Below are 121,896 nucleotides of genomic sequence, written 5' to 3'. Positions count from 1 at the left end.
GAAGACCTTGCAGAGACTTTGCAGAAGACACCACGCAGCATCACACTTGTCCCATCCCAAGCCATTATTTCCAAGCAGTTCAGATCTTCCCTACAGAGCTGAAAAGCACTGAGAGCTCACGAGTAGAAAATTCCTCCTGTTTTGCAACCCTTTGCTCTCCAGCCCCAGATGCTTGCTTGCCCTTGGTGAAGCCCTGATAAATAGGGCTCTGGATGGGGCGCCACTACGGGACATTCCCTTTCCAAGTGGCTGTCACCTCCCATTGCTCTCAGTGGTCCCAGGCCAGTGGCCACCCTTCCCAAAGACAGTCACTGCTTCTTTTAATCTGTTTTTCACTATCCCTTTTTCCATCCCCTGGCAGGGCAAGGGATACACCCCCTTCAGAGGGCACCTTGGCTTCTGTCCCGCAGGGCACGAAGGATACGGTAACTTGTGGAAGATTAGCATCTTAACACAAGAAAGTCCACACAAGTGCCATGGAGGGAAATGCTTAATGAGGCTGCTCTGCAGGAAGGGAAAATAGCATACAACGTGTCTTTAATAAAAAGTGTGACTTAGTCAGGATTCACAACCTTAATCAAACTGTAAGGAGGAGCAGCCCTCTAATTGCTAGCATGCCTCAGGTGCACCTTCCTGTGTTACATTAGCCTTCCTTCTGCCTCCTCTGCATTTCTGATGCTTTGTTCATGATGCAACATCCCTGTAAGATATTTTCTCTCCCAATTACTGATGAGGGCTTTAAGCTTTCTCCCTGGGTTTTAGACAAAATTTCTACCAATTTTCTATACCTGTCAGTGTCTTTTTGGCTAGAAAACATTGCACCGATTTGGGCAGGGATAGGATTAATTTTCTTCATAGTAGCTGTTATGGGGCTATGTGTTGGATTTGTGCTGGAAACAGTGTTGATCACGCAGGGATGTTTCAGCTGAGCAGTGGTTACAGAGTCGAGGCCTTTTCTGCCCCTCACGCCCCACCACCAGCGAGCAGGCTGGGGGGGGCACAAGAAACTGACCAAAGGCATATCCCATACCATGTGATGTCATGCTCAGCATATGGAGCTGGGGGAAGAAGAAGGAAGGGGGGACGCTTGGTGTTATGGCGTTTGTTTTCCCAAGTAATCATGATGCGTGATGGAGCCTGGCTTTCCTGGGATGGCTGAGCACCTGCCTGCTGGTGGGAAGTGGTGAATGAAATCCTTCTTTTGCTTTGCTTGCATGTGTGGCTTTTGTTTTACTTATTAAATTGTCTTTATCTCAACCCCTGAGTTTTTTCACTTTTACTCTTCCGATTCCCTCCCCCATCCCAACCAGGGGCAGTGACGCAGCTACTGTGTGGCACTTAGTTGCTGGCTGGGGTTAACCCATGACAAACATTCAATGGTCTTATTAGAATAAAAGCAATCAAGCTTGATTTGCTCTACCCAATTCAGCAATATTAATACTGAAAGAGAAGTAAAAATACACATTGTGCTTTTATTTCCTGTTGCCCTTCTCCCCCAAGAACTGGAGAAAATAAAGGTTTTCTTTTTCAGTTGCTGCTATAGTACCCACTGACTAATCCAAGGAAGTGATAATAAATGCAAGTGAAAGTTTGCACACAACTTAAAACACAGAAGAGCTGATTTCACTGAAGACTGGATGTTTACCAGGAAATGAGATGGGCTCAAATTGTCTTTGTTACTGCTTGAAATGTATACTCATTAAAGATACCATTGAAGTTATACGGAGGAGGAAATAAATTGTTTGAAAGGACAGTGCCAAGACTGACAAATCTAAAATTTACTACACAGTCATACAGCAGTTATTTTGGGAGCCACAATCACCTCCTGGAAAAATAAACACATTTCCACAGAACAGCAATTCCGTATGTTGCATTTGGCCATCTTGACCAAAGCCAATGGGGTAATGTCTTTTACAAGTAGCAAAACCCAGTCCCTTGGCAAAAGTGATCCATAATCTCATGAAATACAGAACTAATTTGTTAAAAAAAAATGAAATTGAAATGTGTTTTACCTAAATCTATACCTAAGCATCTATATGTGTAGTTGTTCCTTATGAGAAAATTTCTACGGTACACAAACTTCAGCACAAACAATCATTGACATAAAAATGCTGCTTTTGTGCTGACAGGTGGTTTTCAAAAAGAAATCAAATCTATCTGCTTCACAAATAGTTAAGAGAGACAGATTTACAAGAAATTCTCAGTGTCATTCTGAACAAATTCTTTCCTTATTCATAGCAGCTATCTATTTTAAACAGTATTATTCATATATGAAGCAAAAGCACCATAAAGAAACCAACCACCTAAACACACAGAGTGTATCATAGCTGTGACTGGGATGTAACCAGAAAGCATCCAGAAAGCGTGTGTGTATGTGTATACACATATACACATGCACACAGTCTTTTGACAGGCTTTTCTCCTACATTTTGTTATGTTTTGCTTTGCTTTTCATTTGTTATGTGGCTGCTTTTAATTTATTTATATATATTTATTTATATAAAACCCAAGATTTCAATATTATATATGCATCTATAAACCTCAAAAGCTTTCCATTTTGCACAGGGAAGATGGCAAAAGACTGTACAAGAGTTATGGCTCTTCTCAGTAACCTAAGGTAAGGGCCATGGAAAATTCCTGCTGTGAAAATTAGCCCTCACATGGCCACATAGGCTCTTTAACTAAGTGGTGCCATCTTAAGGAGAGGGCTTGGTGGAACCTGGAGCCTGAGCACTGATGTGGAGAGCCCCCAGGATTTGCAATATTGCTGCCAGACATAGCAAATACTACGTGATTTCATAGTATATGACCAAAAAAACCCCAAAACCCCACCATGGCACATGAAAACCACAGGGGACTGAGCTTTTCTGTTACGAACAGTTGTTTTTCTGGGGATAAGGCTGCATACATGTAAGAGAACTGCATTATTGAACAGATGTGTCTATGTGCAACAAATCTGACATTGGACTCCTTGCAAACAGTGTGAACCTTCATCTTTGTGGTGAAGACAACCTGATCAGCTCATGGTGCCCGTGCCATGTAACTGTCCAGGGTCTTAGATGCCCCTGGACTGCAGTCAAGAATTTGTAGGTCCAAGGTCTCTGAAGTCCTTTGGGGGACACTGTTACTGGTCTTAAATATGAAATAAAATACAATTCTCATACCTTGAAGGCGGGGAAAAAAAATCTCCTTTGAACAGTAGGCAACAAAGGAAAAGTGGCTGACAGCATCTACCCAGTGAATGGCACAGCTAGAGCCTCTGTCCTAGCCAAATGTTTTGTGTGTTGCACAGTATTGTTTCCTAATACCTTCACAGTTGCTTCTAATGCTTTTCTGCTAATGAGCTCCAAATGCTTCACAAAGATTCAGACATTTCAAAAAAATCATTACTGTCTTTAAGTGTATTTTTCTGTGAACCCAAGCTGAAATCCTAAAAGGAGCATTTAAGGAATTGGCTTGGCAGTTAGTGCAACAGACAGGCATCTCAAAGGCAGCTGGCATGAAGAAGAGTGACAAAAATGAAGCCATGCAAAAGTCCTCAGCGAGTTTCATAAATCTGTGGCCTGTGAGTCTGTTTTCTGCTTCTTTAAGACATAACATGTCATCATCCTGCATCAGAGAGTGCCCAACTGCAATTGGGAGCAGCAGGCATCACTGACACCAACCACTGCTTTGCCAGGTGCGTGAACCTGGAGTTAAATAATTTTACCCTTAGGTCATTCTTTGAGTCAGTTGCAGTGCAGAGAAGTGCCTTCCCATCACCTTGCTAACACCTAGACCCTCTACAGATGCAAAGCAATCATGTTTCTCTCTACCAAAAGTGAAAACACCCCTTAACATAGAATTTCCTTGCTGTGACAAAATGGAACTTTGGGTTTTTTTGGTTTATCACAGTTTGAAAGGTCATGTCAGTCTACTTTCATGAATATTCTTACATAATCTGGACTATAAATTGATCAACACAAATTAAAAGGACTCTAAAATGAAAGAGAGATGGAGAAGAATGCTTAACCATTGTAACAATATTGTATTAACATCACCTCTTGAGAGAGGCTAATGCACTGCACAGGAATCTGGGCTGTTTTGCTATAAGTGGAAAGTTACCTAGAGCAGAGTGTCTCTGCAGAGATGAAAGATGCAGCAAAGAGGCGGAGATTTAAAAAGCCAGGTCGGGTTCTCAGAAAGAATACAGCAACTTAAGAACAGGTATAAGAATTTAGAGACTTTTTTAGCTTCATATGAAGTGCATTTAGCTGCTGAATTTTTTCTAGCTTTACTACCCTATATAGAATCAACTCTTCAGCATTTAGAGCACTAGAAGACCTGGGAAACCTTAAAGAACTGGAAAACTATTAAAAAAACCCTAAACCATCTGAAGCAGTATGGCTACACTGATTCACTTGAAATCCTAGGTAACATATCCCATCAAATCTAAGATCTTTTATAGGGACCCAACAGGGAAGTAAAGAAAGGTAAAAGGAAAAACAAGGGAAAGAAGGAAGTTTGATGTAGCAATAAAATATAAGTCTTTGTTAAATTCCCAAGATCTACTCTGGGCAAGTTGTATTTTGAGTTACTATAGGCTCCTCATGTATGGAAGAGGTGTAATCTTCAAGCCAATGGGGACATTACGAAGCTTAACGCTAGCTGTTTGTTCCATTGGTGTAGGTGTACAAAGTAAGATTATATACTTGGGAACATGGAAGATTGGAACACGAAGAAAACAGGCAAGCCTATCTAACATTCATACAATTTCTATAAGCTTTTCCTCACCTAGGACTAGAGCAGACAACTCTGTTCAGTGTGGTTTTGAAGAGTAACTGGAAATCAGCTAGGATAGCCACAAGATTAAAGCAGATAAATAATGAAGTGGACAAAGCATCCAGCTGACACTTGAACAGCATGTCTAAAATGAGTATATCCAGAAGTACATAGTAGTTTGGGGGGGAAAAAACCCACCCTGCTTTTGCATTACAAGTCCTATTTTTAGATCACTGCTATTGTCAAGAAGAGTGCTTTTTCAAAAAACACTCAGAATTTACAGAATGAGACCAAAATGTGAAGTGCTGGACGACTTTGGGTGAAGGGAAAGGCTTTGGCACAGACATCGCAGCAAGACAGCCCAGCCCTGACTCCTGGCCAGACAACAGCTTTGGAAGCTGTCCTCAGCCTCCTCCAAGATGACTATCGGCTCTTCTTCCTGCTTAAAGCTGTTGAGTAACAAACCTCTGAGTTGTCAAACTGATACTGCTCTTTCAAGCAGAAGTGGCTGTGATTCACTCATTGCTGAAACAACCTTCCTGATACTAAGATTCTCTGAGCCCTACTGGAATTAGAAGTGCAATTATAAAAACAAAGAATTTGTTTTGCTAAGCTTTTCAGTGAATATTCATTTGTTAGTACCTTTATGTTTGTGATGTCTCATTAGCAATGACTGACCACGGACAGCTGGAAATCTTTCCTACAGACAGACCTAAGGTTTTGCACTTCATGGCTCCATTTTATTAGCATGAGAAATATTTTGAAGTATGATTTTATTCCTTCATCAGGTCTTCTTACTGAAACAAGAGAAAAGAGGATGTCCGAGCACAACAGAAGCATTGAAAGTCATGGGACTGGCAAAGCTGAACTTGAAAGATCCCTCCTCCCCCCACGGAAGCACTGCTCTGATCATGCTACAATTTCTTCAGCATCCCTAAAGTGAACCGGGATTTCCTTTGTGTACTGAAACTAACTCCTGCTTGCCTGTCATGCATTGGGGTGGGGTTTTCTTTTAGGAGTGGGTGTTTTGGTTTTTTGTTGTTTTTTTTTTTTTCTTTTGTGTATATTTTGGGTTTTTTTCTTTTTAAAATTTGTTTGTTTTCTAGGGGGACCAAAGTGTTGCACCTATAATGTTTTATTTTCCAAACCAAATGCAAACTTCCTGTCACCAGCACCTGTACCTCAGCACCCATCTCTTCTGGCTGTCTTACTTGACTATTCCACTAGAAAGTGTTTCTCCTCCATAACATTTCCTAGATTGCTGAAACATTTCTAAACCAGCATTACTCCTTTCCACATTCTCCAAGTGATGCTGTCAGGAACTTCCTAGTGGTGTGTTTGGAATCAAAGCTAGTATTTCATAGAGAAAAATAAACAGTAAAGGTCTAGCTTGCCGCTATCTTTTTAGAAACTAGCATATTCATACAACAAACATGACTATTACAGGAGATATGCTCCTATCCTCTTTTTCTCCTTCTCACTACTGCCTTTGCTGTGAGAATGAAAGCCACACTATGATGCCATCAAAGTGACCGAGGACACAGCTCCCTTCCTCCAGTGGTGCTGGAGGTGATCTGTGCTTTCAAAAAAATCTCTGAGGCATACAAACTATCATAATAATTTAGTTTCCTACAAATGGATTGTAGAAAGTGAACAGCAACTGAACAAACCATGTATCTGTTACAGAAGTAAACACATATCTCTTAAGCAAACAAACTTCCATGAGAAACAAGACAAGGAAAAATAATCAATCAGCAAACCAGCTAGAAAGAGATCTAAAACCTAGCTTTTGTACAAGGGATTTTCTGACTAAGGCCAAGTTTCTCTACTATATGTAAAGAAAAACAGATCAAAAACTGCCCAGTGTTTCTGATCTAAAGCACATTTCTGGTTGTATTACAAAAAAAGCCTTCTTCGGGATACACCCACTGGGAAGTTCCAATGTTTTTGGTCACATTGGCTGGCAAATATGCCCATAGAGTTTTGCTCTTGGGAAGGACTATTTTCTGTTTCCAGGCTCAGACTCTTATTGTAGCTTAGGTCAAACCCTGTAATAAAACTCTAACAGCCGCCAATTCTATCATACACAAATACTTAAACTTCTACTGAATCCCCTAGCCTAAGTGACCATCTACAGCCTTACTTACCCCAAGGACATTGCCGAAGGTGCATTTGTTCCTCATCAGGTCATATTCTAGGCATGGTCAAAGTGTAAAATTCAGTTGTCATGTTCATCTTACAACAGGAAGAGAACTGCCTTAATATCACAAGCAACAAATTCAGATATATTGTTACTGTCTGAAAAATTGGGTTTTAAACTAACAGACCCTCATGGCAAAGGCTGCTGCCGCTGTGCTACTGCAAACACATAATTTCTCATTTTTGCCAGAGAAAGAACCCATGAACAGTGCCAAGGCTGCTATTAAGAGAGCAGTGTCTAAGTGTTACAGACCAGCTCTCTAGCATGCAATCAACAGGAAGATGCATAAAAACCCACCCCACCAAGTGAGAGCCATTTCTTGAAACCAAAATGCAAAATGGCATGTAAAGAAAAATGAAACACAAGAACAGCAGTGCCTTTCGTTCTTAACACCACCTTTAAACTTTTCTCAAGCCTGATTCAATTGGTAAATCAAGAAAGCACACAAACTTTGTTAAACCGTATCACTATCGGCTGCCAGATTCGCAGGATTTTTTTTATTAAGGGGCTAGATAAGTAGGCAGCAGGTGGTCATCTAACCCAGACCTGTATCCACGGTGTCAATACATATAGCAGCCATCTTGTCATACCTACAAGATCTGACAACTTTTAGGACCAGCTCGAGGCCACTTCTCGGTCTCAGGCTGCCCAGGCTTTACACCTCCTCCAGAGAGCCCCTTCCTTCCCTGCAGCAGCCAGGGATGCCAGCCCTCCCTGACAGCTTCTGGCCGCAGGACCTCGAGCTGAGCAGCAGCAGAGTTCTCCTTCCCATCCCACAGCAGTTCCCTGACCAGCTGCTGAACGTCCTTGATCCTCACTCCTCCTTTCCACACTGCTCTTGCTTTTTCTCTTTCAAGCTTTATATCTTCCCACAGCAACTAGCTGCTTTCCACCTGCTGCTCCCGTTTTGCTGTGTTTTGTGACTGCTGTGGCGTCACTGGATGTGTGTTCATTAGCCTGTAGCTGGCGGAGGCAACCAAACCCCCCCTTCTCAGCCCTTTCAGCTTCCCCTCTGCAGGTGTTTATATCACAGCTCAGGAATAACCTAATAAGGTGGCCAGTGTCCAGGACTTAACATTTTTAATAGATTAACTAGAATATTTTAGGGGTTAAAAAAAACCCCAACCCATCATGAAAAAAAAATATGCACCAGCAGCCTGCAGCAGCAAAACAGTCATTTGCTTTCTGAACTCATTTGCTGTTGAGTAAATTATTGGAAATATAATTTCCAATTGCTGCCTTCAAGGGAGCAGAAGGGAATTGGAGAGAAAAGCACAGCTCTGGAGAATCAGGAGATGTGGCTACAGTTTTCAGCTCTGCTAGAGAAATCCTCTGACATAAGAGATATCTTATCCAGGCTGTAGATTCAGCATTAATTAACCAGGGTACTGTGGATACACTCTGTTCAAAACCACTTTGCAGTTTTCAGGTCAAAGTTGATGTAGCTGGACATTTGTAATCAACTACGTTGCCCTTTATGTTTTTTGCTTAACATTCTTTTTATAAAGCACTTCGCCAAGAGACATAGAAAAACGAAGACAGAACAGTGATAAGAACGGAAAATAAAGACTTTTAACCTTGTGAATAAGTGCTGAGCCTTCCCGGTCACAGCGATGTTCCCACAGAAGATCAACATTGCGCCCTCTTGTGGCTAAAAGGGACTATTGCTGACTTACCGGTACGTGACTCCTGATGAACATTCATTGAAGAAAGGTTTATTCGCCTAAATTTGCATCTCAACGCGCAGCCACATACATGTTCTCACATGCAACACTGGGAGTACAATAAGGCACCATGCACAGAGTTCTTACTGGGTATAGAATTTCACCTAGGAGATCTGTGTTAAAAGGCAAAAAACCAAATCTCCCTGAAAAGGCTGATAAAACCAGAAAAGAAAACTTACCAGGGATCTAATATGCAAAAATCTACAAGTCCATACAAAAGAGGCTGTTAAGTGATTGATTTTTTGATATACAAACACTGACTGAACTGTTGCCCCCTAGGTAATGAAGAGTTAAACTCACAGACTAGCTTGGAAATTAAAGATGTGAAACTACTGGATTCCTTCACAGGATTAACACACACCCTTAAATCTCTTTTCAGGGTGTGCAGAATCCTATACAAGACTTTCTGTGAGCATTGCAAGACTTTGGTGGGTCCAGAGACCTCAACAATTAATTTTTTTAATTCACCTGAATGGCCATTACAAATCCAACATACAGTGTAATGACACAGACCCTTACCGTGTGTAAGTATGTATGAGATCTGTTATTAATGCTGTTTAACAGAGATGTACCAATGCACTCTAATGGCTTGAAGCCCCCTCCCTCACCCTGGTTTCCACCTTGGAAGCAAAGACAGAGGGTGCCTCTCATTTTGTCTCAATGCCATGGACCCTTCTTTACGCAGATTTAGATAATAAACTTGCATAAACAGCTCCCAAAGAGAAAAAAATAAAATAAACAGTACTACTTCCAGTCAAGCTGCAATTTAATCAACAGAACAATAAATTATTTTCTAGGCTATCATTGCTAACAAATCACAATTTATTTAAAAAGCCAAGTATATTAGAATTTTTATACAAAATATAATTGTATGGTAGATTCCTCCCCAAAAACACTGCAGCGTGAAGATGGGAATAGAAGACTATGGAATTAATGAAATCCGTGTTCTCTTTTAGCTTAACAGCAAGTTGTTTGAACAAGAAAGCATTGTTTCATTATATAGTATGAATAATACACTTATGCACAAGCATAACAGCTAACTCAGATATTTCCAGTTGATATCAGGAAATGTTCAAATTTATCTAAAATACATAGCTACTGTTATTTGTTACAAAGAACGGCTGGAGACAAAGAATTAAAATACCTTGAACATAGGACATACAATGTCATTTAATCCCAGACAAAAGAAAACCCAAACAAATGCGCACTCTGGGATTTTTCCACCCCACCTTCTATAAATCTCTTGCAAAACATTTGTTGCATTCAAGGTGCAAATGTCCTTGAAAGAGAAAAATAAAGAGAGCATAAAGGTGATATTTTGGGAGCAAACTGCAACTACATATGTCCATGCTTTCCAGGAACTTGCAGTTGGTTTTTTTTTTTTTTTCCTCAGTAGTGGCTGCAGCTCATCTTGTTCTTTTAAGAAAACTAGACCCATCCCAGCCGGAGTTTCCCCTCAAACAGCCTCCCCACCCTCCCCCATCATTAAGGAACCATAATTCAAGCTTAAATACTTCAGAAAGAAATTAATTTTCCTGCAGCAAAGGAAGACTGATGCACAAACATCGGGCAACCTAATTTTAGATCATTCAGACAATACGCTGGATCCTTACACACATTTGTTTAAGGCTATTTATAGCCCTCCAGACGGTGCTGGAAGTGTAGTCATCTGTTGTGGAGCTATTCCGTGGTACTCGGGTTTGGGAGGGAGGGAGGAGGCAATCAAGAGCCCGATTGTTCTGGGGAACGCAGGTATGGAGGTGTTAGATGAAATGTTCATTTGCAGTCTGAACGGAGATCAAAAGGTTCAGCCGCTTAGCAGCTCTGCTGCTGCCAAGAACCGTAGGGGCACTGTAGAACTTGGAGTCCCAAACCACAGCAAATTACAGGCCCAGATACAACTGCTGCTCATAGCTGCAGGCACAGAAAAGGGACCATGTGCCAGAGCGGGCTAAAAAACCCTGAAAAAGTTCTCAATCCTCTGGGGACAATCTGGAGCAGTATAAATGGCTATACTGTACCTCAGAGCCTGAGTGTTGAAGTCAGCAGCTCCCTCACAGGCATGTGACTTCCAGAACAAAGTTCTTCTTTTTGTTGTAGGCACTTACATTGGCTCTCCACAGGGCTGGGTTATCAGGAGGCCTCACAAATCCCAGGCCCTCTTCAGTTCCTTTTTTTAGTTAATTAAAAAAAAAAACCACATACCCCCCCCAAAAAAACCCCTCCAAAATTCCCAAATCAAATACAAATATCAACATATCTTCTGGTTTCAGATGAATTTTAACAATGCATCTAAGGCAAGATTTCCAAAGCACGCATCCAGTGGCTGGACTGTAATTCTGTCTCAGTTCCCCACAGTTTGCTTCGGACCCTCAGCTCCAGCTCTGCTGCTGTAAGACAAGAACATATTGCTTCTCCAGTTCTCCTCATCTGATCCATGGATAATCTTTTATCGCATTTAGATGCAAGTCCTGGGGGCGTTAGCTATTCTAGAGCAGACATGCTATTTTAACTGATAGTGTCATTCAGATAACCAGATCAAAGGACTCAGAGTTGAAAGTATGGAAAATCCAAAGCACTACAGCACAGCATCTTGTTTTCCTCACTGTGTGTCTTGAGCAGGAAAATCTGCTTTTGAAGTTACTGGTGATTTTTGTCAGCCTTCCCCATGAAGCTGAATCACCTGGCCACGCAGAACCCAACACGTTACCGTTTTTCTTTAAAGCACCAACTGCAAGGCACAGCAGATAAAACACATTTGTAGGTCACAGATCCTTAAGTCAGTGTCCTAGTATCTGTGTGAGCTAAATATGATCCACTATTTAAAGAGAAACAAGTAGAAAGTGTAAAATTACTAGTTCAAGGTTCACAAAAAGACAGATAGATTCAGAAACAGAACTTTTAACTTGTCAGGGTTTTCAAGTTAACATCTCAACCACACTATGCAGCAACTCAGTTTGATATCAGATCTAAATCAGTCTGTAGAATTATTAGCAGGCAGATGTTGAGGCGATCAAACCATACTGCTCTGAACTCCAAAAGATAGCTCCTCACTGGGAGAGAACAACTTTGCATTTTATGAAGTTATCATGGACGAAGATAATCAACTAATAAAATGGGGAAAGGACAAAACGGACAAGCATAACGTATAAGGTAACTCTATCTTGAAGATTTTTGTTTCTAAAAATTATGTCTTGCGATTAGTTATGACCCTTTAAGAACTAGCTGACCTCCAGTGAAAGAAATCCAAGCTATTCCCAGCAACGAGGGCAGGCCAGCAGTGCTCCTGCCAAAGGGGGTTAATTTGTTACGCTGCCTTTTTTCAAGACCTCATGATCCCAGACCTTTGAAACATTGCAAAACTAAGGTATTATGGCCAGTTTAGGCCATAGGCTCGCGTACAAATGCTACTGTTGAAAAGCATTTTCCTGAATCATTTGAAAAATGCTTTAGTAGCACCAGCAAGAACAGAGAACCACCACTGCGCAAGCACTGCGATACAGGCAAAACCAACAGGCTACGAGAGAGCGAGCACGGCCAAGGAAGACCAGGGTGCGTTCAAGATAAAGCCTTTGGCTTCCAGGTTGGCAAGCTACTGCTTGTTCTCCTTGTGAGGAACTATTGTGTCACTGATCAAGGTCCTAAAAGGAATATCTCAGTATCTCACCATTCTAGGAATATAGTTACACAACTCAACAAACACATGCAGCAAAACCAGCTAAGGTGAAGTGAAAAATGCTGTTCAGGATTAAAAAAATAATAATAAAAAAATCAGATCTAGAAGTAAATGAACTCTTGGGAACTACTTCCCAATAAACTTAACATATAAGCCCAAAGATGACACATTTAGGCGATCTAGAAAAGGTACCAAAAAAGATAGCACAGAATCAGATGTACAGAACAGTTTCTGCACAAGAAAACACTTAAATAAACTGGGAACCCTCAGGCTTGAAACAGACAGGTCTATAAAATCATGTGTAGTACAAGAGAGATGAAGAGAGAATGATTATTCACCATTTGAGACTCACACAAGGAAATCATCAGGCTTAAAACACAAGCCAAAGGAAATACTTTTTCCAAACAAGGCATAGTTAAATTGTGTAACTTATTGAGTGTTGTGGATGCCAAGTATTTCAATGGGTTCAAGGGATTATACAAATGCATGTAGAATACTTCCATTGGTGGCTATAAAAAAAAAATATATAAATTTTTCATGCAACCAGATGCTTCAGAAGTCCCTAAGCTGCTGACTGCCAGAAACTGGGTGGATGAAACAGGACAACACTTCTCTGTCTCACGTCCCTTCCCTAAAGGGCCCATGGAGGCAAGGGCCATGGAAGCACATAGTCTTCTGGGTTTGTCCAGGACAGCAACTCTTTGCAAAGGAGCCTTACAGCTGTGGAGACAAAAAGTCTGCCATGCTCTGCTGTAAGAGGAACCTTCAGGGTTAACCAGTTTATCTCAGCCTTCACTGCAGCTCATTCTCATGACTTCACTGACTTGTGGGGCAGAGAAGGGGAAGAGAGGAGAGTGAGAGAGCAGGGAGAGAGGGTCAAGAGAACCAGGACACCATTCATGTCACTTCTAGAAACTACACCAACATTTCCTTCACCTTCTAAAAAATATTCCTTTAGAAAGCTTTTGAGAGTTTTCTTGACAGCACAGTCAGTTTACAATGTCTGAGTTTTTTTTTTATGGCATGCTATGAACAAAATTTAAATACCATTGCCAAGAATTAGAATGATTTACGTCATTCTCTCCAGGGTGGGGCATACTCTATCCTCTATTCAAGTTAGAGGCTTCTAATACCCTCCATGCTGCTGAACTGTGTTCCATCTCTATAAATTAAAAGGTTTCCATTTGAAATCTAAGTTCCTGAAGCAAGGCAGGCTTGGTGGTGGGGAAATGGGGGTATGTACTGAAGTCCTGAGGGAGTCAACTGCTTCCAGCACAACCACAGCTCCTGGCTCCTGCTGCATTCCTGCAGGTCTCAGTGCAGGCGTTCCTCCCAAAAGCAACAGCCAGAGCAAGAGGATGGTGCTCGACATTGTGCCTCCTCAGTGTAAGCACTGCAAGTCTCACGACTTGTTTTCAAATGTGCTTCCGTAGACGTGGAGCCACACACATTGACTTTCTGCACACTGGCTGTCTCGGAGGTCAGCGTAGCAATGTTGAGCTGGTGATCAGGCCAGTCAGACACTGAACCTGTCACCAGCAATTTAATAAATTACAAATCAAAGTACATTCACAGCTCATAACGTGATTCAGCTAGTTTGCCATCTCTTACCAGGACTACCCAAATCCAGATGTTCAGGAAAATTTTGCCCAGACTCCACCAAAGTCCCAGGACATTCCTGAAGGAGAGCCATATTTCTTATTATTCTTCCAGAGCCAGATTACCCTGCACTGCAACGCTTTCTGGCAGCCAAGGCAATCCTACCGGGGCCCAGAACGGCTAAAGCCAGTGCACAATGGTTTTTGTGGGCAGACTAGGGTAAAACCCCAAAGACAACAACAAAAATTAGTGCACCACACACTGTTTTCCAGTGTCACCCCCAAACTCTTTCTTCTATATAAAAGGGGGTATAAGCTAAAGAAACAAGATGTTTCCTTATTATTGAAGACAAAATCTATAATCTGCAAATTTTGATTTGTATTTTTTGAGAAGCTGCTTTAATTGCTGCAGGCAAAAGTTTTCGCGTGGCTCCTGCAGCACCCAAAGGGAGATGTCCATAAGCAACACTCCCACAAAATATGGCTCTCCCATCGGCAGATAAAAGCTGAAATTTCTTTTCAGTGCAGTAAACAATTGTATAAGCTACTATAACAGTTACTTTGTTTTGAAAGCATCAAAAATTGGTGGAAATAGAGAGAGTAGGTTTTCTTTACATCCCCCAAGGATTAAGAAAAGAAATTGGCATCTGCCACAGCACTGTGTACTTGCCTACAAAGCTGAACGCAGCCAGCAGATGTAATCTGAGGCTTACTCTGCATTCTCAACCCTGTTTTTAATCTAAGTCGTTGCACTTTTGGGTTAAGATAAAGCTTTAATACTGGAGGTCTACATCCTGCTCCCTCAAACAGAAGTGAGGGAGTAGCTTCTGGCTGACTAAGGACATCTTCCGAGCCCTCCAGAACGTAACATCAGTTATATCACGTCACCACCAAGATCCAAAACTACAAGGAGCCATGCCCAATTTAAGTCAATGCTCGGTTTTCTGAGTTACAGCAGATATGCTACGTAAAAAGGAACAAGTAAATTTTGCTGAAAGTGCGGCAAACCCACGACCCTCTAGAGCTATTTTTGCTGGCTACCAGAGACCCGAATTCACACACAGCTGGCACAGGCTGCGGTGGCCTCTAGCGGCTGTTCTTCCCTCATCCCAAAGCTTGGTTTACCAGATTGCATCTGCTCCACCTCCCCTCAGTATTTGCGAGATCATTCTGAAAGTGGCAGTAGGGCGAGATTAAGATTTTGAGAGATGCACAAGGGAAAGGTAAGGCAGAACTTGTTACAATCAACCTAGATGCTATTTGTGTATCAGTATCTGCCTGTCCTCACCAGCTACGGTTTAGTCACCTGGCAGGTATACCCATGAGTAACATAGCTCTGGTTCTTAAAATTAAGAGTGTTCTCCATTGGCTTTCTAACACAATTTCTTTTTAAGATACAGTTTAAACTACATTGTCTAACAACAAAGCCAAGAACCAGATGCATCTTCATGGAAGACTAATATTCACGTAACATTTTCTTTCAATTAATTTGAGGATTTACAAGTTAAGAATGCAGGTTTTGAGAATGATTAAGTAGTTCAATCATTCTTCACAAGCAACAATCTGATGTTATCTTGAGGTGAACTGGATACAGAGATCCTGGGATCTGCAGTCAACCCCTCCACCAGGTAGCAAATCAAACCCACAGGAAGGCAAAATTAACGGCAAAAGTTTCCTACAGTCTTTCCCTAACTGGAGTAGCAGACCTCAGTTCCCTGCCGCCTTGCTAGATCACCAGTGGATCAATGTAGAGCTTCAGTTTCAGACTGGATGAAATTTTTCTCTTCCCCATCAGTGAAGCTGAAGTCTACAAAGGCTTTGAAAGTTGCTTGGCTGAAAAGAGTGGAAACACTTTAATTTCAATCATAAGCTCGCAGGCCACAACAGACATGGCCCAGTGCAGGTTTTGGTGTTCTCCAAGTTTGCGGTTACCCTCTCAAGCTTGGAAGCACTGCTTAAAGGATACAAAACACTGCACAAGCATTACAGCAAACAAGCCCCACCTTGTCGAGAGGAAGGACCAATACAGTTTTCTCAAGTTGACAAAAGGTGAGAAAATCAAGTCTTGAATTCCTGATAATTTCATGCAAGCTCCAGCTCCAGCCTGAATTAGCAGCCCAAGCAGATTTCCCAGCTCTGTGTTCACTGGTTCAAGCCAACATCCCCAGACAGAACACCGTATCTGTCTTTGACCAGTAACTCTCTGCTACTGATGCTGCTGGACTGTAAGCAAGGCCAGATGCAATTCATATGCCTCTATTTTGTAACAGATTATTCAAGCACAGTTTTAATTTGATACTCTTTATTACGATATCCAGGAAAACAATAACAAGGCAATTGCTTATTACAGCTTCCACAGATTGGGGATCCAGACCTTATTGTCCTGGGTGCACACACATGCGCACACACACACACACACACACAAAAGACAACCCTTGCCACAAAGAACTTACAATCTAAATAAACAAAACAAAGATAATGATTAATCAAGAAACAAAGAGAAGGATTCACCTTCGTGAGAACACAAGACAATTTTGGTTTGGCTTCTAGGCTGGAGTTCAAGAGTTGAAATTCCTACCCTGTTACAGTACTCTTATCACCTTGGGCTGAATTTTTATCTGTTAATTACAATACAAGATACATTCTTCAACATTTATAACCGATGTAAGGAGACACAAAGCTCAAGTTCTAGACTAATTTGTCAAGTGCTACACAGCAAAACTAGTCCAGAGATTCACAGATCTTAAGTGCCAAGTTTCCTAAATGAGAGAGGCAGCAAAAGTGAATTGCAATATCGAAACCAAAACCATCCAGGAATACCCATTTCTGCTAGACCAGTCATGACTTACCAATATATTTTTCTCCACTTCAGTATATCAAATTGCCTAACACTCTTGTGTGTAGAATGAAGTAGTAACTGTGTTGTGCTGCATGACAATGCCTGACCTTTAATGTTAACCACAATAAATAAGAAAAAATGAATACTGAAACGCTATCAAATTATAAAGCTACACTTTAGCTACTCTGTTTCTGCAAAAAGATTCAAATACAAAAAGAAGAAAAAGGAGTTCTCATTTCTGGCACTCGCATCACGTATTTGCCATCCTTGAGCTTGATAAAAATAAAGTATTTGCAGAAACCTAAAATAAAAGTGACAGGACACACAGAAAGAGATCAAGAGCTAGTGTATTGGATTCAAAACTAGGTAGTAAGTTTGGTTGTTTTTTTTTTAAAATAAACCTCAAATAAGAGTTGTTGCCTTTTGTCTTGTCAACATCAAAAAACTTCTCTAAAAGGCAGAAGGAAGCCTACAGCAGCTGCCGCCCAGCACTCCTCACCCATCGTTCCCAGAAGGGGAACTGACAGTTACAGATGCTAATAGCAGTTCTGTTTCACCTGCAAAGGCACTTGCTATCTGGATGCGAGCTATATCCCAACACTACACTGCAATACAAGCTGCATCATAATGTATTCGTCCTAAAGAGTTTCAGCTCCCGTTAAGTGGGTTCTGATGACACCCAATATACTGATGCGCTTATTTCTTTCATGTCTGATTCAGAAACACTCCGGCACTGCTTCTATTTTAGTTCTGAAGAGCATGCCAAACTCCTTAACGTGTACAGAACTAGGCTTATCAAATCCTTAACGGAGTAGTTCAGGAGCAATGAGAAAAGAGGATACCCACCACACATCCACAACAACCTACAGTATAAAACCACCCCCAAAAAACCAAAAAACCAAGCATGGGCTATACCAGTACTCCAAAGATAATCCACAGCTAACAATGTGAGAAATTAAAGATGAACAGACAATAACTAATGTCAGTTCTTTGAAGAGTCTCATTCTTTTTAAAGGATCTCCTTACTTTTCCCGAAGCCTTAATTCTGTAGGACTTTCCCACACCCTGTGCAAGAAGTAACCCAAGTATTTGTGTAACAAGGTGACTATTACTACAGGCTCCAGGCATTAAACCACAGCCCCCTGGCACACTGTAGCTCTGTATGGAAGCTCCCACCGGCCTGTAAACGTTACATGTATCACGACATTTTCTACTTAAGCATTAAAGTCCCTTCAATGCTGACATTTTCCACAGAGCACAATGAGGACAGCAGTGACCAACACTGCATAGGGAGCCTATTGAAGCTGCCAGTCCCCATCTTCTACAACGCCGGCCCAAAGGGCTGAGTCACAAATGGAACCAAACCCAAGTATGACCTAGGCATCAGCTGGCGAACTTCTTGAAAACAGGGAAACAAAGCAAAAGAAACCAAACAACGCTCCCCTCCATGTACCCAGACAGGCATACAGTGCAATTCTTGCAAAGCTCCAAGACCTGCTTCAACATAGAGGGTTCATGTGGAGGAAAAAATTCCCCACCAAAAAAGCTGTAGGTTCCTGGCTGTTCATGAAAGTAATCTTGTTTTTTTGATCCAAGAGAAACCAGAACTTCTATTTCTATGCCACCAGTATGATCTTGCAATGCTTGGAAACTCCAAAACTATGACAGATAAAAGATATCTCAGTACAGTAAAACACACCGAGTATCTCCCCCTCCTCCACAGTATCAGAGAAAAATCCATTAACGCTTTGGCATGTAGGAGCTACCAGAGACCAGCTCCCTTCTGGCACTGATGACCACAGCCCTTCAATGAGATCTCCCAAATCAATACTGAAATCTAGTGTAATTTTCAAATAAGCAGTTGAAAGAGGTAGCTGCCTCAGAGCTTGATTCACCTTTTCCCTGCATCTTTTCTTGCCTATACACCAATACTTGAGTACCTCCAGGATGACTATCAGGCAACCAATGCAGTGGAAAAACAACTAAGCAAGCAAGCAAGCTAGTTTTCAGCTGCTCCAGCTCCCTGATCTAACTCACCATGCAACCAGAAAGGCTTGTGCTAGCCAAGGCAAGGGACAGAACCCGAATTCTGGCAGCAACCTACATTACTTTCAGCTTAGCACGACATGACCATACTCCCTTACCTTATTACCAAGCTTTGCCCCCAGCAAAATCACCTCAGGTGCAGCTAGTCAGAAATCTGCAAAGAGCAAAAGGGCTGCAGATGTTTATTAACCCTTTTTATGGAAGTCCAACTACATGTACCAAGTACCACACTGCTTGTTACAATTCTGGGTAATGTAACCTCATAAACACAACTAAAACTTTAAAGAAAAAAGTATTTAGGAAAAATATCAAATGCTTACCAGTAACTACTGATTTTCTAAACACATTATCCCAACATACTTGATTTACTTTCAGCATATTCTAACATCAGCAAAAATAGCCTATGCATTTTCTCTGCATAGGAAGACCCTTCATCATTCCTAATTTTGGGCATGGGATCACTTGAAAAGCTGTAATTCCAAAAAGCCACATTCATGAATAATTCACACAGGAGAAATCAATCTTTGCAACTAGTCAAGAGGAGAAAGTGTCCAGATAAAAAAAACCTTCTGCATTCCTTCTTTGTACTGAAGTTACATATAAACCAAACATACATTTGGGGAGTGGGGCAGGGGGAAGGCTTGAAATCATGTTTTAAGTCTTGAAAAGTTCTGAAAAGATGGGGCAGGGAGGAGAGGGTTTATGAAAAAAAACAAACAACCCTATCTACAGTCTGTATGAAAGACTTGATTCAAATCCATCTACGTAGACAAAGCCTTCTTTTTGTGGGACCTGGTAATTGAGCAGGATAAATTACTACAGCCTAAGCAAAAATTGTTTTATTAGGCATAGGAATATAATAATGAGCTCATCAGTCATTTCCATTTCCACTTTTCCATATTGCATAATTAAGAAAAACACGATTAGACAACTAATCTTTTTCCAGCTTACTGAATCCCAGATTACAAACAGAAAGCCAAAATGCAGTAACATCTGAAAAGCAGTTTTAAGCAATTCAAAAAAGGTTTTCCAGGCAAACAATAATCTTATGCCAAAACAAGTAATATTAAACTGAAAAAAAGTCTCAAAATCTTCTGAATTCATTGGGGTTTCCACCCCCAAGGTAGAAAATTAAAAAAATACTGCTCTTGCCTCATCCAAAATGATAAATACATATTTTTAGTTGTGACACGAGATAAAAAGATACTGGCTTCCAATACTCTATCCAAATTCTAGAACAACAGAAATTATTATCTATTACTTGGCAGAAAGCAACAATTCCTGTAAGGCAAGGATAAAGATTAAGCCATTGTGGAAGCAAAAGTGCTTTTTTGAAAGTCCAAAGGCCAAGAACATCCAGAAGGCCTAAAGGAGACAAAAAGCAATGTCAGTTTTAACAAGCAAGAATCTACTTTTTTGAAGTTTTTGGAAGTGAACCTGAAGTTCACATTTCAAGACTACTACGCTAAAGAATGAGGTTTACAAGAAACTGTTTGCCTTAGGGAAACTACTATCACAACCCTCAGACTCCAACAAGTCTTAAAGACCTCTAGAAGTACCTTTAAAGCTCTCTTAATTTGTTCCTCCACCCTTCATAATTTTGACGCCCCCTAACAACCAAATACCACATGCAAATTGATTTCACGTCAAAGTACCAACTAGAAACTTCAAAAGTTTTCCCCTTTTGGCTTAAGGTACAATTTGAAAGCAAGGCACACAGAATCCATGAAGGTCTTATTAGAAACATCAGACATGAAACATGATTTTGCGTAGCAAGTATTTAATGTATGCAATTCCCTCAAAATTTCTGAGTTCCAATTTTCCAGTTTTATGGTCAGATGAGATAGATTCAGTTTCTCCACTTGTGTTTTATTGCTTACAATCAAGACACGCTATAGCTACTTCCACTGAGGCAGACTGGGCATATTACAGGGCACTCTGCCCCAGAATTCTCAAGCTATGCAAGTCCAAGTCTGTCAAGTCCACTTCAGGAGCTGTGAAACAAGTACTCAGGAATGGTGACTGCAATTAACCAAAACATATAATAAATTATACTGCAATAACTCTAAATAGTACTAAACAATTGTAGAATGGGAATGGATAGTTAATTGTCTTGAAGATTTTGTACTAGAAACATTTATTCTGTATAGTAAGCAACCAAACTGCAGAAGACACAGAATGCAGATTTATTATTTTGTTGGGTATAAACTCAACTATAATAACAGGTTTTAATTAAAAATATTTTATTTATCAGCTTGATTGCACATAATTACTCTTCTCAATCAATAAGCAGTCCAATATTTGGGTTAACTTGAAAGACTAATTTAGCAACTTCTTCTTAAGACTGAATTAAATCTCTAACTCATCCTCAAGTGAAATGGGTTGAATTACAGCCATTACAAAAGGGTACAGAGGAAACATTAACTGCTTATTAAACTGGATAATTAACTGGACAAAGCTTCACATTGAATACAATTATGAAAGACAGATAATGGAAAAAATCTTAAATTAAGATTTCTCCAGTTGTAGCAAAGGGCACAGTAAGTCAGTTTTAAGAAGTTGTAGCTTTTAAATATTTTTTCATAAAAATATATATAGGAGAAATCAAACTATTTCCTAACAGAGGTGAAACAAAGCAAAGCAGTTAGAATAAAGGAATGTTTCTCATAACTTGATCAATTTATCTAATAAATTCCCTCTTCACAGAGCATTAAATGACTCCTGAAACAAACACAACGACACATTGTAAGAACCTCCCACCCTCTAAAATCAGACAAGTTTTCAAAGAAAGTCCAATGCACACTAGTTCTCCAAGATACGTACACTTTAAAAGTACAGACAGGAGTTTAACAGCGCTACTCAAATCAACTCTTTCTATAACCATACACGCTCCCTCCTAGTTTTCAAGTGCTAAAGCTGTATCTCAAAAAGGTTTTTTGTTCCTTGTAAGAGATTTCTAACCAACAAACAATAAGACTCTGCAACGTTTCCAATTAGTTCAGTTTTGTTTTAATGATATGGGGCAATTCTTAAGAGCAGACATTGTGTAGCTAAAAACTACAACGAGAGGTTTATTGGCATGGTCTTGGAATCCCAATTTGAACTGTAAATTTGAACCAAGGCAATTAACTGAAAAGCCAGAGTATCTGAAAATGCATACTAGGTTTTTACTTCAATTTTGCAATATTTCTTCAAGGACTTGGAAAAAGTGTAGCTGGTAGAAGAGTATATATCACCAAGATTACAAAAAATGGAAGGAAATAATACATTGCAACAGTGATCCTCATTAAGTGAAGCTATTTCATCACAATAAATGTTTAAAAAAGTGTCAATGTTATTTAAAAAGTGTTGTAACCCCCCCCAAGTATTTGAAGACAGATAAACCTTTTTCCTTATTCAAAATGGCTTTTAAAAAGTTTCTCAAAACAACAGCAATAATCAAAAAACATGAATTGTATTTTCTTTAATCCGTAACATCTCTAGTGCTGAAGGGCCATCCATGTAAAAAGCAGATTCTTTGGGGACATTAGTCAATTAACTTAATAAAACCCAGTTTTACGAGGATTTATCCTTCCTGCTACGAGGCGAGTCTGCTCCATTTGAGGTCACTGTTCCATTTATTCCGTTTTCTAGAAAAAAAGAAGAAAACATTTTTCAAATACAATGAGACGCTTTATATTTCACCGCATTTTTGTAGGTCCTGTACAAACAAACTTTTAACTTCTTTTCTGATGCATCTTCTTTGTTAAACCCTGTCACTATCATTCATAATGCAACAGTATAATTAAGATTTTATGAAGTGCAAAATGTAAAGCTTACGACACTAAAGTCCTGTTTCCTGACATGGTCAGAAACTGAAATGTGTGCATTATGTACATCTAGACTGAAAATCAAGACCAGCTATAACATTTTAGGAGATATTCTCTCAAAAAGTAACACAATATGTAGACTGTCCTGTGAAATTCTGGAGACACACAGCATATACATAATTCCCTGGTATAGGTCTTAATTGTTTATCCCACCTATTTCATGTTTTAATTCTTGCTAAAATTGCACTCTTTCACTTACCTTTACAAGCTATCCGTATATATATGAAATCTTTAAATACACCTACATAATTTTTTAAATATATACTTCAGCAGATAGAATTCACTTACATTCTGATGAAGATATTTACATAGATAAGATGGACAGAAGTAAAACACTAGTTAGATTTGAGATGAGTACGAGAGTACACGGAAAGAGTTCAGGCACAAGACCAGGCACCTACCTAAGAATAAAAACAAGCAAGAACATGCTAACAGCTTCAACTCTCTACTTCTATCCCACTTCTGGAACTCAAAGGTCTCAAGAATTTTAATTTGTTCAAGCACCACAGTAACAATCTGATGGCAAACATTTGCCCTAGAACAGTAACCCACAATCTGTAGATTTATAATAAACACAACTTACAGCAAAATGAAGCAACACGGTACCATTGTGAATTAAAAGTATCCCTTTTAATCAGTGTCACCTCAACCCAAGGAAGGAGAGGTGTTGCCTGACAGTTACTATATTTGTAAAACAGATCTGAAGAGCGGAGTGCATAGCCAGCTGTAATGCTTGCTGCTTAACACCTCTGCTCCAACTTAGAGTATCATTCTGACTTCAAGCAACTGTTGCTGGTTTTTTTTTGTACAAGTAACTGGTTAAAAGAATGTTTTCCATATGCAGATGTGTTGCAGATCACCCATGTGGCCAATCTACAAGAACAGCTGTTGATGTCCCTCTCTCATATGCTCCCATTTATGCAAACAAGCAAAACCAATAACATACATGAGAAGGCGACCAGACACAGGCCCAATTAGTCACATAGTCACATTAGTCACATTAGTCAAAGTCTATCCAACATATCTGGTGGTAAATGACACCACCATTTTAAACCCACATAAGGTGGTCTTTGGATACTTTTATCCAAAAACATATACATATATATATTGTGTTATGCTTAAATCAAGCAGCTTACAAACAATGAGCTAGACCAACGCCAGCTAACTAAAATAAAATTTATTCTATGAGTAATTGAATAAATGAAATAAAGTTAAGTCAAAACAAGTGAAAGTAAAACAAGACTCAGCATGTGCCTGGGTGCCACACCTACATCTCACCAGTACGATTTTTCTACTGTCATTTCTTGCTTTTGGCACAGTCTAAAAGTAACATGTTTTATTGTGCCCTGGCTCCCAAAAATCCATCCAACCACACAAAAAAAAACCAAAACAAAAAACCACCAACAAAAAAAAGACTGTTTAAAACAGTTTAATTGCATATGTAACTCTTTCAAAAACATTGTCTTGCTGCATCCTGTGCAAGTGCTCCGAACAGACATCATCACAGGAACTTTCAAAACAGAAGAATTTGAAATACTAACCTTTCAGATTTAAAAGTTCTTTTTTTTCCATTTAAAATCAGCTGTAAAATTCTCCAGTCTTTAAGACTTATATAGCTCAGTTATTTTGCGAATTAAACCACAATTCCAATGAACTGACTGTTTCACTATTCATTTACCACTTGCAGGTCTCCACTGAAGTTGGGTGAAAACCAGCAAATTCACCAAATTACATGTATGACATAGTTTAACAGATATTAAAAAGCTACTACACTTTTGACTCACTGATTAAAATACCACTTATGTTTTAAAAATATTTGTCACAGAAGACTTTAATTCCACAAAAACCACAGTAAGACGCAACGAACATGAACCTCTGATTCAGTAGTATATCTACATGGGAAACTACCTTCACTCAATTAGAAGAGTCCAAGTGCATTTTCTGACGAAAACAAAACACCCTAACACCAGATAAAAGCCAAGCTGTGATAATTAAAGATGATCAAAAACACTACAGGAATAGTCTAAAGCATGTGATTTTAATAAAGAAATTTGGTGGAAGGAAAAAAAAATAAATCACTGAACTGATCTCTGACCATAAATCTCAGTTCTCAGTGCAAATGGTCTTCACACACATTACATTCAGTATATAAAAAAGTGAAACAGATTGGTGGCAATACATGATTGGTAGCAAGGGATCACATTGAACTAAGCTTTTGAAATTATTTCAGCAGTTTCAAAAAAAGCGCAGAAGTTATTCAAGATAGCAATTAAATACACAGAAGTTTAATTGTGGTACCAAACAGAAATACTGAAGTGTGGTTTTTTTTTTTTTTTTAATGGAGCATGTAAGTTTCCTTGTAGGAAAAAGCATTCAGTTCTCTTTCATACCCTTTCCATAACAAGAATGTGACAATCAAGAAGTCAAACTTGGGAGTCATCAGTTCATTTCCAAATGCTTCTACAGAGGTTTAGAGTAGCAAGTAGTTATTACCTCCCCGTTAAACGTAGTATAAAAATCCCATTTTTAGAAAAGAACAGTCCAATATAAGCCTATTTACTGGACGGAAAAAGCACCTCCTTGCCTTAAAACATCAGAATTTAGTGGCCATGAAAAACAAGCTTGAAATTCATTGCAAGAAAAATTTACTAGTAATTGATTATGTGAACAGATCTAAAAATGTGTGTTTCCTTTTTATAAGGGAACAAAACACAAGCATGACACATTTTGCTCAAGTAATAAAATCAGACATAATAACAGTCTTACGTGGCATTAGCTAAAGCAATGGTAACACCTTCCTCCATTCAATTAGAAGAGAAAACTCAATACATAGTTGATTTTTTGTCTAATTAACCCCCCTCATCAACGACATGTTTCTGTAACTGAGTCATCTCACTTGTAAGTTAAACATTTTTTTTTTTAAACATAATGCCAAAGAAACAAGGCTCTTTATTACCTAAAATACTTTTTGAGAAGTCAAGGCAACAGAAAAACTGAAAACACAAACCTCTTTCTTTTCTGGAGGTCTTTCCTTTAGCTGTTACGGATTTCTTTTTCACTGACTGAGGCTGAGAAGAAGAATGCTCTCTCCATCTCCGAAGCTGGAAATTAATGAACTTCCACATCATAAATGCTTGAGTCATGCAAATAGAGGCCAGCACACTGATTCTAGAAACAAAACACAAGTACAGGTTTATCAGTAGATTAATCTCATGTAAATAGAAAAGGGAAGTAGAACATCACCTCAGATCATTTTTGTTCTATGTCAGACTGCCTTTGTACTCAAGATTCTTTGAACACATAGTGACTCCTTCTAAATAACATGGATTTGTAGAAGTTGTTTTCTTCGGGCTGTTTTGGCTTGGGGGTTTTTGTTTGGTTGGTTGGGTTTTTTTGACTCCCTCACCCCCACGCAATATCCATTTCTAAGCCATGCAAGAGTTAGCTCACATAGGGTGACTGGGCCTAGCACAGCTTAACAAAACTACATGTACAGTAAGAGTGAGGTCTTTGACCCTCCATCAAAACTGGGAAGTACTAGATTTCTTTCCTGCTTTCTCCTTCCTCAGTATACTCTCCAGGTACCAGGTAGTAACAACTGAAAATGGTTTAAGAGAGTCTTGCAGTTCCAAGTATCAATTCTGCAGGGCAATGCTGACATTGTCAATGTTTTAACAACTTCCTTTCCTGGATTTAATTAATAAAAAGTCCAGGTGGTTGGCTGAACATTCTGCATCACATAGCAAAAATATGAACTGTAATGAAGGCAGAGAAAGAGGTAGGAATCTTCAACCAGGACCAAAGATGCTCTGGGCATAATGCCTTGATCTCTATAGATAAACTCAGAGCAATTATATTTAGAATTCAATTAACTAGCTCTAAAACATTTGAAAGTAATCTCTGCAATTGGATATTCCTTTTAATCCTGTTTTTCCTGACAAAAGAAAGTATCCAAGTAACCAGTTAGATTTTTCAGCTGTAAACTGTAAATTCTTCAATTAATTTCACCATGCCTTACAAGTCTGTTACATAAGCTATTCCTATTGATCCCATCAGTTGCATGAAAACATCTAACCATTCAGAACTATTAGCATTAATATATACTATTTATATTGTGTATTTAACACAGGTTTACGGCTCATACTCAAGAACTCTTTCAAGTTTACTATACCTAACAGCCAGGATATTAAAGTTTCCGGTACTGAAATTCAGCTGCTGATCTTCTGCTCTTGCCAGTCCAAAGCCAAAAGTGAGGACTGAGAGAATCAAGGTGAGAAGCCTTCCCAAAACAAAAAGAACTGCCCACAATGAAAATCTACAAAGAAAAACACCAAAAACACTAAATCAACACAACCCGAGTACTAGCAATGCCAATGTTTACTCTTCACCATGTGAATTCACTTGAAATTTAAGAACTTACCTAAATTCATTATTTTCACCTATCCTAAACTAGTCTTGTATTTTTAGCACTCACAGAAACTAAGAAGCAAAAAGGTCCTGCATTACAGTCTTTTTTTTTTTTTTTTACAAACCAAAAGTATGTTCTGAAAACTAATTTCAACTCAATGGAAAGTGCTTTCTATTATATTAGAGCATAAGCATGTTATTAATTCCTATAGAACTGGTTATATTAGCAACCTATGCTGTTGCTTTCTCTACAAGCCTTTTTATTTTTGTAAACATTAGTACATAGTGTAAGATTTTACTTCATTTTATACCACTACTTAAATAGGCAAATAAGGTAAAAAAAAAAAAAAGTTATGAGATATAAATATTAAAAATACTATGGAGAACTGTGGCCTCTAAGGAAACACTGTTTATTTCTTGTAATTTTTGTTTTCAAAATTCCTTGTAATTTTGGTTTCTGGTTAGTTAAATACACAAGTCTTTGAGACAAAAATTACATGAATTTAAAAGACAAAGACTACTTACCCTTTCTGGTATTTTTCATCACTGAAGTAGAAAAGACGAGATATGTGGAAAAGAAATTCAACGAAATAATGCAATACAAGAAGAACAAGTCCAAGGTGGGTCAGACTATCAAAACAAATAAAACAAACATTCAGACATTTTGTCAGATGTTTAAGACAGAGAATTTGGAATTCAGAATTCTCTGAAGTCAGCAAAAGTTTACAACTGACTTACTTCAGGAGATAGGCTCCAGCAATATGAAAGAGATAAAGTCCAATGTAAACAATCTGGCGAAAGATATCTTCCTATTAAGAAGAAAAAACTAGTTATGTGTTATACACAATGTTATACATTATTGTACAATGTTACATATTATTACAAACTCTAGTTCTCTAGTCTTGGATATTCTTGGTTTATCAGCTACCTTCTGGCACTGAATTACTCTAAATCATCTAATTCCAGACATAACTTATTGCTCACTTACCAATAGTATCCAGTATCTTACACATATGCTCTTGTGAGAAAATGAAAACATCAAAAAGATGCTTTTTAAAAGGGCCCATTTTTATTTGATATGACTACCGTGATTTTGTACTAGCTATTACAATATTTATTTGCTATGTATCATCAGATAACTTCCTACAGTTCCACATGTCTGCTGCCCATCAGATTCTGTCACATTGCTGCAGAAATAAAATAGCAGTCTATGAACCAAAATGAAAAGGTTTCCAAGTGTCGACATCTATTTTAAAAATTCAAGATCATCCAAGATTCTGGCACTATTGCGGGCAAATACAGAGAATAACGCTGTTAACCAGTCATGCTAAGCCACATGGTCACATTTCAAGTTAAATTGAACATTCCATAGAGATGAAACAATAAAGATGAAAAGACATAAATTCAAGTATAGACAGCACATTGAAAGCAGAAGGTGCCAGCTGTGAACAGAAGAATCACTAAAGTATGCTAGATCACAATAAAAATATGTATTGGAGTGGTATGCAGAGTACATTCAGTTGTGCTTAAGAAACTACTACTTTTTGGAAAGGCTCCCTAAAGTTCAAGCAAAGGGCTTCAGCTTTACCTTGTATACATGTAATTAAAAAAAAAGGCCTAAAAATTTAATCTTGTAAGATCTATGCAATACTTCGTCTCAATGCCATCAAAAGCATGAAATCAAACACCTGTGACAACAGCAAATACGACACACATACACAAAGCAAGAAAACAGAGAGAAGGATGTACTCTAAATGATCAGTAAGAAAACAAAAAAATTAGTTCTGACAAATTAGAGAATAGTCAGTACAAACGTTCAGTTTCTTCAAGTACAACCAGGATGAGCCTTTTGGACTTCATCTTCAGACCTGAGGTAGCATTTAAACAGCCCGTGCTGCCTACTTAGACAAACTGTCAGAGACTGCAGGCCTACTGGAATAACGCAGGTGGAGGCATAAAACTACTACACAGATAGGCGAGTTAAGAACTTTTCTTGTCTATGTCAGCAGTACAGACAACTAGACCTGAGTAAAAGAAGCCAGTTCCTTCAAGAGAAGCCAAGATGGCAGAGGCTGAACTTGCTAAATGAAATGAACTATCATTCTTAGTTCAAATGTCAGAGGCCAAAATTCCAAGCAGTGACTCAGTAAAACACTACCATTTCAATACACAGCACTTCTGCCACTTCCCACAGCTTTCTAGAAGTTATGCTAAAAAACATCTACACTTAGATATTAAGTCAAATTCAAGAGATATCACTAGCACAACATGGGAACATCAGCTCCAAAACATTAGTTTATACTGCATCTGATCAGCATGAAAACAAAGCATCTCATTACTATTTTCCCAGGCCTCTCCCAGGACATAGGGAACAAAGACCTATGGTTACATAGCATTTATGTTCCATTTTCTTGAACACAGCCGAACTCTGGCAGCAGAGACAGAGCAACAACTGTCACAGAATGGTTTTGGTTGGAAGGGACCTTAAAGATCATCTAGTTCCAACCCCCTGCCATGGGCAGGGACACCTTCCACCAGACCAGGTTGCTCAAAGCCCCATCCAGCCTGGCCTTGAACACCTCCAGGGATGGGGCATCCACAGCCTCTCTGGGCAACCTGTTCCAGTGTCTCACCACCCTCATCACAAATAATTTCTTCCCATCTAATCCAAACCCACCCTCTTTCAGATTAAAATCATTGCCCCTTGTCCTGACGCTACAGGCCCTGATAAAAAGTCTTTCTCCATCTTTCTTATATGCTGTCTTCAGATATTGAGAGGCCACAGGAAGGTGTCCCCAGAGCCTTCTCTTCTTCAGGCTGAACAACCCCAACTCTTTCAGCCTTTCCAGCCCTCTGATCATTTTTTTGGCTCTCCTCTGGACCCACTCAAACAGATCCATGTTTTTCTTGCGCTGGCAACCGCAGGGCTGGACACAGTACTCCACGTGGGATCTCACCAGCGTGGAGTAGAGGGGCAGAATCACCTCCTTCAACCTGCTGGCCATGTTTCTTTTTATCCAGCCCAGGATACAACTGGTTTTCTGGGCTGCGAGTGCACACTGCTGGCTCATGCCCAATTTTGCATCTCCCAGTAATCCTCAAGTCCTCCTCTGCAGGGCTGCACTCAATCCCTTCAATCCCCAGCCTGTACTGATGTTGGGGATTCTCATGATCCAGGTGCAGGAACTTGCACGTGGCCTTGCAGAACTTCATGAGGTTCACATGAACCCAAGCTTCAAGCCTGTCAAGATCCCTCTGGATCACATCCCTTTCCTCAAGCAAATCAACTGCACCACTCAGCTTGGTGTCATCTGCAAACTTGCTGAGGGTGCACTCAATCCCACTACGCCACTGATGAAGATATTAAATAGCATTGGTCCCAGTACAGACCCTCAAAGAACACCACTTGTTACTGGTTTTCACTTGGGATGCTGCACCACTGACTAACTCTTTCGAAGCAGTGATCCAGCCAGTTCCTTATCCATCAAATCCATCTCTTTCCTGTTTAGAGGCAAGAAAGCTGTGGTGGACCATATCAAAAAGCCTTAGCAGAAATTCAGGTAGATGCCATCAGTAGCTCTTCCCTCATCCACCGATGCAGTCACTTCACTGGTGAAGCCACATTGAAGAGTTTAAAACAGACAAGTTTAAAAAAGCAACTGCATATGCAAAATGAGCCCAAGCAAAAACATGTAAAGAGACTACTTAAATCAGTGCAGGAAGGCAGAAAGTGTGCTACAAAATGTCTATGGTAAATTTGGTGTTTTGAGAACCCCAAGAGAAAACCCATAGGGGAAAAAGATGCTGTTAAAAACTGAGCATTGAAAAACATCTTACTACACAACCAACAAGAATATCTGCTGAGGACAGTGGTACTTAAAATCCCAGAGTTTGATATTCCTTAGGTTTACGAAATTATTCGTAATTCATGCTTATATTCTACACCTGTATCATGATTCATGAAGCAATTGTGATCTCAATGAGACTATTCTGACTACTAACTACAAGAAACAAAAATAACAGTCTGAAAAGAAAACCTCACATTCATTTGCTCAAGGGAAAATTCTTTCAGTAGATGAGAAACACCAGTAATTTTTATTTACACAGCGGATACATAGCAGTAAAATTGCTATTAGAAATACAGGATTTAACTGAAAAGAAAAAACCATCTACCTTCTCACATGGACATTTGAGCACCCAAAATTCCATCAGGAAAAGTGGGTAACAAGTAAGAACAGGATGAGAAATCTAGGGTAACACATTACTTGAAGTCCAAAATAAATTCACTGTTTCACTGTTTGAGTCGCTTGCTTTGGAGTTCTTTTGATTTACATTTCAAACTTACCTTTTTAGTTTTCTGGAAGTACAATTCTGGAAAAGCATGAAACCAGTATGCCAACTGTAAGATGTAGAAAAACTTCATTTGAAACCTGTACAATACAGCAAGAATTGAAGAGTATTACTTTTTATTAATGAACTTAAAACATGTCAGAAGCTTTCCAGTGAACACATTTAATCACTGTCTCTAAAGAAAGAAAAATACAGATCCTTCCTGCCAGCCAACTCAAAAGTAAGATTTTTAAAGAAATCAAAACCAGTAAGATATATAAAGCTTGCAAAAACTTGACTCTTATTATAATACCCTACAAAAAGAGAACTCTGTATGCTACAAACTGACAGAGAATCAAGTTCCTCCATAAATATGAGCAAAAATACTTTCGTGACCAATACAGTTTAACAGGCTACTTATTCTACACAGATTGTACGTGACACACGGTAAGTTTAAAACACTCCCTCCTTTCCCCAACAATCCTCTAAGGAAGAGGCCTTACGGAATCAGAGTGTGCGGATAGTCCCTCCACAGAGAGGTTGGGTCTGATATATAGTTCTCCTAAAAAAAAAAAAACAAACCACAAACAAAAAAAAAAATAAAGCCTCAAAGATGATGCTTCCTCGGCATAAATAATGAACAATCATACATATGTGTATGTATTTATGTAAATACATATGTGTAGATACAAACATGCAACACATCTACACACACAAGTAAAAGCTGCAGATCAATGTATTTCCTTTTAAAAAAAAAAAATCAAACCCCAAACCAACAAAAAGCACTCCCCCACCCAACTTCAAAACAAAAACCAAAAGCCAAACCCCAAAACCAAAAGACAGCTGTATTGGCTTAGAAAAATCAAAAGCAACCAAACAAATCAAGCATTCACTCAAAATTAAGAGTGCCCTTATGAGATGCAGATTATTTCAGTATCACTACAGCCCTAAGTCTTTCGTTGCAAACTGCTGACAAGCTTTGAGCTTAACTAAGAGAAGGAAATTTTTTCAGGAGTCATTATGTTAAGGGAAAAAAACCAAACAAAACCCCTACACTTCCCCTTTTTTTGAAACTAAGCTCATATACGTACAGCCACTAGCAAAGAGCATGTCACCTGAAAGCACACAGTCGTCTGAGCCTCTGGCAATCTGCCCAGACACCTACTCCCTAGGCTGCCAAAATGCTATGTATTTTTTTAATATATAGTTTATGTTAATATGCCAACACAGAAAAACCTCAGAGAATGCAGTACCATAATAGAAGTTTTACCTTATTCAGTTGTCAGTAAATCAACCGAGCAACAGTAACACTATCGGACTTTATACTCAGTTACGACTATAACCTACAAAGAATCCCTAACCTTGTCCCCACTTTAAAAACCAGCTAAAACCAGAAAAATAAGCTGAAAACTTATTTATCATCATCGTAAGTGAAGTTTTTGAAATTTCATAATACAAACAGAAGAGAAAGCATACTTACAGAGACAAGAATACTTGTTCCCCAAACACAGGAGAAAAGGTAGAACGCACTAAGTTGCCCAGACTCGTTGAACTTGCTATGCTTTGTTTTTGAAAAGTGCATTTTCCTGTTTATTTTCTGAAATGAAAGTCCATTGTTATTTAGACGCTGTAGTACTTAACATTTACCTGTTAACTGCATTAGAACATCTAAAGTTTTCAACGTATGTTTTAACAATTCAAAGCTTTAATGCAAAAGTTTACTTTTAAGTTACTCTAATTAAAATCTGACAATTATTTTGATGAAAGGACTTAATATCTTGTACTTACATCCAGTACGTACTCCTGAATTATAGCATGTATGATTATTGCTACAAGCATGTAGAAGAAAATCGTAGCCAAGTCTTTGATGCCATAGTGATAGAGAGAGATCGTTTCTGCAGATTGTTCTTCTAAAAAACAGAATAAACTGTTAAGCACCAATACAGTTTAATGGCTACGTAAGTTTGTTTCTCAAAGTGCAACCTTTCAGACGGAAGTAGTTTGTAGTCAGCTAGACAAAGAGAAGTCAAATTAATCTGCCATCATGAGCTAGGTCACTGAATTGTTTACAGTCATCTCTATCACATCACAAACTAAATGTGATTCTGGAAAGATGTACTATAAAAATGAAAACGTAAGTGCACTTCTCCAAATGCACTGAAAGGGGACAATAAAATTATGTTAAACTGTCATCCCACTTTGACTAGTAAAGGTTGTCACTTGCAAAACCAGAGTAAGAATTAACGTGGACTTATCTACCAGTCAGATGGTAGTTTAGCCCTGATGATGAATCCAGTAGAATAGAAACATCGTTCCTAACCTAATTAATTAAAATGGAGTTTTACTAAAAATAAAGCAAAGTTCTTGAAAATTGCTGCAGAGCTATTCAAATTGACAAATTCACTTACTCTCAGTCTACAAAGTACTACACACTAATGTCTGAATACGCTGTCTCCTAACTAAACTCCTGTAAGATACATACCTGTGGCAGGAATGGTAACATTATACTGAAGTGTAACAAAAATGACAGCTGCTTTTGCTGTAATCTGAAAGAGAAAAAATAAAAGTGCTATAAATTCTCACGGAAATAAACTATATTAAACTGAATACATTTGCCCATACTTCCAGCACTTTTCCCAAGCACATTTGACCCCTCCCATAAAATTGATCAACTCGCACTATCACACTACTTCACCTCACTTTCCAAAGGCAGAACACATTGTGTGATGTCTATTGGTTTGTTTACAGAATACCTAATCTTCTGAATGAAATGCTCCTCAAAAATGCCACTTACAAATAGTCTTTTCTAAATTAAAACAAAACCACATGCTGCAATATTTTTCTCCAGTCCATACTGTACTAATACATTAACAGAATGTACAATATCGTATAATTCCTAGACCATAATGCACGCAGCAATGGCCGACGATAAACTTAAATTTAAAACTATTTTTTAACTTGACAAAATGTGAAGGTCAGTATCATGTTCATAAATCTCTGGGTGATTTTGAAAACAGGGACAGGAAAGGAGAAAAGGCATGAAGAACGAAGAACCATTTCAGGCCAGCAGCATACCAACTCAATGCAACTGGCATTCGTTTGCCCCTGGGGATCCTGTGGCAAGAAGTGTAAAACAAAAGAAATGAAATCTAGCAGTAGGGGTATTACCCCATTAAGATGGACAGTAAGAAAAAGAAGCAAGAATAAATGGGATCTGTGCATGTGTAAGTCTGTTTTAAAGGCTTTTTTTGGGGTGATGGTGATACTATAAAAACCCCAATAAATGAGCAGGAGTACAAGTTCTTATCTATGAATAAACATAGATTAATCTTTAACACCTTTGTTGAATCCCAACATGAATCAATACGTCTTAACAGACAAGGAAAAATAACCATGCTTTATAATATTTACAGTCTAATCGTTTCTCATTGCTATAAAAAACGTAGCAACCTTGTTGCATCTATAGGACCAACAAAACCAAAAAAACCCGCAGTCTTGGAAAGATACTTTGAGTATCTGAAGATAACAATTAGGTTACTACCAGCATTTATTACCATTCACAAGAAAAAAGGTTTATTTATTTTTATAACTAATACTTTGTAAACAAACTCTAGATTTTCCAGGAATCCCTGAATACACAGTGGACTGTTCACTTCATGTGACTTCAGGGAATCCAACTAGTTTTGCCTGAATTAGTGAAGTTGCCTAGGGCTCCCTATTCATCAGGGAGCCTTCAGGGGTCAATTCAAAAGGTTAGTCAGTTCTGAATTGCCCTTTGAAGGCTCTGTCAGCTACTCAGTCCTAATTCAGTTGCACAAGTCAGGCAGTATAAACACCTTACCATACCAACACAAACCACAGCAAATGATTTCCAAGACCCTATACCAAAGCATGTAAAAAACTGCAACAATCTTCTCAGCCATGCCACATCTGTACCGACAAAGGCATATGGCCCCTCCATGCTGGGACAGAAAACACCCTGGATTAAAAAAAATGGAAACAAAAGACTTCAGCACATCCAGTCCTCCTAAAACTTCCAACCCTACCAGTAATACTGTAAATACAGTAAGCCAGATGTAGACATTGAAGGTAATGGTTTAAGTCCCATCTCTTTAAATTCAGTCCCCAGAAAACCACCATATATGGCCTGTCTCTGTGATTTTTGATAGTAAACCCAAACATAACGGTTTCCTGGGTCTGCCCTGTTTCTGCTTTCCATATACATCTTTTTTTTTCTTAACTCCACTGCCTCCAGCGCTGAGCAGTATCAACAGCTGGACAAAATCGTTCTGAAAGCCATCCATTTAATAGAAAGGCCTTCAACTCTAAACAAATGGCTAAAATACCAAAAAAGTCTGGAACATTTAGCCAACAAAAACGGAAGCGTCTTGCTTTGACGGGACACCACTGAGAGCATTTTGGAAGTCACACAGGTAAGTTGGCTTTTCAGTTCCCTCGGAAGGCAGCCAAGAGCCCCAAATGGCCCGTGTTAGATCCCCGGCACCCAACGCGGGCCCAGGGCGAGGGCCCGGCCTGCCGGCGCGCCCCAGCAAGCGGGGCCGGAGCTCCCTTCGGTGCCGTCAAACCCGGCCGCAGCCGGCCCCATCGCCGGCGGGGCGGGGGGCGCAGCTCGGGTGCCAGCCGGGACACGGGGACCGGCCCCGCACACACTTGCAGCCCCGAGCGGCGGCCGTGCGCGCACGCACCGCCCGCTGCCCGCCCCCGCCGCGCGGGCCGACGGGAGCCGTAGTGCCGGCGGGCCCGGCCGGGCCGCGCACACAAAGAGCGGGGATCGCCCGCCGCAGCTGGGCCTCGCCCCCCCGCGGCGCCAGCGCGGCCGCACACTCCTCCCCCGGCCGCCGCGCTCCGACTGCCACGTAACCCGGCCGCCAGCAGGAACCGCCCGCCGCCGCCGGAGGAAGCGCGCCGCCCCGCTCCCCGTCCCCTCGGCTGCCGGGGGGTGCCGCGGGCACGGCCTCCCTTCGCGGGCGGCGAGCGCGGACGGCAGCCGCGCGGTACCGGCTGCCAGCGGGCTGCGCCTCGCCGGGCCGGCGCGGGGAACAGGGCGGGCTCCGAGGGGCCGGGCCCGGCCGGGCGAGGCTGAGCCGCGGGGAAGCCGCTCGCGTTGGCTCACTGCGGCCGTGCGCGGGGTCGGCGGGGCCGGGGGCCGTGCGGCCCGCGGAGGGCGTGGGCCGGCGGGCAGGTGCGCCGGGAGGGACCCACGCTGGCCCCGGGGCAGCCGCGGCGACCCGCCGCCGCCCACCCGCCCAGCCTCCCGCGGCGCATCGGGACCCACGCGCCCTCCCCGCCCAGCACCGACAGCCCCCGGCGACGGCGGGGGAGACGCGGAACGAAGCCCCCGGGGCGAGGGCGCTGGCGCCGCCTCACCTCGAACATAAGCCCCAGCAGGAAGATCATGGCCATGCAGGACACGATGTCCGCATGGTTCTGCACGACGAACTCGTGGCTCAGCACCGGCGGGTTCTTGTTGCTCTTCTTGCGGATCGCCATGGCGGGCCGGGAGCTGGGCGCCGCCGCCGCCTCCCCGCTGCCAGCACAGCTCCTCTCGCCGCGGCCAGGAAGAGGCGGAGGGGGCGGGGGCGGCCGCGCAGCCGAGGAATGGCAGCCGCCGCTTCGCTTCGCTCGGCCTCACCCCGCCCCGCCGCCGCCAGCAGCGCCCCTGCCGGCCGGCGGGGCCTCAACCGGCACCGGCCCCCGGGGCGGCGCGGGGCAGCGCCCGCCAGTTCAAACCCACCAACGGCGGCGCGCCCGGCGCCTCCCCGCCCCCAGAGGCCGCCCCGGGGGGCGGTGCGGGCCGCGGCCCGTCAGCGGGGCCGAGCCGAGCCCGGCCGAGGGGCGGTGCTGCGCGCCCGGTGCCGGAGGTAGCCCGGAGCGTGGCTCGGGCGCCCGCTCAGCTTCCCTCTCCCACCCGGGCAGCGGCGGCAGAAAATGGCGGCGCGTCCCGCCGGGGTAGCGAAGGAGGCCGCGCGTTTCGGCGCAAGCGGGGCCCGCGGCCGGCCGGAGCGGGCTGCCTGCGCTCCCCCCCGCAGCCAGGTTCACCTGCAGTTCCTCTCGCCTCCCCCTGGGGCTCTGGCTACCTGCTGCTGGCCTGGAGGCCGGAGGGCGCAGCGCGGCCGCGCTCGCCGGGTGCCTGAGGGCCAAGGCTGAGGCGCTGCCGCCACTGTGCCGGCAACGGCCGGGAGTAACACGCGTTATCCCAGTATCAGGAACGAGGAATCCAATGGCAAGAAAGCAGAAGGGAAGGAAAACTAACTGGGAAGTACAGAAAGAGCAGGCGTTAGAAGGGAGGCGACGTGCAGCCAAACCCCAACCCAGTCACAGTAGGCTGTTACCGGGTGTAAACGGACAGACGGGGAGCTCTGAGAAACAACGCCGACGGAGGAAACACCCGGACCGAACTGAGCTGTCCTTAAACCCCTCCAAATTCATGTAACTTTTATTAAAGCTTTGCCTGACAGCCATTCCCAGCGGTTATATGGAGAAGAAGGATCAAGAAAAGAAAATTTATGGCTGAAGTTGAGCATGGGCAGAAAGGCTTTTGCTGCCAGCAGCTAATGAATACAGGGTCAGAGATTAATATGCAACTATTTGGGATGGCTTTGCCTTGCCAGAATCGAGTGTGCACCAAATGCACCGTATGAGCTGTTTTTAATAGGCTGGTTTCTTCCTACCATATGGAGCAGCGAGTGGCTCGTGGAGAAGACTGATAGTGTACGGCCAGGTTTTCCAGCTATGAAACACCTTCATCAGCTGTGGTGAATGTGCTCAGACATTTTGTAGGAATTTATTACATCAGGAGACAGGGATATTTGGTACCTGGACATGTTCTGGGGTACTTAAAAATACAGAAAAGGCTACAGAAATTTTTCCCTTCACAACGAATGAGCATTCATATTTCGGTCCCAAGATCTTTTATATCTTATAAATCTCTTTATCCCCTGGCCACACCAGTATTTTGTAACTCAAAAGTGAACAGAACATTACTTCAGCAATAATGATATGAAAGTATACCCCTGATTGCATACCGTGTAGTCACGGATGCAACAGGCTGCCTGTGAAGTACATTGGGTTGGGATAAAATTAGAATCCTTTTTGCAATGCAGTCTTGCATCTATTTCCCACCTCAGCCTTAAAAGAAATCAGGTCATCTCATCCCCACAGAACGTAACAAATAGGACTGAACTGGGACAAGACATCCTTTCCTCAAGCTATCATCACCAAGTGCCTCAAGTGTCTGGCTAGAAGTCCTGTTGTACGGGCACAGAGGTCCTTGGTTGCAATTTGGTTTTGTGTTTATCCTGACGACACAGTGCAAACTGCTATGCTGAAATGGAAAACCAGGCAACCCGTCGCCTTATCCGAGCAGTTTCCACACCCTCCTGTTCCCTCTTCTGCCACATGATGTTTCTTAGGGCTCTTCAGGCAAAGTGGGATATCTAAAACACTTGAGATTGTTGCCCCTTAGTGTGCTTCATGCCAATGTGTTGCCGGGCTCTTTGCCAGGTTTCCTTCCAGAAGTCTACATTTTGAAATACCAAGCTTCAAAATGACTGCATCACTTAGGAAGGAAGTTCCCAAGTCTGAAATGGGGCAAGCTTCTGGTATCTTCTTCCAGAAGCCATCCCTGTGCCCTGCCACCCCCAACTGCCCCCAGCCACACAAACCCAATACACTGTTTCAGGTGGCAAGACTGCAGAGGATTTTGGCAGGCAGCGTATTGCTGCACCCACAGTAACAGACACAAATAGAACAGTGCCCTTCCTATTTGGGAACCTTTCCTGAATTCACTCATCATCAAACATGCTTGAAAATATAGCCAAGAACAACATTTTAAACTAAGTATAAATAAGCAAGTTAGTAAGAAACTGGATAGAAAATATAGAAAAGGTAGTAACTACCACCAAACTTCTCTTCTAGGCCTTAACCCTAATAAATGATGCTGCCTCTCAGCACAGGCTCTGCCGATTAGCTGGCAGGAAGCTGGAAATGCAATTTGTGCTTCTTCCAGCTTCTGTCTCCAGCTGTTTAGAAAGTAAATGCACTGAATGACATTTGTCCTTCTAGCTCGATGAGACAGAAACTGTCCCTGCTCCCTTTTTATTCTTAACTTCTAATGCATTCTGCACAGTTTAATATATTCAGTACAAGGGATGTAAACAGGCTAATACCCATTTTTATACATACATGGCCTATAGCTATTACCACTATTTTTAAATAAACAATCACTCCTTCTGATTTATAATCTCATAATCAACAAGGAGTCTTAAGACTTTTACAATGTACCATAGCTGATGGAAGTATCCTTTACTGTATATACATCTTAGTAATAGTGCAATCTCTGCTTTTAGTATTCCGGAGACACCATACACAATCATTAATGCCATGTCTGGTTAAACTGCAATTTCCCTCATTTTTTGAGAATATCAGGCATTTGCTGCAGCACAGCACCAAACATGGAATTCTATGATTTGTATTCTCTTGCTTTCTTCAACAATGCTTTAACTGAATTCTGAAACTATTTCTGTGTATTTAAAAACGAAGTATAGTAAAATGGAAGAAAATGGTTCAGCAGCATTTTGCTTGCCACTAGATTTCTTTTTTAGCTCAGGCAAGTAGTGAGACATCACCTCTTCGCACCAGTTTCCTGCCGACTTAGGTTCTTAGACCTTGTGACAGAAAATTGTGCCACTTCACTGATCTTTATTTTCCTGAAGCAAAATGGCATCAGTCAGAGCACATTAAGTTTTTAAAAAAGAAAACAGTGATAATTGTTTTTATTCCTAATGGAAAAGGTAACTATAAATTAATGAAATAGCTACAAGAAAACAGTACTTACTAATGGCAAGAACTTCATGTGGAAGCTTCTGAGTAATTACGAAGAGAGAAACAATCCAAATGGAATTGAAAAAAAATAAAGTTTGTGGGAGGAGGGGACAAAAGTGGCCGAAATGGAACAATGCAAGTAAATAGAAAATACAATACAAAGAAAAACCAGGAGACCTGAAAATGACCCCAAAATGGCATTGCACAGAAAGTTAAAAGGGAGCAAAAGTAATGTTGTGGCCAAAAATCAGATCAATGAAATTTGCAAAAAGCACCATTTTGTAGAGCTGAAAGTTACTATTTCCCATCTTCAGGGGTCTGGTTACTACTTCAGAATATGATTTGAGTTTTGGATTGCTGTTCCTGGGAGTGTTTTTGTATTGGATTGTGCTTAGCTGACCAGAACAAATGCCACCAACTTCATAAAATAATGGTAATGGTTAAGATATACCTTAAACAACGCAAACATATGCATGTTTTACAAATGAAGGTACAGGACTGAAAGTTGAAAGACTTTCAAGGACACACACTTGTCTTTGGTATTTTCAAACATCTCGTATCCCTTTTTTTTTTAAGGTTGAGCCAGCAGTGAAACAAATGTATATATCATAAAAGCTTCACACACTTTTTTGCAGTTTAATCTCCAAACATTGTATTTTAATGACACAGTATCTTACAACCAAATATAACCTTTAGTTAAAATATCTGTATTTTAAATGGATTTAGCAGCAAAACTTGAAGCTTTTTAGCAATAAAGTGACAAACTTTGTTCATATAGCGTGTAACACATATCTCAATTTATACAGCTTTTTAATCATATTCTCGCAGAATCTTGTAAGATAAAGAATTTAAGAGTCTGCTCCAACTCTGTGCATTTTTTGACACTGATTAGTTAAAATTAATGAATTCCATAGAAACAGTGTTTCCAGCAGGAAACAGAGAAGTCTGGAATTACTTCCAGTGTTTGTTAAAACCTATTGCAGTGAGCAACCTGCAAAGATGTGCACAGGCAGCTAAATTAAAAAAGGGAATACAAACCTCAGTATTTACATCTGTTATCAAAAATAACTTGTTTTTAGAACGTACAGGTAACTTCCTAGAAAATCACTTTCTGAAAAGCACAAGCAAATGAAAACAGGTTTACAATAACATATTTTCTATTATTCAGTTTTTCACACTCATTCTATTTTATTAACTCAGTACCTATCAGGTTGTTTTTAAAATTCCCATAAAGATTATGAAAAACATTAGTTAACTGACTGTAATATTGCTTTAAAATTGTGTTACTACTGTTTAAAAAAAAAGAAGGAAGAATTTGTTTTTATTTTATATATTGTCTGAGCTCATCTTTGTATTTTTTTCATGCAGCAACTGTGCAGATCCAAAATATTCTTGAGCAATCTTGCATAATTTATAAGTTGTTCCTCCATCTGAAGCTGGGAGACGCCTCATGTACTGTCACAAAAAAAGACCAAATTAGTCACAAATTCTTATATGCTATATATAAACATTAGACTATCTCAAACTTAACCTGTACATGCATATGTATGTCTATATGTGTAATTTTTTATTAAAAACTATTGGAATACTTTCCTTCAGGACAGTGTTGAGTTTTAATGGAAGGTGGTAAACATTAACTGTTTCACTATGTAACCCAGTAACATAAAGAATAATTAAGAAAAGAGGATTTAATAGTCCTACAATTATTTAAAGTTCAGAATATTAAAATTTTTAGATACTAAGAAATTTGAGGTGGCAGAGCACTTGTTGCATTTTCTGAAACTTAGACACTTTAGAGGAAAAAAGGTCTGCACTGCTAAATTTAGAACAAATTATTTTTATCTCTTCATAAGTTGTGTTTTAAAAATGTGAAACAGTGACCAAGATATTTATATCCAAACATGGGAGAAAGCTTACATGCACATATTGTGCCATGCTCCTGTAAACAAGACATTATTTTTCAGTTTTAAGTGAAAAAAGCAAATCTGTAAAGGTAGTATCACTCTTAATAGAAGTTATAAAAGTTACGTACCAACATAAACTGCAATCCCTAGAATGAAGCAGTGAATTAATGATTGCAGCAGACAGCATACAGCCACAATTTGCACTGAGTAACTCTTGTGTAAGTTTGTAACATGCCCGCCACATTCATTACTGATACTGACAACATGTTTCTTTGGAAAAACATTTTGTGAAAATTAAGCAGTGTTATGACTGCAACTCAAGTCTTCTGTAATGAGAAAAAAACCTGAAATACTGCAACAGACTAGATGCAAAGGGTATAGTATCAAAACAAAACAAACAAGTACTATGAATATGCAGCTTTGCAGCATTTGCAGCTACATGCTCAGAACCAACAGAATCCATTTTCCTTAACGGGTGTCCTTAAATTGATCTGAAAAACTGACAAAGGTCACATGGTGTTGTGTTTATCACAGATCTGGGTCTAAGCTTGTATTTAGAAGTTTAGCAACTGTTTCCACACTGCAGAGGTCACCACAGAAAAAAACCTAAGTGTTCTTATGAGATTGCTTTTCTCCTCCTCTGTGAGCACCAGCTAAAGATAAAAACCAAACCAAAAAACTTTAAAGGGCACTTCCTGTGCTTCATGGAAAGCAGGAGCACACAGCTGAATCGAGGACCTCCAACGAGTAGAAAAGTCACAATTCTGATTAGTATCTCCTCTAGTTATTTAAACTTTCTAATAGTTTCAAGCAGTTGCTACTTTGTGAACATTTAACTGCCTGAAGCTCTGTATCTGCTGTCTTCTTCAAAATTCAAAGCTGATTTCTGAGGAAAACTGAGCTACTTTTGTCCAGAAGGATGAAAAAGGTGTTTTCGGGAGAAACCCCAACAAACCACCACCACCACCAAAAAACCACACCTGACTTAAGAGATTAAAGTCATTACTGTTGCTTGAGCCACTTTTGCAGTGAAAGGAAGAGTTAAATAGTCAACAGCACCTAATGCCCCAGAGGAATCTGATGAAGCCAAACTGGAGAAATGTGTAGGCCAATAATATATGTTAATAACCAAGACCTGAGATCACATTTAAAAGCTGGTGCAGTAAGTATCGTGCTGGTAAGCATCCATGGCATTCTGCACAAAATATGCTTAAACACATAATTTTCTGAATGTCGGTAATGACTGTATTAATGTGACTCTAGTCCATTTTCTTTGAATAAAAATCAGGTCATTATTATTACTACAAAATGTGTCTCAATTGTTCAAACAATTATTACCTAGTAGCTGATTTATCATTAAAAGAAACAGAAGATCTACACTGGAAAAAATACACTGATTTCATGTTGTTGTTCAGGTTGGTAAATGCTGAAAATTTGAAACAGTTGTAAATATGCATGTAATTATTTACTTATAAGTACACAGTCCTGGGTGCAGTCATGAAATGTACAGAAAGAAACATTTTCCTTAGCTTCTGGCTAAATAGTGTTTCCACATGTGCATGCCATTACAGAAATAGAATAATCCACCTTGTTCACTAGAACTAAAGCCAGAATGTAAAAACAGTAAGCCAAATACAGTTGCTCTAATTAAGTACTATACTAATCAGAAATTGTAAAAATTTACACTACATGACTTTAACCATATCTAGAACACAGATATACAAAAATATACGTTTAGGAAAGGCAGAAATGTAAAATGTAATCCCATAAAATGCTATGTACATGCATATTTAGGTATGAATGTCAAAAAAATACACAAAGGTATAAACACTAGCATTAGGAATGTATTCCATGGTATGTTTTAAATAAAAATTTAAAGGTATATGCATTGCAGTAATCTGTGCTCTAAGCATGTCACAAATACTTTATTAAATATTTTCTAAAAGTTTGGAAATACTGTATAAGCATAGGCTTTTTGTATATAATTCTACTTCAGATTGTCTGAAGGACAGCTACTGCAACTAACTGCCTTCCACCACCACCCCGGAAATAATGCACAAAAACATAATGAGAAACAGTACATAGATATCAAAATGAAAATGACCCTCCTTCCACCCTCCATCCACAACTTACACACTTTTCCTTCTTTTTCCAACTTTTTCAAGTGGACTAGGAGGTTGTGTTCTGCTGCTAGAAGTAAATTTTCAGGGATCTCCTAATGGGAACACAAATATGCATTCTGTATTTGTTTCAGTATCTCCCAATTATTTTTCAGCGTACAGAATTCATGGTTTATTAACATAGATTTTCCTCTTCTGAACTGCTGTGTTGAACACTCAGTTGATTATATGACAGGAAATTGAAATAAGATCAGTTTTATACCAGTTAAACTAGTAGCCTAAATAACACATTTTTGCTTACTTATTTATTTTTTGAATTAACCATTTATATTATACAAACTTCAGCCAACACTCGGAAGACTCTTCTAAGCTTTGTCTGCACTGGGTTGTCAGTGTAGTTGAGCTTTTTTAAAGACAAATTTAAAGATGCATTTTTCCACAGAGACCTATCACTTCTCTTCCATGACAGTATTTTTATGGGTTTAAATATCCTTTAGCAATTAGTATCTGTAAATGAGTAAACAACTTATAAATACAATAGCTTCAGGAGGACAAAACATCTTACAATTTTCCAATGCTTATTAGGTAAAACTAGTAACATATCTCAAAATCCCCCTTCTCCAGCTCTATCATCCTAAAAGTAAAGGCTTCTTTTTGAAAATTAAAAAGTTCTCCAAATAACAAGAGAGTCTGTCAGGAAAATTCACTAGAAAACTAGCTCAATAAATCGTGAATCTTTAGAAAGCCTTGAAAAATTACACCTCCCCCCCCCGCCCCCCCCAATATGAAAGCTTTAAGAATACTGAAAAAAATCCTACCATATAGTGACAGGACAAGTGATTTGTGATTTACAGAAACGTGTGAATGGCTGTATACTTGAACACTAGTTGTTCAGTCAGGAAAACTGCAGGAGCTAAACAGCCACAGGTAACAGTACATCAGCATTGCAAAACAGTCAATGTGATGTAGTCATTCTTTTGGAAACTGAGGATCAGCAGAACTATGAAAAATGAGTTTGCGAAGCTGTTAGAGACCTGTTCATAAACCACTGCCATTGGCAACCGTGACATCTTCCTCCAAAGCAAACGCTATACCTCTTTTATCGCTACTTGCTAGGAGAGGTAACCCCCAATACCACACGGACAAATTAATGAGGTTACATGAGGAATGAAGAAGTACTCCTAGGCCAGCCTACTGACCATGCAAGCTACCCAACTTCTGAGCGCGATATCCATCTCTGTGGAACTGCAGTTCACCTGGCACCCTCCTCCAGACCGACAATCAGGGACCAGATGTTTTAACAGACCTTTCAGGAGACTCCAAATACTTTGACAAATCAACATTAAAATTAACAGTAACCTCAGACTTTTCACTTAGAACCACGTGCTACAACTTCATTTATCTTGGTCCTATTAAACTGTGCTTAGGACCCATCTAGATAAAGAAATAAGAAGTTTGTAAGAATCACCTGGGTCCCACTCAAAGTGCTTAAACAATGCAATTTAAACACACAGTCATATATGAATTCTGAACAAGCAGAAATACTTTTTTTTCTTCCCCCCTCTTTTCAAAAGTGACCCATGGTCTTCACTCAAATACTTAACAATTACATACAATTTTAAGAACATAATCTCAATTTTCTTTAGTTTGATCTAAAAGCTTTTAATCAACAATTACCTTATATACTATCTTGACAAGCTCCGAGGATGTGTATGATTTTCCAGCATTCTTCTCTAAAACATCCAGAATCTGCTGTTCACGTGCAACTCGGTGAGAAATGTAGCTTTGGATTCTAGCATTTGCATCACGTACTACTGGGCCATGACCTAAATGAAAACACATATACCAGAGCACTGTTTCTTAAATTTGGAATGAAGTATGCTATTGAACAATTGAATCATTCTTATATAAACTCTGGTAGACTTACAAGTCATAAGAAGAGAGCAGCACCTGTACATACCACCTTGTCAACAGTACCCTTGATGTTAAATTGCAAGATGCTCTTTGCATGGGTTTTTTGCCTTGTTTTGGTTTTTTTTTTTTTTTGCATACAAATAAGCCAAAATTAAGTTTGCATGTCTGCATCACAGTCTGCAATTGAAAAGCATTAAGGTGGAAAAGAAGAATTAGGATCCAAAAAGTCTGAAAGGGGAAACGGAAAGCAAGGGAAGATTACTTCAGGCTATTTAAACCCCCCCCAAAAAAACCCAAAAAAGAGAAAGGAGTTCACTGCTGAACAGATTTTAAAGACGAGATTCATATTATTATATTGCCTCTGTCTGCCTGTCTCACTCTTCCCAAAGGATATCAATACTGATGATTTAAACTGACACTGGTTTTTAACAGTAGTGGCTGAGGCAAAAAGACTCATGTACTACTGTCCTGTTGTGGGGCTATCTAGCAAAAAACGAGTTAAGAGAAGTAACATCTTTAATAATGGTAGATAAGTTTTCCAGGACAGATTTTCAGAACAGACTCACACGCTGTATTTTATTCCCTTAAAAACATACTTTCATAAGTATGACCAAAAAAATTAATGGAAGGCAGATCAGTGAGCCAACCAGATCACGTCAGAGCAGGAATAAGCAACGCACAAGGAAAGTTATATGTGGATTTTATGACTGGCTTGTTAACAAACAAAGCACACATTTTTTCCTGGACTTACTGTGGCAGATCAGAAATGTTCAACTTATGAAAGGTCTTTGAATCAAATTAGAAAAAGGCTTCATTCGTAAAGCACTAACCTTTGTGGAAAAATCAAATACTACTTCATGATACACAAAAATGACAGATGAAATGAAAATATTTTTCAGACGTGAGAGTTACATGCACAGAAATTAAACTTAGTATTTTACCTGTAGAGAAATTTACTTGCATGAATATTTGTCACATGCTTTGTATCACAAGGCTTCCTATTTCTTTGCCTGTATACCTCATCTGAAGTAGCAGCAGCAACTTCCAGCCCTGTCACTCTAAACTCCACATAATTTATAAAATGAGTAGAACAGAAACCACTGTAAAAAACAATAGCTTGCTTTTACAAATTATTGGGTGTCATCCAAATGAGACAGTTTCTTTTGAGGTTCTCCGACTATTTTTAAAAAAATCATTGTATTTTTTTTTTACTTTTGGGTTAACTGACTAAATGGGTTCTTCGTTTTAAGGTTTTTTAAATTAAGAGTTTATTTTGCCTGAGGACAAGCTGCTTATAGAAAAAGCAACTAATTTTTCATGTTCTGAGTATCTGTGCCATAGTGTCAAAGGAATCTATCCTTCAACAAGTCAAGATATTTATGCATATCTCATCTTATACAGTCACTTCAGCAGATCTGAAATTACTAAATAGACGTTGAAGCTTACCTTGTGTAAAGACAGATTTATAAATAAGAGATGTAAAATGTAAACTATACTGTCATATGCACATATATTTAATGATTTCAAACATATTTAATCTGCAGCTATTGTTCCTTACAAAATAAATTACAAATATAACAACCTCTCTAGTAAATATATTACCGTCTATAAAACAGAAGTTTACATTTAGAAAAAAACACACTATGATACACAGGGTGGCAGAGAGTATAATGCTAACTGTCCATTTTCTTGCATTCTCTGATGACACAAGTCACATTAAAGTATTCAAAAATTAGGCCTGCACATGGAATCTCAAGGCAGTCTTAAAACTAGTCCCTACTCTGAAGAGTGATTTACTTGACTTAGACTACAAGACCAATGTCAGTATCTAGAATGAAACCCACGATTTGCAAGTTAAAGACATTTCATATGCATTACATCATCTGATCCATAGCCACTGTGTATCCATATATATATATCAAAAAGATGTCAGAAAGCTTGGAACTAAACCCAGATGTGGATCGTTCTGATCCGTAATTTTTCAGGGACAGCAACAGAGTTAACTTCACCAATAAATAAATTAGTATCTGCATAAATGTAAAGAGTTTCTGAGCATGTAAAATAGCTGTCTCAAAATATGACCTTCTTTCCAATAATTCAGACTTCGTATCAGACTGATTCATATTATCTCAGACCTCTGTATAGCCCAGACGATCAGGAACAGTAAGTTTTTATTCTCATAAAGCCCTGTGAGGTAACATAGATTCTCTTATTTTACAGTAAACTAAAGAAAAAAGGATAAAATCGAAGAAAATCATTGGCTTTTGAAATGTTGCACAGATTCCTAAGTCCAGTACCATTTTTTTTCTGTATTATCAAGGAACATCGTTTATTATTACAGGATGGGGAGCCCTCTGCTGACTAAAACACCCTTTTCTGGTCCCAAGGATTCTGGTCAACTATCAACTGTACACAGCCTGTCACAAGTATTCTGCCTGAAGTAATTTCCACACTAAATTCAAAAAGAAACATGGAAGGGGAAGGACTGGCAACATTTAGCTACTCACACCTAGCCAGCAGTCAGCTTGTTACAAAACTTCATGCTCCCCTACATGTAATTCTGAGACTGCAATGTGAGTGCTGAAGTATGGATGGGGAACAGAAACAGTTGAAGAACTATGAAAGCATAAAACTGCAATAAAGTCAAAGTACTGAGCTTATATAGAATGTACTGGGGTAAAGCAAACTACCTTCTGCTGTAATTACCATTTTACTGTAGTACATACCAGTAGTATAAACAAATGTTCTGATTGGCAATGGTTCTCTTTTACACAATTGCACATATGTTTTGTGATGCATGGATAAAAAAAATAAGGTTAGCTCCAAACCGTCTCAATACTTAGCTACTTATCACTGAAAATGCATAATATTCAGCTGGCTTCCCAATTGCAAGAACAGCATGAACATACCTACAACAGTGAGGCAAACAGTTACAGAAAAATGGCACAAATATTCAGCCTTGGTGAATGTGTAATCTAGATAAATACTGGTTAAGGAGAGAGTGAGAAACAACAGATAAAACTGATAAACCTAGTAGAATTTGGCATACGGTGGGCTTTGGAAGGCAGAAATTCAATTAGAGGAACAGATTGCGTTTTGTAGGTATTTAAGAAAGGAAGTGGAACATTCGATTGACCAATAGATTGAGATTTTGGAGGCTAAAACAGTCCTAGTTTTACCGGTAGTTAAGACAGTAACAGTGAGCAAGTCGCTATTTCTGTCTATGTCAGTCTCCACGATCATGGAATATCTGTAAACTTTTTTTTCTTAAATGGCATTTTTATGCTTAGATCTTAAAGCACTTAAAGAACACCTACTTCAAAAGAAGCATATTTTAAAAATGAGCACAAGAGAGATTTGCTTATGTAGGCTAAACATAGATGGTTACTTGAGGAAGACAGAACTCAATGTAGGCACAGTCACTCAGAATGACGAGTTGAAAAAGATGAAACAGAAAAAGTCAGAAAAAATCCTGAGATGTAGCTCTGAAAAGCAAATGAGGATCTTAAACCTTAGTTACATAACGAATTCTTAAAATCCAGTCTTGTCAAACAGACGTGTGGTTTATATGAAAAGTAAATGCATTCTCAAGGTTTGTGGGAGATAGAGGAAAACAATTAAAGCAGTGTCATGGACTGAATGAAATCAGCAACTTATTTTTAGAATATGATGTTTGGCCTCTTGGCTTTTGTTCAAATTTAAGCTAATTCATTAACTAAGACAACCATTTGATAGTTCTTCAATTTTCCAAGATGAATTTGTGATTATTTTGTGCTGCAAAGGATAGATGTCTCTCAAAAAACCTTACTAGGTTACTCACATTGGCAGTGTATGTGGGTATGCAAAGGACCAGAAGAAGAATGATCATTTTTTCTTCCAGGGTAACACTAAGGTGCATGGATAGAGTAATATAAGAAAAATAAATTTACTGTATGATTCCAACAGTGAAAGATTCTGGCCTCTGTAGGCTTTGGGCACAGAAGCACAAAATTCACCCTCAAATGGAGAATCTCAGGAAGGAAAGATACCTATCACTGAAAAATTTTCAAGTCTTGCAAACCACCATGCCATAAAATCATCTTAGCTTACCTCTGGACATATATTAAGTAATGAAATTGAACTGTTACATTAGTAATGGTGTTTGATTGTAGTAAGAGTTCTCAAATTCTTAGAGGAGATATTTGAAAATTATATAGTAAACCACAGCATAGAACACAAAAACCACAAACTAGAACCACTTACCTGGATATATTAAATCTAGTTTCATTTCTAACAACCTTTTCAAAGTTTTCATGTAATCATACAGGTCTTCAATTACTGTTGTTCCTTCCCCTAAAATACAGTCACCAGAAAATATAGCATTTTCTTCTTCTAGATGTAAAGTCATATGATCATCAGTGTGTCCAGGTGTATATAAGACTCTGTTTAAACAACAACAAAAAAGCATAAGTTTTTCATACAGTATATATGCTTCATTTTCAGAAGCTAGAAACAAATAATGATCAAGTCATATACTTAGTAGTGTAGTAGCCCAGAACAAGAACCAGAAAAAAAAATAGACTAACAAAGGCTGAAACGTCAACATAAACGGGCTATCACTTTGTCTCATCCCACTCAATTTTCTCACACCACCTAGAAAACACAGATCATATCTAACATGCTTTTACTTACATGACACATCATAAAAAAAGTGCATTAAGAGCATGTAGTATTAATGTTATAGAGGGCTTTACTCTGAAGCCTTAAAAAAGAAAAAAATACGTTATTTCTAGATTGAAATGTGTGAAGTTCTTGACCTACACCTTGCACTTAGAAAAAGAGGGTAAGGATGATGTTGCCAATTTTTTTAGAAATGAACTATAAATAGTTTAATATTTAATATAAATCAATATTTATTATTTATTTTTAAATTTATTAATTTAATTTAAATTAAATATATTAATATAAATATTTAATATTAAAAAATAGAAATAAACTAGGACCTAACCCAGATAAAGTTCTGTCTCCCAAAAGTTATTTTTCCCTGAAAGCCCCATGAGAAATACATGTCAAATACAACACGGAATCATGGTCTTCTAGCTGTTATATGTGCAGGTCATTAAACATCTGAATGGTAAGGATGCAGGACCCCACAACTTGAATGCATACTACATTTGAACGCAGCAAAAGGTGAACAGACAGTTGATATGTATAAAGTAACCTGAGCTGCTAAGGAGAGGCAGAAGGCCTCATGCTGAGGTTGATTCAAACTGAAATCAATGCAACTCAGACCAGCATTACCACTGAAGTTCATCACAATTCCTTGTTAATGGCAGATGCATCAAAGCAGAGATGGGGAACTGACAGAGCTGGGTACCAAGCATGGGGTACAGGCCAGCGCTAAACAGCACCCAGCCATGCCAGTGCAGGGCTGGGAGGCCAGAAGCATGGCACCATCTGATGCGATGACTTCCAGCTCTCACTGAATACCCAGTTCAGCAGAAAGCAGATGAGCCAGTGCCCTGTGGAGGCAACAAAAATCAAGCTGATAGGTTGTATCTTGCCTTTGTAGGAAGTGCTGTCTTCCAGTTCCTGATGAAACTTTACCAGGAAGCTTAACCACTAACATGGGAAAACAAATGAAAAAGAACCTAACGCTGCTTGGCACACCTTGAAAACACGAAGGTTGCTAACTAGAATTTAACATGCAGATACTGCTACTTTGGAACCAGTGTGGATATAAGAGTATCCTTAAAGTGCTTACTGAATTAACCAGGCGACAATACCTGCTTTTAACCAAACATAAAGTTTGGCTCTATTACCTCAAACTTCAAAATGTGCCACCTCTGTCTTACTTAGACTCAAACTCAACAAGTTGTTTTCCATCTCTAAATTGATTTTGTCCAAACATGGATCACTTACGGTAGTGACAGGTCGTCAACATTCAATATAACACTCTCCATGTATTCTTTCATTTTAATACTAACAAAATAAAATGCCTTTGGTCAAATATATCCTTTATGTTTACATTTTTAATTCCAATCAGCCAACTAGCATATTCTACAGGTGAGATATAATTCACATGTAAACTGAGGAAAACAAGAAAAAATTTTCCTTAAAAGAGTAACACCTTGTTAATGAAAGAAGTCCAGAAACAGAATGGTCAGATCTTTTTATTGTGTGAGGCAGAGTGGCTTTCTGTTTCAGACTCATTCAAGCTAACAAGACAGGCAATATGCTCGCTGGGAAGAAGCCCTCCCAAACTGGCACCCTACAAGAACCTGACAGGTTAAAGGTCTAAAATTTAACGTTTTAATTAGTGTCTCCTTGGGAAATACTTTTAAAGTAAGCTTGTTAAACATTCCATCCAGACTACCATAAACTTCCCCCAGAACTATCAGTTTTACTAATAACTACTTATCTAAGAGCGATGAGAAATAAGTAAAATCCTATTTGATTTTCCTGGAGGAAATATTTTTCAAGGGAAATGTTCCTTAATTTCTCTGCTGAGGCCAAAAACAAAAGGCTAATTCCCAATAATCCTCATTCATAAAAACAATTTATTTGTATAAACATTGCTGGATCGTGACAGGAAGTCTCCATGCGTAAGCGCTGAAAAGATTACATGTATGGATTGCCAACCATTAGAAGATATGATACATAGCTGTTTCAGGATTAGGAAGAAAAAAGTGATCCAGCAAACTTGCAAAAATTGGTGTTTACCTGAGCGTGGCTCCCTCTGTCTGTATAACATCTCCCTCTTTAAGGTAAAAATATTTATGTCCCCCTTCTATTTTTTCTTCACGGTGAGGGACACGAGGAAGCTTACAGATGCGATATTCAGAGTCTACTTAAAGAAAGCAAAGAAAACAATGTTTTGCATTTGTCACTAAACGAAGCTAATTCCACAGAAAGGTTGTTTTTTGAATAAGTACTATTAATTATTACACGTTATGAATACAAAACTATAAACAAGAAATTCTGCACGGTAACTTTATGTTTATAATGTGACCTTATTCCAGACCACAAACACTGAATAGTGAAAGCCACTGAATCTGAATACTGTACTCTGTAGCAGCAGCAATGTTGAAGATGAAAAAGCACATGTGAAAATAATAAAGAAATATCAATATTTATTCTATTTTACAAACGTTCCTTCTTAACTCATCAAGAGCCCAAACCCCCAAGGTTCTACAACACTGATTTCTGTGCTCCTGTTCTGCATTATGAGTCACAGAAGCACCACTTAACATTTGCCTAACACTGGATGGAGGCTTTTTGGCCTGAAACTTCCCTCGGCATCTGTCATTCTGAACTGTGAATGGCTTAGCTAGAACAGCTATGGATACCGACACAGAAAGGTATCTGCATCCCTTGTTAGCCTTTACAACCATGCTTATGGGTTGACAAGACCAAAATCCTCACAAACACACCAATGTCATTTTCAGTAGTGCCCAGGCTTCTTTGCAGATAAGCACCTGGCAACTTTACAGAATATGATAAAAGCCTGTTACAAAGCTTGTCACAATGTCCAACAATGTTAAGAACCACATTATCCACACTGCTTATTCTCTGCCCAGAAACTACAGCAGAAGCGTCTCTTAATGTTTATCAACATGAAATACCTATTTTTTTGTGCAGAATTTACCTGCAGACTGCCCCACCTGCTTTCCCCTTTAACCCCAGGCCTAGGAATTTGTCAGCAATTACTAATGGTCTGCTGTAAGGGCTCTCAAAGATATGCATCTTTCTTTTTCAGAGATTATTTGTTGTTTTTACACAAACAAAAATAATGATTAACGTGTCACTACTGTCAATGTAGAAAGGAACGAGTATCAATTTTTTCTCACATCTCTTAATATCATGTAAACTGCTGATGGTAATCTAGGTTCTTATTGTTTACACATAAAACCTACAATAAAGGTAGGCACAGGTGTTTAAGAAAAAGTGTGGTACTACAACTACAATATTCAGATTATTCATTGCTCTCATTCTACACACAACAACAGTATCATGAAATTACATGTAGTTTATATGGAGATTCCAGAAGAATAATCCTGCTGATCTACACAGAAGCACTCAGTAAAAGTTTTTTCTTGCCACATTACTAACATTTTCAAATTTGAAATTCTGGCCTACCATTAGGGATGTTTTTGCAGATGTCAGGTATTCCACCAGTATGATCACGATGCCAATGTGTCACTAAAATTTCTTCAATTGAGATGTTAAATTCTGACAGTGCCTGCTTTAAACAGCCAATATACTCAGGAATAGCTGGCTCCCCAGTGTCAATAAGGACTCTTCTACACGTGGACATTAAAAAAAGAGTGAGACACAGACAGACAGACAGGGAAAACCCCCAGTGAAACAGTGCCAGACGTTTAAGTGTTCATGTGACGGTTACTTAATGTCAAAAAAGAACCCAACATTGCATGGAAATGTGGCAATAAGGGACGCGTCCGTACTCCAGACGCCACCCCTCCCCTCCGTGACCCTGTACCTCCATGACACAACAGTTTACAAAGACGATAAATAACACAGCTGGCCCGCACGCCCGCCGCTCCCGCCCGGCCGCAGGAGCTGCCCGCCAGGAGGCCCAGGCGCGGCGCCCCCCCTCCCCCCGGGCACCCCCGCAGCCGCCCGCCCGAGGCGCCACACCCCACCTGCCCCAGCCGCCCCTGGGCACCAGTCCCCAAAACTTAGCGCTGTATATTTCCCCCCCCCCCCCTCTTTTTTCACCCTAATCAACGGATTTCGAACCCCTTCCCCCGCCCCCGAGCAGGGTGGTTACCTGGGCCCGACGCCCACCAGGTAGGTGTTGGTGCCCTGCAGGGTCATGGGCCCCGGGTTGCAGCCCAGCACTCGCACCACCCGCGACGACAGCCGCTCGATGCGCGGCAGCAGCGACGCCATCTCTGCAGCGGCACCCCGCGAGGCCCCGCTCCCGGCCCCGCACCACCGCCCCGCCGAGCAGCGCGGGCGGGAAGGCGGAAGCCGCCGCTCCCCCCGCTCCGCCTCCCGGCGCCGGGCGCGGGCCCTTCCGCCCGGCTGTGAGGCCTGGCGGCTACAGGCGGTGACTGACGGGCCGCTGCCGCTGCGGCGGGTTTTCGCTTAAAACTCGGCCTCTGGGAGCAAACGCTGTGGTGATTCAGTAGAATAAAGGCGATGTGCGCCTTTGACGTCTCGGTGCCTCGCTGCCGCTCAGTGGGAGGCAGGTCCGGGTTCTGCTGGCCTCTTCCTAAAGCTGGGAGGAATTTGTTGTAGCGACAGCTGCATCCTCTGTATGTTCTGAGAACATGTCACTTACTAAAGCGTATGTGGGAGCTACATATGCCCCTGTACGGCATATAGGAGCTCTCGAGGATTCAGCATTTTGAAGAAAATGGGGGAGCTACTGGCAAGTGGCCAGTGAAGGCTCACTGAAGCGATGAAGGAACTAGACCATCTCTTGAGGGAAGGCTGAGAGAGCTGGGACTGGCCGGCCTGCAGAAGGCTCTGAGGGGCTCAGTGACGTACACAAATACCTGAAGGGAGGGTGCGCAGAGTCAGTGGGCACAAACTGGAACACAAGAGGTGCCTTCGGAACATCAGGAAACACTCTTTCAACATGAGGGTGACCAGGGTAATATTTCTGTGGGCAACTTTACCAATATTAGAATTTCAAATATTATCTGTTTGTTCCATATATATATATTACCTGTAACAAAGATATATGAATTTATAAGGTGATCGTAGCAATACAAAGCACAAAAAAGTGTTTGGTGGTAGCATATGTTTTGCTTAAAATGATTTTTCATTATATGAAAATACAGTTGCAACCCTTACATGTGATCTGGGACCATTTCTGGGATTTGCATGGGCAAACCAAACAGATTCCCACTGTCTTCTGAAGGGGCAGAAATCCCCAAATATGATCTTGACAGGCAAACTTCCAAAAGAGTTGTTAGACACAAACAAGTCGGACTACAGCGTGGAACTGAAAACCAAAACTTTGTGGCTTCAACAGAACTTTGTAACTTCATGAAACTTTGAAGTTTAAATTTTTTTGGTTTGCTTAAATGCTAATGTGGGCAAGTAATACATGCAATACATGCCAGGAGATGAGCTATTAAAAGGCTTCAACATACTAACAAAGGTCTGCATCTTGCGTGGCATGACAAACTGATGTTCCCCGTTTTAATACTCGTTTCTTTTCTCCTTTCCCCATCACTGGTTCTCAGCCTGTCGCAGATTCATCTGATGCATTTGGCTTCCTAGGCAGCATGGCAGAGGATGGCATGAGGCAGGGGAGGCAGCTCTGAGGTAGGCCCTACTACCTGCCTAGCCATGCTGCACTTGCTATGTCAGCTCACAACTCCAGATTTTCAGCTGGCCTCCAAGATCAGAGAACAAATGGTGCCTTTCAGCTGCCTGAGCGGACAGCAGCACTGCATCTTCACTGTCCAGGGTCCAACACCATGCTTGCCTCTAGGCTGTTTCATCAGTGCTAGTTTAGCTACTAACAAGCTAAATTTAAAGTGCTAGCTAACCCTTCAGCTACACAAACAATATGCATTACCTTGCAGTCACTCGTTCAGCTGAACTATTTGCTTTGTGATGCATGAGGGGCTTGCTGCAGTACATTGTGCAGGCCTGTATTATGCAGCAATTAAAAAGATTTACTCCTGGGCATGGACTTCAATTGCAGCTGTTAATTGCCAGGCATCACAAAAAACACAGACACAAACAGATACTGGCCATCCTTTTGTTTAGGCCTTCAAGCCAATTTCTTTGGTTTATCTGATACATCAAAACTTTACTTATTTGAGATACAAAATAATTACTTTTTTTTTTTTCAAGCTCATCAAAGCATGAACTACGGACAACAGAAAGGATGTTTCAGGTCAAAGGAAAGAAGACTTTTTGTGTGCAGGTATGCTGCTGAAGTAAGCAAGACACCCCTACACACGATATTCCAGTCTCTTCCCATATAATTTTCTTGCATATTGTTTTATAAGTAACTATGAATAGATCTGAACTTACCTAATCATGAAGTACCCTATTACACTGATTTTGTACCACACGTGTATACCTATTTGGTGGTATGTTCAACCCATTTTCAGTTCTTAGGTAAAGTTTAGTTGCTATGTCATTAGAAGAGGGTACTACCTAAGCAAAGGCAAGTTGTGTATTTCAGTGGTTTCCTATTTCTAAGAAAATTCTGAAAGTAGAGAAGATTTCTGAAACAATTTACCTGAAGTTTTACATGTAGTTGATAGCTAAGAAGTAGGAAGTTGCAAGTTATTTTTAACATCACGAGACATTTCTTTTTCTTAATTAAGAATTGTCTGGGGAACTGTAGGCTTGTTCTCCGAGAAATACTTATAACGACTATTACTGTCCTGTAGCAGAATAAATTTTCTAGTATTAGACAGACGCTGTGAATGTGTGTGGTCTGTAGGTGGCAGCAGTGGGTGCCTTTGGAGAACGAAGTACCGGTTCTACGACCATTTCATTTCCTACACACCCCATCGGTTTAAAAAGTGTATTGTTTCTCTTATAATACAGGGGTTAATAGCCATGTGGTGAAACTCTTACTATTATACTCTAATATGGTACAAGCAAATATGAGCATATATCCTCACGTTCTTTTGGTTCACTGGCAGTTTTACATTGTTAAGACAAAATTTTGAGGGGAAAAATACTCTGAAGCAGGAAATGTTAGACTACCAGTAAAAAAAAAGAGAAAAGCCGAGTTTCAATAAACCTAAAGTGATATTCCTGGTAAATACAATGTGATGTTTGATGGAGAGTTAATTTTCTACAACTATGAGATATATAAAATGCAGTTTGGTATTTCTGAAAATCTCACAAGGTCACTGCTTGCATTTTTAGCACTCAAGAATAGTGGCACTTGACTTTCTTCCCCATTTAAAGCGTAAATGTCAGGAATAAATACCTCTCCACTGTGGCTGTGTAATAGCCTAATAGATCTATGCACAAGCATGTAATTCTGTGGTAATTACACAGAATCAATTGAATAGTACATAGAAAATTTCTTGAGATACTTATCTTCGCAAACATTGGTACATGGAAGTCTTCTTGAGAGGATTTTTGGTTGGAAAGGTTTAGTGTCATTTGCTGCTATTTATAAAACGTATTTTAAGTAAGATATGCATATATTTCTTGGTACTTGCAGAACTTTTCTTTAAGTTTCATTATGTTTTTATGCTTGCTACCTGGCACAGAGATGAGTAGAGATCTTAAACCAAAAAGAGGTGAAGCACATTTCATAGAGAGAACATAGGCTGCAAGATTCCTACATTAGGAGGCAGCATTGAGTCGAAAATGTAGAGAGCCAGAGGAGCTGTTTTGTAGGAGGTGATTAGGGGAGGATGATGAAGGGACTGGAGCATCTGTTCTGTGAGGAAAGGCCGAGGGAGCTGGGACTGTCCAGCCTGGAGAAGGCTCAGGGGATCTCAATGCCTATAAATACCTGAAGAGAAGGTGCAAAGAAGACAGAGCCAGTCTTTTTCAGTGGTGCCCAGTGACAGGACCAGAGGCAAGGGGCACAAACTGAATCACAGGAGGTTCCCTATGAACATCAGGAAACACTTTTTTACTGTGAGGGTGATCAAGCACTGGCACAGGTCATCCAGAGAGGTTGTGGAGTCTCTATCCTTGGAGATGTTCAAAAGCTGTCTGGACATGGTCCTGGGCAGCCTGCACTAGGTGGCCCTGCTTGAGCAGGGGGGTTGGACCAGATGATGTCCAGCAGTCCCTCCAGCCTCAGTTGTTCTGTGATCTTGTGAGCTTCTCCTAAAATTCTGTATGTTTATGCTGCTCAGAGCAAAAATACTCCATGTGAGTTCAACTTTTCGGTCCACTGGACAGGTGACATGGGGTTCTGCTGTAGCAGGGTACCAAGTAGCAGTGGTGGTAGTTTGTACAAGTACATTGGAATAATTAATGAAGAAGCAAGGGAATCTAGAGAGTGAGGTGAAGTAACCAGCCAATACGCTCTTTCAAGCCATGCATTTTCTTCTGTAACTTCCATTAATACCAATGGCAAAAACGTTCATTGACTGCAAAGCTTAAAAGACACACAGTGAATCTTCAGAAATCCCAAGGTTTTTCAGGTTGGCATTTCATCCTGCTAGTCCTAGTGAGGGCCTTAGTTTCCGATGTCTGGAATAAGGTGACTATTCCAAAGATAAAATATGCAATTTTCTGTTAACACTAATCAAAGCAGGTAAGACAGGTCCTTTTTACCCCATTTGGAAGCAAGTAACAAGATGTGTACTGAATAGCATAAGAGTTCTGTCACAATTTAAAGATGTACTTTCTTTGATGGCAAGTCTGACTAGAAAACAAATAAATCATCCAGCCAGTAATTTAGCTCATGAGCTGCTTGATTTACACTCCAAGAGTCAGATACACAAACCTTGTCTCTCTCTCTGTGCTAGAGACTTTTGGTCATTTTTTAATAACAAAGGTCACAGTGATGAGTTTCTGACTTGGCTGATTTAAGATGCCTTCCTTTAAAGCTGTAGGAGCTTAATCACTATTTGGGCAAATAGCTTGCAAAGCCTATTACAAATTAAAAAAAAGCTGAGGTGGAGCTATAAGAATGTTAAACTACCAAACTCGGTATATAATGTATTTATTGCTCTGCTGCTAAATTATGCATATGTTTATAATTCAGGGAGAACATATCTCAGATGACCAAATTTTTTCATACATAAAGGAATTATATTAATCATTGACTAAGATCAGCAGAGATTTTTTAGGATTTAAAAGAAATATATGGTGTACTGGAGGGCAGGGTTTTTTTTTTTCAAATCTGGCTCAGATCCATGGAAAGGGGCAGTCTTGGTAAAAGCTGCTAAATGTAGATAGTTTAGGCTGTATTCGGTCTCATCCTGTCTGCAGCTACTCTTGCAGTCTCATCCATCTTGGTCCCAGTGAAGAACCAGTGGTCCAGACCATTCCAGTGCATTTTTTGTAAATGGGAACAATCAATTCAGGGGAATACAAGACAGGATGGGCATGATGAATCACTTTTGTTTTTCTCAGCAAAGATTGCATAGGTTTGTGCTGGTCTCAGCATATCAGCAGGTTCGCTGATATCATAAATTCACTGCAAAAGCACACAGTAGCTTAGTCCAACATTGAAAGAAATGTCATCCACAAAAGCTATATTCTGACAGAGTGCTTGTATTCATTTATCATTTATAGGACAGAACAGGTGTCATTGCAATTGCTGAGCTGCTGCTTCTCTGAAGTCATTGGGATTTTATTGTCTAGCAATATACAACTACATTTTTAATTAGTGCATTCATGATGCTCAAAGCCATTATGAAGAGCTTGTTGAGCATGCATGCAGTAGGCCTGTTACCTTTGAATCATCACTGAGATGATCCTGCACAGGCAGAAAGGCCTCTGCTGCATTTGTGCAGAAGGCCATTATAGATAATGCGTTGCCTCACTGATGTCCTAAGGTGTTTTCCCAATGTGTTGTCTTGCAGGAATGAACCATGTGCAATTGAACCAGGACTTCTGCAGTACTGCTTTGGATTCAGACACTTTTTTTATCTTTGGAAAATTAACTTGATGTGTGGATTCTGTTCAAGTGATGATGTGAAAATAATGGTATTTCAAGCACTGCAAGAACTGCTTAGAATTAGGATGTTTCCAACCTATAAGGGGAAGCAGGAAGGAGCACAATAGAAGGCAGGCACTGATACTATGTTCACTATGAAGACACTGGTAGAATTGTATCTCCTGTCCTAAGAGCTAGAAAAGCTATAGACTGCTCTGGCTGAGGGTATGCATCATCCTGCACAGCACAGTCATAGAGGCTAAAACACTACACCTGCTCCTTGTACACTGCAGCTCTTTTAAACATGCATAAAAATTGTATGTTGAGTGCTGATAGCTCAGCTGGAGCAGACTCGCAAACACCTGTAGTTACACCAGAGGAAAACAATTTTAGTCACTTGTCGCTGGACACATGCAGTCTCTTCATGTGTCATTGCACAGAAAAGCATTTTGTACATATTTTAAAGTGTGTTGTACTGCAGTTTTCAACTGTAGCCAAAGAGATTGTTCTTTTTGTATAAATCTTTGAGATATATAAATGTGTATACAAGTAAATGTATAATAAACAAACTTATACATATAAACACACACATATACCCGTATGTGTTTCCATAAATATATGTTGACTTTTGCTCAACAGGTCTAACAAACCTAAGTCTCTAAATTTGAACATGCTTACACAGATATATAAATATACAGAGGGAAAGTGATACTTTTTTTTTTTTTACTTCTATTTTACTTCTATGGAGTAAAGTGTGACATTAATTTATTGAAGGAAATTTTATAATATTAAACTTAGTATTAAATATAGACAGGGACTTCTAAACCAAATTTTTAGAACAGAGTTTTTGTAATATGTTAATGAGAATGACAGTTCCTGACAGGTGGCAAATTATTAACTGTGTCATGTGGTTTCCATATGATTTTAGTTTCATTTTGTATCAGTAAGCCCTTTAACTTTTCATGGATTGCAAGTATTGTAAAGGTACAGATGGAAAACCTGTAGATGCAAATCTACAGTTTTTAAAAGTGAAAAATCTCTATCCGTGGCCAGTATGAAGGTAAGTCTGCATTTTGTAATAGCATTTTAGATGTATTGTGAGAACTGAAGGCCTTGCTAATCACATCTTATTGTTTCTGCTTTATCACAAAATGATTTAGTAAAAGTTAATTTTTTTTTTACTTTTTATTTTTTAACATTTTAAAAAGTAAAATGTTAGTTTTTAGAGCAGGCTTATATTTATATTGGCTGACAGACACTTTACTCTTTTTGCTCCTGTCATGTTAGATCTCATATATTTAATAAGATCGAGAACAATATAATTCAGAGTGATACAGGATTCGCTCTCCTGTGGCACTTAATTAGTACCCCACATGATACGTGAGACTATGACGCTCTTTGGAGTGCTATCATGCATAAAATATAGGGGATATTAAGGGCTGAGATCATTAATTTAGATGATCAGAATTTTATCTAAATCAGAAATTTAATGTGCACCTGTGAGCACATTTGTACTTGGGCTTGGAATTAAGACATTGGACATTCTGGAATACAAATTTGTGAGTTTCTGTTAGCTTTTTTTAGGTTGCAATGTGCAAAATATAACCCCTATGTGTAGCTGTTCCAAGGCTCTTTCAAGACTAGATTCCTTATTCAAAATAATTATGAGACTGTGAGCAAGCTGACATGCTTGATAACGTGTGTGTTTATCTCAGCTTCCTTGATGGCTTCATATACCACCAAGATGTCTAGGCAGGTCTGCAGACTGCCAGCATGGCAGCAGTTTGTACAGTATGGATATTGGAAGTAGAAATCACCTGGCTCACAACTACTCTTCGTGCTGTTGTTTCAGAGGAGTCTGAACATAGTCTGTAAAACTTACTTTCTTATTAGGGGTAATATGATAATGAGAAAATTCCTCTTTGTGAAGTGCTCAGATACAAAAGAATAGGGAGGTTGTAAAGAGGAAGGAATCCAGTTACCGTATTTATTCATTTCAGGTACAAAATTTGAGGCTACTCCTTGCCACTCAAAAGCCAGTATTAGTCCTTAAATGTGAACCTTGATATACTGTGGCTATAAGTTGCCTATCCAAAGAACTTTCTGTTTGGATCCAGTTATTGACTTATGTTTTACCGTTGTGTTTTCTGCAACAGCCAAATAGTGAACCTGTTTGTGGTTTGGTTTGTTTTTTGGGGTTTTTTTGTCTGTTCTAAATCCCAGGTATAATGTTCTTGTCACAAAGAATGATACAGCTTGACCAAGGTAGTACATCAAGCTGCAGAATGACATGATGTTCTTATATAGAGTAAATACAATTCCTTTGGAATTTTCTTGAATGAACCCTAGTAATAAACTCTTTAAGTTGGTTCATACACAAGTTTTCAGATGTGAAACGTGTAAACACAAAGTTCACTTTATGCTGGACTTTGTATCAAAGTCTGCTTCCCCAAATCAGACTGTGAATTGGATGTAAATTGCATTGGTGATTTGAAAAAGATTAGTGGTATTTTATTGGAGAGGATAGGAAAGAACAGTGAAAGGATTCCAGCTATCCCAGCTGTGAGATAGCCTGATCTTTTTTGACCTTTTCTGTGCCAGGACATGAAACCTGAGTAGGACATAGAGCAGAAGGCTAGAAATAGCTAAGGCCTATATAAAAAAAAATAAAAATGTGTAGACACTCAGCACCTTTTTAGGCTGTTATGTTCCCCCTTGTCTTCATTAGGAAATTAAAGGCTTAAGTTCCCTGTTTTTGGATTTGTACCTAGGTCACAGTGTAGACCAGCCCAGTCAATACAAGCAAAAAATAGTCATTACCTTTTATCATGGGATATTAACCGATCGCCTTATTTCATTCCTCTGTGGCAGTGTACCTAACTTCACAGAAAGTTAGGACCAAAGGAGACCTGGCTCCACGTGCCCTTCCCTTGCTCTGAGTTCCCTGGCGCAGCTGTTCCCTGTGTATTGACTACTGCTGTTCGGTGGTGGCACCAGCCCAAACCCAGTGCTTTGGCATGTCCTGCATCATATCCTTTGGGATTGCTGCCAGCAGCTTCTCCCTAAGATACACAAATGAAATAGGGGACATTGTCATTTTAACGTTTATGGCTTTGCAGAGGTGAAAATCAATGAGGCAAAGAATATACTGCCTTACAGGTTTTCTGTTTCACCTGGTAAATACCACAGATCTACAGAGGAAAGATGTGTAAGGACTACTCAAAGAGGTCACAAGACCTTTCAATGTTAAGCAACGTAAACATAGTTCAGACTGCAAATTAATTGTATCTATAGCAGACTATGTTGGTAGGTCATCTGTGTGATGACCTCACACAGCTTGGGAGACATTTCCCAGAGAGGTGCAGAATGGTGCGGGTCTGGCTCCTTACAGGTCTTTTTAACAGGAGAGCTGCAGTCCTATTCAGCATTTTCTTGCTGCATATGGAAAACCAAGCAGAAATGATAAAACCACTATATGTATGCATACAAAGGCAGTAACACAGTTGGAAATGACATAATGATGTGTACTCTGATATAATGGTGTGTATTCAAGACAGGAGTTTTCTTGTTTTGTGCTGTGCACAGTAAGGGACAAGAGCTCAGCAGTTAAAAAAGTTCTGGGAAGGAATCAATCTTTTTTTCCATAAACTGGTTTTAAAAACTAGTAGAGGTAAGCTGTTTTCTTGGTGTTTTGCAACTATTAGGAATTATCTCAACAGCTGCTTGGTAGGTGAAGATCACTGGCTGGGAGAGTGGGTGACCTCAGCAGGTTCAGAGGTGCAGCTCCTCTTGAAGTGATTGTTCACTGATACTTCAATACATTCTGCATTTTGTACCTGCTTGTTTAAATGATTGTGAGAATTGCTGTATGATACTTGAAAAAGAAAATGTTGTTAATCTTTCTTTTTTCTTCTTCTTTTTAGGAACTAGTAATGAAGAATGACTCCACCAATTAAAAATACAATTTACATTTATCTTTTCCAGAATACATGTATATCAGTGAAGTTAATTTAATATTTAAATCAAGAATACAGAAAAATGCAAGTCCCTTTGCCATAATAAAAATCCATAACCTGACTTTCCTTTGTATAAAGTACTATGAGCAGGTGGTATCATCAGGAAAAAGACTCCATTGCAGGAAAGCACTTTAGATTAATTCTGACTTTTTTTTACATAAAGTAAGGAAAGAATGACAACAGTGACAGTCTAATGCATGATGAAATTTACTAAGCAGAATTTTATTTTTTTAGTTGGTGGAATTATAATTTACATAGTTGATATTGGAGTGGACTTCTGGGTAGCTAGTAAATATTTTTGTCAAGGACAATATTCTTGGAGTATATTGATACTGTGTTTTAGAGGCCTTTCATCATTAATAAATCAGATATTCAGTTATGAATGGTTTAAAAATGACTGGGAAGGTACTGATACTGGGAAGCTGAAATGGATTTTTCTGGTTCATCTCTTTCAGTGCGGAATATTTATAAGGTAAGCACATTTTAACATTTATTTTTAAATGAGAAATCATACTGCTTTAGAACAGTTTATTAAGAAATGCTTAATATGGCTTTAGGGATAAGACCACTTCTGGCCTTAATAATTATTGCTCCATGTAAGCAAATGGATTTTTGTCTGCTTATGCCAAGGTAAATTATGTCAGGTTTTGATGGAAATGTAGGTCTTCTTTCATTTTACCTGTAAGTAATAATTTTTATCATTCATAGCCTAACTCTGGTTCATCAGCCTTTTCATAGGGCATATTTAATAAAAAAGCTTGCTTTACAGAGTAATACTGTTGTAACTGGTAAACGTAAGTATTTAAAATTATGTTAAGAAGATAATTAATTTGATTACACTAAGCAGGTGAGACAACTGAAGAAAGAAGTAATTTCTGAACCTGAGAGTCCACCTATATGTGGAAAATGCACTAAGATTCAGGAGATAAATGTATAGTTGAATAGTTAGTAAGAATACTTGCAGCAGTACTTCCTGCAGTGACTGCGTTAACAGCAACAGGAACTTTTGTTTGCTAAAAGGCACATGTCCAGGAATAGTTTAAGCTACCATATGCTTAACATTCTCTAGTGGCTTTGCTATAAAATTATCGTTATCTTTATAGAGATCACCTGTGCCAAAGTTTTACTTCCATTTTAAAACTGAGGTGAAAGATGTTGGCAAAAAGTCCCGATTTTCAATTATTTTAGGTGTGCAACATACATGAAATGAGTGAATATAGAACTGTCAGAGGCACTTAATAAAACACCTAAAATGCCTCCTTTAACTTCCTGTACTATTCTATGGACAGCAATGAAAGCTATATTTATGCCAATGGAAGAATTCCCCTCAAACATATGTTGTTCTCTTGATGTTATTTATCATGGATTAAGAAAACTGATGGAGCTTTTACATATCACAATTAACTTTTGCCTCTCAATATTCTTCTTCCTATTGCCTGTCAGCTTTATTTTCCAGCCTCTCCTCTTACAATCCTGCCATTTTAGACTTCACAGAGGAATATTTACTGACAGGTTTAATTTTTCTGGTGTCAGGTACTAGAAAAACTTAGAAATACTACATTTTTTAAGAAAAAGAAATTCCCTCTTCAATTTCTCTGGACATTTTCCTATTCACTAACCAGATCCATGGACATGGGTTGGTTCATGTGAGATACACCAAAACCTGGCCACAGGGACTCTTAATAGGTACTGCTTTTTAGAGGCGGTACCTCTGGGCCCACAGTGGCACTCTCCTTTTTGTCTGTCCCCAAGGGTTTTCATCTTCAGGTGTGGCTGGGAGTGCCATCCTTGTTCTCGTGACTTACAAACCTGCCTCTCTGAATCTGTTTCTTCCACAGGAAGTTAAATCCATGACCTGTCTTTCTGATAACTGATGATAAATATTAAGCCAGTAACCGTGGTGTAGAATAGCAGAAGCCACTGTTGCAATGTCTGGCCAAAACCTTCCCTTCTTCCCCTTTCTCTTCCATGACCTTATTCTCTGTAATCTGTTCATGACTGCAACTCTAATTTCACCTTTACTTGGTTTTACACTCCCAGGTTGCCCCTAAAATTTCCTGCTGGTTAGTGCCTATGTCTAAGACCTCACCTTTCAACACTGACCTTAAGAATTCAGATCCAAGCTCCAATAATCTACAATTCTAGATACTGTAATCTTGACTCAGTGCTTGTACTATCCAAAATGCTGCTTTTACAGGAAAATCTTAATGGGTTACCTACATTCTAAGGTAATCCATGGTACTCTTGGATTTACCTGAACTCATACCCTTTCCAATGAACACTTCTTACCGTGAATTACTGTAATTTTTGAAACTTCCTTCCCAGAATTAGCCCTGTCTTCTCTAAGTGGCTTATTATCTAGTAAATATAATTTTGCCCTTTGCACTAACAGTGTTGTCAAATTGGTCACTTGTTCTCTGTTGCACAAATGATGTTTTCTCCTATGGTGCCGCTTACACTTGGAAAATTTCCAAGCTGGTATGTATGAATTACAAAGTTCTTTCAGCCACTCCTCACAGTTCAGCAGTGTGATAATGCATACCGTAAAAAAATAAACTGATAACAGCAAGCTGACATCCGTGTTAGTACCTTTGTGATAAACTATTACGTACTTCCTGTTACATGTGTTTCCCTAGGTGTATCCACGTACAACACCCTCCTGTTCTCCCTCTTAGTCATCTGATGTATCCAGTTAATTTAGACAATGAGTCTCTCAAGTTTATCTCTGCAGTCAATGGATAAAAATAGATTTTGTCAGGAGTCAGGTCATACTTGTTATGGTGATCTTCTCCAGAAGGTCATTTGCGGCAGGAGCCAATATTTTCCATTCACTACAAAGGAAATAGGGGCCTAGCTAGTAAATATGACTTGGCCAGTGAACGTAGGATGCCTGAAATTAGAAGGTGTGAATACACCTTACCAAATTATCTTCCTTCATTTTTTCTTTCTTCTGTCCCTTCTTCCCTCTCATACATCCTTTATACCTCTTGCTCCATCTTTGAAACAGGGAACTTCATTATGTTATGTTTGTACAGCGCACAGCACAATGAGAATCAGTGTATGTTATCACACTGCCAGTGCTAAGTAATCAATATGTAAATCATGTGTGTATACACTTATGCACATTTATATTAAAAGAGAGAGAAAGAATGAAATTTAAATTATTTAATATCAAATAAGGCTTCAGTTTCTTTTAATGGAAAGAATGTAGACCTGTAGTTATATTTCATATGAAATGTTATTCTCTGCAAGGAGACAAAATTAAGTTGGTAAAGTATATGTTAGCTATGCTGACTAAAATTATTTTCAGCCTGACCCACTTTTTAGCGGGGCCTGTAGTGATAGGACAAGGGGTAATGGTTTTAAACTGAAAAAGCGTAGATTTACATTAGATATTAGGAACAAATTAATGTGGAGGTGGTGAGACACTCGAACAAGTTGCCCAGAGAAGCTGTGGATGCCTCGTCCCTGATATTTTTCAAGGTCACATTGGATGTGGCTTTGAGTGACCTGGTCTAGTGGAAGGTGTCCCTGCCCATGCCAGGGGAGTTGGAACTAAATGACCTTTAAGGTCCCTTCCAATCCGAAACATTCTATGATTTAAATGCGTCACACGTTGGTAGAATTGAGAACAGACTGTGGCATCACAGTCAACGTTAAGACGGCACCACAGTCAGTGAATATGGAAAAAGGGGACATTTCCCTTGGGGCACCGTACAAAATCTGAAGTCCACTGACATGTAGCAGTTCACAGCATCAGTCAAGGACACCTGCAGAAGACTAAATTTTATCAGTTAATAACCTTCACTGTCAGAATAGAAGGCCATGCAGGCAGCAGACATAGTGATATTGGCAGCTGCTGTTGTGTCTTTTGATGCTTGAAGGTAGGCTCAAGAGGCCCTGTGTCTTTGAACCGAAGCAGGTGAAGAAGATTTTTTTGCATATTTGTAAAGATGAATTGTAAGTCCATGAGACATCAGAGTAACTGTGAGTACTTTGATGAGCCTGGGATTATTTAATTGCATGTTTTTAGAAAGCAATGAGAAAAAATCAGAGTCAAGATAAGTGATGTTTAGTTTAGTCAAAAATGAGGGCTGAAGTTGGTAACATGCCTCTAGCAATTCATGTATATAACAAGAATTTCCACAGGAAAAAACAAATAGAAAGGTTTTTACAATACCAAGTCAGAGAGGTAGAGAGAGTCAATTAGAAGTGGAAGGTTTGTAATGCTACTTTAAGTGAGTTAGAGGTTACACAATAATATGTGCTTGATCATATTTTCTTAATATAAATTTACTGACCTAACTATTGACTTAGTTGCATCAGTGTCATGGATTTAATCCATGCCTTTTGATACTTAGAAGATTATATTTGTCTTATAGAAGATTAACATGCATCAGAGAATAATTTTCCTTTGATTAAGGATTTATACAGTGCTGCAAACTGGCTGTGTGGGTAGAATTTAGACAGAACAGTCATTGTTGCCAGGTCTCTCACACCCTGCCTGCCTGCATTTCTAAACGGCACCCAAGTCTTTATCAGTGTAGTTTGATGATATGGGACGTGTAGTCTTCCAGTGTACTGGGGTTGTGGTGGAAAGTCCTTATTGGAACTCTGAGGGGAAGCAGGTGATACATGGAAGCACTGGCAAGGCAGCTTGCCTGTGGCATGTGAAGGCTGTGAAGCAGCAAAACCAAGTAGCTGTCCCATCTGTGAATTCCCAGTCAGAGCCAGAGCCTTCCTAATTTTACAGCAGATCAGGAGCAAATTTCATCCCTTATGACGTGATGATGAAAATGTAGGAGTATCTCAAGAACTGAGAGACAGTGGAGCTGCGTTTCAAGGAATGTTTATAACAGGTAGGAGTCCTATCATCTGCATCCTCCACAAACCAACACTACGAAGGCAGAAACGTTTTCTTTTTCTCCTGTCAAAGTGGATATAATATTTAGAAACACTGATAATACTTTCCTGTTCACATATGACAATTCCAGTTGTAAAGAAATTGTGAGTTTTTTACTCTGTTGGCTTCCATGTAGCTTATGTACCTTGGATTAATGAAAAGTTCCTCCTTAATGAGTTTAGAGGGAGAAAAAGTAAATGGTAACCCTACCTTTGTCTGTATTAACGACAGACCTTTTCACCTTCAGTTTAAGATGTACCTGTACTTAAAATACATAATTAATCCAATACTTTTAATTAATGTATTATTATTCCAGTTGAAGCAGCTTTTTAAAAGTTTGGGGTTTTTTTCAGTTTACGAAGACTGAAACACAAAACTTTTATATCAATAGATATAGGAAAATAGATTATAGGAATGTAATTACGATAGGTTCAGAGTAGGCATAGTGTTTAGGTGCGCCATGGGCATGATAAAGGAGAAGATTCGAGCCTGACCTACCTTTTAGTATGGACTGAACTTCATTTGCCCTTGGCTGTGAATCTGTGAATGCAATTGTTCAACACTAGGCCATAGTTGGCTACGGGCCCTTCCTAAAATGTCCTAATATTACATGTCACATGGGCAGATGGGAATAGGAGTGTAAACTCAAAATACTCTTAAAAGAGGAAAAATTTGTCACAGTGAATTACTGTAAGTGACATAGGCATGTGGAGCTCAGGGAACACCACCTCGCTTAATGCATAGTCATAGAGCAATGGAAGTATTTGGACAGACTTTTCTAGAAAAAATGATGTCTTTTATACAGTACTCAAGGTCAGAAGTGGACTAACTGAAATCACTACAACTAGTGAAAGAAACTATAGTATCTTATGGTATATATATACCAACTTATAACAATATAAACCTAATATACCATATTCAGAAGGCATATGCTTCCAAAAAGTGACAAGTGATTTCAGGTGTACATCCAGCTGAAATACTGCTTTTACAACATCTGGTTCTTGCCTTATATATCATCTGCCTTCTCTGCTGTGAGCTCTGCAGCTCAAAATTTGTGCAGCTGGTTTCCACTTGTTGCTGCTTGGACAAAGACAGGCTCTGGTGAATGAGTCCATGGACAACTAACAGATTGGTCTATCCAATTGTTTTTTCTTGAAAACATTGCAAACTCTCCAGATGTTTACAACTTGGATGCAAGACCCAGATGTTTTGGAATACTAATTGCTTTATAAACAGAAAAAGCTATAGATGCCTTGCCAAACAGTTCAGTTCTTTGCTTATGAGTGATTATTCAGAGAACAGTAAGATAAATACACAAAAACATAAAAGTAGAAAACAGTTTCCTTTGGGAGTAAATAATGGATCTAGAGCCAGCTCGCAGAATCAACGTGTGGCCTGCATGGCAGGGCTGCGGTCTGTGAATCTCTGCAAGAAAGGTTCCAAAGGGTTACAAGAAGTAACCAAAGGGTTACTCAGCAGTAACATAGCTGCTCCAACACTGACTACTGATGCTTCCATGTTGCAATTTTCACTTGTATGGTTGGCATACTGTAACAGACCAGGGAATAAGTAATGTATGCACTTAAACCTGCAGATCCCAGCTATCTCGCTTTCGGCAGTGGAAGAACCTCTGACACTGTCTCCCTTGTGGTCAAAGGATTTGGTCTTTAAAGGTGGTGAAGGTATTAAACTTTTGACACCTGGAGAACCCAGGAATTCTTCCTAGCTCCCTTTGTAAGCAGAAGGGGACTGTGCTCCAATATCGTATTGGGAAGAGATGATTCTGTGAGATCTAGGTGTCTGATGATCTGTTGCCCCCTGTGCTCTATGTGAAGAAAATGCAGCTGCATGGGTTTCATGGGGTCCATGGTGCGTACGATCCTACGGACTATCAGGGAATCAGGAACCTGCAGCACTTCAGCGTGAATCTTGAAATCACCTCAGATGCAGCCTTAAAGAATGGAAGTAGGTGAACTGAGGCATAGGACCTTGCCTTTCTTACCCTGCACATTAACAGGCTTTTACAGCTGTGTAAGATAACCAAATGGTGGTCTGTGGTGTTCTGCTTGATTTCTCAAGAAAATAAATCTGAACGAATGATTTAATCTTCGTAATCCGGATGACTAAATTCTTCTGGTGAGGGGAAAGGCCTTTAGCAATATTTATAGTGCTAGAAAAATCAGCTGAGTACCAGTGAGTTTTCTTGAAAAAGGACTGCTTTTGCTGTCCTTGCCTGCCAGTTATAGTCAAAATGGGTTCATTGGAGAAGAAACTGGAAGCTCAAAACATCTGGGAACTAAATTGGCAGAAATAGCCTTGAAAGTGATGTCTGAAGGCTGTTATGCTCAAAATTAAGTTTATGGGCATAGAAACAGGATTTATATACCTACAAAGCCAAGAACTTACTATTAGTAGAAATGAAATTGTAACAGTTGATTCCAAGAATCATTATTAGTCTAGATCTTTTTACTACAGGGAAAGCAATAATACTTCTATGCATAAAAAGTTTCAGTAATAATAACACAGTTAAAATTGTTACATATTTCTTAGTTCCTACCCCTTTTGTTCACCTTTCCTCAGCTCCTCTGGGTCTTAAGGTCAGCAGTTTCATTCTGGTGTGTGGGTGGGTTATGGGCGTTAATCAGTGTGGAGTCATGCTGGGAGGAACCTGATGTTCCTGTTGATGTTTTCTTCTTCACTCTTAGGATCCACTTTGGGTCTTTTTTGTATGTTTGCTAACACACTTTTAGCTTTCTCTTTATTCTCTGCAGCTTCATGTTACATCCAAACTTAGTATCTATGGTGCCTTTTATGCATGTTAGATATAATTTCTTTGTTACCCCTAAAACTAGTTTCATCCAGCCCCAGGTCTGCATTTCTATAACTGACCATTGGTGAGTTGTTTATAGCCATGGAGTCTCCAGTGTACAAGCCATCTCTTATCATCCTATGCATGTACTCTTGCACACCATCTCTCAGGACCTCTGCTATCATACTAGGACTATATTTCTCTATCCTACTTCATCACATCTGTCATAAATATCTCCTTCAATACGGAATATCTGTTTGTTACTGTTACCCATATGAAACTATGGATGTACCACAAAAATGTACAAAAGTAAAACAAGTTAGCCACTTGGTCAATTGGAAGAAATCACCATCTTTTTTTCTGCAGAAAATCCAAGCTAAATGTCACAGACAGGTCAATAAATTTTCAAACAGAGCAAGCCTCAGTCCTCATGCCTTGCAAAAGCTTATGCTATTACTAGCAATGAAAGTGCCTATTATGGTGCTGCAGAGTTAAGAGGCTTAGTCAACTGTCTGCTCAGCTAGTGTTACTGACTGCTTGAAGTCAACTAACTAGCAGAAGACAGCAAGCATTGGTTTGCTGTAAGGTAGGATTTACATACATACTTACAAGGATACTTCTCCCAGCTTTCATTTGTTAACTAGTTCTGAAAGAGTCTTTGTGTGCTGCTTAACAGTTCAACTGGAAAGAGATCTTCAGCTGTGAAAACCTCTTCTGGAATTGTTCCATTTAATCTATTACAGAAAAGTGCATTGCCTACCTCCTTTATCTTCTAAAGCAGTAGTGCAATGAGTCAGATCATTCACCAGAGTTGTGTGTATCTGTGTGTGAACCCACCAGGGGCAGCAGAAATATTGTAATTTCCAGCAGCTGGAGGTCTGGTCCTACATCAGGTTGTAGCCACCATTCTGTTTTCCTAAGCACAGCTATAAAGGTTACCATGTACAACAGCTCATTCCTTCTTAATTACCAAAATGGTTTCTGATTAAAACTTAAGCATTCTCTCCCCTCTAAGGTGCTATGCCACCTCCAGGCCTGAAGCAAATGTCTTGAACATGGGGATGAGAGCTAGGTTTTATTTATATCTATGCAAAACATTAGAGACATCCTGAACAGAAAAGGTTCTTTACCGCACAGAATGTACACCAGTTATGACTAATTCCACATATCTTTGCATTTACTGCTCTTTCAGAGGAAGTGATAGTTTAGGCTTAATTGAAAATAATCCAGAACTGTTCTTCATGTAAACTCACTCAGATTATTAGTAGAATTTGTCTCCCCAGGAATCTACGTCTTGAAAATAATTTTCTGAAATGAAAGTCTGCCTGAGTATTTAGAAAATAACATTCCAGTGATTTTTTTTTTTTTTTTAATTTTATAAAAGCCTGTTGCATGTTTGCAATTCATCAGATACTATTCTTGGGGCTTATGGATCTATATTATATAAATGTGGATGTTCACAGCTGGATATTCCCTAATACCCTCAAAAGACTACAAGGGAAGTGAATGAGTATCAAAAAGAGACTGAGGCGAGATGCTAAGGGAAACTTCAGAAATTTGGTACTTTTAAAGAAATAAGAACCTAACAAAATAAAGATTGTAATCTTTATTCAGGCAAGTCTCATGCTGTTTTAGTAGTTTTTACATCGCATTGGTATCAATAGGCTTAAATGATTATCTGATATCACTGAAACCAGACAGATATCAGACAAAATTTTATCTTAGTAGAAGCTGCTGGATTACATTCAAAGATAAAATGTGAATGGAGAGTGAAATGGGAAAAAATCATTGCTAGGCTACATCATTTTGAGTTGCACTTCTAAAAAATGCTGTCTAATCAAGTCGCCTTTTTTTATAGGTATTGGTTTGCTTTGAAGTATGGCTGCCAAGCTGCATTTAAACAAAAAAGCAGCGGAGATACATCAGAAACAGAGCCTCCCAACTTCATTCAAAACCAAGTTGTTGATGTAGTGACTGATATTAACATGCTCAGGGTATTCAAGACTTTTCTTGAGACCACACCACAACTTTTTGTCCAGATTTACATCCTCATGGAACATGGCAAAAATGATTTCTGTCAATGTGAGTCTGCCTTTTTGCTTAATTTGCAAGTTGAGTATCTTACCTAAAAAGATAACTCATGTGATTGGATAACATTTTAAACATACCTTGGAAAACATACACTCCACTGTATAATTACTCTGCATTTAGATAGAACTTCTGTCTAGTATATGGTCCATTCTGCTAAATTCATAAAAGAGAAGATTTCACTGTAAAAAGTCATAACATCTAATAGAATGTAATTAGTATATAATTTGCAGAACACTTTGTTATGTGTGCTCTTGCTTACAGTTTCTTTGAAAACTGCTGATTTGACATCTTGAAATCAGTAATGTATTAGAGCAGCCCTGTGAGCTTTCACTACCATCATCCATGTTACAAATGAGGGACAGAATCAGAAAAAACCTAAGGATATGTCCGCATTGCAGAATGCAATATCATGAAGAGATACTGGCTTAACTCTCAGAAGCAAGACAGCAGCTGTACCATTTCCAGTTCTAAAACTAGCATGACCATGGGCAAGACATTGACTTACCAAACTGATAGAACAGCACTGCTGTCTATTATTGTTCCTTTGTAGTCCATGGAGTCAATAGGTACTCAGACAAAACGGTCAGACAAATCTCATCTTAAATATGACTATGTGAAGAGTCAAGTCTTAGTTATAATTTTCTACAACACAGACAGCCTAGAGTCAATACCAGTTGCTGAAACATAGGTTTTTATGAGCTATTTCATAGAATCATTCAGGTCAGAAAAGACCTTTAAGATCATCAAGTCCAACTGTATAACCTAGCACTGCCGAGTCCACCACTAAACCTCCCCTGACACAACTTGAGGCCATTTCCTCCTGTCGTATCACTGGTTGTTTTGGAGGAGAGACTGACACCCACCTCGCTACAACCTCCTTTCTGGTAGCTGTAGGGAGCAATAAGGTCCCCCCCGAGCCTCCTTTTCTCCAGACTAAACACCCCCAGTTCCCTCAGCCACTCCTCATAAGCCTTGTGCTCCAGCCCCTCCACCAGCTTCGCTGCCCGTCTCTGGACACGCTCCAGCCCCTCAGTGTCCCTCCTGCAGTGAGGGGCCCAAACCTGAACACGGCATTCGAGGGGCAGCCTCACCAGTGCCCAGTGCAGGGGGACGGTCACTGCCCTGGTCCTGCTGGCCACACGGTTTCTGACACAAGCCAGGGGGCTGTTGGCCTTCCTGGCCACCTGGGCACACTGCTGGCTCACGTTCAGCCGGCTGTCGACCAGCACCCCCAGGTCCTTTTCCTCTGGGCAGCTTCCCAGCCGCTCTGCCCCAGCCTGTAGCGCTGCGTGGGGTTGGTGTGACCCAAGTGCAGGACCCGGCACTGAGCCTGGTTGAACCTCACACACTCGGCCTCGGCCCATCGGTCCAGCCTGTCCAGATCCTCTGCAGAGCCTCCTGCCCTCAAGCAGATCAACACTCCCACCCAACTTGGCAGTGTCTGCAAACTGACTGAAGGTGCACTTGATCCCCTCATCTAGATTGTTGATAAAGATATTAAACAGGACTGGCCCCAGTACTGAGCCCTGAGGAACACCACTTGTGACCGGCCACCAATTGTTTTTAACTCCATTCACCACAACTCTTTGGGCTATATTTGCAATACTTTGGGAATTTCCAAGTCATTTGTGTATGGAGATGGCAAATATGACACACAACTCGTGCAAGACCATTAATGGCCAGAGGGTGGGCAGGATAACATAGGCATACCAAACAGCATTAGATGCCTAGATTTAGGTAACTAAACTGAGCCTTAAAATTAAGGTGACTTTTTCAGAAGTACAGAGGAAATATAATATTGCTATAAAGGAAGTGTTAAGAAAGTATGAACGTCTCCAAAAGTTCATTCTGAAATTATAATGTAAAATAAGTATCTTTTTCCTCAGTCTAACATTTTTCCTTCTGTTTTGTTTAGATGCTGCCATTATTATGTCTTTTTGTGGTATCTCCTTTTCAACAGTTGATTATCAGATATCATTACGAAAATCTCTACCTGATAAAGATGAATTTCATGTGCTCCCCGGGTTAATGTATCTGTTTTATAAACTGCTTACCATCACTTCTTGGTTACTCAGTATTTCACTGATCACTCTACTAAGTGTTGGTAGTTCTGCAATTCTGCTGACATTTCTTTGGATTTGTGGCTTCACCTGGACTTTGAAACAACATACAACATTCTGCAAATCTAAGAAGATGGAATATCTATACAGAACTGTAGTTGGAATCATTCTCATTTTTACCTTTTTTAACGTAAAGGGGAGAAAAACAAAACTTTGCCTTTCTATGTATTATGCTACTCACACTGTTGTAACTCTAGGTATTTTGTTTGTATATTTGTTCTGGAAACCTTCCATTATCAAAGAAATACATTTTACAGTTGTGAGCATCCTAACTATTCTTAGTTTGGTGTTAGGTATTATTTTTCTTGTTGTTTATTATAGGTGTTTCCATCCTACTGCTTATTGCAGACCACAGGCATGTTCAGATGAAGGTGATGGAGAGGTAGGACAAAAATATAGAGTGAAAATCAGTAGATTTCAAAATTTCATAATGCAATGAACTGTATAGATCTTTTTGTGCAGACTTCAAAGCAAATATTTGCTGGATAGGTCTGTTTCTCTCTTATTGTCTCTCATGTATCATCACTGAGTAGTACATAATGGACCAGAGTTATCGGCTCTGAGTAACTATTGTTTTCTGTGATACTGCACAAAGCCTTTCTAACATGAATATATCTCTTATGTGCTGGTCAAAGTTACTTTTGAAAAAGAAGCATTTTAATCTGTCTGTCCAACACAGTCCACTGTTTTAGTTTTTAGCAATGCAAACAGAACATAGGAAAAGCTAAAAGTTAATCAAATGAAAGCTAGCATTGAAACAATATTCTATTCATTTATGTTGATTCTGTTAAAAACAAGGTTTACTTTTCTGTTCTTGCTGGAAGGAAAGAGGCATGCATTTGAAATAATTGAGTGCAGTGATCAGTTATCTGCTTCTCCCCATTAGTGTAAGAGCTGCAGTTTTTCTTCAGATAAGCATAGTTACAAACTGTACTGCCTTCTCTCTAAATATCCCCTGAAGAAGAATAGCTTTGATTTATGGCTCAATCACTGTCTTGCCACAGGAAATTTGGGGAGATATTTTCAAGCATTTTATCTTTTAGGTGTTTTAATGACTTCTTTATTGTTTTTGTTCTGCTCATCTTTCACGCAACCTTCTGTACTTAGGGGTGATGCCAGGTTGTTGTTCTGGATTATAATAGCAGCCTGAGTGATTTATGGATGGCAATAGGATTCTTGCATATAAAGGAATAACAGTTTTCCTTGAAGCTTTCCTCTCCTTGGAGCTCTAAGATGTAATACTTTAAAAGCTGGTTTCCCCTGAAATAGAAGGCTATGCAAGGTATGCAGTGGTGCAGCTTCTTTTGTCTTTGCCACTTGGAGAAGAGAGAAGCAACTGTTCTGCACTCACAGGGGCTAGAAAATGATGGAATAGCCAGCTTGTCCATCAAGATTTTTTGGCAGAAGGCAGAGTGAAATTAATGTTCAAATACTGAATCAACAACAAAGGAAATAGGGTTGATAGCCACAGCTTCTTCAGAAATAAAATATAAGAGGAAGTCTTTTGGAGCTGCTGCATTTTAAATCTGAATTATGAAAAACAGGGCTCTTTCTCTCCCCTCCTTTCCCCTTCCAATAATTCACCTTTGCAGTTACAGTAGCCACAGGCAAAGGGAGGAAAAAAGGTTTGAGAAAAGAGACTAAAGATAAGAAAAACTGATAAACTTTGCCAGGGACCAAATCCGTTAGCATTATTGACAGCAAACTTCCCTGAAACTCTGGAAAAAGGGCTGGTGCTTTGGTTCATAATTAGAGTGCTGAAAAGCTGTGTCTTGTGCCTTTTGTGTCAAGTCCATGGACTCCAGACTGCCTTTTGCTTGTTACCCTTCCATCCTTAGCAGAGCTCAGGGAAGTTCCATTTCCATAGTTCTCTTTACCACTTACACCTCCTTAATCCTATTCAAGGAAATTTCTAGATGCATAGCTTGGATTGAATGATCTGCCTCTCTGAGGATATGCATGAAAAAGCAGCGGAGTAAGAAAAATTTACTTCTGAAATCCCTCATTTCCACTTAGGGGTAGCTAGAATGCAGATCCAGAAGTTAAGACATAAACCCCCACGATCCATGAGATTTAAGCAATAGTTTTCCTTAAATGAATATATAGAACAGTACCTTCTCTTCTGTCTACTCTGGAAGAGAGATTTCCAGATTTTTTTTGCCCTGGAATGGCTGCATAGGTAAGATCAAAACCCCAAGGCTCCATCCTGCTTCATGGACCATGATTGCCCTAAGTTCTGTCTCTTATCTACAGAGTATTTAGTACTCATGATGGTACCCTTGGCAGCAAAATGCGTGCCTGGTTTTAGGCTGAAAGTACTCTTATTTTGCTATGGAAAAATAGGATCCTAAATAGTCAAGACTAACCCTATATAGCTTCCCATACTTATTGTTTGCTCATCTGAAATCCTGAGAAGGGACTAGGGTAAGGTACGGTGGAGAAGGGAGATTTTTATCTCTATCTTGCAGAAGATTACAAAATTTTGTCTAACCTTTATTTGGAAGATGACCTCAAACCTTGTACATTATCTAAGAAGTAGATCTCTGGTGAAATATGAGCTTCTGAGAAGTCCTAGTGTGGGAGTTTCAGCCCTGGAGCCTCCAGGTTGTCTGCGCTGCCAGATGCCAGAAATTTGGAGCCCGAGTTGCTCTGCAGGAAGGTTAGTTTCTGGTGAAACACAAAATTGTCTTGGTGATTTTTTTTTTTTCTTTCAGTGAATTGACAGATTCCAAGTAAAGGGATTTCATTGCCATCTCTCTGGCCAACTCCTAACACTAATTTTCTTTCATGGGAGAAATCTGAATGTTGTGCTGTTGTCCCTGTGCATCCTCATTCCCTCTCCTGTGCCACTGAGAAGAATGTTACACTGAAACTGACTTGGTAAGAAAGGCATCTAGGTGGCTATTTATATCACGTTCATTCAAATACACACAAACCCCAGTTACTTGAGTTCCAATCCCTATTTTAATGTTTATAAGTTCTAGTGGGTATAATTTAACCATATCAAAAAAACTGGGAAATGATCCTTCTGGAAATCATGTAAGTTCTTTTCATAAAAAACAGATCTTCAGTGTCCTGCCACAGATACTGTGAACCTCTCCATTTGGCGGTCATCAGAGGGCCTCAAGAGATGGGAATTCCTGTTAGCTTGTCCCCTGCAGACTTTTGTTTATTTATTTTCAGCTTTAACCTCCTCCCTTTCTTCTTGACCTTGAGTTCAAGATTTTCACTTGATTCCCTTCATTTTCATAGTTATGAAAATGGCTTCTCATTCATTTGGTCATTGTAACTCAGAATCACTGTAGCAGGGGGGGCAAGGAAGCACATGAATTTACTCTAGAGACATTTCATATCATCAGTGACCACTTCAGACAAAACAAACAAAGCCCCACTTCACCTAGGTGTAACGTTCAAACAATAGACTTCATACATATCCTTTCTGTTTCCCCGACTACTCTTAAAATTCAGCTGCCACTCAGTTCATGCATTATGCCTGACCTTGTCATTTTAATCTAACTGCAAATTGAAAACAAATGTGTTTTTTCTTTTTTGTTAAGTATGTCCATTACATCTTACAAGAAGTATTTTAATAAGTTAAATAAAAATAATAAACAATTTCTTCTTGCTTTGACTACTGTCAGACCTGGGTAAGAGAGACAACATTCAACAGAATTATTTTAATTATCCTGCTAATATTCAACGTGCCATTTGATGGCATGGGTGAGCTCACCTGATGTACCACAGATAGCACTGATTTATGAAGCCATAATTGGGTTTCCAATAAACATTTGTCAAAATAATGTATTCATTCAAACCAAAGCCTTCTTTATTTATTCATATAAAAGAGCACTTAACTTTCAACAAAGAATTGCCTGCCATCAAAAACACTCCATAAACAGGGGAAATTTATGAAGACACAGTACCAGGGGGTGATCTGTGGAAGACTAAAGTTCACTTTAACCCTTCAAAGTGCTGAGTTCCACCTCTTGCTTGTTGCTGGTACTATGCATATTTATTTCTAAAACCCCCAAGCCCAAACATTAACCTTTATATATTTAGACATTGTAGCAACTCTTTTTTTTTTCTACCACAGTGTCTTGCATTTCAAAGATGGTTTCAAACCTAACATCTCATTTTCATTATGGAGTGTAGAAGCATACACACAGCTCAAAGGTAGTTGTTGTTTTTTTTATTTTTTTTTGCTTACCTGCATTCTGCCCACAGTTTCCGCCATCTATATATTTTGCCAAAAAACCCCAAAACAACTTCAAGAGGTTAAACAACTTATCTTGCCTGAACCTGAGGCAATATATATGTCATTCATTTCAGCTGAGGAATTTTCCTATTCTACCTCTTTGTGCTCTTCTCTACTTCCTAGCACTTCAGTTTCATTTCACAGATTTTTAAGCAAAGTAGATGTGCTACACAATCACTATTTGAATGGAGTGCATATAACCCCTTGTAATCCACCCTCATCAAAATCTTTTCTTCTTTTACCACCAATTAGCTAACATATAACAAATCCAAGCCACACTGAAGATTCCCACTATGTCAGTCTTCATTAGCTTAGTAAAATGTAGACCGTGGTGGGATAGTGGCAATGCTTCAAACTTACCTTACCCTGCTTACACCTGTTGAGACTATAAATTGCATTGGCCTTCCTATGATTGTATGTTGGTTTCCAGGTATATTTCTATTTTTAGCATATAGTTTTTATTTCTGACAGTGAACACAGCTGTAAATAACAGAGCAGAATGAGAAAGGATAGGAAGGGTTTCAAGTGTGCATTCATGCCTCATACTTTAGTGTGATTTTGCGAATCTTAATACAAAATCTTCATCTTTACCGTTATTGTTACTACTACCGGCACTTTGTCCAGGTGAGGATGACAATACTTAGAAGAATATGTATCTGTTGCAGCCAGAATGCAACAAAAAGTTGGTAGCAAAGTTCTTATGTGCTTTGTCTGCTCAGCACTTATAAGTGATCTTAATTCTCTCTGATTAAGCACAGGTATTTTTTAATGGGAGCCTACAAATATCTTGGAAAAGAGATGGTTACCCATTTTGTTCTGTGGGGAGTAAGTTAGCTGCTGAAACTCAAGGGCTAAATGTCCCTGGACAGTTCTCGGCTGCTGTGAGACAGTAAATGACAAAGGTATATATTTGAAGGTCACTTGCAAAGAAGAAGGTATGGAGAAGGCGGCATACAAAGAGAGACAGGGGGAACAGGTGTTTTCCTGCCATTTTCCACATAGCATACTCCACACATTTGGCCGAACTTGAAGTGTGTTGTACTGTAGTAGAGCAGGAAGGGACCTCAAACATGATTTGTAGTTTACCCTACAGCAGAACTACTGTATTTATGCCATTCCTGAAAGAAGTTTTCTAAATGGTTGTGAAAAACACAACATCTTAGGTAATGTCCCCCAGATCTACAGAGTCCTGTGGAGCAGAAGCCTCTTACGTCCAGACTCTTTATTGCAGTCTGAGCCCCTTGTTCTCCTTCCTGCCTTGCAGAGCAGATGGTTTCCTTCTTCTGTGAAGCAGTATTTTACATATTTGATGATCATTATCATGTTCTCAGACTTCTTTCAGTGCCAAACACATCAAACCACTTAATTATGTATGTCTTGTTTCCCAGGCTGATCTTCCTGCTGCTTTCTCTTCCAGTTGACCATGTCCTCCTTGAAGCAGAGGACCAGTATGTTTATGCATACCCTAGGTACTGCTGAGTATCAGGTGGATTACTTCTTGTGTCCACAGTCTATAATCCTATTTTTATATCATAATTACAGGTTTTGTCTTTTTTTATGACATCATGACTCTCAGTGACTCATGCTCAATGCACTGTAGAACAAATACTTTTGTGCAGAAGTGTTGTCTTATCTGTTCTTTCCCCTTTAGATGCTTTGTTTTCACTGCAAGATGAAGTTCAGCTCCTGCCTTCTTTAAGGCCTAGCTTCCATCAGATTTGTTTTCATGAATATTCAGCCCATGGTCTAGGAAACAGCTTCTCTTCAATGTCAAAAGTTTAGTCATCAGAATCTGGCTGGGTGCTCACAAAAAAAATTGAGACACTTCAGACAAACACAGTTTGATTTCTATAATTCTGCTATGCCTACATTTGGAGTTTTCCGAAACTGTTGTACATGAAGACGCACATCTCTAGTGAACACTGTGTTATTCACCTGACAGAAGAAATGCATTTGCCTGGTTGAAGTTAATACTGTGTGGGGATACATGTCACTGCCACAACTGACACTGGGCTGTTGATAATTTTGTAAACCATCAGGTCTGTTATACTGTTTGAATTAGATGAAAAGACAGAGCAAGAAGAAAGAAGTATTTTTGTAATCTGGGCTCTGGAAAATGGCATCATACAATAGGTACAATAGCACAGAAACATTACATACTGCAGGTCTCTTCCAAGCTCTTTTGGGCTGTGTTTTGCTGGGCTATAGTAATTCCTAAACTTAAATTTAAAAGGATGTCTTAGTCACCAGTCAGTTGCTTTTGTCAGCACTCTAAAGCAGCAAAACAGTACCTCATACAGCTAGCTCAGTGCTGCTTTGCCAAAGCCAGTAGTGTGTGATGCAGCATTATCTGAGTGGTATTGGTACCCCTACTTGTAGGTTGGTATTTATCTCAGGTTTCTGCCATACACAATTAATTCAAACTGGATGTTAAGTTGTATAGGGTCCTCTACAATCAATGGAGAAAGAAAAAAAATCACACCCCAAGGACTGTCATCCTGCCTACCTTGGCACTTATTTAGGATGTGATGAATCTTCCTTTAGGGGTGCCCTTCCCCATCGACTATAGAAGGAACAGCAGCAGGATGCAGTTTTGGTGGGTAAGATTAGGTGATATAACTGACCCTTATGTATCTTCCAATATCAGAATATTACCTGTCTTCTAATAACAGAATATTATCCATCTTCTAAAAAATTACTTCTAAAAATAAATTTCTATTAAATTTTATTTATATTTATAAATAAACTTCTATTGTTTTAGAATACATGATTTATCACATGTAGCAGAACGCCAGTAACTTATCGGTAGAATCTTCAGATTGTCTATATAGGGAGCATAGGAATATTAGCTGGCAATTTCAACCACTGAAAAGCTAAAAACTGAATGGTGAGAATATATCATCTTTCTCCTATAGACATAGACTTCTCTGAGATACTGAGATCCTTTGAATCTCACTTGCTGCTCCTGCATAATAGCTTACATTTAGCATTTCAGGCTGCCTTATTAAAGCCTTTGGACCATTTCTGAACAGCATGTTGAAATAAATAACTTTTCTCTGAGACTTAGTATTAATGTCTTCAGTATAGTAAGCAACCATTGCAAGTATTTTACAGTTAAATTCATATCAACTAGTATCAGATTTTGCTTAAGTGTAAATCATTAATATGACCCTGTAACATTTTCTCACTTGAGGAGAAAAAGGGAAGGAACTTACCCCTGGTGAATTTTCCCTGGGTTCTCTGCCATAGCATCAACTGCGCAATCCTAACTGTGCCCTTATAGTCTACAAAACTGAATGGCACAGTTACATAAACACAAAGGAAAACAGACTAGGCCACATAACATAGAAGTTCTCTATAAACAACTTCTGAAATAGTGCTATCAGAATTTGCATAGGCTAATGAGCTCACACTTTGGCAAACAGTTATTGTAATCAACAGCTTTTAAAAGAAGCATTATATAAGCAAAGTTATTTTTCAAATTGCACGTCCATTTCTACTGTGTTCTGTTAAACAGTCTGGGGAATTTTATAGAGAAATAAGCATGGCAGTTTCAAACAAGAATTACTATTGTGTGAAAAAAAATAATATAAAATTATAATTAGTCATTTAATGTCTATAATCATAATCAGACTTGAACAACAATCGTAGCTACCAGTAACTAATTTGTGCCTTTCTTTGGGGGGAAAAAAAAAGAAATGAAAACTCAAAAAGCCTTCTCTCACTAATGTTCTTCCAACCAAAGGAATAATGTTTACACGTATGTGTTTAGAAGTATAATTAAAGCAGCTGGGCACTGCCTTCCTCAGTCAGAAAGAAAAATAAAACAAAAACACAAGGTTTGTTTTTGTTAGTTTTGTTTGGGGGTTTGTTTTGTTTTGTGTTTGTTTTTTTTTCCTGTGTGCTAATGACAGATTATGCATGGGAGAATGAAAATAACCTACAGGCGTTGTCATGGGCAATAATTGCTTTCACCTCACCAAAATGTGCTGGACCTCTGAGACTCAGCAGTTACCAGACTCCACAGGTAAGGTGGGTGGCCACTTGTTTGCTTGTTAATGGCTACTTAAGCTTGGGTGTTATGAGAAAGAATGGCCTGAGTTTTCAGCTTAACTACTTTGAAAGAAAGCAACAGAATCCCACTAAATTACTAAATCTTCCACTTCCAGCTTCCATTTATCAATAAAATGTGCAAATGGGTTACTGTCAAAGCAATGAATTATTTGCTGCTTACAAAACTCCCAACAATATTGTGTCACCGGTGTCTTGCATATGTGTCAGGCTGCCATACACCAAGCCAAGAATTCTACGTGATTTAAGACCTCCATCTGAATTTTTGCTTTAAAAAGGGGTTTCTCAGCAGCGAATTAGAGAGAATCCGTGGTCAGTGATACGGTTACTGTGGCTGATCTCAGGAAGCTGGTAGGTATTACTCAGGGGAATAAGTTGGTCGGTTCGATATGGTACCAGACTAAAAAAGCTTGTTTCATAAATTTCAGAAGACTGGATTCCCCTGCTGAGCTCTAGAAGGACGTTCTCAGCAAGTGCAATTCACCATTGCTCTATCTTCTGGCATTCAGAGCACAGCTAATGAAGGTAGCACATACAACATCACAAGCAATTAGAAAATTTCAGAAGAGACTTGCCTGTACCTTGTGTCCCTCCCTCCCTCTCCTTCATTTTCTATTAAGGCCCACCTGGTGCTTCTTCAGGAGTTAGCACTGCTGCTGCTCACTGATAAGCATCCTTGCATGACACCCAGGCAGTCTATGCATGGGAAGGCCAAATGGCAACAGGATTTTGGATACAACCTAAGTGGGACCAGGGTGTGGGGAAGAAATGAAGAGGAGGCAGGTTAGTCCCTACCCTGTTCCAGCACAGAGCCCCTTTTCCAGCTCAGTCTCCATTAGTCCCCTACTTATGCCTGTGGAGATGGCAGGAGCAAAGGGGCAGAGCCTTGCTATGCAGCCAGAGAAATGAGCTCTTCTGCTGCTTCTCTAAAGCTAATTTGAGTGTTGCATGGTTCCCTTGCTTCTGCAGGCCTCATTAATATACATATGCAGGGTAGTTTTTCCACATCTTTTTCCTTTGTGTGTCAGTATCCCATCCACATGTTATGATGCCATGCTGCCTCCCCTTTTTCAGATAAGCAATGTTGTATATTCCACCCCTCTCTATGCCAGAGGTTCTGTAACACCTTTTCCAGGAGCTTTTTTCCAGTGTCTTTTCCACCCATCCTCCCTAAGGCAGTCTGTCAGTCTCCCCTTTTTGCCATTTCACTGCTTCTTTGCACTCATCCTCATTTTTTTCCCAGGTCTTGTCCTGCTCCTTCATGCTTTTATGTGCCTTTTCAATCCTCCAATGCCTACACCAATGCCCTGGCTGTACTTCTGGCCCTGGCATTTTGTTACTCACTTATGACTTCTCTTTCTGTCCAGCCATGTCACAGTCACAGAACAGCTGAGGTTGGAAGGGACCTCTGGAGGTCACCTGGTCCAACCCTCCTGCTCAAGCAGGGCCTCCTAGAGGCAGCTGGGGTGTTGGTAAGATGCAATAAGACAACATACTATGTTGGAACATGCTAATTAGACTCTACTGACCATTCTTTGATCTATAATCAGTTGCAAATGTGTTTGAATCGGTGGCCTGTCTGAACCAATGCAAAGATCTTCATTTGGCCTTTCAGCTTCCTTCATATCCATTCAAAATTCCCCCAGCTAAAAGGGGTTGTCCTCTAAGCTTCAGGAAACAGTCAGCTGCAACACTCAGAAGTTAGTATACTACATCTGGACAGACAGAAGTGGTGTCAAGTCATCTGCAGGTCAGCAAATAAGACAAAAATAGTAATGTTAAAAAGCCCCTAATTTTGACAGTGGTAATCTTCAGACAGTATTGGTAATGTGAAGAGGAAATATTTTTAGACAGCAACGTGGCTTCAAAGCCAGGAACATTGCTGTGTATTGCAGCGGTAACAGGACTGCATCTGGGGAATTTCTGTAACTACAGAAAAGCAGCAATAGAAAGTACTTGAAAAAATAATCATTCCTGTCATAGATCATCTTGAAGAACCAGTGAAAATGAGGCAAGAAATGCCGTTCCTGTCTATATTTCATTATTGCCAGAGGTTATTACATGAAAAATATATAGTCTGGAATTTTGAGTTGGAAGAACCTTAAAAACTAAGCACGCTACGAAACCCCCCCAGATCCTGAAATAACATTGTGACACACAAGCAGGTGGGCCACAGTACTTAAAATTACATACACAGTATGTAAAATTGAGAAACATAATATGGACCCAATTTCCAGAAAGAGCTGTAGGTTTTACAAGGCTTTCAAAACCAAAATATTAATGGAAAGGCCTGATGTAGTAGTCTTCATTTACAGTTTGTGAGAAATCTCAGATGACATACTGCTGCAATACCACAGAATCCTTTCCCAAGGTGGTTGTTCTCCTAACTTCCTACAGAGTGAGGTTGAATAGTCGCATCTTCATTGTTTGTGGGTGTCTGTAGGAGCTGCAAACTGACCATGCTGTGAAGGCAGGGGTGTGGGGACCAGCCCTAAACCCCTTGGCAAGGGGAGGCATTGAGAAGTGCACTGCAGAGAGCTGCTTAGCAAGCACCTTGGCCCAGAGGGTCTGTTGGTGTGGACATGATGCTGCATAACAGTGAGGGACTCCGGGCTTCAGCCAAAACATCCCCACAGTGCTTCACTGGTACATGTGGATGGAGTGGTTTGGATCAGTGACTCCAGAGTTTCTGACATCTCTTTTTAACTTAACTGTATGTTCCTATAGCCTGTCTTATGTATTACTGTATAGTCTACATTTGTTTCATCTTCATTGTTTTACCTCTATTACTTCAGGCAATATAGCTGACTGCAAAAAGAGCATCTCTGCTAGCGATATCTTCTGGTGTAACAAACAGAGCAAGCAATACTAACAAAAATAGCAAGAAACATCACAAAATATTCATATATGTGATGAAAACAGATGGTTGTTGCGGTGCTGGGAGGGGCAGGGTTGTTTCCTGTATAAGCAACTGTAAGTGTGGGCACTGCCTTTCATTTTCCTAATCCTACCCTGATATCCTTGGTCTGTTGCCTACCAACTAATCTACTTCATGCATGAACTATTAATCGGCAGTTCTAGTATTCATCATGCAGCTGATTGTCTTTACCTTGGCGCCATTTTCATTTGGAAAACGATTTCCATTAAAAACACATTCTGAGCAGAATTACTAAAAAGACTTTGAATCTTTCAAATAGGCATCAGGTCATGTTGTGATGATTTCCTTGCATGGTAATAATGTCAGAAGTTCAGTTTGTAAAGAAAGCATTCTCCAGTTTTGAGATTGAATTAGAAAGGAGTGTAATAGAGGGACAAAAATAATTTCACAGACTACCTTTTTTTAACAACATTTTATGTCACTCCATTTTACTCCCCACTTCCCCTCTGTCAAGCTTTTCTTTTCCCCTTGGCTTACAAAGATGGGAGGTTGACAATGCCAGCAGTAGAATTTTGCTTTTTATCCACAAAAAAACGACAACATGGGTAATGAAATGTTTTCAACGCACCCTGTCCTATCAAGGCAGGCTCTTCGTTTAACTTGTGTCAGCCAGCAGGATCTTGAAAATTAAAAATTTCAGGAAAGTTGCCACATGGAAAAGGCAGCATCAGCGTTACTTATGTCAGTTAGAGTGTGGGATAAGGAATTGTTACGTTTAGTTTCAATTCTGTTGTTAAATTGCCCCAGTTCCCTCAGATGAGAGCTTCAGTGGAGCTAGCAAGTAACCAGAGAAGTTCTAGTGACATATTCAATGTGTGGGCTTAAGCACATCTGTAGCTAAGCAGTGAAGGTTAGGTACATAAATACAGGCTGAGGGTTTGGATTCACTTGAAGAATTATAATTATCCTAGGATTACATAGGAATCTCTGGATTATTAGAGAAGACTATTTCAGTTCCCTGTTACCCCAGGCTTGGTCCAACAGATCAAGTTGATCAGTTGTTTGACCGAATGGGATAATAATTTAAGTGATGGCAGTTTAAGTTGCTTAAAATTCCTAATGTTACTGAGTAAATCGCCTGCCTTTGTAGATGAACTGTAGGCCTGGCCTCTCCTTAAACCAGAAGAGCTGCAGTTGAACTCCAAACTGAGATACCATTTTGTTTCTCAACACTTTTGTGAAGTGATTGTTTTTACAGCAATATTATGCCATTCTACAACTCCACAATGTGCTGACCTCAAATAGCGTATGCAGTTCTCATTTCCTTGTCTCAGAAAAAGAACATAATATGATTACAAAAGATACCTATAGGGAGACAAGCACAATCAAAGGTATTTCACAACTTTCACAGGAAAGAACAAACTATATCAGAAGTCTTCAGACCACAGTGGACAAAAAGGGGATATATTACAGGTCTGAAAAATTGCTATTGACACAGAAAAGGAAAGAATCACTCCTTATTTACTTATCTCTAGCGATATAAGAAGGGACATCAAATAAAAAAAATGTGCCTTTCTCAAAGCAGGAGGAGAGACTTTTGTATGCTATGAAAGCTCATGCCATGTGGTGGGTGGTAAGAGATTGTGTGAGTACACTCAGCCAGTGGCAGGGAACAAACAAACCCCCTACAAAATAGAAGTTGAAGGCTATTAAACACAGACACAATTTTAACACATTTGTCCCAGTTCCTCACCACCAGTCTAACAGATGCTTATATCCCATACATGTTCCCATAAAAGCACAGGGGATGGAAGAACAGGACCTGGAGATGGAGCACTGCCACTGGTGGTGGGTTTGTCATATAATGCAGCTATTGGAATTTATCATCCAGGACCTTTGATGTGCTGTTAGTGCTGCAGTGTGACAGCAAACTGCATATGCAGAGATCCACATCTTAATAAACATGCAGGTCTAATTTGTAATCTTTAAGCTTCTAATAAGAGTGGATCACTAGCAGCAACCTAGCTACATTAAGGACAGATGAGTAACCACCTACCACATGGTGTAAAAATGACAAAACAGAAAACTAATGGGAAACAGTGGCTTGAATGCTTCAGTCCTGACTTCTGAATCTAGCTTTCTTGGTATCATATTAGGGAGACAGACAGTAAACAGAGCAGCAGAGGAGCAATGATGACTATGCTTGCTTTCCCTAGAAAACAGGTCACAATTGCCCTTCATTACCAATTGTCCCATGTAACCAAGCCACAGTCCAACAGTACCTGGACAGGGTCCTGCTGCTGCTGATAGCATCAGCTGTCAGTCTCTGACAAGCCAAAGTGATGATTTAGGTCCAAAGCCCAGCCACAGACACCAGTCAGGATCACTGGCGACAGGACTAGAAACAAGGCTACTGCCCAGGTCTGATGTCCATCTAGGAGCTGCAGCTAGAAATAGGGTTGGAAAGAAAGCTATCTACCACCCAGACCCAGCCATCTACCCAGGAAAACCAGTCAACAGCCCAGAGGCAAACTTAAATGGGGCTCCTGAGCCTGTGGGCAGAAGGTGTGGTGGAGGTTCCAGGTGAAGCTGGTCAGGGTAATCAAAGCCAATTTGTGCGGGGCTCTGCCAGGCACGAGGGAAGCGTACCCAGCAGAAATGAGCCAAGCCAACATTTTTGATTTGACAGCCTCTGGTTTGCACAGGAAATCAGAGGGAGATTTCTCAGCCTCACTGAAATCCCTGCCCGTCTTGCAATATTTATATACTCAAAACAAGCAGGCACACTTTTAGGGAAAAGCCAAGTTTTGTCCTACTGAGATCAGTAATAAAATTCCCATTGATTTCAGTGGGGTCAAGGTTTTACCTCGCTGTTTCTTTTCCTGAGCTGCTGTTTTGAAGTCCAACATGGTAATAAAAATAATTAGAGGAAGTGCCATAGACTCTCTTATTCCAAGCCTTTTCTGGAAATCATGGGGATCCCTCCTATCAGTGCATTTTATACTCCCTGCTTTGACCCTTGTGTCAGGGTAATGGCTTTCTGATTAAGAGTCAGATAAACCTGCTCCAGAGTGCATCAATATCACTCCCTTTCAGCCAGAGGTCTGGGTCACCAACATGAGCATGAAATATGCCTTTCTTCCGGACCTGCTGATGGAAAAATGTTGTGCTACTGTAGGGCTTGCTTGTGTGAGTTAAAGACAGCCTAGCAAATGAACCAGGAGTAGGGTCTTTCCCGTGGCAATCCTTTACCCCCAGATTGTTTGACCACCTTTATCATGAACTTATAATGCCAATACTTTCATCCCATCTGTTTCTGGAAATGGATGGATACTCTTAGTGTCTTCTTGTCATAGAGGTGGGGATTTGTGGTTGTTTATTTTTGCTTGAGAAGAATAAATAAACTGGGACAGTGTGACTAGTAACATGGCAAGAGTTGAAACATATGAAATGCCTAAGTTTGTCCTTTCAATGTTTTTCTTCTCTGAGGGCTGTCATTGTTCAATGTTTAGCAAGTAACTGCTCCTAAGATTACCCTCTGCCCTGCTTTCAGTGTCCCATGTACTCAGGCAGTCAGAAGCGTACGGCCATACATCTTGTAGCTAGGCAGTATGGAGCTGATACAACGCATGGGTAAATTTAGCAGTGAATGTATATGTGCACTAGCTGTCTAGTCCATAAACTTAGAGCTCCTTAGGGAGCTCTTCAACTGACTATCCAGTACAGATGGGATTCAGTTGCCTAATCATGTACGTCTAGTGACCTTTTTGTTGCCCCAGGATATTTCACCTGGTGACCATTTGTTGCTTTTGAAGGGCAAAGATTTTCTGTATGTCTTGTGCCCAGTGTCCCCTGCTTCTGTCCCAAGTATCCTAGAGCATCTCAAACAGCTCAAGACATTTCTCTTTAGCAGAATGAATGCCTCTTCTGTTTATTTATTTTAGGATAAGGTGAATTTCTCTCTTGGCTTCATTGACTGTATTGACTAGATCTCCATTGATTATGCTGAAAGTTTAAGATGACTGTGGCTCACAGTAGACACATAAATTCTTGTGCCTTTCTGTCTGGAACCTACTCCTTGTGCCCTGACATAAAAGCTCCTGAATCTTCAGGATCACAATTAGTGTTTCTCAGCATGCCTTGCTTCATGGACTACTTATTTGGGTCAGTTTGCCCCTCTAATCACAGTATGTAGTGATGCTGGTGTTCTCACATGAGGCCCTAAAAGGGATATAAGATGTGAAGGAACTTGCACTGACAAAACACAATAGAGATCAATTTGATATCTCCTAAGTTTTCCTTTAAAACATGTTTACTGATCCAGGAGGTTTTGTTCATGCATTTGACAACTTGCTGAATAGTAGCCTTTGGAAGACCTGCTGTGCCCAGAAGTTTTTTTTTCCCCCTGATTGGGAGTATCTGTTAATTCAATCATTACCCTTGTTTATAAGTGCCAAAACCTCAACGAGCCTTAATTTTGCTAGAAGACCTTTCTATTACAACACAGTATTATGCTATTATAATATCTAATAGATTATTCATATCTTATACAGTATTTGGCAGTGTCTTCACAGTAGCAGCCTTATGTTAATAGATGTTATTACTCCTTCAAAGTTGTATAACTCTGTCAGTGTATTGCTCTGTATAATTTATTTGTGCTAATTTGTGAAGTGCCGAGGAATTAGTGGTAGTTGCACAATCTCTGTAGATATCAGATGGTGTTCAGCTCTGGGATCCTGAGGAGTTAATGATTTTGGGTAGAACAAAGAAAAGGCTCCTTTCCTGCTTTCCACTGAAAAGGCATGAAACTGCTCCCTGACCACAAAACGGAGACATAATTGCATTAATAATCTCCTCCTCAGACTAGCTAATAGATCTGTTAATGAATAGCAAGCTAGATTTATTTTTATATACTATTATTACTCTACAGAGATTTGCAGCCTTGCAGAGGAGACCTCAGCTTTTAGGTTTAATCTTTATTTCATTTTTCCCTTTCAAAGAAGAGAGTTGACACACAGACAGCATGACTCCATTGTATATGTATTTATCTATGTGAATTAGTTTTTTTTTTTAAAAAGTATGCTACTGCACTTTATTGTTTGGAAAATGACATATGATATTAATATCAAAGATCTCACAGCAATGCACGTACCCAGGGGACAGAGTCTAAGCTTCGGTGTGTAAATTTAATTTGATCATTTCCTGACTTGTGCTTGGCTGATGCTAACCCATTTGCTTTCTCATAAAATTAGTATTTATAGAGAGCATGTACAAACATAGACTGCATTTAATTCAATTTTTGTTTTAGTTATTTTGTATTCTAGTGCATCTGTTTCTACTGAAATCCTTTTGGCATAATTGATTCATGTTAAAAAAAAATTAAATGTCTTATTTTTCTTTACCCGTTAAGAAATCTAATCTTTTCTTATACCCTCCAGACTTACTAAACTAGAGCAAATAAAGGCATTTCAATGGCTGTATGAAAGCTGCTTGTTTGCATGCATTTGGGGGAGTAAGCAGTGGAACAATTTGCAGATATTAGCATCTGTGGTGTTTTTAGCAAGACAGCCTTTTGGTAACAGTCTTCTAAAACTAAAATAGACTTGACTTTCAAGAAAAGACAGACATTGTTAGTTGCTTTTGGTGCTGTATGACACCTGGATTGTTTTGTATGTTTTTTCTCAATTTTACATCCGTTTTCTGCCTGTCCAGCAATAAGCCAGTCAGGACCACTGCTACCATTTTAATGCTACAGTAGCTATTGGAATGGTTACCACATGCCTTCTGCTCCCTCCTGCAGCTCCAGGAGGGAATTTCCAGTAGAAATGAAGGTTCAGGCTTCATTTTCTAACCTTTTTGTTTGCTTTGTCTGCTTCTTTTTTGACATGGGACTAATTCTGCTTGAGCTTTAAGCCAACTATCTGATAGAGAATAGTGGACCTTCCTATGGTTTTATGAATAAAAGGTTTCTAGTTATTTTCCTGTGCAATTCATGAGACCAGGTGGAGTAGGAGATACACACATAGCATCCAAACAAGGCCTGTTACAATTAATTCTACATTCTCTTATAATTAATTCTACAAGATCTGGAATAACCCTCTGACTTCACTGGAGTTCAGCCTCTTAAATAAAACTTACCTTTCCGGTGGGCAAATTCTCCCTTTGGAGGTAAATGTAGTTTCTTCTTAACTTCTTAGAGAAATCTCTTGCAAGCTCATGACAGCTAATTCTGGCCCTAAAATTTTTTATTAGAATTTTGGACAGAAGCTGTGATTTAGATGGTAAGGGTTATTTCTTGCATACAGTTGAGGGGGAAAGAGAAAGGTGTAAAGAAATGTTTTTCTTTTGGATAGTGGCATGCATAAGTCCCTCCCTACCACTCAGCCTCTCCTACCTTTTACACTGATGTTCTTTCTTAACTCTATACATAAACGTGTGCTTTGCTAAGTCAAGCCATGGATTTAAATGCTCGGTGGCATTGCAACCTAAAAGGGCAACTTAGCTTCTATGTGCATTAGGAAAAAAAAAAAGTCTGATATGTTTCAAAGCAGAAATGGTTAACTGGAAAAACACAGCCCAGCACCACAGGCTTTCTACAAGTGCTTTAATGGCCCCCAACTTTTAAAAATTTGTCAGACATAAAAGCAGTACTAATCCGATTAGTAACTGTGATTGAGTAAATCTACTGTAAAAATGGACCGTGCCCTGTTTTGAACACGATACCACGCTGGTCATTTGAGAACTGCCACTGCAAAACATAAAAGTCTCTTTGATGGAATATTTATTTCATGAGTTAAAAAAAGAGGATCATATAGTATTGTTTGTTTTCAGAATCACTTGTAAAATTTTATTAGCCAAGGAGCCAATATTCAAAACAGTCAAGAAAAGACTTGTGCTATGCAGCAAGAGACAGATGAAAGCTCATCAGAGTGGAAATCAAGTGGTTAAGTCCAAGAATTGCTTGCTCTATTAGCTGCAGTGCCCTGTAAGAAGAAAAGGAAGACAAGTATTTTGGAAAACCATGTTTGCTAAGTTGAAAAAGTCAGCACTCTGTTGCGTGGCCTTGGAAACTCTCAATGAGTCTTCTATCTGCCCTCCAGAATATTTCTACATGTCACTTTGGCAGTCACAGCTACTAATTTTAAAGCAGAGAAGCGTCTTCATTCCTCAGGGCTCACATGCACTGCAATTAGTCTTATTACAAAATGCCAAAAAATCTCTGGCAGCTAAGATGAAGTCCAGGGAAATGTCCACACCACTGATGAATGAGTTCCTCGCAAAGAAGTAGGGGTGGGCATGAGCCACGACATTTGGGTCTTAATCCAGGTCTGGAAAGCCTGAAGATTGTGTTTTGGCTAGGTCCACTATATGTATAGAGGAAGATCAGCAGTGTCATTTGTATCCAGATTTCATTAACTATTTATTTTAAGTGCATGCATAGGTATGCACGTGCATGGTTTACAATTGTTATCCAAACTTCAAATAGAACAATATACGATATTGCATATAAAAGGCCTCATTTTTCATTTGCCCACATGTAGCGGTGTTTCCTTTCTGGTCAGAGTGTCAAAGAGGTTGCCTTGAGTCAGGAGTACTTGACCAGCCCCTCTTGCTTTAACACTGATGTTCTATTTACCTAATTAAATATTAGCTCAAGCTGGTTGCATGGGGGAATGTGTCAGCTAGTGAGAGAGAAACAAACCACTTTCCTAAGCCAGAAAGCCCATTTTGCAGACGTGAGATGCAATTTATCATCCCAGCTGAAAAGGTTTTCATTTTTTGAAGAAAAATGAATTCAGCTTGTAACAAAGGGCTTTCACTTTGCCACAGTGAAAAAAAATGTAATTTTTAGGAAATATGGAAAGCTTAATTTGTCCTGCAATAGTCTCTCACTTCATGTTCATTTTGTCTGCATTTTTGTTCAGAAGGAAACATTTTCGACCGTATGTAGATGAAGCTGTCAGGACGTTGCTCCTGCTTTTCGCTCTGCCCCAGAGCATTTGCAGTTGCAGGGAACTGGAGCCCAGACCTCCTTCTGCTCCCACGGTCCTGGACCTGCAACTTTCAGTTGCCCAGGGAAGTTTCTGAACCACCATGATACGGCACAGTAATTCCCAGTGGCAACTGAAAACGTGCCCTGCTCCTTACCTGGAGCTTTGGAGGAGCCGTGGTGATGCCCTAACTGTGCAGGCAGGGCGGCCTGGGGGACCCAGGCACAGCGGGTGGCTGAGGGACACTGGGCAGGGGCAGCCACAGACTTCATCGCCCACAGCTGTGCCGCTGGGCTCTCTCTTTGGGGAGCCAGCTCCAAATCATGTGCATGCCTGCGAGATCTCGCCATAAACTGATTTCCTCCTGGATCCAGACAGCTATGGAGCACGTGTGGGAGAAATCCCAGGTGCAGCATCCTGACGCATCGGGAAGGGGAGCAGGGGAAGCTCCAGGTACTGCCAGCCTTCACAAGCGAGGCTTGAACCTCCGGCTCTGGGACAACCCTCTGCAAGGAGTTTTGCTGAACGCTCGCTGTTAAATCCGCATTTCTTTCAACAAAGTTCCTGGACCTACAACTTAAAAATGGTTGAAGCAACATTTTCCAATGATTCACTTGTAATAAATACAGATGATTTGAAATTTCCCCTTCATAGTCTGTGCTTTGTTTGTTAAGGAGAAAGAAAAATAGACATTTTCAACCATTTGGACCTATGATTCAAGCTCATCATATTTGTACATATGTACATGTGTTTAAGCATGTGTAGATATATATATATATATTTTAAAGATCTTTTCAAAGATCATGCCTACTAATAAAAACAGATCTTTGCAAATAAAATGGGAGGCTAAAGGATATTTTATCTAGGCTGCTGTAAACTTTCTAAAGGGTAATTACCACTCATCTTTGTTGCAAACCCCTGGTCCCAACCCCAACAACCTGCATTGGTGGCATACATTTTTTTCTAGTTTGAACCTTAACTGAATTTTTGCCAACAGTTCAACAGGTGAAAGCTCTAAAGACAGAAATAACTGTGTTACCAGAATGGTTTATTTTGATTTTCTTCGTCAGAACTTGCTGTAAGAGAGGCGCTCAGCTTATGACTATGAAGCAAGGCAAAAACTAATTTCCTAGGGCTGGAAGAATGGATCGTAAAAAGACAGATTAGTGCCTGGAAGGATTTGCATGCTGCTCCTCAAGACCACAGATAAAAATCTGGTATAATTACTCTCTTTCAAATATTGTATGATTCAATCTGTATGAAAACTCAAAGGAAACAGTGACCATAGCACGCATCTATTGAGATTCTAAAACTAATGTTTGATCTTCAGATGGTTAATGTACAACATAAATTCTCTATCAAGCAACTATACACATGCACAAGGACATGGAGTAATAAATACATAGTATTTTAGTGCATGGTGTCTACAGTGGGGTCAAGTCTGGAAGTCTGAAGGAGAGTGCAAAATAGTCCCAGTAATTTCTGATATCCATGAAACATGATCTTCTAAAAAAAGGGCACAAATCAGGCTTGTTAAATCACAATATGGATTTTATCAACATTTTACTTCCTGACACAAACTGAAGTTGATCCACTATTCTTTTACTTTTCCAGCATATCCTATTCCAGTATATTTCAAAACCAGGCTATTTGCTAGAAAGAGCCCTGTTTGTATTGAAACACAGGAATTGTATATTTTCATCCTTCTCAACTAGGAAATCCCAAATGTACGGTGTCCCAGGCTGCTTGTTAGGGATGATGGTGTGTGTAGAGCAAGCCATGAACAACTCTTTGTTTCATTTCCAAACAGTTTTATAAATAGAGCTCACTTACAAGCTCATAAACTTCATTCTATCCCGAGGCCTTTCTGCATAGCTTCATTTACACACGCACAATTTGAGCATTTAAGAGGTTTACTTTACTTCGATAATGATCTATTAGGACTGATTATAAAATAAAAAAAAAATGGTATCTAGTACAAATATTCTTTCACATAAACAACACATCACCTCATTTTACTGTGGTCTCGTTTCTGGATGGGATATACTAGGGCAAGGTGACTTGCTCTTATAACATAGTGTTTTGGAGCTTGTGCTCTTTCAAAAACACAGAGCACCAGATCTTGAGCTTTTTTGGGGGAAGATCATTCTAAACAGAGGCCATAGCCATAAATCGGATGAGATTTACACACAGATACGTACATGTGCATACGTGTGTGTGTGTGGAACAGAGGTGGAAGGATGGTATTAGCAGTGGGGACTTACACCATCCCGGTCATTTAAAAACTGCATTCAGCATGTAGCTGGTTATTATTTAGGCTTCTTTGTTTTCAAGTTGTAATATATCTTGGGTAGCAATTCCTGATCCCTTGCCCACATTCTTTTCTTTTAAATTCTTTCCTAGGCTTTTGCCTTACAAAACATTATGCATCTTCCTAACTTAGATGTGAAGCAAATAGCAATCCCTCCAGCCGTGACCAGACTGGTTTCATGACTGTGGCTTTGCGGGCACCCTGTGCAGAGCAGCAGCGGGAGTGGCTGTGACCACTGCCACGGTGTTGCTGTTCCCCATCAAGATGAGTTGGGTTAGGGAGAGACATTGGGAATGAATAGATTGCAGACAATTTTGATTGCTGCCTTACACCAGCATCTGAGGTCACCCATCAGAGTCAGTGAGGGGGAGGTAAGAGGGACATGTCAAATAGGAATGAGTATGTCCCAGACACTTCACCAGCTGTCACGGCTAGTGCTGCCACCCAGAAAAGGGCTGTCATAGTGGTGTGGGGGGGAAGAAGTCCAAGGTAGCAGAGAAATTTACTGGGGAAGAGCAGCGGTACTGCAAAAGAAGAAAGGAGGAAGAATTTCTGGAAAATATCTCTTTCCTGCAAAATGTCACTTTATTGCTCTGTTCCTTTATTAGTTTTCTGCTAAACTCGTTTGTGATCAGTATCCCAAAGCTGTTCTTCAGCCAAGGAACAAAAGGAAAATCTGGTCACCCATCAGTGTCATGGTGCACCCTCCAGGCACTGAGCACGTGGTGGAACTGGACTATGCTTAATCCATAGCATGACAGAATAAGGATGTAAGTGAGGCCAGGTATGTAGAGAAAGGCAATAACTTGATATATTTTTTCATATTATCAAGAACAGGAAAAAGGAGCTCCACAGAAGTTTAACAGTGAAAATATTGACCTCTCTTTAAACTGTGCCTCACTTAACATAGACTGACAGTCCAATATCAACAATACCAGGAGTGCCAAAAAAGATAAATGCCATATTACATGCTTTATGTAAAAAATGCAAATGAGCATGTAACAGTCTTACTCCTCTCTCTGTGACCGATGTGTCAGAGCAGACCCCAATGGATGGCATTCCTCTGGAAATACCATGAGGCCAGCTACAAAACTGAAACAACTGGAGACGACATGGATGCAATGGTTTTAATTTTCATGCCAAATCCAGATAATTTTTAAAGCCCCAACTAACTTTTTTTAAAATCAAGATTTCTGCCCACAATTTATTTCAGGTATGATACTGCAGTTCTCTGGTGCTGCAAGGAATCCACGGAAGTATTATCCAAATTAGGTTCATCCACAGATAGGCTGTTGTATGTGTTTACAACGAGCACAAATAATTATGGCTGAGAATATGCAGGCAGAAAAAGTAAAAAGGAAGGGTTAAAATTATTTTAAAGTCATGTCTAGATACACTTCTCTTCCGAAGACCTTTACTTCCAGACAGGCATTCCCAGAGAAGGCTGTAATGGTTTGCTGTTAAAACATGCCTGATTCTTTGTTAGCTGTTTACATTTGATGAGATCTACAATATGCTCACATGTAACATCAAAGACTGAGTCGGTCCCTGTATTTAGTTTGTTCCCACACTTGAAATGAATACCTTCTGAAGAAAAATTGTGTTTCACTGCTGCCAAAGGAGCCAACCTACTAACACAGCAACAGGACTCCACTGCAGATAAATATGTGGCTGAGCCTTGGCACTGCTTTCTGATTAATGTACAGCAATCATTAGCCCTAAATATCACTATTATTGATCCTAAACATCTCCTGATTTCTTACTTGCTGAAATCCAAGTTAGTTGATCATCAGTTCAAGCACAGGTAAGTCTATCTCACGGTATTCTCTTTGCAGGAGGAGGATGATGGAGGAAATATGGGAGGATTTTAGATTTTGTTCTTTTTTTCTGGCTAGTAACCACTTTTTTTTTTGTCCTTGCCTATTTCTGCAAGGACTGTATAACTGCTTGGAGTACTGAAAAGGCATTTAACAAAGGGGAATAAAATAATGAGGATGGAAACTGTAAATTGACTGACACTGAAGTTAAAGCTGTCTCCTCAGCACTTTATACAAAGATTATAAATGGCGAAAGTGTGTAAACCCAGGTAGTTACTTTATTTTTTTTTTATTCCACTGTGTAAATTCATCCCTGTTAGTCCATCAGTTTGTAAACCAGCACTATCTTAATTTCTCTGCTGATCCCGCCAATTTGGTCATACATATTTCCTTCTGGGAGGCTGAACGCTGCCCCCTGTTAACCCATGTGTACCGCCGTGAATTTACTTACACCCCGAGCTACACGAAGCCACACAACCATAGCAAAGCAGCAAGCCTGCAGAGACCCTCATGCCATGCCATGCCATGCCATGCCATGCCATGCCATCCCATCCCATGCCATCTCATGCCATGCCATGCCCAGATCCCCGCCGACCTCACGGCTCCTCTTGCTGCTCAGCTCGGGGCGCTGGTGCTACGATGCGGGAGCCGCCAGCCCTGCGGCAGCACGCGGGATGCTGCGGGGGCCGGGTAACTCCTGGCGGTCTCGCCCCGTCACCTACAGGACGAAGGCGACGCCTGGGGAGGGTCGGGGCTCCCCCGCGGCAGCACCGGCCCCGCCGCAGCCCAGGGCCGCGGCCCGTCTCTTCCGGCAGGTGGCGCTGCCCGCCCGCGGAACCCGCCCGCGCCGGGGCGGGGGGGGCGCGCGGCGGGCTCCCGCAGCGCCCCCTGGCGGGGCTACGTCCGCTGCGTCCTCGTGCCCCGGGCGGCACCGGCGGGGGGGCACCGGCGGGGCGGGGGGGCACCGGCGGGGCGGGGGGGCACCGGCGGGGCGGGGGGGCACCGGCGGGGCGGGGGGGCACCGGCGGGGGCGGCCTGCAGCGGCGCAGCCTCCGAGCGGCTGCCGCGGCCCGGCACCTCGCCCGAGCCCAGAGGAGCCGCTGGGCCGGGGCCACCTTCCCAGGGTTTTTTAAATACCGCGGCGTATGGTTTAGGGGCTGATAGCGCTGCTCAGGGAGCGGACCCACTGTAGCCAACCTGAAGCAACAGCGCTGCCTTTTTCCTCTTTCTGAAGCGGTGTATAGACAGCGCTTACAAAAACGTTCACTACATAGAAGTGGGTAAATAACAGCAGGCTGTCCGTTTTTCACAGAAATAATGGCCAGTGTGGCAACATTTTCACGTTTCTGGAAATGTTACCTGACGCTTTACAGCTAACCCTCCCCCCAACAAACCAGTAGTTCTGAGGCATTCCAATATTCAGAATTAAGATATACAGCATTTGCTGAAAATGAGGCACGTGGTGTCTCAAACGGAGACCCCCAAATTACTGGTTAATTTTGAAAAACCAGGCCTGTAAGTGCCGAGCCTCTCACGGCAGCTGCATTTGCAGATAGAAATGAAGTAGCCAGCGTTGCCGTCCAAAATGTTGCGGCCTGTGGGGCAGACCCACCATGGCGCTCACGGGCTGGCAGCCCAGCCGGCAGGGTTTGCCCGAACGTCCGCTGGCTGCCAGCCAGGTGTTTCCTTAAAGAATTTTAATATTCGATCTGTAATTCCCCCCGCCCAGCAATTTCACACCACCAGGCCTCACAAGGTCTGTGGTCAGGCTCCAGTGTGACCAGCTGCCCAACAGAGAGCAGCGAGGGAATCAATGTCCAGGCTGGGTTTCAGACCCAAACACCTCCACAGCTCCAGGAGGGCGAAGAAGAGAAAGGTGATTTGGACGTTGCTTAGATTCACCCCTTTGTACATATAGGGCCCACAGAGAGTTTTGGATCTGGATCCAAGCGTCTATGAAATGCGGGAACTTTCAGATCCAGGTTCTTGGATTGGTTTGGACATACCTCTCTGCTTTGAATGGTTTGGGTGTTTACTTGAAGCTTGTCTAATCTGCCTGCGTTTTTTGAATTTGGAAAACTGAGCTGGAAATGTGACCAACTGCCTTTTTTTCTTTTTTGTGTGTGTGGTATTTGACAATTCCGATTCTCAACAGAAACTAGAAATGAAACCTGAATGTTTCGAAACTTCTAGCATTTCTAGCGGATGACTAGTGTTGGGTGGTAACAAGGGCAAAGGTGTGCAGATGTGAGCGTGCCCGAATGGTTGTGGCTGTCTCCTCACTTCTTTCTTACACTCGGAGTACCAATAGTGAGAAACGTCCTCATATGAAAAATGACATTAGAAGCAGCAGTGTTAAGACAGCACATCCCCATAGATTTTTAAGAAACACACTTTCCTACTCCTCGATTTGCACATCACTTCCACTTTGAACAAGAAAGTCAGATGAGACTTGTGAAACAGAAAACTGCTTTTGTTACGTGGGCCTCTAGTTTTCTGCAGTTTCAGGCACTTGAAATAAAAATTCACTGGCTTCAGAGAGGTTTTAAATCATCTTATATTTAATATTACCTGAATTTTAGTGCATCATTTATTCCTTTTCCACCACTTTAAAAACGCAATTGAGTAAAAATAATTAGAGCATCTGCACTGGTCCTTGGCTTCACGATCCTTCCATAACTACACATTATTTTTATTTGAATTCTTACTTTTTAAAGTTTGAATTCTTACTCTGTGTTAACTTGCCTACTGAGATAGTGCTTATAATTATCTAAACATGATTTTGAAGCTAACTGGTGATCTGGTGTTATTTGAATGTGTAATGTAATTCACGTTGTCCTTGTCATTTCCCCTGCTACATACTCTGAGTTGTCCTAATCTATTACAGGCCTATTTGTGTCCATGGCGCTCTTTAAATCTGCTTTCTAGCAATGGGAATCTGCTGCCTTCCCTTAAAATTGCACCAAAGCAAATATTTGCACAACTGGAACCTGAAGTATGTGCAGGTTTTCCTTATGTGATTTATGAAATGAGTTAGGGACAAAGAGGGAAAACTTGATGTTTACATTCTACGAGGAAAACTGTATGTATCAGCTGAGTGTATCGGACCATGTGCACATACAGGGAGGACAATGACATACACAAATTTTACCTGTAGTCATGGTGCTCAGTCATTTTTCAGGTGTGTGGGTTCAATAGTGGCATACAAAGTTTATTTTAAAAAAGACTCCCTGAATTAAATGTGTTGCAAATCTCTGCAGAGAGCAAACTGTACTTTCCAAAGTCAAAGAGCAGGTAGTTTAGCATCTTTCTTTTTGACTTGCAGAGTTAAGTGCCGAGAAGCTTTCTGGGAATTTTCTGTGTTACCGATGCTACTTACCTCTCACAAAGTGGTTGAATGATGACTGCAATAAGTCAAAGATAGTAGCTAGAAATATAAGAAACAGGGTCACAGCTTATTTCTCTTCCAAAACAGAATAAATTGCTTGACGCTTCAGGGTGAAGAGCTTTAAATTTGCCGAGTGGATTTGCTTGAGCTGACAGTCTTTGAAGAGCTTGACCTGTAACTTGTATGCTCCTGTTCCACTGCCAGCTCAGCCCCATAACTCACCCTGAGAGAGAGTGACAGCTTCACCTATAAAATTATGTCCTCTCCTCACTGGTGAGCTCAGGATTAGTCTTTTTGGAAATGCTAACCAAGGTTTGAAGGTATCACATGACTGCTTGGGACAGCAGCGGTGATGTTTGTGGAACCATTCACTGTCTCAGGGCTAATCTCCGGGATAATTTAGATTAACCTTACAGATCTCTGGAAACCCCATTCCCCGTGATGGACTATCCCTATTATATCCAGTCTCAATCTTAAAGGTTTAACCCAAGCTGACATCACAATGTTATATCAAAAGCTTTAAACTGATATATATCTAAATAACCCTCCAACCTTCCTCAATTAGATGTTACCTTTTGCTTTAAAGTCTCTTACCCTCTCATGAAAACATCGTATCTACTGTGAATAATGCTAACCAGAGAAAGCAGGACATCTTGACATCTTCTTGTGTTTACTTTGTCACAAGATAGATCGCTGTGGCAAATAGATGGGAGGTATCAAAGAGCTCCCCCTCCTCATGTTTGGGAAGGTTTTGAAATCGATCAGCCCAGGGTGGGAAGGGAGCAGGGGTTTTTACCTTAGCAAAGGTACCTCAGGGGCAGGCTCTGGCTTCTGGCATGAGAAGCCAAATTATTCTCTGTTAGCAAAAGTATTTATAGCCATTATTACAGCTTTGACTGTGGAGTACATGGCCAAAGTCCACTAGAAGCATAGAGAAACATGAACTAAAAGCGTAATTCCAGTCTGAAGCTGCAGTAAAAGAAGTAAATCATGATATGTAGAGTTAATAAAAAAACCCTAGCCTTTCAAGAATTATGCAAACAACATTTTTTTTTTTTAAAAAGGTGCTCTGCTGCAGAGACAAAGGTGTTTAGGTCTCAGGGATTTTTGGGCAGAAACCAGAGTAAATCTTCTGATGCACCTTCTGCTGAGGTGGCTGCCACCCAGTGCACTGACCACAGGTCCCTCCTCAGCAAAAGGCATGGCAGAAGGACAGTGCAGTGAAGTGAAGACCAGCAAGGTCTCAGCCTGTGCTGATCCTGCAGGGTCTGGGGCCAGGAGAATCTCTTCTTACATGTAGACTTATTTCTAATGGCTCATCTGACCTGACCTGCACCACCTGAGCCTTCTCACTTCCCCCTGAGAATTCACCACCGACAAACTCAGGACAAAGAAGTCTGGGCAGAGTCATCCAGCTGCTTTCTGTTATGTATATGGAAATTAAACAAAAAGCCTTGAGGTGGAGGAAGATGACTGGATGGGATGAAATCCTCTTATTAGGCAGGTAAAAAAAGTGCCCTTCTCCCCTTTATCGTGCATGTGTTAGACTGGACCACACCATAGAAAAGATGAAATCCCTCTGAAAACAAAAGATTGCCCAACTCCTTGGCACTGTTTGAGCTGTTCCTCCTCTCTGGGTTATGGCAGATCAGCTTTTCCTTTGTGGTAGTTTTGAAAAGGTTGAAAATCAGTTCTAGAATAAAGAAAAAATTATGAACCGGAGAAAGTCAGGTCAACCATCTTTTTTTTTCAGCAACTATAAAAGTTTTTGCTTCCAGCCTGCATTTCAAGTTCTAGTGTCAATGATGGAGTAACAAAAGCAGCTGCAAAATAATGATGCAAAGAGGCCATGTGTCTTATGGTTTATGTACGAGACAGAAGATGACAGAACATTGAAAGCTATGACTGTCTGGGAGGCACCAGCCTTGGGAGAACATTTTTTTTTTTTCTTCAGTTTCCATGTTGGTTTTGCCCTGGGGAGTACTTACGGGATTGATTCTCTGGTCTCTATGATTTCAAAATTATGCAATCTACCTCCAGGGATATGATCTCTTGACTCAAAAATAAAACAAAGATTTTAATAAAAATGAGCACAAAGGTACAATAGGAAAAAGGAGAAACTATGGAAATTTCCAAGCATTCCTACAAAGGTGGCTAAACTAAGTCACACATTTCTTCTACTTAAATACAGAGCAAAAGGTGAAGTAGACAGTGATGTGACCCTGAGTCCTTGTAAAGCTGTGCTGGTGGCCCAAAGCAGGTTTTGGCACAGCCTTGGAGAACTTCTGGGGTAAAAATCCTCCAACGTAGGGATTGCCACTCTTTTTGTCTGTGACCTATCAATCCCAAGGAGCACTGATCTTGTGGTAAATTGGATCTAGGAATCCTCCAAGTAGTATAATTTCCTTGTGAGATTCTCCATGGACATACCTACTGTGCCTAGCACCACAAGACTGTGTGGTAGTATCATCTAGGAAGAAAGCCCATGTGTTAGCCCATGAAATAAGTCCATTTGCTGACAGGCTGAAAGACAGATAAGTGCTAGTCCATGTAAAAAGAAGTGGTTTGGATGGTTGGCTTAGTTTTTATAACCCTGAGATTTGCTGGATGTGGTGTTTGACCATAGACCCTACATTTAGCTGGCTCATCCTCCGCTTTGCCTTCTCACCATCCACTCCCAGAAATAAACCATCAATTAATAACTCCCGATGCTCAACAGGGTACTGCATCTGTGCTGGTGTTAGCTGTAGCTGCTTGATCTTCCTGTGCCAATGAAAATCAATCGGCAAACTGCTCTAAGGGAGCAGCTACAGATTCCTTCAATTAAGATGCTCTGAAGTTTTGGCTTTTTGGACTGCTGGTACTCACGATCTGAAGAGCAGCAGGTAGTCAGGTCAGCACCTGCTCTCAGTTCTTGCACCCAGCAGATGCTTGCAGGGCAAACGGTGATCCAAATTCCCCCTCTGTCTAACGTATGTGGACAACCACTATCTAATTAGATATCAGCTACTCGAGGGACTGGGTAGTCTGCCTCTTCATTCAGGTGCCAGGTGACTTCATGGTCCTAAATAAAAAGCCCTTTAAAAGTTAAAATTGCTTTGGTGCATGTTTCATAGAGCCATAGAATATTCTGAAAGCAAAGAACACAAAAAATCACATGCAGCATTTACTTTTTCACATATGTCCCAGATAATGTAAAACAATATGAAAACCTTCAATGAGAAATGTCATGGGAAGAGTTTGTAAGGGTGTCTTTCTCAGTAGGTTTTTTTTCTCACATCGAAAGGGGAGGTTTGTGCCAAAGATATGATGTACAACTGGCAGGAATCAGGCAAGACCCCAGGATCTGTGCAAGATGAATGACCTGAATGGATAATTAGGTTGTCTCCTCCTGCTTTTTTATAAAAATAGCTTTATTTCAGGAAGTGCTGACCACTTTTCTTACCTCATGCTTCAAATTCAGCTCCCAACAATACAGGTACTAAAAAATCAACTAGCGACTAAAAAAAAAACCCAAAACCCAAACCCCAAAAAACCCCCAACTATTTAGTCTAGGTAAGTCTGTAAATAAAGTGATAAATTTGACAGTCAGTATAACTGACTTTGTTTCTAACTGCACTTACAAGCATCCTTCCCACCACCTGCCCCAGGGATCCTTGCTGTGGTGCAAGTGATCTCACAACCATTTCCTTCAGTCTGTGGTGGATTTGGCCTAAATTTCAACTACATTTCTGTTTGTTGTTCTGTAATCACTAATAGTGAGTCAAGGAATCAGTTCAAATGCTGTGATTTATATAAGAGTTAAATGCCACTGAAAAGCAGAGTAACTGCTTCTCAAGACTGATTGCTGTGGCGATGTTTGGTGTTTTTCTTAGAAGTCCCAGGGAGAGTTTCATGAGAATCCAGTTTCTTTAAATTTAAACTAAACCCCAACAAGTTTATAGGTCCTCAAAAATTGTGACAAAAACATTAAGAGAGGCTTTTTAATGGCTTAGAAGCCAAAGAACTGAATATTTAAGCCAAAGAACTGAATATTTAGCATTTAAAGGAGGATTTAAAACCCATTGCTGGTTTTAAGATAACAATTTATGAATGATTGCTTGGGTGATGCTGAACAAAGCCCTGGGCCCTCAGGCTATATATCCTCTGTACTTGCTTTGGGCCTCAGGAAACATGGTTTTACTCAAGAGTTTAGAGGCTGGGAAGGGCTTCGTCTCATCTGACTTTGGTGATTAGATAGATGTCTATGTTTAACATAGATGACCCCATTGCAGTAGTCAACCTGAGTGACTGCAGCCTGCAGCCAGGTGGGCAGAGCTACCGGAAAAGTGTCCTTATGGTGTACAAGGCAAAAGGGCTTGTAATGACCATGTACCTGCAAGCTGAAGCAATGGTGCAAGGACAGAAAGCAGTTAATGCTCAAGGAATAGGGTCAACAGGGTTTTCAGGAAGAATGGCTTGGGCACTGTGGCTACAGACTTCCAAGGTGGGCCCATGGCTCGTGAGAGCATCCTGGGGGCAAACTGTGGCCATGGGAAATGCTAAGTGGTGTATGTGGAGTGGCCATGATCCCAAGGGCAGCCTGTGGACGGGCTTGCAGATGATCGAGGAGACTCACTGCCTGCACCGACAGGAAAACTTGCTCTGGGGATCAGGCCCTCAAAACATTGCAAAGCCATATCCCTTGAGTCAAATGCAGGAAGAACCAAAGCTGGCAAGGATGGGGAAAGGACAGGCCACTCCAGGCTGGATGCAGTAACACAAAGGAGCTGGGGCTCCTGAAGAGCTATTTTGCACCTGCTGGGGCAAAAAGGAATAGTTTGTTTTGCATTGCTTTCATAAAGCAGGCACCTGGGGGAGATTCCTGCACTGTCACCTGTTGTGTGGTGTTTGAGAACCTCTGGGGCTCATTGGAGGGAAATCCATGGCACAGCAGCAGATGCTGCCTGGCGCAGGAGTGATGCACCATCAGCACTCGTACACCAGCAGTTAGAGGAGCGTGGTTCTGCAACAGGACTATTGTGTTTCTTAAACTGAGGTTGATTGTGCAGCTGCTCTTCACTGGATAAGAAGCAAGGAGAAACAGCTCAGATCGGCTGCAGTCAAGGGCGTGCATTTACTGTCTGCCATCAACAGCTTAGAGTAAATGAAAAATGTATTTTGTAAGAAACACACTTTATGTTTTGACTCCAGTCACATAAAATAGATATGGCTGTAGAGTATGAAACAGTCCAAGCTACAGTGGTGAATCCAGCTAACTGTTATTTGCAGGTCATGTCACCCATGTGTTTTGAGTGCTCAGACAGCATAAAAGGCTGTAACTCTTCAAACTAAAGCGTTTCACCATAATTGATTAATCTTTTGGCACAGACCTTTTAAAGTGTTTTATTCTCTGGGTGCTATTTTTCACATTTTGTCTCCTTATTAAAAACTGCAGCCATCCAATCAGCTCTCAGAAACCATGACCTATGACTCATGTAACCATTGACAGACTGTTTTGGAACAACTCACAAAAAGCTGAAATGCATTAAACTATTCAGCTAATACATAAATAGAATACAGGGTCAGTTTGCAAGCCATTTGTTAATAAAGTAAAAGGCTCCCTTCCCACAAAAATAATTTAAAACATGATTTATACAGCTTCTTCCAGAACAATTCATTCTTTCCAGAGTCTCCTCGATGCGAGTTACGGACGTAAAGGCTAGCCTGGCTATAGCTGTCAAGACAACCTTTTTGCAGGTTTTGGATCATTTCTGGTTCCTTATGTGTTGGCACAAGCCTAGCTAGCTGTGCTCACCTGGCCTCCGGATAAATTTCAAGTTTTCTTTATTCTTTCTATTGGTTCAACAGTGGAGCCCCCTTAATGTCAAAGTGGTGGACTTTTTCTGTCTATACAGGAGTTTCTGAAAGGTTGTGGTGATCCTGGCTGAGCAAGCTGATAAAAGTAGATAAAAATAGGCCAAATGCTGAGGCTGTAATCCAGAAGTTGGCCAAAGGACTGGATTTGACTGGAGGAGAACTGTGCCCAAAAAGTATTGGACAGTCTTTTGTTGTTCTGACTAGATGAGAGATTTCATTGTAGAAAGGTGGAAATGCCAACTAACTGCTGAATTATTTGTTCCCCCCATTTTCCCCGCAGTGCAAATAAGGATCTATAGAAATCAATCTGTATAGCAGGAGATTAGAGATTCATCTAGTCCAGTGTTCTGTTTTTGGTAGCGTCCAATGGCAAATGCTTACAGAAATGTGAAAGAATAGAGCAAATAGATAGCCATAAGTCCAGTGCCTGTTTGCAGCTCAGCATCTTCTTCACCTAGACAATTTATCTTGGTATCTTATCTGATAGCCCTCAATGGAGTTTTTTTCTGTGAGTTTGTACAGTCAGTTGCTTAAACCCATGTAACCTCTCACCATCCATTATGTTTTAGGGTTTTGCTAGGGACTGGGATAAGCTTCTTCTATTCCTTTTGAACATAATTCCAGATAATTTTTATTGATGCCACCTACTTCTAGTATACTGTCTGACAGCAGTTTCTCCCCTTTCAGCTTCATACTACAAGATTTTACAGATTGCCATCTTTACTGCCTTGATTGCCTCTTCTTCAGACTAAGCATTTTAGTCTATGCTGAAGACCTCTGATCAGTCATACATATCTTTCCATCTCAAATTCTAATATAGACATTATGTCTCATTACTGTTGCATGTAGCTGAATGTGCCAAAAAACATTACTCTCTGTAAGGCTGAGTTATTGAGACTATCTGATAAAGCTGGCTGCCAAACCAAAAAACTTACTTGTCAGATTGCTGGATCTGCCTGTGGATCCCCAAGCCTGCAATGCTCCCAGCCTCTCCACAGCAGCAGAACGCTGCAGTGCAGCCCAGGCTGGTTCCCTCTGCACCAGGCTTTTAGTGGTCACACACATTGTACTGGCACTCTCCTGCTCATTCCTTCACCTCTCTTCATTCCCTCCACCACACATTTTCAGGCAAAATGGGAGTCAAACTTCATAAAATTGCACCTGCCTGTCTGCAGTACGCAAATTCTTACCACCATTATTGACCCCTCTCCTGCGCTGTCCTGGCAGCCCTCCCTGAGTGCTTGCTGCAGAGAAACCCCCTGGTTTGGTGGCGGGCTGGGACCCCATCAGCTGGGCTGCCTTGTGGCTCCGCTGGAATCATTTCCAGGCTGCTGAGAGCCAGGGGGCTGCTGGCAGACATGTACTGGGGGGCCGTGTGTAATCCAAAGTGCAGATGTGGTTAGGTGCAAACTGCAGCACACTTCATAGAGGACGGATGTGACTGGATGAGGGAATACACATGTGGCATTATGTCACGGAGTACAGCTGGGCTTGACTTGCTACATGGTCATAATTTTGCATAAAATTACATGAACTCTTTGTGGTCTGATGAGGCTTTTCTTTCAAAGGTCAGTCATGTTGTTCAGATATGTTTTTTCTCATGCTTTAATATTTAATTATATTACAGAACCATAAGGGTATACTATTGGATTACCTATCAGCATCCATCCTAAATGATCCATGCTGTATAAAGCAATGGATTTTGAAATGAAATATAAGTCTAAAAAAAGCAAACAGCTTTTTAAATAAATATTACCTTTTTGTTTTAAAAGGTAAAGGAAGTTACAAAGATTCATTATTTTTCACACATGGTTGTGCTTTAAAAGTTATCAGATGGACAGTGCTAAGTTTTACAGCCAGAAGAAAGTCACTGGCATCCTCTATAAATCAAGCTTTCCTTTCCCTTTCTCTCCTGAGCCAGGTGCTCCAAAGGGTTACCACTAGAAGTTAAATCTTTCCAATGGGGAAAAACAGCATTACATAAAAACATGTAGCTTGCAAAAAGAGAGAATAGGTAGAACTTTGTGCCTTTGCAAATATATCAAACAAAACCAGAGTTGGTGCTTTTCTTACAGGCTGTTAAGACATGAGCTTCCTGGAACCACACATACCACTTTGCAGATTCCTAGTTGAGACAGAGGGTGTCTGAAAACTTCCTGAAAAGAAAGTAAAAAAAAAAAAAAAAAAAAGAAGTGGTGAGCATATTTCTGACTGACAGTGATAAAATTTAATTCATTAGTGAGATCGTCTGATCACTGTGGGTGTCAATGTGGGTGAAGCTTGCTCTCCTACAACTTCTAAGTTTGGTTAGTGTGAAATCTGGATGTGAAAAGGTACTGCCATTTCTTACCCTAGAGATACAACTTCCTATTTTTCAGCATATGAAAAAGTGCTGGTCATTTTCCAATCATAAACATTACATATATTCTCAGTCATAAAGAGTTAACCCTTCAAGGTAAGATGGGGGAAGTAGGAGCACTAACTGTAGGTGTTTACAAGGAGACTGACATTAAAAAGGCATTGGAGGCTACTTATGATTATGTCTAAATAGATTTGATTATACATGCCTGTAAATATAAATATATGTATTATGTCTACATATTCATATATATAAAAATAACTATCTTATAAAATATATTGAAACTACCACCCCAACCCTAATTTCTAAGTGTTATCAATTCTAAAAATCAAAGGTGTCCCATCTGGTTTTATGTTAGGAAATGACACAGTCTAACAGAGTGACTATATGTGATGCTCTATTTGAATCTGAGTCCTGACATGAGATAAATCTCTCTCTAAACAAACTCTGCAAAGAAAAGAAATAGGAGACATCTTCCTTATGGTAAGGCTTTAGGAGAAGCTAGAAAACATATCAGGGCTTGTATAGATGATCTTCCTTTGCGTGGGAGGAAGGGGCCAGATTAAATAATGGCTCATAGTCATATCCAGCTCTGATTTCTAACTCTATGAGACGAACCGCAATACTGTGTTGGATACTCTTCCATAAAGTCTTGCTGCTCCTCCCCAAAACTGATATAACAATACAGAGAAGGCAATAGATAGGTTACGTATGGCTGTAGGAATTTCTGTCGTTCCTTGCTGCGGTATTACACTGATGGAGAAGGCGAGGCACCAACACACATTGGTCTTTCTCACATTCAGTGTAATTAGAATTTATGTTTATTTTATTATTCCTTAATAAGTGGAGCACACAGATTTCTTATCATCAGTGTGCATTGGTCCTGAAACAACTGAAATCAAGCATCCTATGTAATCCTCAACAAGACTGACTTGCATGCTGCCTTTGACATAAGGATGCAGTGGGTACTCAGATGACCAAAGGCATGGCAACCTGAAATGAATCCTGTTTTGATTTTGCCAGTTTTAATAAGGAACCATCAGACTCTCTCTGTATTTTCTCATTACTTTTGATGATACTGGAAAACCATTGTAGATTTTATTTACCCATCTGCTTCTTTTATTGATGAATAGTTAAAGAAGGATTATTATTATTTTTGAGTCTGATCTAACCTACAAACCACACTCCCCATACCTTTATTTTATACCAGCCAGGATACAGTAATTCTGTAGGCATTTTCTGAAAACCGAGTCTTCTGAAAGGATTCCTTGGCAGAAAATACAAGGTCTTCACGGAACTCCTCACTGTGGGACTGTTTAGAAGATAGGTGCCTGAGAATACCTACCTAAGCTAAAGCAGTGAGCCAGAGTGGATCAAACAGTGGTGAAAATCAAATGTCTTGATTAACTTCTTTAGTCTGGTTTCTTGGGGAAGTTAATAAATGTGTTAGAAGAAATATGCAGTGAATGGAGGAGACCCTCGGTTGAACATGTTGCAGTCATATATTTATAAAAGCATGAAATAAAAGATCAGCCACTTGCATGTCAGCCCTGTAATGATATTATTCTCAAGAAATGCTTCAAAATAGAAATAGTTGACTCAATGGTGACTGAAATGTATTTCCTAGCCAGTCAAAATATTCACTATCATAATGTAAAATAGATAGGGATCCAAAACCATTATTGAAGAAATTAGTGAAGTATATAGAGCACTGGCTATATTTTTGCATGAACAAACCTCCCTCTAAGAAGACACAGTTTTCACTTGAAATCCTGCTGTGAATACAAACTGGCTGTAGAAGTACAACCCCCATTTTATTGTTGCAAAAGTAAATCAAAATTTTAAATAAGCAGAATACACAAATCTTATTGAACACCATGGAAACCTGCTATCCTCAAGCTGGTGTAACCTGGTGGAGGTGGAAATAGAAGTACTCACCACAGCAGCCTGTGTCGTCAGTTTCAGTGTCACATTTTGTGGGGAGGTCATAAATTAGGTGTATATAATTGTGTTTTCTGCGGGAAAAGAGAGAGGAGGTGGCTAATCTGTTAGCCAACAGCATTATACATAAAGCTATGCCATGGCCTAAAAATTGTTTTCAAACTGTTGTTAATACCTATAAGGAAATCTGCAGCACAGTTTGCTGGAGGTCAGTAGACACAGTGGGAACATATTTAATGCTGAACTGTTACCAGGGTGTCACGAAGTGAAGCAACAGCAACTTCTTTATCTGCGAAAGCAATTGGATAGCAGTTTCACAAATGAATTGGTTGCTGAGTGGTGCTCAGAGGAACAGGCTGCTTTCTCTTCACACCTGCCTTGTGTGGCATCTGAGAAACAGTAGTGAGGCTATTAGCAGTTATTGACATTTGTCAACTCTCTGGTTTTCCAGCAGGAAAACGGAAATGGCAGCAATCATGCCCAATTTAGTTTCTCATGATGTCAGGACTTCGTGGACTCACACACACATCAAGAAGCGCCCAGAAAAGGTTTACAGATGTGCGGAAGGCAGTCAGCTATGACAGTGATGTTGCCAATGTTGCACATGGATCAACTAACGATTAAGATATCAAAAGCGATCACCGTAGCTTACTGACAGCGAGCTCAATTGTTTGCACCTGTTTCCCCCGCATTACACACAAGTCTGGAATGGATTACCCTGCCTTGTGCTAGACACATTTCACCTTTCCACACCACGATGTACTCCAGCAACATCTCTGCTACAGATCATGCAACTCACTTTACCATAAGGACCAGGAAAAAGAACAAGACAATTTGCTGACTGTTTTCTCTTTGGTGAAAGATTTCAATTGCTATGGTGATTTAACAAGAATTTATTGGCTCAAACAAGAAGTTATTGCTCCTCTGCAGAATTCGGGTACTGACTGAAAGCTATACAGTCAGACATCATCCTGACCACTTAAATCCAGAAACAGACCTGGGCTTGGTTTCACGTGCATTAAAATGACCTCTTCCTCTTAGCACAGTATTTGTAAAGGAACTATGATTACTCTGTAGTCAGATGTGTAGCACAGGGGAGGTTCTGATCAACAGCTTTTGATCAAACTAACTCTGGTACCAACAGAAGTAAAAATACAGCAGTCTGGATCTCCTCAAGGAGAGCTCGGAGCTCCAGAAATTTCACAGCACCATGGTTTCCCTGGACTTGTCTTCCAGGGTTACCCAAACTAGTCAAATCCAAGCTGCTGTGGGTATGTCTGGCCATGCTGCCACCTGCCCCCTCTTGTAATATAGGTGCAGCTTTCATATGGGCATGCAAGCAAACTGCTAGATCAGGCAGCTGAATGCATGCAGAATTTTTTCAGGAATTACAGTTTGGAATTATCAGCCAGGAATTGTGGATGCTTTGTCCAGAAGTTCCTATCAAAAGTATATTGTTGGCAGAGGGCTGGTGAGAAGGCTGGGTTCAGTGGTCTAAATTATTGTTAAAACCATTCAGAAACCAGGAAGATTTCTTCAGAGAGAGCTAGTCTCAATTCAGAAATGTTTTTCTATGAAAACCAGCTAAATTTGTAAAGAACATTCAGAATAGTCCAGCTGTGTGTCATTGTACCAAATGTAGGAGCTGATGTGCTAGTTAGTAATATGGCTTTTGCATGAAGTCAGCAATGAAAAGACACAAACCAAACCCAAAGTATCTCACAATGAATGGATTGTAAGTATCACATTATTTTCTTGTATATCACCAGGGCAAATAACTTAATGGAATTTCTAATAATTTATATTTTTTCTGCGACATGATGTAGCCACCTGTCACAGACTCGAACTTGTTTGTAATTTGTTATTGCTTCATTTTAGGAGGTGTGATTTACCTGAATGATAAAAAATAAAATTCCAACCTTAGGGCACATTTTAGGTTTTGCTTTATCAATACATTTAGCTTACTGTGATTAACACACATTTACTTTGCAATGTTTTGTCTTTATTTTCCATGTAAACTAATGCAGATTCTCAGTAAGAAATGATAGGAAAACATAGGTAGTTTCCTCAAATGAGAAAAGGCAGTATTTGTTAGATCATTTGGGCATATTTTACATATTTTTATAGATATCACATATTACTAAAGAATAAAATCACAAACGTAAAACCTATAAACAACATGTAAGTGTTCAGTAACAATCAGATATATGGGTAGCATATTTCAGCTTGTCAGGCTTGTTTCATTGTGTTAATTTTGCAAAGAAGCTGAAAGTATTAAATAAACAAATACTTTCAACAGATCATGATTAAAATCCAACACTGGACCTGAGTTTTCCAAAAAAAGTATTTGCAGTCAGAACTTGATCCCATTAGATGGAAAATTGTACATCCCACAGGAGAGGGATGGGGTGTCCAAATGACAGGACATTCAAATGAAAACCAAACTATGCTCCTGTGGCTTTCTACTGCATAAATATCAACACAAGACATTTTCTGAACACACAGGGAACACAATATCAGCTTTGAAAACAGATCAGCTCTTTTTAGACTGAGCTTCATCTCTTGTTAGGCTGCGTTTTTTTCATCACACATACTGTAAATATCACAGTTAGCAAACACCATTCTCCATTGCCCTGGCTGGTATTTACATCAGCTTGATCTGGTGGATAAGGTACTGTCCTTGGACTCAGAGAAGCTGGATGATATTCCTGAATTTGCTGAAGACTGGTTGTACTTTATCATTATAGATCACTATTTTCCAACCTATAAATGAAGGTAAAACTATTTGTCTACTGCATAAGAGGGGAAGAACTCACAAAAAGCCTTACAAGAAAAGGTCTATAATTACTTCTGTTGATATTTACAGAATCACAGAATGGTTGAGGTTAGAAGTCACCTCTGGAGATGATCTGGTCCAACCCCCTTCTCAAGCAGGGCCACCTAGGGCCAGTTGCCCAGAACTGTGTCCAGGTGGCTTTTGAGTATCTCCAAGGATGGAGACTCCACAGCCTCTCTGGACAACCTGTGCCAGTGCTTGGTCACCCTCACAGTGAAAAAGTGTTTCCTGATGTTCAGAAGGAACCTCCTCTGTTTCATTGTGTGCCCATTGCCTCTGGTCCTGTCACTGGGCACCACTGGAAAGAGCCTGGCTCCATCCTCTTTGAAGCCTCTCTTCAGGTATTTATGTACATTGATAAGATTCCCTGAGCTTTCTCTTCTCCAGGCTGAACAGATCCAGCTCTCTGTCTCCTCACAGGAGAGTTTCCCCAGACCCTTCATAATTTCTGTGGTCTTGTGGACTCTCTCCAGTAAGTCCATATATTTTTTGTACTGGTGAGCCCAGAACTCAAGCCAACATGTCAGAGGAGTCTCACCAGTGCTGAGCAGAGAGGAAGGATCACCTCTCCTGACCTGCTGAGAAATTTCTGCCTACTGCATCTCAGGAGGCTTTTGCCTGCCTTTTCCATGAGGACGTGTTTCTGCCTTGTGTTGAACTTGGTGTTCACTAGGACCCCCAAGTCCTTTTCTGCAAAGCTGCTTTCCAGCCACTTGGCCCCCAGCATGTCATTGTGCAGGTGTTGCTCCTCCCCAGGTGCCAGACTTTTCACTTCTCCTTGTTGAACTGCATGAGATTCTGCTCAGGCCAATTGTCCAGCCTGTCAGAGTCCCTCTGATTGGTGACATCTGATTATTAGTTAAGTTTTATAATTTACTCTTTATTGATCTTTTCCAAAATAAACTCGAGACTTATTTTCTGCTCTATATAATGAATGTTACAAGAAATTAGCAAAAAATTAAGAACCTAACAGTTTTCTTAGTCTATGTAACTCACTATTCATACATATTGTCACAGCATTTTCTCAAAAATTATTCCTCAGACGTGAGAGTCTTTAGGGTAACCCTCTGTAATCAGTGGAGTGGAGTGAAATATTTTAGGAATAGAGAAATAGCTGATTAAAATCAAAGTGTATTTTGTAGAACATGGTGATAATCTAACATGCCTCTGAGTTTATTAAAATTTTGTCCTTTTTTTTTTTTTTTAGGTAAGAAATCACCATGAATTAGAAATAGGTACCTTAAGGAACAAAAATTACCCATTTTAGTTGTGTTGTAAGCTGTCTCTAGACTTGAAAAGCTTAATTCTGATGTCATATGTAGACTTCAAGTGCAGAAGTCTGCACATGACATCTTGTGGAATCAGCTGCTATGTCTGAGTGAACAAGAGGTATTCTACAGGATTCTCTATTTATGTAGAAATTCTCTATATATGTAGAAAAAATTCTACAGGTTTCTTACACATGCATTCTACAGGATGCATGTGTAAAAATCATGAAAAAGACCAAGTTAACATATTTTCCCTTTAAGACAAGTAATTTGAATGTCTTTTAAATAATAATAATAATAAACATTAAATATTCAGCATTTCCCAGGGTTTTGTTATTGGTTTTATTTATGTTTAACCTAAAAGATGCTGGCCAAAGCCAGGGCTGTTTGAAAGACAGACAACAACTGGACTGCAATGGAGATGGCTAAGAAAGTCACCCATGTGTTCAGTTTTGGGCTGTTTGTTCCAGGCACACGTGGTTTAGAGGAACCAAGGATGCCACGTGGAAAACTAAAGAATGTTCTCAATAAAAATACCAGGATAACAGTAATTAGAAAGGAGCATAGTAGTATAGTAGCTTTTTTGCATTTCTGTATTTTCTAATCAAATAAGTTTTTGGTGTATTTCTTTCTGATCCATTTATTTTTGGGTGTATTAAAACAAAGCCCATGTTTTAAAGGACATTACAAAGGATGTCATTCAAAAAGCTCTTAAATCCAAAATAAATTCCTTTAGCATATATGGTATCACAACATCTAGCCCTTGGCCTTTAGGAGTAAAATAAGCGAATAGGAAACTTCTATAGGGTTTTCTTTTTTTTTTTTTTTCCCTGGTCATTTATATGCAACTTGTGCTGATCGTTACTGAAAGTCATTATTTTACAAACATTAGTAAAGTAAGTGGGTCACAGAAATGGGACAGACATTAACTGAAGTACATGGTCAGATTACACAGATAAAGTGACATGTAAGAAGGCCTCAGACTATTGGGCCATAGTTCTAGGAATTTTTTTTTTTTTTTTTTGCAATTTAGAAAGATGAACCCACTATTAGTGTATAAAGAATTCCCTTTATGCCATGCCACAGGTAAAACAGAAAGAAAAATGCACTATCCAAGTTGAAGTACATTTATTTGTATGTTAAGTATTAGAATGGAGTCTGGGTCACTAGCTTTCATATAGGCAAACCGAGCAGTTAAGTCAACGATTTTAAAGAGGTTTAAGAGACTAAAAACTATATACTTTTTTAAATTGCATACATATATATATATTTATATGAAAAAATGATGATAGAAAATGGAGACCCTCCTCACAGAGAAATGCGATATACAGTGTCAGAGAAAGGAAAACATTAATAATCTTCCTTACAAATTTGTCCTAAAGAACATTTTCTTACCGTGATAGAGGAAGGGAATAATGCAGATCTGACAAGAACAAAATTTTTTAGAAGTGCTGATGTGGACAGTTTGGTAGATCTAAGCAATTGCAATGCATAAAGCATTTATTGGTCCTTTACATTCAGAAATTACATGTCATTCACTATCATTATTATTAGTAATTAGCAGAATCAAGATCCTCCCCATTAATTTGGTTTTTGAGGTGAAACAAAGTACCACACCATGCTAGCAAGCTGGTATGGCTCAGCAGTACCGCTAATGACTAAAGCATCATCTAACATAATTACATAAAACCTGGCAGAAAGGGAAAAGAAAGCCAGGACACCATTAGCAAATATTTTGTGAGATCTGTGTAAAAGAGCCTGGTGTTCAAGGGCCTCAAATCCTGGGTAAGCTCTTACCTTTCATTACATGCAATAGGAGGGAGTTGCAGAGTTTAGTTATTTGCTGTGCATGTATGCCTATATACCTTTTTTCTGCTTTAAACCCGCCACATACTAATTTCATGTGATGCCTCTTAGACTGTGGTTAGGAAGAGATGAGTAGTTGATCTGTATCTGTTGTGCCACTCTTCATTTTTGCAGACCTCTATCACAGCCTCCCTCAGATGTCTTTTCCAGGCTGAAAAGTCCTCGCTGTTTCCTGTCCCTTTGATCATCCCTGTTGCTTTTCTCTCAGTCTTTTTCCATCTACCATATCCTTTGTGAGAAGAGGGATCTGAGCTGCACAATGCTGGAGACGTGGGCAGACTTTCCATGCAGCTGTGTGATGGTGAGCAGACCTTGCTGCCCCTCGTCTATAAGCACACTGAGTGACACCTGCCTCAGAGCCCTGGGAACTCCCCTGGTCACCTTCTTTGTTGTGAAAGCGACTTTTTAGTCTTAATTTCTGCTTCTGTTACTCACTCTTGCTTATGTGAAGCTTGGTCCCTCATTTGAAGTACTGTAATCGTTTTCTGAGTCGTGACTTCCCTTTACAAGAGCTGTGCTCACTCTTCTCTGGTACCTCTCATCCCAGAATTTTCTGATGCTGACTGAGCAGAGAAAGCAGTAGGTGACAGCTCCCAGGAACATGTCCAGAAGCATCCTGGCACAGATGCAGAATATTTGCATCTTAAACAGGCAAAGCTGGAGATGGGTTTTAGCTTTCCACAGAGGGTAAGACTTGAAAGAAATGTAAAAAGATGTATATTCCAAAAATGGCTGTTGGCAAATTTACTGTATAAGGGTATTTAGTGTATATAAATTACACTTTAGATATGTAGCGGTTGTAACACAAACATATGTTTATATATGCACACCATCTACAGAATATATGAAAAAACAAAAAAAATGTCAACTGGGTCTACAAAACCACTGTGCTACAAGTAGGTGTGGAAGCGTAGCTGAAACCACGGTCCTGCAAAAACTGTACTTTCCTTTGAATCCCCAGGCCCTTGGATTTTGTTTCCATTTATTTTCCATAAGTTTCCTAAAATGAGATTCAGACTCCATGAATTCAGCTTCCCTTGCTATAGCTGGGTATCTATTGCATACATGGGGAACTGAGGCAGAAAAAGAGCAAATGAATTACTGAAGGTCACACAGGCCATGCAGAGCAGCAGGCGTGGAAGAGGGTTCACATTTTCAGGCTCAGGTTAACGCTAAGCGCAGGACCATGCCACTTTCCCGAGTTAGGGCTAATTTCATCTGCAATATTGGTAACAAAGGAGACAAAGACATTTCAAAAGGGTGATTATTTCTCTCCAGTCCTATTCAAACTACTTTTGTGAGTACAATCTCATGATTGTGGACATTCACAGTGCTTCACTGCTTCTGAGGAAAAAAATGTTGTTTGCCTTGGGGCTATTTGAGCAGAAAGAGAAATGTCTCACAGTGTTAAGAAACAGTCTGTCTTAGTCAAATGAATCACTCATATATGGCCATAAGTAGTACAGATGTGTTGTAATCACTGCTTAATAATTGCTTTCAGATCAAATAATGTTTGAGAGATTACCACATCTGTAAAATGCTCTAAATAAAAAGTACAGGACATTTTGTACAGACTGATTTAGAAAAGCAGGCTGTTATTCATAGGGACAGCAACTTTGTATTATATTAGTGGTGCACTGCGAGGCAGAATAAACATTTTAAGTACAAGAGGAATATAAATCATCTCAGGGCTCTCACGATTGTAATCTTATTAGCTAAACCTTCCTTCAACATGGTCTTTGATTTGGAAGGCACCTGTAAAGCTGTTTGTGCCTTTTTTGGATCCTCCCCCGTTCCTCCTGGATGATGTTTATCATTCTGCACATGTGCTATGAGTATCAGTTGAATTATTTCCCCTGATTGTCTGAAAGTGTCTCATCATAGTCCAGAATCAAATTAAGCATACTGCATACACTCATTTCTGTGAAACTCATGTGGAGTTTGGGGACTACCCAGCTACAAAAGCATTCACACAATAACCAGTGGATCAGCAGGCTTCAACTCTGTGACTGTTTCGTTTGGTTTGTTTTTCTTCCCCACTCTCCTGCTTTTTAGAAGCAGGTGGTATTTATCTAAGCAGCCTGCACTGGGCAGCTGGCTGATGGGTCCCTCCAGCTGGACATCTTCACTACATTTACTTCAACCACACCTGCTTCAGATAGCAAACAAGAAGTGTTTTTATCTTCCGGATCTGGAGGAAAAGGGGGGTTGGGGTGGGAGCTATGTGAGATAGGGGGGGGAGAGAAGGATGAAAAATCCTGGACCAATCACACCTCTTTCAGCTGTAATATTTCATGAAGTTTGCAGAGCCCATCTGGTCTTGTAC

At 40.1% G+C, this 121,896-nt stretch overlaps 3 protein-coding genes across 5 annotated transcripts; 1 reads left to right on the top strand and 2 right to left on the bottom strand.

The window, feature by feature from the left end:
* Positions 1-21,987: 21,987 nt before the first annotated feature.
* Positions 21,988-37,113, bottom strand: TRAM1 (translocation associated membrane protein 1). Its single transcript, XM_037379182.1, has 11 exons — positions 36,838-37,113; positions 33,932-33,995; positions 33,238-33,359; positions 32,930-33,046; positions 31,953-32,011; positions 31,466-31,550; positions 27,859-27,929; positions 27,646-27,750; positions 26,885-27,028; positions 25,721-25,881; positions 21,988-22,473 (listed from the first exon to the last, which is right to left on the bottom strand). Exons 1-11 carry the CDS (start codon positions 36,958-36,960, stop codon positions 22,400-22,402), a joined length of 1,125 nt encoding a protein of 374 aa, XP_037235079.1. The 5' UTR covers positions 36,961-37,113; the 3' UTR covers positions 21,988-22,399.
* A 3,796-nt stretch (positions 37,114-40,909) lies between these two features.
* On the bottom strand, positions 40,910-55,211 carry LACTB2 (lactamase beta 2). Of its 3 annotated transcripts, none has more exons than XM_037380247.1 (7): positions 55,002-55,211; positions 54,350-54,513; positions 52,934-53,057; positions 50,474-50,652; positions 45,995-46,143; positions 44,335-44,412; positions 40,910-41,748 (listed from the first exon to the last, which is right to left on the bottom strand). In XM_037380247.1, exons 1-7 carry the CDS (start codon positions 55,121-55,123, stop codon positions 41,620-41,622), a joined length of 945 nt encoding a protein of 314 aa, XP_037236144.1. In that variant the 5' UTR covers positions 55,124-55,211; the 3' UTR covers positions 40,910-41,619. The 3 variants fall into 3 exon arrangements, with proteins under 3 accessions (XP_037236144.1, XP_037236142.1, XP_037236143.1); XM_037380245.1 differs by having other exon boundaries at positions 44,331-44,412; positions 52,934-53,060; positions 55,002-55,209; XM_037380246.1 differs by having other exon boundaries at positions 44,331-44,412; positions 55,002-55,209.
* Positions 55,212-57,047: 1,836 nt separating this feature from the next.
* XKR9 (XK related 9) lies at positions 57,048-84,811 on the top strand. The gene is made up of 5 exons (XM_037381762.1): positions 57,048-57,122; positions 60,718-61,851; positions 64,715-65,279; positions 74,378-74,601; positions 76,526-84,811. The coding sequence occupies exons 3-5, from the start codon at positions 65,005-65,007 to the stop codon at positions 77,167-77,169; spliced, it is 1,143 nt and encodes a 380-aa protein (XP_037237659.1). The 5' UTR covers positions 57,048-57,122; positions 60,718-61,851; positions 64,715-65,004; the 3' UTR covers positions 77,170-84,811.
* The last annotated feature ends 37,085 nt before the right edge of the window (positions 84,812-121,896 follow it).

This window comes from Falco rusticolus, chromosome 3 (assembly GCF_015220075.1).
Source record: "Falco rusticolus isolate bFalRus1 chromosome 3, bFalRus1.pri, whole genome shotgun sequence".
In the NCBI taxonomy this organism is placed as follows: Eukaryota; Metazoa; Chordata; class Aves; order Falconiformes; family Falconidae; genus Falco; species Falco rusticolus.
This window is presented reverse-complemented; position numbering and strand designations above follow the sequence as displayed.

Excerpts from the sequence above, each read along its gene's own strand:
- TRAM1 (XM_037379182.1), bottom strand. The coding sequence starts at position 36,960 with ATGGCGATCCGCAAGAAGAGCAACAAGAACCCGCCGGTGCTGAGCCAC. Across the intron at positions 25,882-26,884 it reads TTTAATATCCTGGCTGTTAG|AATCAGTGTGCTGGCCTCTA; the intron begins GTATAGTAAACT and ends TTTTGTTTCTAG. Across the intron at positions 22,474-25,720 it reads GACCTCCAGAAAAGAAAGAG|AAAACGGAATAAATGGAACA; the intron begins GTTTGTGTTTTC and ends CTTTTTTTCTAG.
- XKR9 (XM_037381762.1), top strand. The coding sequence starts at position 65,005 with ATGATGAAATTTACTAAGCAGAATTTTATTTTTTTAGTTGGTGGAATT. Across the intron at positions 65,280-74,377 it reads CAGTGCGGAATATTTATAAG|GTATTGGTTTGCTTTGAAGT; the intron begins GTAAGCACATTT and ends CTTTTTTTATAG. Across the intron at positions 74,602-76,525 it reads CAAAAATGATTTCTGTCAAT|ATGCTGCCATTATTATGTCT; the intron begins GTGAGTCTGCCT and ends TGTTTTGTTTAG.
- LACTB2 (XM_037380247.1), bottom strand. The coding sequence starts at position 55,123 with ATGGCGTCGCTGCTGCCGCGCATCGAGCGGCTGTCGTCGCGGGTGGTG. Across the intron at positions 46,144-50,473 it reads ACTAGATTTAATATATCCAG|GTCATGGCCCAGTAGTACGT; the intron begins GTAAGTGGTTCT and ends GTTTTCATTTAG. Across the intron at positions 44,413-45,994 it reads TTGTCAAGATAGTATATAAG|GAGATCCCTGAAAATTTACT; the intron begins GTAATTGTTGAT and ends TGTTCCCATTAG.